The sequence below is a fragment of the Falco cherrug genome, chromosome 3, assembly GCF_023634085.1.
Source record: "Falco cherrug isolate bFalChe1 chromosome 3, bFalChe1.pri, whole genome shotgun sequence".
Taxonomy (NCBI): Eukaryota; Metazoa; Chordata; class Aves; order Falconiformes; family Falconidae; genus Falco; species Falco cherrug.
In genome coordinates this window covers 20,623,908-20,768,086 of record NC_073699.1, presented here as the reverse complement: position 1 = coordinate 20,768,086, position 144,179 = coordinate 20,623,908, and the positions used below count along the sequence as shown (strand labels likewise).

At 42.2% G+C, this 144,179-nt stretch overlaps 2 protein-coding genes across 7 annotated transcripts in view; one reads left to right on the top strand and one right to left on the bottom strand.

The window, feature by feature from the left end:
* Window positions 1-4,727, top strand: part of CCN3 (cellular communication network factor 3) — a 6,341-nt gene extending 1,614 nt beyond the window's left edge. The window contains exons 4-5 of the mRNA XM_055706301.1: window positions 1,351-1,559; window positions 3,540-4,727. Coding sequence (XP_055562276.1) covers window positions 1,351-1,559; window positions 3,540-3,836 — 506 coding nt within the window. The 3' untranslated portion in view covers window positions 3,837-4,727. The remainder of the gene's footprint in view (window positions 1-1,350; window positions 1,560-3,539) is intronic.
* A 38,917-nt stretch (window positions 4,728-43,644) lies between these two features.
* Window positions 43,645-120,712, bottom strand: ENPP2 (ectonucleotide pyrophosphatase/phosphodiesterase 2). 6 transcript variants are annotated; one of them, XM_027798552.2, is made up of 27 exons: window positions 103,835-103,882; window positions 103,434-103,536; window positions 97,232-97,387; window positions 95,003-95,128; window positions 92,902-92,962; window positions 91,586-91,683; window positions 90,354-90,433; window positions 89,037-89,156; window positions 79,280-79,335; window positions 77,027-77,092; window positions 76,269-76,341; window positions 73,364-73,373; window positions 71,444-71,601; window positions 67,717-67,828; window positions 66,233-66,358; window positions 61,561-61,592; window positions 60,633-60,760; window positions 58,438-58,525; window positions 58,228-58,315; window positions 57,180-57,352; window positions 56,714-56,765; window positions 54,088-54,224; window positions 53,471-53,606; window positions 52,230-52,307; window positions 49,572-49,704; window positions 48,750-48,906; window positions 43,645-44,256 (listed from the first exon to the last, which is right to left on the bottom strand). In XM_027798552.2, exons 1-27 carry the CDS (start codon window positions 103,865-103,867, stop codon window positions 44,086-44,088), a joined length of 2,751 nt encoding a protein of 916 aa, XP_027654353.1. In that variant the 5' UTR covers window positions 103,868-103,882; the 3' UTR covers window positions 43,645-44,085. The 6 variants fall into 6 exon arrangements, with proteins under 6 accessions (XP_027654353.1, XP_027654350.1, XP_027654351.1 ...); XM_027798549.2 differs by lacking the exons at window positions 71,444-71,601; window positions 73,364-73,373; window positions 103,835-103,882 and adding an exon at window positions 120,491-120,712; XM_027798550.2 differs by lacking the exons at window positions 71,444-71,601; window positions 73,364-73,373; window positions 103,835-103,882 and adding an exon at window positions 103,975-104,120.
* Between the last annotated feature and the right edge of the window lie 23,467 nt (window positions 120,713-144,179).

Genomic DNA, 144,179 nt, shown 5'->3' with positions numbered 1-144,179 from the left:
GCTAAAATGCCAACAAATTCCTGCCTGTCTGTACTCGAGCTCTCATCATTATTATTGGCATTAAAAGCATTACAAAGTACTTGGAGAAGAGTGGTTATAAACACAGTGCGTGGATCTGAAAAAAATACATCCCATTCCAAAAGCAGAACTCATAAAGTGCTTTTGTGATTGAAACAAAATACGTAATATTTTCCCCCTGTTTCTTAGGGAATTATGTCTCCATCCCCTTTAAATTAGTCTAGTAGTTCAACATGAATTTTCATAAGCTACTTTTACAGAGAGTTGAGGACACTGCATTCTCTTCCAGTCACTGCTCTTTGTGGTCTTAAGCAGTTAGTTATGCTGAAACTCAGCTAATCCATTTGAAAAACAAGTAAGGAAGGATCCAGGAAGAAAAGCCCTAACAGCTTTTCAGAGTGCTATGAAGTGTCAGTTCTAAGGCACATAAAGTCTAAACAAAAAGCTTGCCACCTTTCTACTGTCTTTTCCTTTTCTTTGATTTGTCTGGCATTGACGGGCTAATCCGTAAAATGCCTACAGATGGATTATTTGCATTCTTTCTAGCAATGGCCATCCTTCTTTGGAGGCCACCTTTTTGGAGCTTTACCATGTAAAAGGCAGAAATGCTGTTGTAAAGGAGGTTAACAGCAAGAGCTGTGATTGACAGCTCAGTCGTGTTGCCTCATTCTGTTTACTCCTGTGATAACGGTGAAACCAAACGCTACACTTTACAATATTTGCATAATACAGCTTAACACTGCCATGGGGGCAGGACAACGATCAGAGTTGCCTATAGCTTTGAGTAGCTGTGATAACTCCTGGAAATCGTTTACTTCCTCCCTCCCCACCATCACACTGGCTTTAATCTGTCAATAATTGACAAGATTGGGTGACTTTATGACTCTCAGGGTAAAGGCCTTTACTTCCATGCTGTTTATTAGTTTAGATAAAACATTCAGCCTCTCTCGAGTCATATCTAATACAAATACTTCCATGACATATCTTTAAAACAGATTTGTGATGTATTTCCATTGTAAAGAGTGGAGAATAAAGAGTCGTTCCGAGTTCTAAACTGGCTGAAAAATTGGCAATAATTCTTCCAGCTGTGGACTTGAGTGAACCAAATCTAAATGCTTTGCTGATTACACTGATAGGCACCTTTCTGGTTTTAGATGTAGGGAGCTCATAAAAAGGCAACTTTTAAAATTCCTAAATCCTGTCAAAAGCATGTATTTTGGACCTTCTCTTGTCTTATGTGTTCCTTCCCAGATATGGCAGAGCTTTTATTTAGATACTGGCTTTTTGCATGAGGTTTTCTTGTAATAAAGTTCTGTGGGGTTTTGTCTCCAGCCTACAGGCAAGAGGCCACACTTGGGATCGATGTGTTGGATTCAAGTGCCAATTGTATTGAGCAGACAACAGAATGGAGTGCTTGTTCCAAAAGCTGTGGAATGGGTTTTTCCACCCGTGTTACCAACAGAAATGAACAGTGTGAGATGGTGAAGCAGACACGGCTCTGCATGATAAGACCCTGTGAAAATGAAGAGGCATCTGATAAGGTATGCTGCAAAGAATGGCAAGAGAGCAGAGTCTCTTTAGCTGTAATTCCAAGGTTGCAATATTATGGTCTAGAATGCTCCAGATGCAAATGTACATAAATGCACCTTTTAGCATATGTGCAGCAAGCCCAGCATTTTTTGTAAGCGTTAGACTTGGCATGTGCTGCCCCTCCAGCAGGTCAAGGGAGATGATTCTACCCCTCTACTCTGCTCTAGCGAGACCCCACCTGAAGTACTGCATCCAGCTCCAGGGCCTCCAATGTAAGAAGGACGTGGACCTGTTGGAGCGGGTCCAGAGGAGGGTTGTGAAGATGACCAGAGGGCTGGAGCACCTCTCCTGTGAAGACAGGCTGGGAGACTTGGGGTTCTTCAGCCTGGAGAAGATAAGGCTCCAGGGAGATCTTATTGCAGGTTTTCAGTACCTAAAGGAGGCTTATAAGAAAGATGGGGACAGACCTGTTGCCCTACAAAAGGGCAAGGAAAAGGGGTAATCATTTTAAAATAAAGAGGGTAGATTCAGACTAGATACAAGGAAGATATTTTTTTTTTTCAATGAGGGTGGTGAAACACTCTAACAGGTTGCCCAGAATGGCGGTGGATGCCCCATGCAAGGTCAGGTTGGACGGGGTTCTGAGCAACGTGATCTAGTTGTAATCACATCACAGGGTGGTTGGACCAGATGACCTTTAAAGGTCCCTTCCAACCCCAACTATTCTATGATAATCTGAGTCGTCCCAAAGAGACCAGATGTATTGCACGTGCAGACTATCTTGGCAACTCATGCAGGCTAACTTCTCCCACAAATGCAATTGTACTAGCTGCATGTATACTTCAGAGTTGCTCCAGTCATGCATGGATATGTCAGACTTCTAGTCTGTTGGGCATCTGGAACTGCAGAGGAATGTGTGAAATCCTGCAAAATCTTCTTGGGTAAATTAAACCTTATTTTATGTTTACATTTATGATGCTTTTTCCAAAAGCAAATCCGACACTGACACTTCATGGCAATAAATGTGTATCTTGGGGAGCTGACTTTTTTGCTGCTTTTACACATCATGCAAGTGTTACTGTCAGGGAGAATAACATGTAGCTAGGTGAGAGGGCTATCACTTCATGTAATGTTCTGAGCGTCGGAAAGCATTGCTAAAGCCTTTGCTGAATATACTGTGGGGTTTTAACTATTGTGTTTTGAAAAGGATATAAAACATTTGGGAACAGTTGGGGAAACTAACAAGAATGATCAGAGGTCTAGAAGACATGTTCAACATGTTCAGCTAGGGGAGAATAGATTGAACTGAACTTTTTCTGAATGCAAGAGAACGGAGATATGTTCTCATAACTGTGTTCAGATATTGCAGCCTGTTCGGTCTGTGGGAGATACAAGAAAGGGTGAGTTTAGAATGCATAAAAATTAAGACATGAGTGAAAACCTTCCAAGCAGTAAGAACAGTGAATTGTTAGGATTGTCTGGGGCAGACATGGAGTCTCTTGTCACTGAAGACTTCCAGGGACAAGTTAGACAACCATCTGTTAAGAATAACATGGATAAAGCTCATCCTGCCTTGGGTCACAAGAATGGGCTATTTTGAGGTTCGTTTTAGCTCTCTTGTTTTCCCCTGAATCTAGTCCTGTAACTTGCTCATTTGGCTTCCTGGTTCTCTGATGGAACTACACTAGCCTGAGTTTTCCAGTGGAGTATAGTTTGATAATGAATGTTGGTTTGGCTTGTCTCAGATGATAAGAGTGGGCTTTAATTATTTATCATTTATTACTGGCCCAATAACACACTGGTGTGAAAGGACAGATCTTGTAGGAGTTACCTGTAAGTAGCTACTGAAGTAGATGTAGAGTCTTAACACTGTTGAATGAGCAAAGACAAATTCCAGTTTTCAGAGTAGACCTGTATCCTTGCATGTCACTTTTTAACTGATATCTGTCTTATGCAATGATACATCTAATGTGTCCTCGTATTTCTTTTAGAAAGGAAAGAAATGTATCCGAACAAAGAAGTCTTTGAAAGCCGTTCGCTTTGAATACAGTAACTGCACTAGTGTGCAGGCATACAAACCTCGTTACTGTGGCCTCTGCAATGACGGGCGATGCTGTACCCCACACAACACCAAAACAATTCAAGTTGAGTTCCGCTGTCTTCAGGGCAAAGTCCTAAAAAAGCCAGTGATGTTGATCAACACCTGTGTCTGTCATAACAACTGTCCTCAGAGTAACAATGCTTTCTTCCAGCCGTTAGATCCGACATCTAGTGAAGCAAAAATATGAAAAGCATAAATTAGGTAGTGCAAAAGGTATAAATAGTTTATATAAAACTTGACCCACAATGAATGTAACAGTAGCACATGTAAAATATCTAAGATGTTTTTCGATACAGTCTAGGCGCTTTCTTTTTTCCTGTAGTTTATTAAATACCTCATTTTACATTTTTCCCCTACAAACGTCTTCTATTCACTTGAAGGAAACTTTGTACCTTGGACAGAGCCTTCTTTTTTTCTTGATGATGGCATACAGATTACAAAGTGAACAGCTAGACTTCCTCCTTGAGTTAAGGGGATCATGCCACGTGTTTCAGTAGCTGTAAGTCTGGTCTCTTTAAGAGTAATTAGATTCCTTGGGGAATGCATAATACTGTATCACATAAGCTTCCAGGTTCTTAACTTCACTTTGCGTATTGCGTATAAACACTTAAACAGTGGGGGTTTTCTCCATTCTAATGAAACTCTGTTTCTGATGACAGTAAAAATCTTACTGATGAAAGTGTTGCACTCCTGTGTCTTATAAAATACCTTCTGTCTATACCTCCGGCTTTCTGAGGATTAAGTTTGCCCATAGCCACTGCAGTGATACAACTAAGATCTCTTTTCCTGAAGCATAGCAGATTGATAGCTGACAGTAATTAGATTTCTCTTCGGTAACTTCACTAGCAGTCTAATCCAAAACCCACTAAAGTCAGTGTCTTAGGAGAACTTGGTTCTAACTGATGTGTGTCTGTAGATATAACTATTTGGATGCAAAAATAAAATTTCTGTAAATTCCTCTAAAATACTAACTGTATCATATGGTGCTTCATTTCTTAGAAAGGTGTATATGTAAATAGAAACTGTATATATTGTAATATAACTTTACTAAGTAAATAAACTTTATGTGATTCAAAATATTTTTTCCCAAAGTTGTTTTTCTTGAACTACCGACTTTTAACAGCTAAATGCAATGGGAAGAACAAGGGTCTGCCGACTCCTAAAATCAAAAGACCTTATTTTGTGATGTTCTTAGTGTACCTCATCCTGATCACTGCCCTAGCAGGTGTGCAGGAAAGGATGAATAATTTGTGAGACACTTATTAGAAGGGAGGTTTATTTCAGAGTAAGTTAGCCTGGGAGATAGGATGAGGTAAAGAAAGTTAAGTTTGGATGTGGTGTGAGCTGAGACATAGTGGTAGTGGGCAAGAATAATTAGGTGATTTGGACTTCAGGTTTGGGTCTGAAGTACTAACAAAGTATTTAGTTGGGTCTTGCATTTCAGCCTCACAAAAGCAGCCTGTGACCCTGCTTATGCTAGATATTGTATGGCAATATCCCCAAAGAATCTAGAGCCTGAGGGTGGCAGTTTCGTGTATGTTAAAACATGTATGTGACAGGATTGTTTGTCAAATAGGTCATAAGTACAATTGTGCAGACGTTCAGCTGCCTAGCCTGTGGGACCAAACTTAGCCTGGTGTGTGTCTCTCTGCGTTAGAGATACCAGGGCAGTACTTATGCCACAAGCATTCTATGACCATGTGGTAGGAAACAACTCTCTCATGAGAAAAAAAAAAAAAACAAAAACAAATCTCAGCATTTTTGGCCTAACGTCCCCTTTCTCTGGAGGAGCTGGCAACCTCCAGGTTGGGAATTCCTGAGGGGTACACACCCTTTCACACCCAAAGTCATTCATACTCGCGCACCAGCTTTTCATTGTTGCATTGCTTCTCCTTTATCCCTCTGCTTTCCCTTTATGTTACCTAGATTTTCACATAATGCCCTATGTTTTCCTTTTATCGGCTCATACACGCAAAGCACAAGCACCAGGGAGAAGCAGTTCAGCAAGCAGCTTCCGCTTTGCAGGCAAATTGAAGAGCTCGTCTGGGATATGAACCCACAACCCCTTGTGCATTAAGATCATCCATTACTCTTCAGTTTGTTGTTTTCTCCCCTCCAAAGGCAGGAATTTAATTTCTGATATTTTTGAAGAGGCATAAATCAGCTTCCTGCTGAGACACTTCTTGTGGATTGTCCATCGCTTCCTTTGAGAAGGGCACTAAGTGCACTATGGCGTATGAGTTCAATTCCAACTCAAGTAAGTGCTTTTCTCTATGGACATATCTCTGGCACTTTAAAGTACAGTCTCCGCTTCAGTACACCCAGTGCCAAAATGCCCCCTTATCACCTTCCCTAGTGGTGCTCTGTGTGATCCCCACGTCTTCAATCCATTTTGTAGAGAGGACAGTTGCATCATTATGAGCACTACAACCTTCACAGAAGAGAAGTGCTACAGTGTTCAAATCCTTGTCAGCTACCTTTATTTAACACCAGAATTATCGCAATCTCAATGTCTTCTTACAATACTGTAACATTTCAGCAGGAAAAATAGTTTTTGGAAAGGAACATAAATATTTCCTCTGGACAAAAGGAGCCAAAGATCTGAGACAGTTCTCCACTGTCTTTTAGACTATATACATAATAGCAATTCAGTGGCTATTTTTACCTCAACTCAGTTGATTCAGCTTTCCATCTGGTTATCAGTTTTGTTATATTCATTTAGATTTGTTTTACTTTAATATGGACAGTTACTAGCGTAGTCATTGGGCCAATTTCAGCCTGTTTCTGCACAAGGCCGTGGCACCAATTTAATTAAAACAGTGGTGTATCAAACCTGTGACATTTGTATAAGTAAACTCCAATGATACATTTCTGGTTTAGGACTCTTATTTTCCCAAACAGGCAAAGTTAAATTATTCAGATTGAGCAAAATTGAATTATTCATATGTCAGCAACTCATTTTCATGTCTCCGAGGATTCCCATCTGAGCGTTTCGGGAAACATCGCTTGATATTCAGTGTATGGGTCCATACAGCAATATGTACCCAGCATGACATGTTGATGGAACAAGCACAAAATATGCTGGTTGACTTGTTCATCCCCATACTCTCTGAACAAATTTACCTTTCCTTCGCTAGTACCAGTCAAGGACCGTCCCAAAAATAAGCTGATTAGAAAGCTTTTAAAAATTTATTTCTGCATTTAATTGAACAGCTTTTGGTGTTAGCAACTGGTAGGCCAGGTGCCACCTCCGATAAGTGATGCTGATGGCAGCCAGTGCTACCCCCTACAGCACATATGCCCAGGAGAGATGTCTGTAGCTACTTCCAGGACGGCTTCATGTCTAGGACGTCATTAAAGCAACATGCTTCTTGCATTTAATCTGCTTTGAATTTGTCTAATGCAGCAGTCAATGACATATTGCAAACATGTCTTCCTTGGCCTTCACTGGCTGTGTAAGGAGACCAGCTGTCAGCCTCCCAGCTGGTGCCTGACACTAGACTGAAAACCTCACCATGAGTAAATTTTTACAATTGATCATGGCTTCACCATTTCTGTTTTCTGGTATAATTCCAGGAGCAGTACAACAAAAACTTCAGGAAAATACAGAGTGTCACTATTTTTTTCTTTCTAGTCCAAGCTATAATTTGCCTTGACTCTATTTTTATTAATTTTTAGGTGTGTGGGGAGATGGACAGGAAGAAATTTAGTTACTGTTTCTAGTCCTGGTATTTATATCTTATGGCAAATCTGAACTTCATGAAATAACGTTGTCTTTCTCTCCCCTGACAGCTTACTACATTGGAATCCATTTTTCTTCTTAATTGTTTTTAAGCAATAATAAAATGATTCTTTGTACTAAAGCTTTCTGTATTAACTCTTGTTTCAAAAAGCCAGTCTAGTTACATCTACCATGCTAAATTTTGTGATGTGAGCTGTCTAGCGCAGGCACAAAATTCAGTGTGACCTGAGGGAAAATTCTGCTCCGATTTTTCCTATTACCAGTCCCAGTTTATGCATTACACAGGAACGGACACCTGTTCTATGGCTGGAGATACTACACTGGTATCAGTCAAGAGACCTACCATGCAGCTGTGAGAGGAACAGTTTGCTTGCAAATATCTAATACATACGGGTTTTATTTGTTCAAATCCCTGCAGTTAACACCGTTATTCCTATAAATGTGTGAAGCTGGAGCTAACAGCTCGTTTCTTTATGATTAAGCATACCTTTAAAATCTCATGTTCTCTCCATGGACTGTGGAAGGAGCCCAGAAAATTGCCTGCCACTAAGCTTGCTGGAAAAACATGAAATAAATTTCACACTGAGCAAGCCTTCTCCACCCAGAGGAACAGGAGGGAATAGTCATTGCTGGTCAACTCATTTAACTGAATGATTTGTAGATTAGCAAGCAGGAAAAAATACTTATTTATATCCCAGGAAGTAGATTTATCTGCCCTGGATGTGCAAATTGTCACATGAAAATAATGAAGTGCCCCATGGACCTCAAACGTTTCAGTGTTCATGGTTGTTAACCTGGTGGTTGTCATTGCATTTCAGTTCACACAGGGAGACCTGTGTCTGCTCTCCTAGGTTGTCTCTGCTCCTCTTTATCCTCTCATTCCATCAGCATGTGCTGAGTCTGTTTTCCACCCTCTTCCCTAATTTTTCCATTCTTTCCTCCACAAAATGCTACTTTTATCCCAGTTCTCAGAGCCCACTCCTTATTTTTCACTTCTACAGTGCCCTCAAGTGGCAAATTAAACTTGCATATCCCATTGCCAGAGACCTTGCACCCCACGCACCCCACCTTCTCCCTTTCCCCACGAGACTTGCACCCCTGAGAGAACACGCTATGTCCATTGCGGCTGCAAAAACATCTGCTTGGAGCTAATCAGAGTCTTTTGAAGCACATTTTCATTTTTCTGAAGGTAAAGGCTAAAGGATATTTAAAAAGATAAAATAATAATGGATATTCTAAAGAGGAAAAGGTGTGTTGGAGGGGGGGAGACTCGCCTCCCTGCAGCACTGGATCTGGATCATTAGAAACCAAGGCTCAGCACCTCATGCTGCCCCTGGCTCAGAGAAATTCCAAAAGACAGAATCTATCCATTAGGCTAAACAGAGACTTGAGCCTGCATATAACCCAGGACTGTACTCTGACAATCAGGACAGAAAAATAAGCATGTTCGCCTCTGTGGGAGGATTGCTGGTTTGGGTTGTTTTGTGTTTTTTCCCCCCTCTGTTTTTAATTACAGAATTGCACTTCAATAAGAAGCTGGGTTGTTGTTGTGGGTTTTTTGTGCAAAAAGAAGCAAATCCCAGAAATCCTTGCCTGGATTGAGGCAGAATTAAATCTTACGAACTGCCTTCGTAAACAACTACAAGCATTGAAATGCTTGAAAAGTTATAGCCTCACCACTTTGCAAAAACGGCATCTTCAGGCTGTGACATGTTAGGCTGGCTGCTTTCAAAACAAAGCTTTTCCCTCATTGGGAAAAAGAATCAGACTTCCATAGTTTGTTTTAAATTCGAAGTGAAATGCTGTTTGTAATTCTGGCCCCGAGTGAGGGGCTGGGTCACCTGCCCCCTGAGCAGCGCGGCGGTGGCAAAGGCAGCCCTGAGCGTGGCCCTTGGCCTGGCCCCGTCTACGGGAGCGACAGGGTCTAATGCGAACCCACAAACTCGTACCCCACAGACGGAGAGCATCAGCTGCAGAGCACTGAAGGTATGTACTTTCAAAATGTTGGGTTTCAGTGGGCTGGCCCAGTTCTCCTCCAAACCGTGGCGAAGGAGGACACCTGGTGGCTACGGGCCACCTTGGCTTGCCAATGATGACAAACTTTGGGTCTGTTCCTGAAAGCAGGGGATGCATCCAGAAAAATGAGGCCAACTGATGTAACTTATGACAACTGTCACTGGTTACGGGGACGTTAGCAGCGAGGGAGCACAGAAGAGCTGTCCAGCTTTTAAATGTATACAAATTATCGTTAGCATCATGGCAGACCCCAGCCCCACTGGGGACCTCGTTTGCCTGGGGTAGGTATACAATACGGAAGAAAGTTTCTCATCCCGGATGCTTTCCAGTTAAGTGGGAAGGGCACAAAGGGTGAAGGCAGGGAGAGGCCCTTTGGTTAGCACACCAGGCACCAAAAGCTCAGTATGTACGAGCGCCTTCCTCCCCACCACACACAATTTGTGGTAAAAAAACAGGAAAGGAGCCCATTTCTCTGAAGTCACCATCTACAGCCTTAACCACAAAGGCTGTTCTCCTCCCCTCGGCTTTACCCTTTCAAGTCCATCCTGCATTTCAGAGGATGATGTTGCCGAGGAAATGAAGCAATGCGCTTTCCTTTGGAGAATCAGGGGAGGTCTTGGGCACCACGCAAGACCTTTGCAGCCTAGAAGGACAATGAGCTCAGGGAAAATGGTGGTCTCAGGAATGGTGACTGCTCTGTCATGGAGAGGCTGCTTCTGTATATGATGCAGATGTACTTAGGACAGTCTTACTTAATTTGATGGCAAACTACCGTATCTTGGTTTACACATTGCCTGGTGGAATGTGGCTTTGCATCTCTTCCTTGGGATGCCTGTGGAGGAGATACTCATGTCTCACTTGCACTGACCACTAATCAACGAGGTTGCTGAATCTTTCCTCTTCCAAGCTGTAGTGAACATTTTAGCTTCCATATCAGTGTGAAAAAACCACAGAGCCTAGGGACCAGTACCTGCAGCCCACATACAGCAGCAGGACCACGATGCTGGAGAAAGCCGAGGAAGCCCAGGAGCCCCATGGCTGGGGACTGAGCCCCTGCCCTGCTTCACGGGCACTTGGCACACAGAAAGAGAAGAGAGGAATCTCTGCTGCAGCTTTCAGGCCTGCCTGAAGTGGGAGGGGAGGGCAAGGGCACAGCTCTGAGAGACAGAAAATGCCCCAAGCCAGCTGCAGCTGTTACACCAAGTTCTTTGAGGTATCTGTGCTCTTTTATTTAAGCTGACTTGGGCTTTTGGTTCCTGGGAAGAGCTGATGTGTTCTTGCCTTGTCACAATTGTTCAGCATTTTAAAGACACTGCTCCCCACCCACCCCACAAAAAAATAAAAAATAAAAAAAATCCTGTTGAAACGCAAGTGCTGACCTTTACCCAACTAAGTATTCCTGTGAAAAGAGTTTTTTTTCCAGATTTACCACGAGGGGGAGGCAGCTGAAAAATTATCGGACACCCATTCTTAGCACTCACGTTTTTCTGAAAAACACAGGGACATCTGCAAAAAGAGTGCAAGGGAAGCTGTCTTCAGGCTCAGAGAAGATATTAACCTTTACATGGCTGATATCAATTAATCTCCTTTTAAGTAAGGTTTATATTTTTAACTGCATTAATTGCAGTTAGAATGAGATTCAGCATTTCCCAGGGGAAGAAAATCTGCTAATGAAAATGATGCTTTCGCTTCTATATATGGAATGAAATAATAGAAATAGTTTCTCCAGAAATTAAATCAAGCAGCAAATGCATGCTGAATGTTTAATATGAAGTAGATTAAAAAATAAATTATAAATTTCAGAATATTAAGAAACATAACTACCAGAGCCTAAGAACATGAAAAGTCTTGAAGTGGTAACTAAGGCCATCAAAAAACTTCCACTGCCCATAGCATCAGCAGATGAGGCAGAGAGAGGTCAGGTCCCTTCCCCATGGTCTCCTGCAGATCAGTGGCAGATACATCAATACAAGGTACTAGTGAGGTATCTCTTGGATGACTTTTTGAAGTGATGAAAACAAAAGGAGGTTTCTCCCTGTCTCTCTCTCCCATGACTGTACTTCAACAAGCCATGGAACATTCGAAGTCCAAGGTCAGCCTGAGCGTAGAGCTATGAAAAGCAGCTGGGGAACCCTTTGGGAACAGTAATTATGAGCATATAAGAGGTGATCTTCTCCCCTATGTGAGACATGAGTCTATCAAAGATTGGTATTCAATAGCAAGCTTGCAGAATAGGCCACCTTTGAAAGCTATAATGAATAACCTCAAAAGAAACCATTATAAAATCTTAAACATGCGCAAGATACTAGCCAAGGGCTTAATAAAATACACAAGCCCCACACGCAAAAAAACAGACAAAACAAACAGAAACCTATGGCAACTCCAAACATAACAAGATGGACCTCATAAGGAGGAATTAACAGTAAATCTCTCAATAACTTGCCTTTTGTGGCCAGAGGTCTGCTATCTCCCCAGGGTACGGAGCACAGAGAAACCAAATTAAACTGTGGTTATCTGATGTCTCTGGTGAGATTCACTTCGTCCCACGTCAGAGCTCAGTGGGTAGCTAAAGCCCAGGTCCGGGAGTCAGAAAGTCTGCGTTCAGTTCCCAGCTCTGCCACAGGCTTGCTGTGTAGCACTGGTCTACTTACTCAGCCTTTGTTCGCCTAAGTTTCCATGGCATAAAAAGTCCGGGATTGCAACAGTGCTGCAGTGCAGGATGATGCTGCGCAGCCCAGAGCAGGGCTGCTCGCACACTCTTCAGGTCAAGGAGGGTAACCACTGTCAAAAGTGCTAGTTTCAAGATGTTCACCATCAAATATTTTGGAGTTCCTGGGATTCCGGGCAGGGAAGGATTGGCTTTCAGGCCAGCCTTGCTCTACGGGCAGTGGATTAAGTGATTGCTGGAGGATGTGGCACTTCTTAATTGCAAGAGGTTGGCATGCCTGCATGCAGAGTGGCATGGTGAGGGGAGACCACACAGCGGCACCCCCTCCTGGGAGCCCCAGGCCACATTGCATGGCACGGCACTGACAGAGTTGGACGAGGGGCTGTGCTCCCTCAGCACCCTGTTGAGCTACCTGACTTTTCCACCTATTAGTGACCAGGAGTTGCTCAAACCACAGCTGCAGGAGCAGCCTGCTAAGTCACAGAGAACTGGGACCATAACATATGGCAGCTGTGATGGGAACCAACTGTGCAACCTTTGTACTTGTCACCACCAAAAGGGTATCTTCACCCCCACAGTTAGGTGACACCCTCCGCAGCAGAGCCAGCCCCAGACAAGGCACATTTTATGCCCCCTGTGATCCATGCAGCTTACAGATGGTGTCTCACAGCCTGGGGTGCACTCCATTTCATAGAAAAGAAATCTTGGAAGAAATTCCCAGACCCTAGTGCAGATTTATAATGTCACTTGGCAAGGTCTTTTCCCATTAGGTGCAGGCATTTCCCATATTACCGTGAAATGAAAATCCCGCATCCAGCCCAAGTTTGGATGAGGGTATATGTACCCACGCAGAGGAATTTGCAGGAAGCCTGTGGGAGGAGAGGGCTGCAGCCAAGGGCAAAGGACGTGCAGATGGCACAGAGGAACCTGGGACAACAGTGAGCCAGATCCTGGCACAACATTGAGGTTTATCCCAATAGAACTTTACTTCAAATCACATGGAGGGAAGTTGACAGAGCCTCTCCAACGCTCAGAAGATCAGGCAGTCAGCCTGCAAAAATGTCTGCCACAGGAGGAATTATCTGTATTAAAAATTAAACTCATTTTAAAAGAGAATAATTAACAGCATTGCAAATCCAAGCCCTCCCAACCTAGGAACGCCACCAATAAAGCTGCCTGTGTGTTCACCCATCAGTCTTGCCCCTTATTTGCTTTAAGAGTTGAATCTTGATGTATCAAGCCCCATAGCAGAAAGCAACCAGGAACCCACATCCTACCTCAGACCGGTGGCCAAAGCAACTACTGTGAAACCCAAGAGCCCCCCTCTGAAGATACTAGGTGCACTGAGTATAGCAGCTGGAGGAGGCTCCATGGTGACAAACCAAGATGACAGGGGCCAAGGCAGTAGGAGATGGTTTTCTCTTGCAGACAGACAGGGAAATAAGAAGTATGAGCCAAAAAATCTATGCTATCTCTGAAACAAGGTGAAATCAGCCAGGCAGCAGATGGGGTGGGTGTAGTGGACATGTTCTTCTTGACTACAGACCAGTCAGTGGATGCCACAGCCACTTTGTGTGATGATAGGGATACCATCCTGATTCCTCTGAGCATTTTCTCTCTGCCAAATCCACATTTTGTACCTCCAAGGTCTTAACTTCCTACTAACCCTTAAAGGAAAGGTTAAAGGAAGCAAGCGAGCAACTCATCTACAATGTTCTCATTGTCCTCAACACGAACCTCACACACAGATCTTACCTGGTTCAACCCACCATACATCTTTGAGAAATATGTTCCTTCATGGAAGTATGAATTAAGGCCTCAATTTGTCCCTTTGGACAAATGAATGAATGAAGTAACTTGAGAGAGTTAAATTGCATTTAAATAGCCACAATTACTTGCAGTGATTGTCAATCATTAAAATAGCCAGTGGTTATATGGATTATAATCTGACGGTTTGTGTCACGGGAAGTGCTTTCCTTTACTTATAACATCAGTCACATCTTACCTCCTATGAACCCTCAGAGCATCTTGCTACCTTCTTCATTTTTTTGACACGAGCTCTTCATAGGGTCTGCCTGTGGCCTTTGCCTTCACAAGGTCATTTTTAGGCATTTCTTTGTTTCAGATGAGGATGTCATTTACATTTCCCTTCTAGGAATACAGCAAGACAAAAGCAGAAGGCAAAAACTGGAGGTTGGGAAGAGAAGCGATAGAAATGTATTAATAAGTTATCTGGGTCATCACGCAGCAGAAAAGATCCCAAGGACCACAGGAATCTTCACAAACCGTTCTGTGTGCATAGAGGAGCTCTGCACAGGGGACATTCCCATAAATGACTTTGGCAGCTGATGACCAGTCCTGCCGTCTTCACAGCTCTCCCCATCATGCGCCATTTGCAGGTCTGTTTTCCACTGTTTGATTTCACGTTTTTGAAGTTGTTTGAGATTTGCATCCAGAAAATCATTACAAGAGAATTGTATCAAGATGTGTTTTACTATGCTTTATTTTTCCGGGCAGTCCTTCTCTCCACCTTCCAAGTCCCAGAATCACACCGCATGCATAAATAAGCAACAACTGGGTTGTGAAATCACCTCCAAGGGGATGTAGCCCAGCCTTTAAAGACTGTGTTGCTCAGTCTGACCTACATCAAAAGGAGATGCAAAACCTGATTCCCGATGCCCACACAGTGCTGTGGTGCTGAGCCAGCCTAAGCACAACCCTGTCACTGCATCTTAGGATCTCTCTGCAGAGCATTACTGTTTTGATATATTTCCTGTAGGTCTTGGGGACTCTGAATAAAAGCCAATTGTACAAACAATTTTTCTTTGTAGAAAAAGTCAGTATGTTAATAGTGGTAAAGATAAAGATAACAGCATGAAAAAAAAAACAAAACCAACAACCAAAACCAAACAGCCAAATTCTGTGTTCTTTTAAATTATACCTGTAAGATTTAGCCAAAATAAAGTTCCACAGCACCTCACAGACTGCGGTGAAATTGCCACACAAAAGAAAATTGCCCCGAACATGGCCATGCTGTGGACACTTCTAAACTTTGAAATATTTTGGCTCCGATTTTTACTTTTCTGTTTTGAATGTTACAGTTTCAGACAGAGAGTCAAGAAACAGTATCAGACAGCACACAGAAAGCAGGTGCCCACTGAAATAAAAATTGTAAGGCTTATAGAAAATGTTTTCTGAAAAACAGAGATGATCAATCTCAGCATAAACGTTCTCCAGGTATTTTCAAATATTTATATCACCACTTGGAAACAAACCTAATTACCTATGCCTAACATGATAGTGCTTGTACTTATAGCTCTGATGCAATATAGGTCATGATAAATTGTAATAATAGATCAAAAGTGGGATTAACCTCCACATATGCACCTGGAGCTCTTGTAGCTGGGATAGCACTTCTGCCTAACCAACAGTGTCTGAAACCATCCAGCCTCTGGGAGTTTGAAAGTTGCAAAGCCATCCAGATCCAGCAAGAAAACCACTGTGTTTTTGCCAACCCTTCATCTTCTTGACTAACCAAAGAGCATTCTGGTTTGGGCCAAATTAAAACAGGATATTTGTCTGCATGGGGAATCCATATAAAGTGATTTCATACTGCCTTGCTTTACCATCCCCAAATGCTAGTATTATTAGGATACGTCACTCTTTTTATTGCAGTAAGGTGCAGACGCCCCATGCATCTGGCCCTGGCTTATACCCACATGGGGAGCATGCCAGTGAGCCTGGCTGATGGCTCGGGGGTAGCAGCCCTGATCAGCCTACAGCAAGAGAAAAGCAGTACCAAGGGAGATTTGGATGAACCGGCGGGCTGGAGGAGCAGAAGCAGGATGAAACTTTACAGTATATAACACAAATCTCTGCATTTTGAGTATTGAGAAGAGCATTTGACAGAAAACATGGGATTGTGATTTGAGAACGTAAGAGGAGGAGATGATGGACCGTGTATCCCAGCTGCCACAGTGAGGCAGCCAGGGAGGTGTCATGGCATATACAAGGAGAGATATTTCTGTAAGTACAGAATATAACTGACTATTCCAGCATTCATCCAGAACAGGTAAAGGATTTTTTGGGGGAGGAACAGTATTAGACATGCATTTTTTTCTTAAATGCCCATTTTCAGTAAAGGTGAATTTAAGCTAGAGGAGCTAGGAAAACAACGAGGGGGGAATGCCTGCCTTACAAGACACTATTAGAAGAGTGTGGGTTAGCCTGAAGCAAACACTCATAGAGAAAAACTGTGATTACCCTCTATAAACACAGAAAAACAGACCAAAAACAGAGACGGGAAAGAGCTAATAAGGTAAACTAGAAAAGCTCATCCAAGAACACATGGGCACAGAGTGGTAATGAAGAAGTTTAGGCTGGAAATTTAAAAAGGGGTCCTAATGAAGAAAGTCAGCAGCACATTCCAGTAGGAAAGGAAAAAACCAAAACCCCTAACTTATTTCTAGGACAGTGCTTGTTAAATTCATTTGAGCTGTCTGTTTTACTGCAATGGTAAAAGGCTTGAGTTTGAGCTTAGATTACTTTACAGTCCTAGCCATTGCACAGTCCTGCCTCTGCGTGGTCTTACACAAGGATGCAGCTGGGTGCTTCATTGACACCCGAGTTTAACCGGGATGCCCAAACTGGCCTTGTGTGCCTCCTAAATTCGTTCAGAGGTTCGGGCTGAGGTACCAGCTTTGCTCTGGGACCACCAGCCGGCAGTATCAGCCACCTTTACAGGCACAATTGCAATCCTGCTTTCCTTCAGGTGGCAATGGCAGAGGTCCTGCTCTCCCCGTGTGTTATATCTTAGCAGTGAAAACATTTGTCTGGGAAGCAGGATACACGGACCTGGTGGGAACTCACCCTGAGCCACGGTCAGTGGGGGGTAAGTACCACATGGCTCAGCAAGAGAAGGCAAGAGGAGGTCAGCAGTCTATGGGCAGGAGGAGCCATAGGTCCAGTCCCTGTTCCCAGCAGTCTCTCTATAATGTTACCAGACATTGGATATGATATGAAAACTGCTCTGGGAGCAGACAGAAGAAGCCAGGCCACCTCCTTCCCAGCTAAATGCCCTCTGCCCTGGACTAAAAGGTCGTGTTTGTGCTCTTCCTCTCCTCCAATGCATCCTGAATGCTTCCCTGCAGTTCCCCCAAGAGCGATGCAGCTTGCTCAGCTCAGAACAGTCCAGAGCCGGTGACTAAGAGGCTGCTGTTTTGAGGGGACCCATGTTTTTGAGTGATGGACAAGTGTTGTAACCACCAAGGTATGGGAGGTATACCTTTAGGCTACTCCTATTCGCTACCTGACAAGTCTGTGAACGGCTTTAAGAGCCATAAATCTCTAGCCAGAGCTTATAAAGATCAAACAAACCTTGTGAGGAGTTTCTTTCCTTTGCCTCATCTTAAATATCCAGCCTAAACTGAGATACTTTCCCTTTTAGAGAATTTCCCGGTTTTTAACCTGAGGAAGCAATAAAAGGACCAACAAAACTTCCCAAAGAAAATACGATTCATCTCCCTATTCACTCATCTCAGCTTAACCTCTAGGCACAGACCACGTCTGTCTCTCCAAAGCCTCGCCGCAGCTCAGCTCTATGCCCCACATCTGCCCAGCTCCCACTTCAGTCAATGAAATGTGGGAAACACCCCTCTTGTTTTCCTCCCAAAATACTACACGGTTTGGGGCAAATTCTTCTGATACGTGACTACAGTGATACATATGAAATGATGAGCTAAATAATTCATAAACTGAGAAGACCAGACTGCTGAGAATTATTTGTCAGTACTTCATAGTATTTTAATTTTTAAAACTGACAAGCAGAGCTGGCAACACAGCTCCTAACACATGAAAGGAGGAGGACATGCTGTAACATTTAACTTCAAACAACCTAACACAAATAGGCTGTTGATCTGCATGATTGTTTAAGCCAGCGTTTCCAAACTTCTAGGGTAATGGGACCACCATTAATGCTAAGAGCCTCTTGTGGACCACCATGTACCCGGTATCATCAAACTTTTAATTGAAAACATGACTGAGAGCTGTTCAGTTTGGTTCTGCAGCCCAGCTGTGGACCACTTACCATAAGCTTGTGGACCACCAGTGGTCTGCAAACCACAATTTGGTAACTATCAGTCCAAGTGACTCAAGGCTAGAAATGTGCCAGAAAAAGCAACGGTGGGGTACTAGTGCTGTTACAAAGATATTACACATAACTAACCATATGGATACAGAGCTCTTTATACCACCCGCAGCTTTCCATGTGGGAATGCAATTCCAGCTCCTGATTGTCTTCTCCCTAATGCCTCCCATACAGTGTATTTTTTGCAGCACATCCTGGGACTTGTTTATATGCGTGAGCTTTGTGCCACAGCCAGTAGCTACAATTAAGGCATAATTATAAGTGGTAGGGCAGGGAGGAAAACTTGGCTACCAGTAAATTTCGCAATCGATGGTTCTCCTACATCTAATAAAATAGTTTAATTGGGCTCCTTCTCTGTTGCCTCATTCTTTAACTAGTTATGGACCTGAGCTGCTTTTTCAAAGTCCCTGAGTCTTGTGGGTCTGTATTTTAAGGCATCGTTCTCCTCCTTGCATAGAAGAGGCGGAGCGGTGCAAACCAGAGATCTCTAGCCACAAATGACTACTTTGAGTCTTGACCAAATACAGTTCTCTTATATGTTTTGGGCAGTTTTGGATTCTTGGTGTATGTTTTTAGGTCCATCCAAACTCTAAGTACACATTGATCTTTGAATAGCAGATACTTGTTTGATCTGCTGTAAAATACATGTACACACATACACAGAGGGTTTACCTACAGGACACAGTGAGGTGCTATGCAGAAATGCCTTAGCTATCTCTAAACGACCTTGCTGAGAACTGCACAGCACTGCACAGAGCTGTGCTCACAAACCCAGCAGACCTTAAAGACCAGCCTTTGCATTTCTTGTGTTGGGGGACACCACAAGTTGTCTCTAAACAAGCTTACTCAGATATTGCAAATAGTGTAGCCATGATGCCACAGAGCGGTGTAGGTATATTATAAATTACATACTCCTTACTAACACACTTTCAGGCTCCGATGGTGCCTTTGGAAAGGAAAATTTGCTTTCAGTCCTTACTCTCTTGTGGAGAGGTAAATAAGCACCGTGAAGGTGCAAAGTCCCCAGGTAGCAACAGGCTTGGATTATGCAGACTCCAGGGGGGCAAGAAAGCAGATTTCAAGCTGCCAGAAGGGGTGAGTGGGCCTCTTTGGAGCTCCTTGACCGTCCTTAAGGCAAACCCTTACAGATGCGTTTAAAGCCTCGGAAGACATTTTATGTAAAATTCATCTTCGGCACTTTCTGATTTGGACTTGGTAAGGCTCTTGAGGCACTATTTATGTCTGCTTGGGAAGCAAATGGCACGTTATCATCTGGACACAGAAAGGTTGAGTTAGTTGCCCTAAATTGCACAGCGCATCAGTGGCAGGGCCAAAACCGGAGGCGAGGAGTGCTGATTACATGTTCTGTTCTCCTGACCCTGCGCCTGCATCCCAGCGCTGCAAAAGGCGCCTTTCACTTAGGCAGACACAGAAGAGGGAGGGAGCAAGAGAAGAGTAAGATTAAAATCTCTGGAAAAGAGATTGCAGAGAGGAAGATGTTGCATACCACCCCCAAAAATCTGTTTGTCACATGGAAACAGCAGTGGTTCTCCTAGGCCAAGCCTGCGGAGACAGATTTATCTCTTGTGCATCGTTAGTGAAGGAAAGAGACAAAGTTACTTCAAGAATGGACCCGAGCCAGAAAACCAACTCATTTTTGTTTGATTGTAACAGAAACTCGCCTTGTTCTTCCTTGTCCCTGACCTTTTACGGAGAAAAAAAATGAAAGTAAAGCTGGGCAAAGCCGTACTCTGGGAAAAAATATACCAGTGGCACTTGGCTTCGTGAGATGGAAGAGCCATGGAGATTTGTTGGGTTTTTTTTATGTAAGCAAGGTCATGTAGATATACTCCATGTACACAAATGCTATGCTGATGCTAATGCTTTCCATTACCCATGGCACCCCACCACGATGTGCTGTTCCAATGCTGCTTAGCCTCTGTGACTGAGAAACAAATGTGACATCTCATGAAATGATCCTAAGTCCCTCCAGAAAAAAGATAATTTCTCTTCTTTTGCTTCCAGTGCAAGCACATGTGAGCCTGACGGTGCTCAGAGGCATGCACATGCCTTGCTTCGCATCCTCGGAGCCAGCCAGTGGCGAGCTGCTGGTGCGGGCATGGAGCTGCATTGGCACATGTGGCACAGGGCACCGTGGCATGGTGTCGCACAGCCTGTGCCTCATCACTCACCTTCTGCAGCTTTACAGCTCTCTGGCAAGAGATAGACAGCTCTTATCTTCCTGACAGGGGCATCATGTGAACTAGCATTTATATATACATTTTTTTCCCATGTTTTTCACAGGCTGTTTTTGGAATCTGGGAGCTTACGGGTCTGTTTTTCTCATGATAACTCAGATCCTGCTTGGAGGAAGTACGGCAAGAAGACCAGACCTAATCTCATCTTATTTCATCCTGGAAGCTCCTTGAGGAATTCAAAAAGCCTGTGAAAAACCAAAAGCAAACAGAGAAAGAAAAGAGAAGAAACCCACAGACAAAGAAATCCGGCTTTATTTGGGTTTCCCCTAAACACATGTTTCTCAACTGCACAGCACTGCTCACTGAGATATTTCCTCAGATGTCTGATGACTCACAGAGCTACATAAACTATGTTTGCCATTCGTTAGGGCACAAAGTGGTGCATATTTAGTTCATCTATCCCTTCGCATTCTTCTCCTTATTTACTTTTCCCAGCGTCCTGACCAGTAATTCCTTCCATCTCTGACTATGCCCACTGTGACCTTTCAGGATAAGGAGACTCCCAAACTAGTTTTTTGCTCTGTGACTTTTACCTCCTTGTTTCAGGGCAGGTTTTGGATGCGAGTGTCCACTCTGTTTTCCAAAACTAATCCTAAGTTTCCATTCCCTTATTTTTCAAATGACCAAAATCAAGTGAAAGGTACTTACATTGTCCTTGACAATGTAAAGCCGATGACCCCACTGTTGTTTTCTTCCTTCCACTACACCTGTTATTGCTACCCACCTTCTAATGCAAACTTCTCATGTTCCAGTGCATTTAAGGTGCATATCAGAAGCTCCATTTTTAGTGCATTAGAAAGTCATATGTCCATAAAATAGCAGTGGCATCATCCCGTCACAACACACCTGGAGGTTCAGCTGCTGAAAAAGGAACTATGTAGAGGGAGTCAGGTTAAGAAGTGGTCCGCAAATGCAAATATTTTCACAGGAGAAAACAATGGATTTTTCCTCCAACCCATCCCAGCAGCTGATTTAGCATACAGTGGGGTCTCCGCACACTTTCTCCCCCATGAGCAGTGCCTCTGAAGCCTGCCACAAATTTTCACAGTAGGTTATTCTTGAATTACTTTTAATTGAGGAGGGGAAAAAAAAAAAGTCATAAGAAGAAAGAGATTGAACTCCCAAGGTGCAGTTAGTTTTCACTCCACCAGGGAACTAAGAAAGAATTTTTTTTAAAGTCCCTCTGTGGGACTTACCTTTTTCTTGTCAGTGTGGACAGGATCTGCAGATACACCTCCTGCCCCTAACACGAGAACGGTAACGAGGGATGCTCAGATAGGGCACAGCACACCATCCTGCATCCCCCTGTCTCTCTGCTCCCTGCAGCACCGCGTGCCTCTGTGAGGTAGGGACATACCGACCCCCACTCCATAGGACAACCGAAAAGCAAAGGCCACCTGTGACAGTCCTTAGAGAAGTCTCCCATCCAGGCGGAGACACTTCTGTCCTTAAGTCCAAAATCCCAGTTTGAGTAACGTGAGTCAGCAGCTTTCCTGTTTGGTGAGGGAGCTGCCCACCTCAGAGCTCTGCTCGCCCAACGCCACATCACCTCACTCCTACGTAAATCCTACCGGGAGCCAAAAATCACAGTCACCTGGACGGGACAGCTCTTTCTGAGGCCCCTTCAGCAGGGACCTATGGGCTTTGATGCACACACACCAGCAGGATTAGGCCTTTCACAAAATGCAGCTACAGCCACTTTTTTCTATTCTTCAGAACATGCAGCTGGAGCATGGGGTGCAACAACAACCCACCTTCTCTGTCTAGAGGAGAAGGAGCACGCCCAGGAAGCGGGAGCTGTGGATGAAGACCTTCCTTAAGCTGGAATGATACAAACCCAGAGTTTCTACTAAAAAGCAATCACCCTGATATCAGCCTAAAAACTAAGGCAACTGCCTGAGGTCTCCTCTGTTCACCACTAGCATGCTAGGTTTGAATGGACAGAAAGACCAGCCTTGCACGTCTCAGTTCAGGAGACAAACCCCATGGAGTGTCAGACCCAGAAATGGTGCTCTGCTCTTCGAAGGCTGGCCCAGGGTTGCTTCCCGCTCCATGCATTGCTTGGACTGAGCTCCTGAGGTGGTTTGCTCTCTCACTCCACTGATGAGGAAGCTTGAACACCCATCTGGATTTTTCTCATCAGCTTGGGGCAAGTCGCCTGGCCCCACCGCAGCTTGCTGTAACCTCAGCAGATGTGCTGAGGGTCACACATGATGCCTGTGGAGGAGCAGGAGGCTGAAAATGGGGTGCAATGGGGTCTTCTTTATCAAGCTACAACACTCACACCCATAGTCCTGTGAAGTGCGACAGCACACAGCGATGTCTGTGACTAGAGACCAGACCAGACCGTATTATCATATGTTATGATGTATGGCAGGCTATGACATGCTATATGGGCCAGGCACCTGGCTCAGATAAGAGAGGCACCATCAGTCTCCATTTAATTGACTATGAGCTGAGGGCAGTCTGTTCTTCGCAGGATCTGAACCAGTGACCTAAAAGTGAAAGGCTCTTTTTTCCCATGCTAAAACTACTGTTTTTTCCCATCCATGAGTTTCCATGTTGGCTTCAAATCAACTGCTGCTTCAAAAAAATAAACCCAACATTTTGTCTGAATGTTTTGAGGTTTAGAACGGAGTGTTTTGGCTAAATGTACTAAAAAATAAAAGCCTAAAACAATTAATTGCTGAGAAATAGCAGTAAGCTTCAGCTGCATTTTTTTCTAATAAAAAAGGAAAGAATTCTGAAGAGGATGGGATCAAAACAACACACTACTGTCTTGCCATTTCTCTTATGAAAACAAGTTATGGTAAATATAAAACCAGCCTGATATTACAATAATTACTGAGAATTGGTGAAAATTGTAATGTACAGTCATGCAAAGTCAAGAAGTGACTAATCCAAAGAATGTTTTGACACCTGAAAATCAGTTTTCTTTCCATATTATTAACAAAAAATAGCCGATATTTACATGGAAAAAATTATTTAAGAAGTCATCCTGGAACCGTATGATATTTCCTATAAATAAATATCTGGAACCATAAAAGGATGGAGCCAGGCTCTTTTCAGTGGTGCCCAGCGACAAGCCAAGGGGCAACAGGCACAAACTGCAACACAAGAAGTTCCACCTGAATATGAGGAAGAACTTCTTTACCTTGAAGGTGACAGAGGACTGGGACCGGCTGCCCAGAGAGGTTGTGGGGTCTCCTTCCCTGCAGACATTCAGAACCTGCCTGGATGTGCAACCTGTTCTAGGTGAACCTGGGGTTGGACTGGATGATCTCCAGAGGTCCCTTCCAACGGAGACCATTCTGGGATTCTGTGATTTCTTTTCAGCAAAATCACATCGCTTCATTTGATTAACAACACCATACCACATTTTTAAAAACATGATAGCAATGTTAAGGCAGTCTTTTTTAAATTAAAAAGTGAAGTGTTGCCTTCCAAGAAGGTCAAGTAGTACATTTCAAGCTTTATCTAATTAATTTATATTTCCCCAAAGCAAAACTTTTTTTTAAAACAGTCACCTTCTCGGGGAACATTTTTTACTTCGAAATGTAGAAAAAATTGAAAAAAGTCTTTCACTGGGAAGGTTTCAGCCCGTTCTCCTGATCCATTTGGGACAAACTGAAGCACACCACCCAAAACAGCCAGGCAAAGCTACCAAGGTTACACCACCACCTTGCTGCATGCACCGCTCAGACTCTGCTCGCACCTACCTCCTCCTATGTCCAGGAGAGATGCTGCAGCTGAACAGCCACCTCGGGCAGCCAGCATCCCTCAAGCTGGGGCCACCAAGCAAAGCCATGGGCAGCAGTGCCAGGGCAGATTGTCCCCAGGCTGCCTTCTCCATTGTCTTGCATTTGTCCTCACCTTGCATCTCCCCTTGAGCTTGCGGCAGCCCAAGGCAGTGGGAGAGGACCTTGGGCACGAACAAGGACCCATCCCTCCATCCTTCTCCAGGAATAGCAGTGGTGGCCGGCTTCTCCGGGCCAGTCAGAGGAGTTCAGCAGCTCCTGCTGCCACCAGTGTGTCTTGGTGGCTGGTTAGGGACTCAAAAGCCAAGATTCAGCCCCTGCAACTGCTGTGGTGAAACCATCTTCTTAATTACACAGGAAAATGTGCTTGAAACCACAATGTACATTGGTTCAGCTCACTCCTGCCTGAAACCAGAGTAAACTGGGCGAGAGGAAATCACAGCTCACAGCAGATTTTGCCTATCTGCTCCAGCCTTATCAGCAGTGGGGACACTTGGGGACTGGGAACCAAAGGCTTTTTCTGGAATGGAGACAGTCATCACTTGAGATGTTTCTTAAACCTCACAGATTTTCTTCATAGTTCCCTTTATCATGGTTCATATTAGCTGTTGCTTGTTTAACCCACTCTCTAAGAAGCCACTGGAGCTGATATTTGTGTGTAACAAGCGCTGAAGGTTTTCCAAGCATGTGCTCAAATGATTATTTATATATTTTCACATTGTAGGCCACTATGTCCAGAAACTTGAAACCAAGAACAAACTCTGAGACGACCAACTTGCAACGATTACAACAATTGCCCTGGCTGTGTAATGATGTTTAAACCATACAAGTCCATCTTTGCAAATGCAGGATAGATTGCTCCAGCAGCTGTGCTTTTAAAGACATGGTGGACTCCTTAGTCCAAGCAGACTGAAAATTACTTTCATCATACGGTTTGGAAAAAATAGCCAAACCTCAGGGATTACTAATGATGGGTAAATAAACCAAAGTTAGCATTCTGGGGAAGGAGAAAACAGTAGCAGTGCTTGAGATCCGACGTGGTGACCCAGGCAATGATACTGATCAATGCCTTCCCGGAGGAGGAAAAATTAGAGAGTGTGTGGAATTAGAGACACCATTCAGTTTAAAATGAATAGGGCCTTAAGCAAAACAGAAGGGAACAACCTTATAAGGTTGTAAAAGGGCTTTTTGTTTGCCCGGTACCATACCTCTTTTCATTGTGCAAGGCTGTTATCATCTTTCATTAGCGTCACTTTTGGCATAACTTTTTTCTCCTGTGAAACTTGCAGATTTTTATGGACCAAATTAGGACCATTAAATTAAAATCCTGGATGTATAGCCATGAACTGTGGCCAAGGAGAGAAATCAAATCATTCGGCAAAAAGAATAAGCAAAAAAATACTTTGTGCCTGCATAAATGTTATGTTGTGTAGCTGTCAGGCACATCCAGGGACATAAGCCCGAGGTGGGCACAGGAGAGCCAGTTTAAATTCTTGCCTAACTTGTCATGTCCAACCACAAGGATCTCTAGAACAGAGTCTCATCTTTTCTTTAAAACGTGTCAATTTATTTTACTGAAATATTCCCTACATCTGGAACTCAAGTAACCACAACTACTAAGTTGGGGAATGACTATTGCTTCCTCTCAATGCAGGAATCCTGTAGGAACACCTGCAGTGGGAACCAGCATCAGCAGGAGCACAGGGGACGGAGTGGTCTGCCCATGCCCCGAGGGCTGAGGTATGTGCCTGGAGAAAGGCACCTATACTGAGGGGGTACAGACCTCCTCAGGTGGAAGGGTGAACTGAACACGGGTCCTCACAACCTCTAGGTTGTCTCCACCACCAAGCCATGGGGACAAGCTCCCATACTGACCCCTTCCCTGCCTCACGTGGGGTGTGTCCTTCCAGACCATCCAAAAACACCTCCAGCTGCAGAAGGAAGAAGGAGAATCCCCAAGGCCAAGGAGGGAAATAAGATGTGAAGGACTGGAGAGCACACAGTTCTTACAGGAATGGACATGTAACAACATCTACAGAAACTCTTACATAAGAAATTCGGCACCCACCTCGAGGTAGTGCCAGGGTTAGACTTGCCTTGACAGTTACAAGGGAAGGAATCGGAGAGGCTGGTTTACATTAATCGCATGCAACCAGAATGCAATCCAAACTAGCAATTCTATATACTTAGTGCTTTCAAGAAGTCAAATTACACAAAGCTGAAAACAATTATGAGCCAAATTATTTCAGAGAAAGAATTTAAACAGGAAAAATGTGAGTGATAATTGGGAACTATTTAAACACAATTTACTAAGTGCCCCAAAAGGCACATTCTCACATTGCACAAAAGAGGTCAAGTAGAGTTAAAAACAAAAGCAAAACACAACAAAAGTACAAGCTGGCTTACAGAGGAAATTGAATCAGCTTTTGTAAAAACCTCCACAAACAATCCCCCTCCACCATTCTCCCAGCAACAAAATATTAAACAAACCAAAAACACATATTTCATAATGAATAAGGAAGGAACTGCTGATAACAACCGTGTATCAGACACCAGCAAAGGTAGATGAGGGGAAGCCACGGGATACAAAGGGGCTGTATGGCCATTGGACTGACAGTAGGAAGGGTCTTTTTTTCCTAAGTATATCAGAGGAAAAAGGCCTCCTAAGAGTAGTAATTGTTCACTGTTAGATGACAAAAGTGGAAGAACTGTGAATCATAGCTCTAAGATTTTTTTTTTTTTTCCATTTGGAGGAAAAAATATCCTTAGCTCTGTACTGTGCTGACTGGGGTGCTGGTGAAATGCAATAATGAAAAAGGGTTTGAAAAGCAGACCTAAATACAGTGGCGAGTCCACATTGCTTTCGGTTAAGTGTCTCACCCAGGAGTTATTTTTTAAATACTGATTTTCAGTTTGTTAGTCTATCAAGAAACATATAGGACAGTAATAAGGTTTATACCTGGCCAGTTTTCAGAGGAGGTGACTGAGGGGAATGGAAGGATTTACAGATTTGTCTGCGTAGCACTGAACACAGGCAAAATATCAGAATAGCTGTGATGGGGTAAGCTAATAAAGAACTGGGGGTGAAGGGGAGGCAAGAAATACAGTTAGTGGCAATAGATACATGGGAAATAGACCTTGTCAAACAAACACACATCTTCTTTCTGTTGCAATTACAAAAGTTGTTGATAAAAGTCATAACATTGTCACTGAGTACATAAGTCTCCATAAAGAGATTTTGATTCAGAACTAAAGAACCAGGAAAAAGTAACTCAGCAGTAGAAATTCAGTTTGGTGCACATTAAATATGTTCAGAAATGCCTACTCAAAGGAGCACTGTTCAGTGCCTCTGAGACAGGTAGCAGGGTCCAGAGGACAGTGCATGGCAGAGGTGTGAAGATGGCCCTTGTCTGGCTGAGTGCACAGCCCTGTCCCGCCACAGATCCCAAGGCAGGCATACAGTGCCCCTGGAATCTCTGAGGATGCATGTTAGGAGGAGAAGCCCACACCACTCAGCTGGACAAGCTGATGGAGGTGTTCTGCAGGAGATGCCTCTCCTGTGCCGCATATTTTTCCACCTTGGTGCACCATACCTACAGCAGCACAGACTGTGTGCTTAGTTACAAAGCTGGTCTTTGAGCAACTCGGGAGCCCAAAAAGCAGTCTAAGTACAACCTTCCCAAGTTTGTACGTGTTAAACACTGAACCCAGGCCTCTGAATTGCATGCCAGTGCCTGGGCCCCACAGCCAGCAGCAGCAGATTGGGCAGAGGTGGACAGCATGTGTGGGGCCAGCACCAAGTGTCCTTCACCCTCCATGTCCAGCTCCCACAGTATCTGCCTTGGCGGGGCCTGGGACCTTACACAGGCACAGGATCTCGGGTTTTGTAGGCTTTCTGCCAGTTCATTTAGACTCTACCACAGCCTGACACCCCACCCTTGAAAAATTATTGACGTCAGTGCTAGTGCTTGCTGGAAATATGCTCATCTGCCCTACAAGAGGTATCCTTAAAGTAACTGCAAAATCAGTCCAGAGTCCTATGCTAACTTGATCCATGGCATTTATGATGACTTCCAAGAAGTCAGGCCATGAGAACAGTGGTTTTAAATTGCTGTGACAGATGGTATGTGTTTTGCTCACAGCTGGTTGTATGTGAATACGTTAAGTTCTTTTGAAGGGATTTGGCTGAGCAACAGAGAGAAATGCTACCAGTTTGCCTCAGCTTGGCCACTGCGCTGCGGGTCAGGCGGAGCCATCCATGGGGAAGGGAGGTGGTGTCTTCCCTGAAAATCCTGGGAAAAGGAGAAAACTGTCAGGTGGGAGGATGTGGTGAGCAAAGGGATGGTCCCTTTGGCAAAGGGGGAGCCCTTTGACAGAGCAGAAAGTGGGATATGCAGTTAGGTGCTTCTCCCAGATGCCTGCAGGAGTCGAGGGGGGGGGGGGGCTGGATGCAACTGGAGAAGCTGGTACGAGGTAGCAGGGCTAAGCCCAGGCTTGAAGGGAAGGACCTGTCTGTAAGGACACAACGAGCAGGAGCAAGATTTGTTTACAAACCTTCTTCATTTAATCCCAAATTTCCTTGAAGCTTTCTTGTCATCATTTCTCTTCCAGTAAATCGTGGTCGTGGAGCTCACAAGCTCCTCCAGTGTCCGGGCACGCTTGCTCTCAGAAAAAAACAGACCTTCCTGAGAGCACTGGGTATCACCTGCTTTTCTCACAGCCAACATCACTTGGAGAAAAAGCTACAACACAGATTGAGAGATTTCAGCCCATTGCTGCAATTCCATCCTCTGCAGACAAGTTTTTTGCATCAAATATTACTGAAAAGAGGAAAAAAAATATCAAAACCCAAGTACTGCCTAGTTCTATGAGAAACCTTAAAATAATATTTTCATGGCCCATTCTCCTCAGAAACAGAAGGAAAAAAAAAAAAAAAAACCCATGAATAACCGAAGCGGTAATAAGACAGTTGCTGGCTAGAAAAGGAAGAAATGCGACCGCAGACACATATCTGCAAAACAGGGCTTTGCTGCCTGTTTCTGCCACATTTAAGGGACAGCTCAGAGAGGAAAGAGCTATTGGGAAATGTCCAGTACGTTGGACTCGATGATCTTAAAGGTCTCTTCCAACCTAAAGAATTCTATGATTCTATGACCCTGCAATGCCAGGCTGAGGCTGTGGCTGAGGCGGCAGCTGGCTGGAGCCCCTGCTCTGGCTTTCCACCAGGGAAATGCCCTTGGGCAATCCTGACCAGGAGCTGTGGATTTCATACAGGTCGGATGCGAGGTCCCTTTTTTCTTTTGTATACGAGATGGCATTCGCAAACCGTGATACAATTACCTGTGGAAATAAATTGCAAAGATACATGCGAGCATGGCTTGATCCACCTCCTCCCTGCCTCGGCACCCAGCCAGTCCAGGAGCCGGGGCTGCCTCCACCGCTGCCACCCCAGTGGGCCACACGAGCCAGCTCCTGTGCGACGCCTTGGAAGGTGGTGGGGCAGACTGCTCAGAGGGGCATGCAAGGCCTGGAAAAAAAAGGATAGTAGAAATATAGCCCTATTTCTATATATTTCTACCCAGAGACTGAAGAAAAAAATCACTGATCTTTTATTTGCAACCACTGTATTGCTTCAAGAAGTGACACTGCTGGTGGGGTGCACTGCAGGGTTTTCCCTCACCTCTTGGGATTTTCTTCCCTTCTTAGATTATTTGATGACTGGGATCTTCTGTGAGCTCTTACCTTGCCAAGCTGGCTGCAACAGCATTTCCCAGAGAAAGTCAATGAGATGGAGGAGCAGAGTAGTTGGGCATCTCTTTGGAAACTGTTTGGTCATGCTCCCAGATTTAAGTCCTGTTTAGGCATACAGTTCTCTCTCACTCCAGCAGTTATTTAAGGAACATTGCTCAATGAGAATTTACTACCTTAAATTATGCCCTGCATTGCTTAAGCAAATTTTAGCTGGGAGACTTGCTCTACTAAAAAGTTTAGAAAAAAACCAAGGATTTTTGTGTTCTGAATTAATCTTTTAACCTGAGGAAAAAAATTGGTCTTCATTTGAGCCTCCCCACTAAGAAAAAAACCCGTGAGCTGCTGCTTGTTTTTCATGGTTTGAGGTCATCTTTTTCTCAACATGTTAGCTTTTTTATTACAAATATACTTGAACAGAGTTAACACAACTGGTCAAAAATAGACTGAGCTGTATATGTAAAACAAGTTAATTGGTATATGAAAAGATGCTAGCTCGATATTTGTATCTTTGGCCTAAATGCTACTCAACATTTTGCAACTTTAGTACCTGTTGCCCATCTATCTTTTATCTCATTGTAAATAGAGGTTTTAATTCTACATTTAAAGATTATTTTGAGCATTAAGTACTTACAAATCTTCCATGGTTCAACATTTAAAGTTTCATCTACGCTGAGAAGAAATCAGTTGAGATGAATGCACCACTTAAAAATACAGGGGAAAACCCCATTTTGAAAGGCATTTGCAAGTTAAGTCTGTTTTTAGAAGTGTTGAAGAGATTCTTTATTAAGCTTTGAAACTTGTGGGCTAAACCAGCACCAGCACAAACACTACAGGGTTGTCAACAGTCCATATCAAGATAACAGTCAAAATGCAAAAATCTGTTTTGTCTTCTCCTCCCTCCCTCCAAACTTTGCAGAAACAGTTTTCCCAACTTCCCAGACAATCTCAGGCCAAGGCACTTTATTTTACCAAAAGAAAAGGCAATTTTTACATTGTTTAATAATACATAATACCAAATATCTCATCAACAGACAAAGATTGCTTGCTTTGTTTGTTTTTATTGAAAGCTCGTTAGCTGGTAGGCCATGAAATACTAAGCTCACTGCACACTAATCAGCCTTTTAATCACTGCTGTTTTGCAGACACTCTTAGAGATATGTAATTATTATCTCATTTATTTTTATATGCTATTTTGCATAATCAATGAATATAAGACTTTACTGCAGTTCAGCATACTTAAAGAACAACAAAATAAACAAGAAGCCCCCTAAACCCTTGGAATAAGCTTAGGCTAACAGAGCAAACAATTACTATGCCAGCATTCAGAAGTTATACAGAAATGCAATGGACAAGTAATAAATACATATAATTTGTAGATGACAGGCATAATACTTACAAAGATCAAGGTTGATTTCAACCATACATTACCATTTCTGGAAAATCAATCTACATTATTTTTAGTTCAGGTTAGGAACTGGAGTAATGATTGAGCGATTTGCCAAGGACATGGTTAAGACAGTCTTGGAAAACTGAAAACCGATTTCTTTCCAAAGGGAGCTTGAATCACAGTCGCAGCTGGTATCACTATGTCGAAGAGTTCAGTCCTATATAATTCATGGTGTAAGAGATGAAATGTATTTTCATACAAAGCCTCCTATTACCACAGTAACAAGAATTATCCTTGAGCAGACTTCAGTCAGGTCTGGGGACTGCAGTAGGACATAGCATTCTACACTTAAAATTTGCAGTACAGCACTTGTCTAATCCTCACAGCACTCTAGAAAACGTACCTGAGATTATTACTCTGCTTTACAAAGGGGAAGGCAGACACAGTAGGCAAGCCAAAAGACGTGAAAGGATTCGCCGTTCAGAAATATTTTTTTTCCAACACCCCCATGTACTTCTCCCCCAAAATAAAACCCAATATAGAAAAATGCTTTACAGCTTTAAACACATGTTCAAGTGCCTCAAAAATCAGAGGGATTTAAGTATACAGATGTGAGCTAAGCACACACTTAAGTATCCTGCTGGATTACACACTGACCCAGATTTGATATGACTGATTGAATTCACATTCCAATTACAGGCATATGCTTAAAGCCAAGGCAGTCGCACCGTACAACTTATTTGCTGTACAGTACCCCTGTGTTTTGCCCAGTTGTTCTGCAAAGGGGTAGGTGTCTATAGAGAAGAGTTAGGAAAGAGTAGAGACACTGAGAAAAGTTTTTTTCCTTTGCTAGCATCCTGCTTTATCTAGATGATTTTTTTTTTTTTTATTTCAGTTTAATTAGAGCTACTTTAAGGCCATGTTTCCTGCAGCGCCTCTTCTTTTTCCAGCTGGGAAGTTTGTCCAGGCAGCTTCCATATTGAAGACTTGGTCACTGCTGCCTCTCAGTCGTGGCTTTCAGAGGCTCTGGATGCAGCTCTGGTCCCAGCAGATGGTATGTGCACCATGCTCATCCTGTGCATCTGGTCTAGGGCCCTGGGATGTACCGGGGTGCTGCACTGATGGCCTCAGCATGTTCAGAGCATCCAGGAGTCCCAGGTAGGCTCTGGGTGTGTCATAGACAGGATGTCCCTCACTGCACCCATCTTCTCAAAACCCAGGCTAAATTATAGGAGACTGCCCTGGAAATAGACAGTATCAGAGGAATGACCTTAATGGTTCTTCCTCTTAACTTAACCAGCCTTTGAGACTCCAGGGGTTTGAGTAACTGGCCAGGCCAGAAAGAAGGAACTGTTGTTTAACGTGATTTGACCTATTTTGCTGTAACAGTCAGTGTCCATCTAGTTTTGCAAAAAATTATATTGTGTGAGATTAAATATTCGTCTTTCCTAGAAAGACCTGGAACACTGAAATTCTTTCTGCTTGGAAAGGAACTTCTTGAAAGTGTTTTACACTTACACATTTACTGATTTGTACAGCTTGGGTGACCAGGAGGATCCCGAATTTTAACCGTATGTAGGACCCAATGTAATACTAATCTCCTTGTTCTCTTAATAAATGTTATCAGTAAATGGCCTGGCAATGGTCTGCCTGGGCAGGGAGGACAAAAATAATTCACAGTGGAGAGCTGTGACCTAAAGATTATTCAGCATAAGACCAGGATGAAAGGCAGAAAGAGATTAAGCACCTTTCAGAGGGAAATACTACTCTTTACATTGCAAATAGAGGGTATCAAAGAAAATGCAGATAATAACAGGAGCTTTTTCATTCAAGGGTTAACACATTTTGAAACATACACTGACTGGCAGAGAAGTGCTGCAGAAATCGCTTCTTTTGTTGTTTCAGCCTTTCAAATACGCCCACTGAAAAGATTAAAAAGTGAACAGAAGAAATGGCATGGCCTAAAAGGGACTTCTGAGGGTTCAGTGAGAGTATCTTCAGCTGGAAGCAAGGTGTGAAACACTGAAGAAATTCTTGGGCACCAGAAAAAAGTCCCAAGAAGGAGGCCTGTGGGGAATGGGAACAGACTGCCAGTGAAGCAGTTAAACCACAGCCCCTGGGTCATTTGAAGTGAAACACACTGCAGGAACATTTACACAGGCAAGAATAAGATCATCTAACAAGGGTTTTCCATTAATAGTGTCTCGTTCAGTGGAAGAGGCTAAAATTGCATCCTATCAGACCCACCTCTCCTCATGGCTGGTGGTTTTCTTTTGGAAAAAGGGGCATATAAAGGCCCTCTCCCAAGGAGAGCACTGGGTGGACCATCTGTCATGTTTATGACAGCTGCTGGACCCAGATTTTTCAGACCTTTACCCAATGGTTATATGGGTTGAAACAGGCCCACAGAGATGAAGGTTGCTGAAAGGAGAAGATCACACAGATGGCATGATGATATTACCAGGCCAGAAACACTTGGCACTCCGGAAAGGAGTGTTTTTCACACACAGAGTATTCCCAGCAGTTGCATCAAATACTAACACATACCTCAAATTACATAGCTCTTGAAATTCTTTGCTGAACAGAGAGTTCAGCAAAGTCAGGGCCTTATTTCCAGGGCTTATGAGCAAATAAGGAACCCAACTGTAGTCAAAGGAAACAGCCAGCACCATTAAAAATCATGTGGGTAATTGAGCAAATAGGTAGTCAGGCAACCGCCTTAAAACACTGTAAAATAATGACCTCAGAACATGCAAAGTCCTCATGCTTTGGACTGAAGTTCTTTTAAGCAAAAGACAGAAACATAGAAGTGTTTGGGTTGGAAGGGACCTTTAAAGGTCGTCTAGTCCCCCTGCAATGAGCAGGGATGTAGCTCGTTAGAAGAAAGCATAGCAAAAAAACCCTGCTTAACTCGGCCCCGCTGCAGCTAAGGACATGTACCCGTTGATAGGTGGCTATACCCTCCAGACATACTCATTTTTATGTTTCACGAGGACCAGACCTGAAAGTCCCTCTGCTGAGCCTCCAGTCACTGCTTTTAAGAGCAGCCCCAGGATGAAGTGCCAGGAGATGGGCTGAGCTGAGAGCACGCGAAAGCTCAAGGTTGGTAAGGCCATACCGTCAGGCAGCGATGCCTTGTTTAACAGGCTCAGCTGCCTCACAGCGCTACTGGACACGCCTGCACCAACATGGGTAACTGGATTAGTTTGAACCATTGATAAAGGTGATTTAAAATAATCAGGCTGCTTTGTGTCTGAAGCAGACAAGGGCTGTGAAGGATCATTTTTCCTAATTCCAGCTGTCTCAGATGAAAATATCTAAGTCCCCTCTAGATCAACTTGGTCCCTCCATCACTATTTACCACTCTTTTTGGTTATCTAACTAGATATATCCTATGTTGCTTCCTAACCCATTTCCAAGTAAAATGAGCCACATGAGTAGATCTCTACCTTTTAAACTGTTCAGTGAAATAATCTGATACTCCAGCTGGAGTGAGTTAGTGGGGAGTAATTCTGCAGGCAGTGAAGAAACAAAAACCCTTGCAGGGAGAAGAGGCAATAATTTCTTCAGCCAGCTCAGTGCAGCTGAAAAAGTCCGTGTCCAAAGCCCGAGAACATCACACAATCTGCTTCTGCAACGCCAAGAAATTTAACCTTCTACTGGAGGTGGTGACTTGTTAAACCATTCCAGAAAGTCCCACAAGAACATATCCTTAGGCAAAACCCAACACTAAATTATGTGGGGATGGACTATGTGGCTGCTAGAGATTTATCTTTGTGCAAGCTCTATTTGCTGCTGTACATTTAATTATAAGAATGGAAAACACAATCCTGTCTATGACATTCATATTGTAAAACTAGAATTAAGCAAAGGTACCCAGGGCATAAAATGTAGTTTATGTACTCCCATAAATCTAAATCCATAAAATAAATACAAATATTAAACAAGCTTCTTTTCCAGGAATCCGTTGCAACAGTTTCTTTTCTTATTCAGAAGAGATGTGCCTGTAGCTTAAAAAAAAAAGAAAGAAAATATTTTGGGAAGGACTGGGTGGATTATTTAAATGCCAGTGAGGAAGGCAAGCTTGTTAAGATAAGAATGATGTTGACACAAAAGGGATAAGAAGATATAATCTGACCATGAGCACATTTAGGCTTGTAATTTTTTATCATTACCGTTCTGGATCTAGCTTCCAGTTAGAGCAGTGAGGCCAACAGCTTAACTCCACCAGAGCTACAACTTGTTGCAGTTCTTACTAGTGTTTTCCTAGAGCAGCTGCCTTCAGTGTGAAGTTGGGATGAAGCGGCCTGAAAAAGTCTTGATACTAAAAGTATTTCTGCATTCTTTTGGGTGAAATTCAGAAGTGCAGCCTCTAAGACTGTGGAGTTTTGGGTACTTCTTTCTCTGTCAGGATAATACAAGCAGAGCTCTAAACTCTGCCCCATCACAAGGCTAGCCTTGTGAGACCTACTCAATTCATACTTGATGCTGGAATCTTGGGTGGGATTTCCCATGCTCCTCCTTATCTTCAAATATTGTAACAGTCATACAAGCTAGAAGCTTCAAACCTTTTTCAAGCCCTTGTGGTATGAACTGTATTACGTTACAAATGACAAGCCTTGAAGTATTTAACCTCATTTACCATCTGCTGTTAAGAATTCCAGGGCAGAGAGGGTACTGGGAAGAGCTGAGGACCTCAGACTTCTGCCAGTCCTCTGTGTAGCAAATCCAACACATCCAACAGAGACCATCCTGCAATCTGCAATGCAGGCCATAAACAGCCATGGCTGTCATGGCTGTTAGATAGCACAACTGTGTGGCTGTCCCCCTCTTTAGTTATACATCAGGGAAGAAGCATACAGCATCAGCCTCATTAAAGGCAAAAGCAAAGCAGCTATTACTCTTCTTGCCATTCCTCATTTTCTCCTCATCCTTTCCTACTCCCTCAAATCTGCTCCAGATAACTGACAGTTTTGCTTCTTGTGTACAATGAAACACTGTCAAAAAGCCCATGTGGAAACAGAATTTTCCTATGGGGCTGGACATAGACAACAAAATTAGGTCCCCGAGGAAACATAAAACCTTTTCTCCAACTACAGTACAACATTAAAATTAAGCACATCAAAGCTCTCTGAATCACATACCTCTCCAACTTGGAAGACAATGAGACAGTAAACATAGAATTTATGTTAATTACATTATTTAATCCAGAACTGAATGGTCCTTAGACAGACTGGTGGTGAGAATCTGGCTAGATCAGAGCAGTCCAGCAGCCTATGAAGGACAGCAAAGAGGGGGGAAGGGTATGGAGGTAAGAAAGATGAGGGCAGATTGCCAGGCAGTGCCCTGACCTTGAAAAAGAGATGTGGACAGCATCAAATAATGGCCAAGAAGAGTGAGGTGAATGTGATCACCACCCCAGAGACCCCAGAAACTATCTAAACTTTTTTTTTTTTTTAATTGATTGAAACTTTTATCAATGAACACTCCAAGGATAAAGTTTAAAACTGGATTGATTACATCAGATTTGGGGTAACAACCAGAATAATAGCTCATGATTTTGACCACAGGAGGGCTCCCAGGTTTCATGAATGCACATGGAAACCTTTTGAGAAAGGCTAGAAATAGATTATGAGACATGGAAGATGAAAGCCATGGAGATGCATCCTTAGCTCAGACTGGGCGCCTGCTAGGCCAGCTGAGCACACTACATGTAATGGCTTTTGTCTCCTACAAAACACAGAAATAAAAGGAAGTATTTTTCTGCAAACTTCTTTTTCTCTACTGCCATAAAATAATGATTATTAAAATGTCAGGTGTTAAGATTCCTAAAGCAGCAGTGTTTCTTCTGGTGTTACCAGTAAGGAGAACCTTTGAAATTAAAGGAGTTTTTGCTAGGGAATAATGTTTGGGGATTCAATTTTTCTCACATGGGAAAAGACTGGCAATATTTGACCAGGCTGCAGCCCACACAACTTAGATACAGCTGTCCAGAAGGTAACACATCATCTGTGACCTTGTTCCTACTGTCTTTTTCACTAGACTCTGCAGATGTGGCCAGTAATCGAACTACAGACCCTGAGTTCAGCCATGGAGCCTTGGGCATGGGGAGGCAGTGGTGGTCAAGGCAGATGAGCATCTAAGTGAGGTGGGTAGTTACAGCTGTTCATGTGGTTGTACAATACAGGAGGAAGAGGAGTGCACAATTGCTGTTGTTCCAGCACATCATGCCCATGCACCCCAAAACACATCCCAACAACCGGCTAGAAACATGGAAAAGACTAAAAGTATAAATTACAATGTGCAGCAGGAAGAGAGCAGGTGAAATCACAGCAATCACCAAGTCCTAGGGACTTTGTTAGATGAGAATGGATAGATGGGCAGAGGACGTGGCCTCCCACTCTCCCCACTGAAATCAATGCTGAGAAAGATACTGACCTCTGATGTGCCTGGATTGAGTCTGAACTTTCCAGTCCCAGAGGAGAAAATACATTACTGATAGTTAATTTTCTCAGTTGTTAGTAATGGTCTAGTCAGCCATGGCTTGTATGGAGAATTTCTGGTTGATTCATCAGATCTTTGACGTCCTACCCTCAGTGACATTAAATGCATCCATACAAAGCCATACATATAGGTAAAGGTCACCACCTTAAATTCTCTGAAGAGGGTTTTTACCTGAAAAAAACTGGCCCTGGGGCTTTAACTGTACTAGAGAAGAAACTAGGAACGTATCAGGATCTTCCACATCTTCTATTCTGCAGGAGGAGTGTGTAAGACCTGACAGAGCTCAGCATTGAAAGAGCAGGTGGCTGTGCACCCTGTAGAGATATGTATGTGCACAGAAATTGTGCCAGCTAGGCTGACACTAAAGGTATTTGCAGATGATGACCAGATCAAAGCTGAAATAAAACAGGGAAGCCAGAAAGAAGGAAAAAAAAAACAAAAACAAAAACTGTGATAAGGAGATAAGAGAGAAAGTTTCTCACTTCAGGAGACAGAAAAGGCTGGACAGGTTGAAGGTCCAGAAGATGCTGCCAGAAGAGAAATGGAGCAGAATTATTTGGCAGGTTTATGAAGTCCCTGTTCCCTCTGCATCCAGCCTCTTCTGATAGTTCAGGCCTTCACACAGAACAGATGAAATAACTCCCAACATTCTGCACACAGTCAGGAAACAGAAAACTTCCTCTTCAGGGGATGTTTTTCTGGGATTTCATCCTTTTCCGTTAAGGGTTTATGATGACAAATAATCCCACCTCTTTTCTAGTAAATTCCAGTTTTAAGGTCAATCAGTTACCGAAGTGCTATAACTTCTTTGCCTGCTGATCTCTCCGCGGTGAAACCTGCAGATGAAACCAGGGTGACATCCATCTGCCTTTCCCTACCGTATTTAGAAAAGAACAGGTAAGGTAAGGCTCCAGAACAACTGTGCACATACTGTGGATGCTATAGCAGGGCAGGGATTTTTTGTTTGAGTGGGTTACATCCCAAACTTTTGACTTGTAAAGGCAAAGAAACTTGTGGTTTTGTTTACTGCAGCCGACTGCGGCAATGCTGCTTTTTATGTCAACATACATTTTAGTAAATGTTAGCTTGTACTCTGTAGTAATGGGCTGTTTGCAGTCACCTTGGAAATACTGCTCTTATCTTTTATTTACACAACAAGTGCAAAGAAACAAGATTAGGTATTTTTCCACAATGTTTAAAATGCCTTTTTTTCCTCCTGTCTTGAACAAGGGCTGAACTTTAAACATTTCAAACACATATGGCCCCACTTGGAAGATGTACAGTGAACACAGTACTAATCATTTGCTGGCTGGTCTAACCTGATCAGAGTATACTTGTATTACCATGACTGTACGGTGTGTCTCGGGTCAAGTGCAACAGTTGTCTGGGACTGCAGCAAGGGAAATGGAAACTAGTCACAAAACTGAGCTGGACTAGGACTACAGACAGGATAGACAGACAGATACCGTAGCATCCCTCTGGAGAAAAGGGAAGACTGGTAAGGAACCAGGCCTGTCACAACCATTTTGATGGATGGGATTGATAGAAAACTAATTCAGCATGATCTACTACCCCCAAAGGGCGTTTTGTTTCTATAGCCCTCTATTAAAATTTTATTGCAGCCACACAATTCTGAGGTTTCTACTTTAGAAAACTTACTCTGTATAGTGGAAGCACTATCAGAAATTATTTTAAAATATCACATATTAAACCCAATGCAGGAGTTCTGTGAGCACCTTTACTCGTCTTACTGCATCCATGTCCTTAAACATAATGTTTAACCTCTCTATACCACAATTTCATCCATACCTGTGATAACAGCCACCTCCCAGGAAGGCTGAGAAGTTTCATTTGTCTCTTTGTGCCAGAACAGCAAACTTGTTGGATGAGCACCGTACCAGAGTGGAGGGGAGGTGGCAGGTCCGCAACACCCACGCAATCCTTTGCTCTGGGAAAGCCTGGTTTTCTCCCATCTCCCTTACAAGCAAGAGCAAGTGCTTTTGCCCCCTGTGGGTAGCGGGCTTGCAGTTTAAATAAATAAATAAATAATAAAAAAAAGTGGCTGGGTGGGAATTTTCTCAATTGCACCACAAGCAGTATCTCCTCTGTCTCCTGCAGAGAACAGCCGAGGTAAGCTGCATATCTCTGTAGTGCAAATTTAAAGTTAATTAAAGATGTTTGAAGTGGCCGTGAGACTGAAGGGAAGGACTGCTAGAATGTCGGCTCCAGCTGCTAGAAATGTATCTTTTCCAAGTCAGCTCCAGCACTCAGTTCTCACTGTACAGGCTGCAGCACTTCCAGAGTTCACACTGCTCCTGCAGCTAGCAACACCTTCAGAGGGAACTCCTCCAAATTTCCTGAGTTTTCTGCTTCCTGGCTCTGTGCAGGAATTAAGGAGCTATTTCATCTGTTGTACATGAAGGACTGATCTATCGGAAGAAGCCAGATGCAGGGGGATCAGGGACTTCACAAACCTGCCAAATAAATCTTCTCCAGCCCCAGTTCCCTTCTGGCAGCATCTTCTAGACCTTCAACCTGTTCTGTCTCCTGAAGTAGGAAACTTCCTCTCTTACCTCCTTACCACTGCTTTTGTTTTCTTGCCTCTCCTACAAGAAATTCATGTTTCCATTCGTTAAAATCTTTGCACAATCAGCTGACTGTTTGCATATAAAGCACTGAGAAGCTGGGGACTATGGCAGAATTGTTTTGGAGCAGCCTCCAGGAACAAAGCAAGACCAACCTAATTAAACATAGGGATTTAAATCTACTCTTCACAATTTCCCTGTGAATACTGGAAAACCTTCACAAGACAGCACAGACCTGACAATTATATTTTTTGATCCTGTTGCTCATCTGGAGCTGAAAGTGCTTTATAACACAGTGCAAACTGATCTGATGTTACCAAAACAGTACCAGTGTCCGGGCAAGCGCGCAAACTGTTGAATGCTGCACCTAACACCGTAAAGGGGCTAAAGGCTGGAAACAAGGAACAGGGAAGTAGCAGCAAGCAGAAAGTATCAATCTAATCAAGCTGTTAGCTGACCAGGACAGAATATAATCAGTAATAATTAAGTATGCCAGTACTACCAGTATAGGGTGGTGACTTTTGCTATAATTTTGCCATCATAACTATGCTGTTGGTTTGGTTACTTGACCTGCCTTCCATGCTTATATATTAAGGATATGTGACTGTGAAAAAGGGGTTAAAAAAAGTAACAGTTTTCTGTAGCAATGATATCCCAGTTGCATAACTACCTCTAGAGGATTTTTCCCAGAGCAAAAGGACTTCATTAGGCGTGCAGGACACCTACAGCTTTTGTTGCCTTGACAATTGCTCAACTGAACTGCCTCTAACTCATTAAACATACTTCAAATTTACATCACCAATTGCAAACAATAATTACCCAAACCCTCAAAACTTGTGTTTGCTCAACAGAAAAATTCAGTCCTTGTTCTCCTCAATGGACCTCTTGCAGAAGCCAGAGAAATACAGAAAAAAAAAGGAAACATGTAACAGAAGCAAGTGGTACTTTCAAAATGGTCTAACAGGAATGGAAAGCAGAAGGGTTCCTTCCTACATGCTGGCCTAAGCTAACACTCACTCTGATGAGCACCAAAGGGAAATTACAAATTTCCTTTAAAATGTCTGTTGTTCCTGCAGAGCTCATGTTGCTTAGAGGGATTTGCAAGGCTTTCACTTAGCGCTGGAGCTTTTGTGTCAATAGGGCATCTTTCAACAGGAAAAAACCCTCATGCAATTTACAGAAGTCACCAAAAACATTCCCCAGCACAGCTACTTCTGCCAACATGGTAAAATAAAACAGCAAAACCATACAAGAGCACAGGGCCAAGGGCTGAAGAGAAGTAGAAGTAGCTTACTAGTATTTACTCTCACAGTAAGCAACTGAGTAAAAAAATCATACTTCCCTACACACTAACCAACATTCTTTAGTGAAACAGAGAGTTAAACCATCTCACCCAACAGTCATCACTAACTGTATTTTGAAAGCAAACTTCTCTAAACACAAGAAGAGTATCTTTCAGAGCTTAAATGTTCCTTTGGTATAAATGTCATGTTATTTTGGGAGAAAATAAAATAATTACATCATTTGTTACATTTAATTAAAACAAACAAACAAACCAACAGATGAATGTCAAAGCAAAACAGTAGTGGTGGTCTCAAGTTTAGTTTATGAACAACCACATTAATTCATCCCTAAAGCTAGTGTTGAAGGAATTAGGGTCTTAACTGAAAACTGTTTTAAATCCAGAGGAAATACCCTTTGTAGCACATGTAAGAATGTAAAGTTTATCATGGCAGGAAGCCCTGCCAAAAGCTTACAGAAAAATATTTCTGTGCTACCAGACAACCACAAGAGACAAATTTTAAGTTGCAAGAATAGGATGTTTCCCAGAGCTTTGTGCAGTTACTAGCATTTCCATCCAAACATTTTGGGGGGATTTTAAAGCATCCAAATTTTGTTCTCTTCTAATCTAAACAGAATTTGGCACCTAGAATAATAAAATTTTGTCTACTGGTCACAAGAACTTTGTCATCAGTGCCAACATGATTTATTCTGGTTTACTACTTTCTCTTAGATGGACGCTACAGGGATGCAAGTTGCTAAATTCTGCCAGATTAGTTTTACTTAGGAGACCTGGCTACTTGTCTATGTACATGGCCGAGATCCTTTCCAGCCCTCCCCACTTCCCTCCACCATTTGCAATCCTCAAAGAGAAAACAGACACAAACCACTTTGGTAGGGGGAGGGCAATCTGTAACCCCAAACAACAGGTTTGTAGTAATGCCACTAGCGAGTTCAGCCTCAAGAGGCATTCTGAACAATAATTTATCTTTTACATCACCTAACTACACTAACGCTAATGGTCCATACCATATGCCTTCTGTAAAAACTGTACAAACCAAATCAGGCCATTATCTAGATACCAGTATACAACAGCGCCTCTTCCATTGGCCTGCGACTGTGGCATCAGTGTCACTTGTAGGGACTTGCCAGGATTATGAGACTGTGACTGTACAGCAGTAACCAACAGACTTGACTCACTTGACCAGGTAGGTGATGGCTGTAAATCATGTGCACTGTATGGGCTTCACAGTACCAGAAGTTACACAGGTGCAATCAGGCCAAGGGGGTTCCTTTCAGAATAACGTCTGGCATTAAGCCTCAGACTCAGATTAGGGGAAAACTCCGCAGATTCTGGCCACTAGAACAAGACAACAAAGATGAGATTTTCTCCTCCCAGCTAAAAGCCCACTGTTGGGTGTTTAGCAATGTCACTTCCTTCAGCATCTGCCTTATCTCATTTCCCCTCAAAGGCAAAGCAAAGGACATTGGGGCAGGTATTCCCAGGAACAGCCCAGAGCAGCATCGGTGGAAAAGGGATGTAACACAGCCCGACTAGTGATAGCAGATGTTGTCACCTTGCATCCTCCCCACAGCTCCAGAGCAGGGCCAAGTGGCCTCAGCAAGGAGTACCGCTGGTAGCTTATGACACTGACAAACCTCCTCTCCCAGCTATGCCCCTAAGGCACAACCTAACCAGTAATCACTACTGTGGGTATCTGCTTTAGGGTCTCACTGCTGAGTACCAGAGCAGGACACCTGGGCTCCTGGCAGTCCTCTTACCAGCAAACCTAAGCTCTTGAGAGGGTTCTGCCTGGTGAATAAGAGAGATCTGGCAGCACTCAGCTGCCCGCAAGTCCCTCTGAATATCCCTGTAAAAGGAAATCAGAACACATTAAAAAAAACTGAACGTGTGGTTTATTATATTTAAGTTGCTATTTGTCTATAGGGTTTAAATATGTCTGTCATATAGTTAACAGTAAATGAATGTAATTTTACATGTTCAGTATTTTGATACACAGTACAGGACTACAAGTGTGGTAAAGGAGCATGGGAAATTAGTATTTCCTTGATGCACATATCAAATCCTGCAGCACCATTTAAAAGCTCTGAGTAAGGACTCAAGCTGCAGTATTACAAGCGCTACTAAATAAACCAAGAGACATACCTATATTAAACATTAGAGAAACAAAACAAATGACACAAGGGTTTAATATTTAAGATTTGATACAGGATTAAAATACTAATATTTTTAATGTCCTGGTTTCAAATTAATAAATATAAAAACAATATAAAAATATACACCAGTTGATAAAAGGATGCACTGAGTAAGGTTAGAAAGCTAAATTTCACTTTCAAACGTATGCAGGTATGTCTTTAGGGAGAGGATTTCTGTGTAGCTGCGACTGGTCTTTCGGAAGAAGTCCAAGCTTGTGAGCTGCTCGATGTCACGCACACGTGCAGTGTGCATCTTAAGAAGATCTTCAACCCACTTTGATTCATCTTCCAAGCTCTGAAACGTAAGAAAAAAAAAGTTTTATAACATGCCATGTCAAAAGTCAGCTCCAAAAGCAAACACAACTTTTCTAAACATTGGGTCCATTTGAAGAATCTCTGTGCCCTAAGAACAGCTAAGGTAAACAACTCCCAAGAAAACAGATTAGAAACTTAACATGCAAGATGATCCCTACAGTTTTATTTTGGACCCATATTAGGACAGGGTTGAGGCAATGAGCATAGTCATCTAGGAAAAGCTGGCCTCATGTTGCAGGTGTTCTAGAAGAACTGCCATTGCTAAGATCCAGTGGTCACTACATAATTTATCTCACAGAAAGAGCTCCACATTAATCAGTTGTGTATTACCAAAGCCCAAACTCCAGGCTGCTTAGCTCTGAATGCTTACACATTATTTTAATCTGACCAGCACCCCACCTAACACAGTATTATTTTAATCTTTCCACTTTACTCTTAGGAGACCATTATGATTCATTACACAGTTGGGACTATGGTTTATGTTGGTACCTGTAAAATCCTGTTGTTGGAACATACATATTGTTCACTTATAGAAAAAAGACTTTCACTAAACATTTCCCAATATGGGAAAAAAAAAAAAAAAAAAATCAGGAAGGTGATGCTGCAAGAGTGATCGAGGTCAGGTCGCATGGGTGTAATCTCTCTTAGGGGACTGTTCCTGCTACATGCTTTATCCCAGCTCCGATACATGTTGCAGCCATCTACAAACTAGTGTCACTCAATCACACATCAGAAAATCAGCCCTGCAAAACACTGCAGTTACTGGCTGTTCGAGCGTGTTAACCAGCCCAGCAACATGTCCCATGAGCATTGCAGCCAGCCCCAAGGACTGCACAGTGGGAGAGCAGACGTGGGAAAAGGACAGAGCAAACAGGACTTTTCCCCCTTTGGCCTCTCTGGCTGGCACGTCTACACCAGTGCTGGGGAAGCACGTTAGGAAGGGAGGGTTGTACCTCTGGGCATTTGGACTCCAGGAGTGTGACCTGGAAACCTTGATGATCACAATCTGTTTCTGGGCTTACTCTGGAAAATGAGCCTTTTCCTGACTGTCTCGGTGAGGTCTTCCTACAAAGTGATCCTCTCACCAATCGAAACGAAGCTTCAGCAACGCCAGAGCCTACCCAACACTGTAGATGTGCCACAGACCACACAGTGGGTCACCCTCCAGAGGCCACGAGGGTGAGCCTGATCGTTTGCACAGAGAGGACACGAAGTACCAGCTAGACCATAGCTGGCTGCTCTAAAGAAAACATCCATGACCCAGTCAGTATTTGTCTGTTTTGGACATTTTCAGCTCTAAACTGACTTTGTTCTCCATGTCACTAGCAACCCGAGGCCCCAGACCAGGTCTGGAACATGAAAAGAAAGATGCAAATTAAGATGGAAAAGAAAGGAGTATGCCTTGCCTTCACCTGCAGTGCTGTGCTCCAGGAATGCCACCTGGCAGCACGTGGCCACAGGAAGCCCGCTCCTCAGCCCTCACCCTTGGCTGATCAGGTTGCTAGTCTGCAAACAGGCCTCAAGAGTGTCATTACTGCAAATGCACTCACTCTGACATTTTTGTCGTCTTCAGACCTTCCTTCTGGGCAGGAAATGTGCATTTTAGAGCTCAGAGGGAAGTCCAACTGCTACAAACCTCACTTTTTTGAATACAAGAAGGACTCCTAAGAGTTTGCAAAGTTCTGTAATATGAATAAATCACAAGATTGCGAGGCTGGTTTAAACCAAGTCCAGCAAACCAGCATTTACAGGACCCCAGAAAATCAATCACCATATCTAGGTTTTAGTTTTTCCATTCCTCAACTGGCCTGTGAAGCCTTAGGTCCAGCAGCAAGGATATTAAACACAGTGGTCAGCTAAGATAATATTATATTACTGCATAAAAACAAATTACATTTACATTTTAAATGATAGTTTTCTCCATCTGTGCTGGTTAGTCTCACCTCAATAGTACAGTGAGTCTTAGAAGGAAAAAAATACCAGTTGAAAACATGTAGGTAAATAGAAACTGAGATCTCAGCTGGAGTACTTTATCTCATTCATGTTCCAGATTAAAAAAGAAAGGCAGGCAGAAAGGCAGGCAGAAAGGCAGGCAGAAAGGCAGGCAGAAAGGCAGGCAGAAAGGCAGGCAGAAAGGCAGGCAGAAAGGCAGGCAGAAAGGCAGGCAGAAAGGCAGGCAGAAAGGCAGGCAGAAAGGCAGGCAGAAAGGCAGGCAGAAAGGCAGGCAGAAAGGCAGGCAGAAAGGCAGGCAGAAAGGCAGGCAGAAAGGCAGGCAGAAAGGCAGGCAGAAAGGCAGGCAGAAAGGCAGGCAGAAAGGCAGGCAGAAAGGCAGGCAGAAAGGCAGGCAGAAAGGCAGGCAGAAAGGCAGGCAGAAAGGCAGGCAGAAAGGCAGGCAGAAAGGCAATACCCCAGCCCAGACTGGAACAGATACATAAGGTGGCTACTAAAATGCTCATCCTCTCTTACAAAAGCAGCAAAAAAATCCTGGGTCTCCCATGAATAGAGGAAAGTATATGCCTTGAGAATCATCATAAATCATCACTAGGGTAAATCCCAAAGAAGCCTAGTGAAGGGCTATTTAAGCCATAGAAAAATGTTGACACAAGAATAAATGGGTATAACCTCACCATGAATAAACACAGTTTGGAAATGGAACAAATTAAAATGAGAAGAGTAGTGGTGTTCTCCAACAGCTGTGTGAAGAGAAAGAAAGTGTGCACAACAAGAGCGGAGTGGGGGGAAAGCTAATATTTCTTCAGATCTTAAAAGCAAGCTGTGGAGAGGTTGAAGAAAAATTCTTGCCTTACCCCATGCATTTCATCCATGAAGCATCTGAGGTTTTACACAATCACTTCTTTGAACAAATAAAATGGAACACCATGTGCAGAAGTAAGACTAACAGTGTATTTGAATGTCAGACTTTTGCCTAACTGTATTCTCATTCAAGAGCTACATTTTCAGAATGGTTCTTTGCTATTTAAAAAGCATAGACCAGTATCTGCTTATGACCTCATAGTAGCGCTGAAGTTCCTCCTACAACTGTAAACACAATCACCATAAATAGGATGAGCTACAGAGAAAAGCCTGGGTTGGAATATAAGAAATTGAAGAGTAAAAGAGGCCATTATTCTAAATAGTTTGATTCTAAACAGCAGTTTAAGAGGACTATGACCTGCAAATGTAGGAAGGGGAAAAAACCCTGACTTTGTCATAAAAGTACATATGGGCAGAGATACAAGGGCAGAGGCACTAATAACTGCCAGTTTAGTAACCTCCAGATCACCAACTGGATCTTAATTAACAGGAAAGCAGAAAAACCATGATAAAATGTATGTAGGACTTTGTGAGACTTTTGGTGGAAGACATCTCTGCCCAAAGCAGTTAAGAGTCTAAACAGGGGGAGCCAGACCTGCAAGAGAGGGATACTGCTCCAAAAGCATGGTTTTAGAAAGAGGGACCTGAAAGCAGGCGATGTGTGATGAATGAGAAAGAAACAGTGTTCCAGGTGAATTGTGTACAGAGTTGGAATGACTGTTTCTGCCTGTAGCTGGAACAGGAGTCTTAACTTTTTGTGCCAATACGAAATTCATAATATTAATGCGTTCATTCAGGAAATGGTCTCCTGGCAGCCTATAGTGAAGCGTCTGTGTGCAGGAATCCGCACAGTTGTGTAATGGGAGAACAAGTTCAGACGGAAGGACAAGCCTAAATACAGCTGCCTGGGAGGACTGCTGTCCTTGCAGAGCATCAGAGCCCGTGGGGACCTGACCGCTCTCCTGCCACACGACCAGCTGTCGAGTGTGCGTTACTTTCTGCGAAGCTGACCAGACCAAAGCCTTTGAACTTCACCAAGATCCTTACACTACAGGATCTTGCATCCCAAAGGAAGATAGGAAAGGAACCAGGAGGGTGTCTGGTCATCTCTGTTAATAAGAACCCACACTTTTCCCTTGAATCAAGAACATCTGGAAAGAGCACAAACTGGCATTCTGCCCTTGGCAGGTTTTAGCATATAGTTGTAATACTGTGTGGGTTGGATGTAATCGTGCTATCAGATGCACCCAGACTGCCACAGAAGACAGAGTGTATTGTACCTGCATATGGAAACAGACCTCAATAAAAACATCAGGCTGGCTGCCAGCACAATACGACTATGCACACAACCTCCCCCAGCTCTGTTCTGAAGTTACACTGACAGTGTCTGCCAAACGGTAGAAGCTTACAGGTTGTTTACTTCCAACCTACTGTATGTCAGTTCTTCCAGACAATTTAGGTGCAGTAATAGTTTCATATTTTCTTTGATATCATGGAGGAGTGCTTTTGTCTAATGAGTTGGAGGTGACACTTAACAGACTCACTATCCTGTCCTTTCATTCAAGATATCAGTTGAGCACTAGTGGCCAATAGTAAGGGGGTTTCACATGTCCCAGGGATATATTTACCACAGGATTACAGTAGTGCAGCAGAACTTACATTGCAGCTCTCATCATTGTCAGGCCGGTGGGGAAGGATGTATGAGAGAACGGAAAGTGGTCCATCGCACTTGTCAGCTGGCTGAGTGAAATCTAAGCAGCTGGTTATGATGGCATAGTAATGAGTAGGAACAGGGATGGCACTGCCTTCCACAAACCTGGGGAAATAAAGCAAGCATTTATCCACAAATGATTAAACTTTTTTGAAAGAAGGTTACACAAACAGCATGGTCTTTCCTTGCTATGTGTGAGGCCACATGTATGTTGCTGAAGTGTGTTTGATTCCTAAACGCTATCTGAAAATGAGCATTCAATTAACTCATGTCTTCTGTGCTACAGAAATACCTCACACCGGTGCTGAAAGGCTTCTTCAGTTCAGGGGCATAGACAGAAAGCATTACTGAATTAACAAAACACATGAGTATCTAACTCAACAGTACTGCTATGGTTTTCTCTGGTGTCCAGTTGTCAACTCTTAAGTTCTAGACAATTTTAGAGAAAACAGGTTATTTGGAACATAATTCAACTTCATCTTAAGGATGAATGAACACTTAATTTCCAAGCCAAGGTGAACAGTTACCAGCTGAATTGCCATTTCCTCATTTTTACCATTGTACTACTTACAGGGGCATTCAGTCTTGAGGAACAATAATTTTAGAATGAGCGGGAAAATTGTATCTTCTCCCCAAAACCAAATAATGTGCAGATAATGACTCATTTAAGATAAAGCCATCATTAACAGAAGCAACAGCAAACCAGTTAAACAAACAAACAAACAAAAAACCACAAACAAAAAAAACAAACAACCCCCCCCAACTCTTACTGTTTTATTTTGTCAGGTGTGTCATGTAAACCATCATAGTCATAGTCAAAGATTGGTCCACTTATAACATTGACTCCATTTCGTTCAGTGGCATATCTCTTCACCAAAACCCTTTGGAAATAGTTCCATACCTCTGTGGGGAAGGAGGGGGGAAATAAAAAAAAAAAAAAAATTGCAACAAAAAATAAAATACACCAAAATTTGATTAAGTCAAAACACTTCAAGATTATAAACAATGTTTTTTCCCCCCTCAAAATAAAAACCCAGTGGACATCATTCAAGCGATTGTAGGGGAAATCAAACACTAAGCATTACAGATTTACTGCAGCTTCATTCAGTTTGGTCAATAAAGCCTATTCACATGTCTTTGTTCTCTATGGATTCTTTTACCCCAACCACTGATAAAGGAAATACACAGTACCACTCCCAGGCTGGCATTGCCATAGACATTGCACAGACAGCCTGCTGTTCCTTCACCAAGCACTAGAAACAACTATTCACATGCTTTTGGTGCCCCTGTGAACACTTCCTTTGTCTTTCTTATCTAGTTACAGGGAATGGTGCTGTAGTTGTGTGTGTGGGTTAATTCTAGAAAGGAAACAGCACTGTGATTAAAAGCAAAACCCAAACATTTTAAAAGAAAGGGAAATACAAAGGTCATAGTCTTCCAGTTAAATTCTCCTTGGCTACAAAATGTCTAACTTTTAAATTAAGTGCTGTCAAGGATGACCAAATTGAGGCATGGCATTTCATTACAGCAACTTTTGGGAAGAGCATGGCATTCTTTCTCCCACCACGCCCTCCTCAACGGTAACAAGATGCTTGCAGAGGCTGGAAACACACTGGGATCTCCAGTTACATAATTCTTTTCCTTCTTTTTCCGTTTACTTTAACACTAACAGAAGTGTCAGACAAATACAAAATAACAAATAAAATATCTCCGACCCCTAGAAGTTTAACTTTTGTCCTACCAGCTCAGACCATCAAGTTCACGGTTCATGGGCACTGATGTCAACACCAGCCTCAGCGAGCCCCCCCAGTATGCCTTGTCCTGAGGCTGCTCAGCGCCACATGCACTCCCTTGCTTGAGCTGATGCTCTAATAAGAGCCTCAGCTGCGGCGGCCACTTGGCAGTACCACTCCCCCAGCTCCTTGCTCCTCCAATACATCAGCCTTAACAATAAAAATAGCCCCCAAAAGAAAGCTTTTTTCTCCCCCCTTGAGTTTTCCAGCTGAATCAGCTCCCCACTCAGGTTCCCACTGCAGCCCACGTTAAGACAGCACTGCCAGCCCAGGGGCATTATCTTGCAGCTCCTTAAGTCAGACTCACTATAGGAAACAGATACAGTATTCTTGCCTGGGGGGATGGGATGAGACAGTGAATTTAAAAAAAACAACAAAGTGTGCATGTGGGGGGGTGCCTCTACAGCCAGCACTGCCACCAAAGCCAGCATGGCATAAAACTGCCACCTCGTATTTTCCTTGTTGTGGGAAAAGCTCCATATAACAAGCTTATAATCAGCTCTTAGCATCGCAACCTGCACACATGTAGTGGTTCGTAATTCCCCAAGAACGATGTCAGTTCCAGCACTTGTTCTCAGGGAATTCTTCACGCACTTGTGATGAAGAGGAACGCTGCTAGACAAAATGAGCTGCTAGTGGTGGGTTGCTCTCCTGCGATTAGCATCTCAGCTAATTTGCTTAGACTAACATTAGCATAAAGAGCACTTTTATGAAGTGATTTGAGAGTGGGAAATCCCCAATAATTTTGCACTCTGTAATCAGTTAAGTGCCTTTGCTCAAATTTCCAGCAAACATCACCACTTGTCCTACTCAGAGGCCTTTTCAGTTAAAAACACTCTTCTGGTTAAAAAGAAAAAACCTCCCCATAGGCTTTGATGTTTATCCAAACCTCTCTGGCCTAAAATCTGAATTGGAAATCTCACAAGAACAGGCTCTTGAGATTCTTCCAAGGCTTCTCAATTCCTGCCAAGCCAAAAATGCCACCAGAATAGTATGATGGTTTTCCTACCTCTTGGCAGTACTAGAGACAGAAGGGATGTGCAGACAAAAGAAACGTTAATACTATAACCCTGCAGCACTGTAAGTTTCAGCCAGGTTTAAGTCATTCCTCATTTTCCATGAATTGGTTTCCTCTTCCTTTTTCTTTATAGGTAATAAATATGTTTGGTCTCCCTCTAAGGGCACAGATAGAAAACCAAAAAATAATCACTTGCCCCTGAACTACAACAGTATGCTAAGTGCACACTCCCAGGTGGCTCCAGTTGAGAAGTAAAAACAATGTTGCCTAAGTATGTTCTGCACTAGCTTGGGCTACAGGCAAAATCTGAATGGTTTTGCACAAACTGAATTATTGTGGCACAAAGCAAAAAGTGCTCTTATCTTAGCCCAGCACTGAGGAAAATAAATCTTTCTTAAAACTTAAGCCTTGCTTGTGGTATTTTGCCTGCCCATACCTAGAACTATACAAGTGCCCACAGGTATTATCTGCTGGCTACAGGTAACTGAACTTCATGTTCTAAACTTCTCCCATCAATTCATTCCATGGTCCAACACACATATTAAAAACCAACCAAACAAACCAAAAAAGCCAAACATGTTGGGAAAGAGAAGTAAAGCCATGGAAAGGGCACTTACTTTTGAAGGCAGGATACATTGGAATTATATTTGTTATTAGAAAAGCATCGTATTTTGCTTCTGCAGAGGAACTTAATTCTGAAAACAATAGAACAGAAATATATTAGTAAGATGAAATATCAGAAATTCAAATAATATAAAAATGTTTTGGAAAATGGATTCAGAGATTAACCAAAGGGAATAGTGTAATCTAAACAACAATCTGAATACTATATTCAGAAGTGCACAGTATATGCATAAAATTTGACTATAATGTGACATCTGAACATGGAAGTAGGGCTATTATCTTTTCGTCAACTGTCAATCAGTTCAAAATATTTTTCTAGCTTATCTATTTTTGCAGTCTTAAAAGTCAGAGAGCTGTTCTGCAGGCTTTTACAAAAGAGGCAAACAATTTCCAGAGAGTGGAGTATTGGATTGTCTTCTAGCTCTGAGCAAGCCTTTGCACCAGTAATGCCATATCAAAAATCCATCAGAAATATTTCAGCCACTGAGCAAGGAAAGCAGAGCAATGAAGTTCATAAATGTGAGACAGTTGTGTCCCTTGAACATTTACTAATCCTAGAGAATCATTGCTTGAAGACGGAACCAATGTAACTGCATCAGGAGAATCCAGGGCACACAATTACATTGGTTTTCTACTAGCTTTATTTCTATAGGACAGTAGATATTTTAACAGTATGCGAGATTCTAATTTGGATTTATAAATTAAATATACATTTATCTTACTGCTGTTTGAATTTAAAACTCTGACTAGATTCCCAGTTCATATAAGTTGGCATCTATCTGCAGTCTTTAAAGGGCCAGCTTTTGATGACTACCTTATAGCTTGTACTCCTACACCGTGCAATTCTTCATTCACCTTTTATTTTTATGAACTAAACTAAGCCAGGCACCAGTCTGGAGCACAACCGTGATAGCAGCTTGTGGCACTGGGCTCTTGGGTCCTCAGAAAGTGCAGCAAGAATAATGTATCCATCCCATTGGGCCCATACATGACACTGGTGCCGGAGTGGCTCCTCTGAGGAGGAGACATCACAGAGGAAGAAATCACCCTGTAGCAGGGGGAAATTAAACCATTCCTACATATATTCTTTCCCAACAATCTCAAAAAAACACTTAGTCTGTTTATATCTGGAGGGGTGAGTGGGGTGGTAGTGTGTGTTTCACAGCTAAGGTTTTCCCTAACAAAAAAAGAAAATTACGAAACCTCTAGGTATTACAAAGCTAGCTGAACTTACGAGGAGGAAAAAGGAAGCCATAGGAGAGCTGTTTGTCGCCTCTGTAGGCTGCACAGGTCTGGCTGTTTCCTGGAGAAATGCGGAGGTCAGGCCTCACACAGCTGGCCAGGTGCTCAGGAACACCTGATACCTCTGCCTGCATTGAGGAACATAGAAATGACAAGAAAAGTGATTCCAGCATCAATAGCTAAAAGAAGATTATTTTATATAGTCAACAGATTACATGGAAGGTCTTGTGTAGAGTAAAACAAACCACCCAGCTGTACAACCAAATCCTGCTCCTGTGTCTGCTGCAGAGCCCCTCCTTCAGGTAGCAATCACCATGGGAAATAATTCAACTGAAGTCACTGATTATTCCATCATAATAAAACAAATCCCCACTGAGCAAAACTTAGAAAGAAAATGAAAACAGGAAAAGAAATATACGTCCCTTCTGCTTTAAAATTATTTTCTCCTGAACAAACACATTTGGCATTGTTTACAATGGTATATGATGTAATTTCTGGTGCAAAAATTTACCCATGGAAGGGGAATTTTAGGACTTTAAAAGTTCAGGTACAGAACAGATTTCCCCAGGATTTTTTAAGTACTTTTCCAAGAACAAAGATAGCACTAACCTGTTTGGAAATAGTGTAGGATGTCCAGAGAGGCATCAGGAATGTTTCACTGTAGCCACTTTCAAAGTCATGGTGATGCAAGATATTGTATTTTGTGCGGTACAGCACTGCGGGGCGCCCATACAGAAGATGCTTCTCTACATATCAGAAGAAATTACATTTGCATTTATTACTGAAAACCTTAAAGATGAAAAAAACCAGGGGTCGGCTTTCCAACTCCAACACATGCTGATTTTACAGTGCTCCTTAATGGGATACTGACCCTGAATAACTGCTAAGGAAATCCTGTAATAGAGAGAGCAGCAGTTCTTCAATAGCTTTGGCCGAGATCCCTATTCCAGGCTCACAACACACCGAGGTTAAAAGTCCCTTCTGTACTTGAAAGCTTGTTGGGGTCATAGCATGGAGAAAGGGTGTTTCTCCAAACACAGAAGACTCCACAAGAACTTTGTGTCCACATCTCAGTCACACATGAGGTAATAAGCACTTTTTTGCAGGTTTCCATCAGCCCCTATCCTATCCTGCCACTCTTTCTTCTTATGTTTTTTCTCTCCTTCCTATGGTAACATCCCTCTCAAAAGGGAGGCATAAGTAGTTACTCACTAAAAGAGTATTTTTTTCCACTTGGCTGATACAGATGATGTTCTGAAGACTGATGTGCTATTTTCTATCAGCTATATCAAAGAAAATAAACAAACAAAAAAAGAACTTCCTAACTTTAGCTAAAAAAACCCCAACCTTCAACTCTGCAAAACTTGCTTTTCTTCTGTCTTGGCGATATGGTTGAATGTCACTAGGTACCTCTGACAAGCTTGCTTATAAAAAGACAAAAATATCTTTGAAAGAGAGAGAAGAAAAATAAATTTCCTGGCTAATCTTGCATTGTGCTGCACAGTTCGTTGATTCTGATTAACCGTTTGGGAAATAGGCTTGGCTTGCTTTGGGAAATCAAAACAAAGAAACAAGGGAAGCAGCCTAACATTGTACACAGATAGGCATTTAACCTGGAAGGACATGGTTTATTAGTGCCTGAGTCCAAATAGAGGATATTTTTGTAGGAAACAAGAATGAAAAGTAGAAAAAGGCATGTCTAGGGACAAAGACAAATTTGCTTTATTCAAGAGAAGCTGAAGCATCTTTTTCTTCTGCATGTGTGTATCATCATCAGCTAAATATGTGTGGTGCACCATGCAGGAAAAAGGAATTACCAACTAAACACAGGAAGATTTATGAACAGGTGCCACAGCCTGTCATAAAATACAACAAAATAACTTGCACATAGCAGAACTTTTTGTTGTTTAGATAAGGGCCACTTCATTCCACTTAACTTACAAACGAGCAAGTAAAATTGGTTTAAATGTTTGTATCTTAAAATACATCAAAAATACAGTTTTTATACTACTGAAGGAAGAAGCATCAAAACCTTAAATGAAAATAAAGATGTTGAGACAATGATGAGAGTGTTTCTTCCTGATGCCAGAAATTGCCTCAGCAGGGAGTAGCTCTTCACTAAGTGGACAATATATTCAAGTTTAACAATATGAAAGCTGCAGAAAGGCAATTTAACTCACAAAGAAAAGGAATAGTTTCACCGCTAGAAACTAAAAGATAAGCTGCATTGCCTGTTCACAGCAAAAAAATTGAAGTAGCAGCTTCCCAAGAGAATTTCTAAAATCTCCTTAGTCATCTGAGCAATATGAAGTGTCTCAAAAAGTCCATGTCTAAACTTAAAGCTTCAGAATTTGCCAATTTGGACAATTGGTGAGCGGGGTGGTCTAAACTGGATCAGGGCTGTAAGAAGTAAAGCTCTGCTTTGGCATGCCTTTCACTCAGCATAACTGTTCAGAAATGCAGTTCCCATCCCCTCCCCTCTGGTCCTATTGCTGGTTTTAACCTGGACCACAGCCCCGATGCAGCTGAGAGTGCAGCCACACGAAGTCAGTGCTGCCATACAGCGGGGAGGGTGCAAGAACTAGTGTCCAGGAGAGCAGGGGATGCTTTCTCCTGGGTGTAACATTGACTTGAATGCTGATGAGGGACAGAAATGGACTAAGCATCCCTGAACCAGCAGAGCATTTGTTTCATATCCCATGTTTCGGTGGATACCATGCACCTTAAAACCCAAGCATTAAAGACCCAATCAGGGATTGTTAAAGCAGCTGTACCATCCTTTTTACCACTGACCTGGTGAAACCTAAGCCAGAACAATACTGGTAAAATACAGTTTGCAGATGTGGTCTCTGTTTTTTACCCCACTTATAGCTTGTGGTTGAATGGAGCACTGCCTCATGCACCCTCCCCTTGCCTCAACTCTCCACTTGCACAGCAGAGATTAAGCATCCTAAAGGTGATTAAAAGAAAGAACTAAAACTCAGCACTTTGGATGACACTTTAGTCCCAGTTACAACAAAAGACACTGTGCATGTTCACTCCCTAATGGAAGCAGCACTTAATCCTGCCCATGTATCTCATATATATCTATGTGCTATTTTGACAGTTATTTGAAAAGATGTTTTACTATACATTACCTAAACCAAAACAGGAGTTTCTCTGGTATAAATGACACAAAGAAACTTGCAATATAAAACAAAAATAGCTTTTATGAACTGAGGCACCAGGCTCTTACCTTCTGTTCCTTTGACATGAAAGCGTTTGTTGAGTTCATCCAACTTGTTCTTCTCAAGAAGAGAAAAAAGGGACAAGATTAGGATCACTGGAGCATTCTGACACCTTGTTTTACTAGGCATCTAGCAAAACAAAACTAAAGCTATAAAACACTGACAGTTTTTTGTTTCCTGTTTTACGACAAGCTGTAATTCATAGAATCAAGGAATGGTTTGGCTTGGGTTTGAAGAAGCCTTAAAGATCATCTAGTTCCAACCCCCCTGCCATGGGCAGGGACATCTTCAACTAGACCAGGTTGCTCAAAGTCCCATCCAAACCTGGCTTATTCTAAAAGGGCACAAACGCTTCACAGGAAGGATCTGGGGAATTCTTACAGATCAACCCCTCTCAAAATAGATAAAAAGGCTACAACATTACTAGGCAACTACTGCTAATAGTGGAAGCATCAGCAAATCCTGAACACCTACCTTATCATCACATGTACATCCTATATCAAAATCTGATGCAGAAGGTAGAGCAACAGGATAGAGTGGTTTAGCAACTTCATCTGGCACAGTTGGTTTATAAACGTTGGCTCTCAGCAGGTGGTTTAAACTTCCATGGGTGCCATTATTTGGAGCAGGCTTTAATCCAAGCAGATCTATGAAACCACCAGAAACGAATGATGGTTAGATTTGCAAACAAGTATTCAGCAGCACCTCTACTGAGCCAAGACAATTATTTGCAATACTGTTTACAGCCACAACATGTTAATGTATGCTTTTAATGTAATAAAAATGCTAACCTTTTGTCCAAATTGTAAAATTGCAAATGCTGCCTGAATAGTATGACAGCCTTTAGTTAGAAGGTTAGCTTGCATCAAGACACTGGAAAACAGTTTCATTGTAACTACTCCTGCAGCTTCCAGTGCGCACCTACTGTCAGTGTGCTGACCTTACACCAACCATCTGGAACACAGCGTTATTAGTCATTTGCTTTATAGATAAGAGATAAATAATGTTTTTTTTTTTAAAAAAAAATAATTACACTTTGGGCTGAAAGTTTTATTGCCCTGGAAAAATCAGTATTAAAAAAAGATCCTAATGTACATCTGTATACATTCTTCTTCACAGCTGCAGTTACCAGTTCAAGAAACATAATCATACCAGGTGATGCCATACAAAACTAAGCGACGTCCCCGAGGTGCTCATGAGACATGCAGATGCAGAAGCAGTCTCTGAAGAGCAACCTCCTTCGTACACCATGCTCTGTAGTGGTGTGTATTCAATCTCTGCCAAGCTGCACACAGCAAAACTATGGTAATCCCCTTTACTGGCCATCTGCTAGAGCAGAGCAAACTCAGGCCCCTGAGAAGTGACTTCAGCCCTCCTGGCCAAAAGGCAAGTGCTTGGGAAAGAGAGACTGGGGAAGGGACACTGGGATGGTCAGTCAGGGTATGAGCTCACAGTTGCTTAAATTAAGCTCTTTTATCCAAAATAGCATGTTTCCTTGTAATTTCTCAAGGACGTAGCTTACCACACATTACGTTGTAAAGTTCAATATTTTCAAAAGGAGGTACTTTTGTCTTGTATTTGAATGTAGGGCCATAACCTATAAAGACAGTCTTTAAAAAAAAAAAAAGATTATCATTAAAAGGGTTTTTTACATAAATATTTACATTTTAGAGACCTCCAATTTCTTCTGCCTTCAATGACCTTCCCACAAAGTTTACTCCATTGCTCATACCTGCATGCTGTTTATCTTGTTGTCGTAGCCATGATCTCCATGGAAGAAACACTTTCCCGTTGGTTTCTTGTAAACATCCATAGCTTTCCTAAATGGAAGAAGTATGAGAAGATTTCCTCAAAGGTGTAGTTATGGTGGCTGACCTGACAATGTACTTTGGGGGCAGGGGGGATAAGGTTACAAAGTAGTGCATTGCTTATCTTTCTTGAATAGCAGTAGTGGGGACTGCAGGCTCATCCAGCAACCCCAGGTGTTTCTCCCTCTGCTCCCACTATAAGAGGGTGCAAACCTGAGAGTCAGCTCTTGCTATTACTCACTGATAACAACCTTAGCATCTATTTACTTACTTTCTCAGACTTTGTCATATCACATCATCTCCTACAGACCGGAGGTATTTTGGGCCATACTCTTCTAATCCTCAAAAGGCTAACAGAGCCTTCTAAGAAAGCACTTACAATGGGGCAAACATGATACAATGCTGTAACATGCTTTCACCTGTTTGCTTTCCACCAATAAACAAAATGGGGAGCAAAAAGAAAGCTAGAGGGAAAAAAGAAATATTGTAATGAAGATAGACAGCTGAGAAAATAAGTGCTATTTCATAGGAATGCTAATTATCTGCTTGTTACTGAGTATTTTTTTTTTACAAAGTATGTGGAAAAAAGTATTGTGTCACAGCAATTATAATTACCAGCTTGTTCCAGAGTACTTTTTTTACAGTTTTATGAAGGCCATGTGCAGGCAATACATAAAGTGGACCAGATTAACCTACAAGTTAATATCTTCATCTGCAATAAAATGATGCTCAGCCCAAGTTTGATTTTGGCCTTGTAAATTACTAGACATACAGCAGTCAGGTCTGTAACTAGCATTTCTCTGGCTGTGAATATACAACGAATTACAGCTACATTAACGAACAAATCATTGGTGAATGAGATTCCAGAAAAACTGAGAAATATGTAAGCCAAAGAAAGTCCAACGTAATTAATAAGAAAATACTAAATGTAAATTAGCTTGGGCCATCCCATCAGTTCCAGTAAAATTATCAAAGCTGAACTTTTATAGGCCTAAAACTCAGAGTGTGATTCTTTGAAATGTACATGAACCCTAGCCACAGAAACTGCACAGGGCAGCCAGCCAGCCAGCTAGTGGAGTTATGCAAGAAAGCAATTGGGATTTCTCATTCACTGCTTCAGCAGAGCGATCCTTGCATAATTCATGGAAAGATAAGCACAGATGTCAAAAGGCACTTACAACACACCGTGTGTTTGCCTGGCAGCTATATGGGCAAAAAACCCTACCATAATTTAAAGCTCCTAACAGACTACCGTGAGCCAAAAGCTGTGTCATCTTCCAAGAACCACTGAGTCATTTTATGCATAAAGACCCAGCCGTTCTCATACTGTAATATACAACATGTGTCAAAAGATCAAAGCAAGAAAAATAATATACGTTAAACCAGAAAGAGGTGCACGATTCATGCATAAAGGCTACTCCTCTCCTGTTCACTCTATACATATGTATGCCAACTTGGTTTTTTGCTTGATTTTTAGCTAAGAATATTAAAAGTTGCCTGTATTTTATAACTGAAAATTCAAAGCCATATGGAGAAAAACAACGCAAACTAGGGTTTTCTCTGAGCTAAAGCATTCTAGTTTTCTGTGGATTTCTTTTGCAACACAATATGCTGCTGGCACTTTGATGGTCACCCTGTCATACCCTTCCACACATTCTCAGGCATTCACCCACTCTGCCAATATCCCCATTTGCTTTCCATTCACCCACTGCATCCACTCAGCCTCTTGTTCCCTAACATGCCAGGGTCACATGTGCCTTTCCCTTCCTCCCATATTCCCTGGTTCCCAGTTGGAATAAGCTTGTACCTTATTAAAAAAAGCTTATCAGCTTCTATATTTGAACTAATCAATCAGTCAAAATCCACGGAGCTGCTTAAGGAAACCAATCTAGGTTTCTGCCCTCTATCCAGCTACTGATTTTCCCAAATTTTAAAACAATTTTATATTCTGAGCCACATCCCCTGCACCAAATACTATTGAACCTCACCAGGAGTTCAAAACTTCTCTTGTTCATGGGGTAGAGCAGCGGGATGCTGACAGACAGGGCAGTCCCAGGTGCCTCTTTTCCTCAGAAAAAACAGGCTGAAAATTGGGATGGGAGCAAAATCAAGAATTTACCTTGCCACATGCCATTTGCGATCCACCAGTAAATGGACATCCTCAATTCTTCGGTTGTAAGCGTAGTGCAAGCGTTTAGGCAGATGCTGTTTCAAGTAAGGCTTGAAGTGCTGGTCTGGCTTTCTGCACTGAAAAATAAATGGTTACAAATGACACTGCTGTCAGTTAGTTAAGACACACATAAAACCTTGAACTGTAGCAATCAAGCTGTTAAGGACATTATTGATGATGTCTTGAAAATAAAGTGTACATCCAGAGCACATGGTCCAGCCCTCTCTGTGCAGTATTTAGATAAGACCAGGGCCCAGGGAATTATTCAAAGACTTATTTGGAAAGCCTCATTCTCATGACAGCCCTTTTGAAAGCATCATGCAAAACATCACACTTACCTAGCTCATGAATGAAGAATTTTATTCTAAGTGGACCAAAGCTTAGGTTTCAGAGAAAAGCTGAAATGTTCAAAATACAACTCATGTGCAAATATATTTAAAGCCATCTGGTTATAAAACTTGGTACTTTTTTAAAATCAGCTTTTATTTTAAACACTTCTTTTCCATTAAAAGCAAGGTTATAGCTGAAGTCTATCAAATTAACTTTTTCAGCATCTTCAAAGTGCTAGTAAAATATTTACCCTGAAAGATTACTTTCCCTTCCTGAAGGAATGAATAGGCTCAACTCCGAGTCAACACAGTTGGAGAGATTCTGGCTCCACACTGCCCAAAAAGTTTACAACAGCTACTACAGCAGCAAACAGTGGAATTTATGACAAACATTATTCTGTACTCATGAAGACCACCATTTAACACTCTTTATTCATGTTAGTGGTTGGTTTTCCTGCCTAAAGAGTGAGGAGAGAATGCTGATTAATGCTCCAAAGGAAGATGTGAATTGAACAGTTCAGTATAGATTCCCAATTCTAAATACTTACTGTAAGGTTGGCAACAATCACTTTAGGGTCATCTGTTAAGGAAAGAAAAAATAAGAAAAAAATAATAAAATATTAACAATTTGCAGAAGAAAACAAAGTAATAATGTAGTTTTACAGAAGTGTTCTTCTTAAAAGTTGGCTGATCTTTACTAAAAATACACTGTATATATCATAGAATTGTTTAGGTTGGAACAGATCTTAAGATCATCCATTAACCTAGCACTGTCAAGTCTGCCCATAAACCATGCCCCTAAGTGCCACATCTACATGTCTTTGAGAAACCTGTAGAGATGGTGACTCCACCTCCTCCCTGGGCAGCCTGTTCCAATGCTTGACCACCCCTTCAGTGAAGAAATTTTTCCTAATATCCAGCCTAAACCTCCCCTGGTGCTACTTGAGGCCATTTCCTCTTGTCCCATCGCTTGTTACTTGGGAGAAGAGACTGATCCCCACCTGCCTACAGCTTTCTTTCCAACAAAGAGTGACAAGGTCCCCCCTCAGTCTCCTTTTCTCCAGGCTGAACACCCCCAGCTCCCTCAGCCGCTCCCCATCAGACTTGTGCCCCAGCCCCTTCCCCAGCCCCGTTGCCCGTCTCTGGACACGCTCCAGCCCCTCCGTGTCCCCCCTGCAGTGAGGGGCCCAACACTCAACATAGGGTTCCAGGTGCCGCCTCACCAGTGACAAGTACAGGGGGACAGTCACTGCCCTTGCCCTGCTGGCCACATGATTTCCAATACAAGCCAGGATGCCATTGGCCTTCTGGGCCACCTGGGCACACTGCTGGCTCATGTTCAGCCAGCTGTCAACCAACACCTCCAGATCCTTTTCCACCAGGCAGTTTTCCAGCCCTTCTTGCCCAAGCCTGTAGCATTGCGCGGGGTTGTTGTGACCCAAGTGCAGGACCCAGCACTTCTCCCTGTGGAACCTCACACAATTGACCTCGGCCCATTGGTCCCAGCCTGCCCAGATCCCCCTGGAGAACCTTCCTGCTCCCAAGCAGATCAACACTCCCTACCCAACTTGGTGTCATCTTCAAATTTACTGAGGGTGCACTGAATCCCCTCATCCAGATCATCATTAAAGGTATCAAACAGGACTGGTCACAATACTGAGCCCTGGGGAACACCACTTGTGACCAGCCACCAACTGGATGTAACTCCATGCACCACCACTCTGGGCTCAGCCATCCAGCCAGCTGTTTACCCAGCACAGAGTACACCCATCCAAGCCATGAGCAGTCAGTTTCTTCAGTAGAATGCTGTGGGGAAACAGTGTCAAAGACTTTGCTAAAGTCTAGGTAGACAACATCCACAGCCTTTCCCTCATCCACTAAGTGGGTCTTCTTATCATAGAAGGCGATTAGGTTAGCCAAGCAGGACCTGCCTTTCATAAACCCCGTGCTGGCTGGGCCTGATCACATGGTTGTCCTGTACATTCCATATGGCAGCACTAAAGATTATCTGCTCCATAATCTTCCCTTGCATTGAGGTCTGACTGGCAGGACTGTAGTTTCCTGGATCCTTCTTCCGGCCCTTCTTGTAGATGGGCGTCATATTTGCTATCCTCCAGTCAACTGGGACCTCCCTGGTTAGCCAGGACTGCTGATCAATGATTAAAAGTGGCTCAGAGAGCACTTCTGCAAGTTCCCTCAGTACTTTTGGGGGGATCCCATATGGCCCCATAGACCTAAGTGGTGTAGCAGGTCACTGACCACTTCCCCGTGGATTATAGGGGCTTCATTCTGCTCCTCATCCCTGTCTTCCAGCTCAGGGGCCTGGGTACCTGGAGAGCTGGTCTTACTATTGAAGACTGAGGCAAAGAAGACACTAAGTACCGCAGCCTTTTCCTTAGCTTTTGTTGATATGGTTCCTTCCACATCCAATAAAGGATGGAGATTCTCCTTAACCCTCTTTATTGCCAATGGATTTACAGAATTCCAGCCTTCTGATCTCCTTTGCCCTTCAGCACTGTACCCCAAGGGACTCTGGTTCCAGTCTCCTGAACAGGCCAAAGTCAGCCCTCCAGAAGTTCAAGGTGGCTGTTCTGCAGATCCCCCTTCTTACTTATCTGAGAATCAAAAACTCTATATCATTTTGTGATGGCGGTGCCCAAGACGCCTCCAGCCATCACATCACCCACAAGTCCTTCTCTGTTCACAAACAACAGGTCCAGTGGGCACCTTCCCTAGCTAACTCCCTCAGCAGCTGTGTCAGGAAGTATCTTCCACACACTCCAGGAACCTCCTAGGCTGTTTTCTGCCTGCTGTGTTGTATTTCCAGCAGCCATCTAGTAAATTGAAGTCCCCCAAGAACAAGGGCTAGAGATTGTGAGACTTCTCCCAGCTGCTTACAAAAGTTTTTGCCTGCCTCTTCATCCTGTTTGGATGTTCTGTAACAGACTCCCACCATATCTGCCTTGTTGGCAGATTCTTATATGATTTCTGTAAGATATCCTGAATATGAACTGAAGTTTAACTGTATACCCTTTACTCAGTGATATGGCAGTTGCTTAGGTAGTGTTGCTCACTGGTTTATCATTTGGACCTTAGTTTAATATTTATTCTATTTTCTGAAAACAAGTATTTTCAAGTCTTTTGATTGCCTTCCTTTAAAATAATAATTTAAAAAAAATCATCGCAAAACAAAAAGACATTCCTTGAAAATTTTGAAAGCACATTTGAATTCAACAATGCACTTCCTTTGAAGCAGTAAGAAAATTATGTAGCATTTTTTGCCTTTTAACACTTCACATATTTCATAGGCTACTACAGAGTATGTGAAAAAACACAGTAAAATATTCTGGATACGTCTTTGGACTATTAAAGAGACATGCAAGATGCAGGAAGCCCAAAACAAGCACAGTAAGTTTGGTTTGGTTGTTTTGGGTTTTTTTTTTTTTGTTGGGGGGAAGAGCATTTTTCACTCATGACAGAAAAAAACAAGCTGAGAGAAAATCTTAGGAAGTGAACATTATCTCTTGCTTAACTACTGTTGTTTCTACTTGCTTAAGGCATGATCTTGCTGAGCTCTACCGAATCTCAAAACACAAACTACTGCCTTATTCATTGCAAAGGTGTGTCTGCAGTATTGAGGTAGTATTATGGAACAGGAAAACAGAGGGGGAATAAAAAAGGTGGTAATTTGCCATTTAATGGGGCAAACCCCAGTTATAAAACTAAGGACTATGCTTCTTTGTTCTGTGTTCAAAGTGCTGATTAATAAGCAATTGCAAACATTCAAACTACGAAGCTGTGGACAGAGGCCAAAAGAGGAAAACTGTATTGCGGGAAAACCAGTAGTATGACTCAGAGGTCAGTCAGACAAGCTGATCATTTTGGAAGATATTGCCATTCATCCTCCAAAGAAAACTAATTTTTTTTAGCAATTTGGGAATTCAAGGGTTGAAAGATCTTAAAAAAAAAATTCTCAGAACTGAAATATAAGTTTTCAGTAGACTGAAGTGTAGGAATTCTGTCTTCATGCTAGTCTCATAAGTTTTATCAACATAACTGCTATTTTCAACAGATCTTTACACACTCATCCCATATTCCTAGAGCATAAATACCCAAGTAAATTAGCTAGTGAAATAAATGCATACAGAAATCAGTATCTAAGGAAGTTTTACCACATCCTTAAGATTTCTACTATTCTGAAAATATTTAATTTTCAAAGACCAATTGTTTTGTGAAATCTGTCCTCAATCAAAGTATATGTGAAGTGTTATGAGGGGTCAGTTGGCTGTCCTAGCTATTTGATCTTCCCCTCTGCCAAACGTTGTCACCCTTGTAGCATACACTGCAAAAAGCATAGGTACTTACTGTTAGTTTATGAGTTTCACAGTTTGCATGGTAGCTTGAAACTGCTGGCAAAGCCAGGTTTTCCCTGGTACACTGAAACAGAGCAGCCATGGTTCTGGCACAAGCCCTCTCCTGGTATGCTGCCCTGGAGGTAGTGGTAGTCCTCAGTGGAGCAGTAGTAGGGCAGTTGGGTCTGTAATGCTTTAAGTTACAGTTAGCTTCACCAGAAGACTTCTGCCTGAGCCCTGAATGCTCTCATCAAAGATCACCTCATCTCAAATGCCAAGTCAGGATGAATTTCTAACAGTACGGTACAAAAAAGCAGCAAGTTTTACTGTCACCATTGGCCCTGAATGCATACCCTAAATTTTCCTTACATCCCTCAACACCTCCAGCCTGTTGCTGTTTAGCAACCCACTCTGCTTCTCATCTGTGCCAAAATAACGAAGAAGCTAGTGACTTTAAAATTAACAATTAACTTTTCTCCATTAGCTCACAAAAGGTACCAGACACCTTTTTTAGATCCAATCCGTGCAGTGCTGAGATTCTCCAAGTCCCATTTTTGTTGACAGAAGGGAAAAGTACACGAATAAACTCACAGTGACATGTAAGCTGGTGTGTGAAACTGGCTTAGAGTTCCCACTCCTCCTTGCTATAAAAGGGTGAGCAGTGACACAGCTCTACCTCTATGGGGTCTGTGAATTACAGACTGGGAAGGGAGCGAGCAGCTGGTCTTCACAGTGGGCTTCCCTCTGAATGTTCTGCTGTCACACTGCAAACATACACCCTTCGGACATCAGCCCATGGAAGGGATGGAGATACATCTCAGGATTTTCAGATTCTCAGGACATACAGGGTACAATTAAATAAACTTACATTTTAGGTTATTGCTAGACCTAGGGCGAATTCGCCCTAAAGATCCAGGCAGCAAAATGATATCTTCCACATTAGTCAGATAGTTGCTTAAAAATTCGGTTCTTTCACAAGTAGTGTCTTCCATCCCTGCAGAAGGAAAATGCAAAATTAATTTGGCTTGAAAATAAACATGTTTTCCAAAGCACCACAAAAGAGACCCTAAACAGCCTATATTTTTTTTTTAATAGCTAATCTTATTTTTGTTCTTTTCAGTCATCCAGTTCCAACATCAGACACTGACAGGAGTCAGACTAAGGGTGATTTTAGCACTTGCCTACACAAGAGAAATACCAGTCTTGATGTTGTAGAAGTAGTCACTACATATACCATGTGTGGACTGACACATCTCGAAACAAAGCTCATGGAAAAATCAGTCTGTTTCTAGTTTAGTGTACTACTTTGAGGATTTTCTTTTTTTTTTTTAACAAAGGATTTTAAGAGAAATTGCACACAAAAGGTATTGTCTGTTGGTGGTCTGTTCTAAGGCAGCTGAAGATAAACAATTCTCTCCTACAGCCGTTTGTGGTGGGGAGGAATGTATTGCCAGTAACAGACAGTTCTCAACACAAAAGTGCCTCCCCTGGAAATTCTTCCTGCCCCTTACCCTTCCCTCCCCACAGCCAGAAAAAGGCATATGCCATTTTATTGCTAATGTAGAAGTTCTTGTGAGACTTTCATAAACAAAGATCTAAACAGAACAGGACTTTTGGTAGCATCTCTATAAAGTTATACAAAACCAGGTTTATCTCAAACATGCTTGCATATTTCTTTAATAAAACTTCCTTTTTCTTTTTGTTTTTACTAGTATTTAGTATTTCTTCTATTGTAAAATTTCTTCTGATGTTCAAAAGAATGAGACATAACAAGTAATATATCTGCTTTTAGGTGACTCTCCATCTGACTCTGAAATTATTTTTTTTTTTACCATTTTCCCTCTTCCTCCATTATTTTGATGACATTTTCCATCCAAATTGGATGCAGTCCCTTACAGATGTTCTGGTCTTTCTCCTAGTAGGACAGCTTGGCCCACTAATTGCCATGGAAATGTCTCACTCTAAAGTTCTATTTCTCTCACGAAAAGGAGAACAGTGTTACTAAGTTTTCTCCTTCCATAAAAAATGCCAACAAGATTACTCTAGGCACATTATGGTCTTCCAATGCAAGGAGAGCTGCACTTGAATGCAATATCAAAAACAGCAGGTTTTGAAAAACTCAAGTGGAGATGTAAAACCAGGTCACTGTTATGAAAGAGAAGTGTCCTCCAATGACAATTAGCAGGTGAGCTGAGTGGCCAGTCCACACTGACTGGCTGGTTTTAGGGATTTGAACTACCAGAAAAAATCAGCACAAAAATACCTTAAGTGGAACTTTCATTTAAGCCACCTGTTATACGTACAGCTACATTGATCACACTTTTATATACTGCTAAAGAATATTTATTTTACCATGATCACCAACAAATATGACATTGACACATCGATGTAGTTTCAACTGTTTCAGTCCATCCATTAGTTGTCCTACTGTCTTGTCAATCTCTCTCAGGGGATTCACCATCATCTGTATAAATATGCAGAAAGGAAAAGTTAATTCTTATCATTGCAATGTTCCCCCTTCTACAAATGGAGGTCCTTTGGCAAAACCCTAACAGGATAACCATCCAGGTCAAGAGGCAAAGCCTTGGCTGAGCTGTTACACCTAAAATTGTACCATTTCCTTTCCTAGATCCACACTGCGACTACATCATGAGAAAGCCCAGCTGAGATGCTGACGCAAGACAGAAAAGGATTGTTATGGCTGATCCTAGGCCTCCCATGGACACGCACACATTTTGTAAAACAAAGTATAGATATTAGAAATATGCATGTGACTTTGGGGGTCAGTTTGTTTCTTATAGATAAATAGTAGTACTTTTTAAAAAGGCTATTTTATATGAATGGCTTAGTCAAAACATGAACATGAAATGAAGCTTTGGACTTCGGATTCATAAGCCAAGTCACTTAATGAAATTCACTTCAAAGGACACCTGATACTAGGATGACAACACGCAAGTCACTTGAGCAGCACATGGGGCTCACAGCGAGTGTTCTTCAGCTTCAAAGCCAAGAGTTTCCAACATTTCAAATGACAGTTTTGGCAAAATTGTCAGCAGGCCCCAGAAGACATGGCTACAGTACTGTGATTTCTTCATTTAAGTTTCCTTTTCATTAAGAAACAACACAGAAAAGACCAAGACATGTTCACAGGATAGTGTTTTCAGCTATAAGAAAATGAAACCTTTTTTACCAGATGGCACCGAGAAGGGAAAAATTTTAAAGTAAGATTTCAGGCAGACTACTCAGATTTTGTTTTGGTTTTGAGAAGAAAACATTTCTTGTCACTGTATATCAACTTCCTCCACACTTGTCTGTTTGATTTGGCTGGTCCAAGTATCCGCAACAAAACATCCTCCCAGTGACAAACAGAATGCTAACGAATTTTGGATGAGAAAAAAATAGACTTTGGCAGAATTTTCTGAGAAAAAATAAACACCATGTTAGTGTGACCCAGAAAGACATGGTTCAGAAATTCTCCCTCTGCATGAGTCATTAAGGGATAGATGTTAAATATTCCCAAGTCTGATAGGTTATGAGACAGGAAATGTTGTCTCCCATGTGGCACTATAAATACATGGAGAAGCAGCTTATGAGAGATGGAATCATGGTAGGGAACAAGAGGGACAGTTTCTGCAACATATGGAAGTGGTTCAGTCAAAGAGAAAAATTTTGAAATATTTTAATTCAAGAAAGCCTATGTAGTCAGTTTAGTTAAAACTTTGAAACATTTTGAGTTTAGAAAGAAAGACAATTATCTGTTTCAGCATTCTTCCACTCTCAAATACAAATTACTTCTTCAGTGAAGGGGAATTCCACTTTTATGAAACTCTATTTGTGTAACATCAATCATATAAGGAAATACAACTTTTACTCAGAATCCAAAGCTTGTTCGAGGAAGCTGAAAATCCAGATGGATTTCCCATTAATGGCTACTTTTGTCAGCAAGCTTGAGGCTTCTTTTAAAAAATACAAATAAAAAATTACAGCAAACAATACTTCCAAAGATTTCAAGGATTTCAAGTTATGGTAATTTATTTAGCTCCCTTCTTGACCAATTTAACCTGTAAACTTCAGAGACATTTCTGAAACTGTAAGAAAGTCAATATAAATGAAAAATCTTGGTTTTAAAAGAAACAAAAACTCACACAGAAAACTACAAAAATAACCCCTCAACTTTGCAGTTTTCACTACCTGACTGTGTTCAAAGCAGCTTTTAGAAAGGCCCTCACCAATATTTCTTCATCTCACTGCATTCTCTCTCTCCAATTTCTCAATTCAGCTATCTTTTATTATTCTATACAATGCTCTAGTTTTTCCCTAAATGGCCTTTGCAGCCTAGGGCTGGCTGTAGGTGGCATATTCAGGCAAGGATTTTTTGTGTGAACATGCTGCTCTTATAGCTCATGTTCTCACCCAGATGCAACTTCCAAGGAGTTATTGGTGAACAAATAACTCTTGCATATACCTTTCTTCACCTAATAAATTGATATCAAGACTTTGGAAGACTTACAGAAACATTTTGTCTTTCAAAATACACAGAATTCTAAGATGGTGCTACAATAAAGAGTTGGTAATATTGGGAAAGCATTGGGTATGGGATCCGAGACATACAGACCACAACTGGATTCTCTCTTGTCTCCTGAGTTTTCCCTTAGAAGAAGCTTGATTAGAAGCAAGAAAATTTTACTTTATCCACGTGGTTTTCTTTAAATTGGTAGGATCCAGCTGGTACTATATTCCACTGCTCTCAAACAGCACCAAAAGATTAACTTCCTGATATGATGGGAAATATTGTGTAATATTAGGATGTTTTTTTCTGAAATAATAGTCATAAATTTTCAGAGCTGACTTCTCAGAAAGAGTTCCTTGGGGATAAGTTTGGATAACCTTTTCATCCAGGAAAAGAAAGGGGAAGAAAAAAAAAAGTAGCCACATATGCTCACATCAGTAGTATAACTTGGAATGACAAATTAATGAGTAATAGCAATATCATCCACAGCAGTTATGACTTCCCCTCTCAGGTAAATCCATGTTAAAAGTTCTCTGGAAAATTCCTGTTTTCTTATACCTGATAATTTTTTTACATGTCCCGGTCTGCCATGTCTTTGCACTTAAAGAATCAAACTCAAAATAACTGTTTTAAGTTCATAATGCAACAAGTCAAAAAACACCCCTACAAAAAAGCTACTGAGACGAGTGTTTATAACCTCTGGTAGGATACAGTGGAATGTTAAGACTTTTTTTTGAAAGCTTCAAAAAGAGATATTTAGGTTGTTTATTTGAAGAGGTTTTTAATTATTTAGTAAAATCTCTGAAATGAAAATAATACAGAAGTGGTCTATAACCCCTCCCCCAGTGTGTGTGTTAGTGCTGGGTGGAGAAAGAAAGAAAAAACTAAGGAATACCTTTTTCCTCCACTTGCACCTCCTTCCTAATAAAGCAATTTCTGTTTGACCTTTTTCTTGTGAAAACAGACAAGACATATGCACCACTTTGGTTGCAAATATAGCACTCAGAAATCATGTAATCAAGAATCCCCTACCCTCCAAAGTCACAAACTGGCTTTAAAATACATATTTTTAAAGCAACTTTTTAAAGTTATTTCCCTTTTAGATTTTATGAGTCACATTTTCAGGACTTTTCCACAAACATGATGACTAGACACAGAATCTCAAAATAATCACAAGGCTCCTGTGAGCTGGGGAGTTAAGGAGGCTACAATGTATTGAGGAATCTGTAAAAGCTCAGAAGTGTTACCAGCACTGGTAGCATCTTCCCAGGGATTTAATCATCTGACATAATCTCCAGCTGATGGCTGGATTTCAAAATATAGGAATTATAAAGACGACTTTCCCTAATGCAAACAGAGTCTGAAACAAGAAAAACGTAGCTCTCAAGAGGACTTGGTCTGGTTTGGCTGCTTTCCTTTGGGTCCTTCAGCACATTTATAGAGGTTTTGTCTGCAAAATCCCAACCTGAAGCATGGAGCAAACTCCCAAGTTGAAAAAAATAAAGCTAGAGTAGTGCCTGAAAAGTGGCACTTCCATCATAAAATTTTGGAACATATGTAAAAACTTACTTTCTTCCGACGAGCTTCCGCAGAATATTGATCCACTCTATGTACTTTTCTTCTTTTCTTTGGAGGTGCAACTGGTCTTTCCTGTCTCCTCTTAGGAGGAAGTTTTCTCTTAGGTCTCTTAGGCGGAGTAAGAGGGGAGCCATAACTACTCTCCTGTACTGGCGGGGAGAGATGTCTGGACTCAGAAAAAAAGCCTGTCTCAACTCATATCAAATAGTAATGCTACCTGTGCCAGATAATCCTGAAGCTTAAATGTTGTGGGCTTTTCAAAAATTTAGGCTTTTGGACAATTTAGGATCTGTCTATTTTTAAGGAGGAATCCACCAAATTGTACTGAAAGCAGAACAGCAGTTATGACAGCGGGCAGCATAAAAGCAAATGAAATTGGTGTTGCGGAAGATAGGTGGGGCTTCCGGTTTTGAAAATACATCGTTATTGGGGAGGTATTGATCAAATATTAATCCATTAATATTATCAAAATGCAAGTAAAATTAATGTCAATTAAAGTAAAATTCATTGCATATAATTTAATGAGTGTTTGGAGTAGAGTGCTGGTGGAAACGCAACATTTCACTCTGGTGATCAGGTACGAGTACTAGAAACCGTCCAGTCCAAATGGCTTTCTGCAAGGTTTTCCACACCCACTTTTTGGCTGAATCAGTGACACCAGGTATCCTCATCAGTAACCTTAGCAAGTGCCACCATTGTGTGCCAGGCCACGCATTCCACTGAAATCACCAGAACCCCACTAGCCAGTTTGGGGACTGCAGGACAAATGCTATGAAGGCGAGACTCAGCATGGAGCTTGTATCCTTCAGAAAATCAGCTAGGCAGGGCGTATTAGCAGCAGCCCATCAGAAAGCTGCACTGCTACCTGCCTTATTACCAGCTTTATGGGCAATTTAAGTTTTTAAATTTCTTAGCACTTTCAGTACTGCGCCTTATTGGGCGATAATGTTGTTCATAATAAATGCACAAAAACCTGGGACAGAGTTATGGGGGGAGGGGGAAAGGGGGAAGACATAATTGGAAGGAACTACTATCCCATTAATCAACTTGCTCACAAATTTAAACTGTACTGCTCTCACTGACTTTAACACAAGTTGCAGGCTCTTGGCGCTGCTCAGGATGACACGTGAAGTGCTGATAGATGACACCTACTGGGAGATAGGAACTACGATATGCTGTGTATAATGGAGCACGCTGAGTAGGCTTGAGAAAAGTCGGAGATTTATGATGATATTTAACTTCTGTGTGCTTAGGCAGCTTCTCACAGTTGTTCAGTTACAGAGCTATGTAAACAGGGAAGGGAAGGAAGGGAGGAAGGGGATGTTACCATCTGCCATGCTGTTTCATTGCTTCCAAGGCAAGCAGCTGGAAAGAAGATTCTAGTCCAGTCTCATTCGTCTCTCTCCAGAAAGGCATTTTAATAAAGCAGCACCAGAGTTTTCTGTTTTTAAAACGCTTCAAGCTTTGTGCAGTCCTGATGAGAGGAGCGGCAGGGAAAGGAAGGATTCTCATTTTACTGTCTCTGAATCGGCTCAGATAGAGCTCCACAATGCCAGAAACACGCGAGCACAGGAGACCCAGGTCTGAACACTGAAAATGGCCGTCTCAAGACAGCATGTTAGAGGAGCAGCAGGAATGGCTTAGCAGTGCCAGATTTTGATGTATTTTAGAGCTCTTATAGTAGTATATTTCTCGAATATTTTATTTTCAAAAAAAAAGTTAGCTAGGAGGGGAGAAAAAAAAGCCAAGTTCTTATTAACCAGCCAAATCTTAGTCTTGCTTGAGAAGAGTCAGAACAGAGTTATGGAGGAGGGAAACAAATCCCTCCCCACTTACAGAAGGGAACTGTAACATCACAAAAGTAACTAGCCAGCCAAAGCTCTGCTTCTTGACCCGGACGGACCAACCTACCAGAGTTCAACTGCAGAAGCACAGAGGGAAAGAAAAAAAATAATGCAGAAGTAAATCAAGAGCAAGCACATATTTGATAACTCACATAACTACTCCTGGAATCATAATGGAACCCAATGAAATACTTCCCAAGAAGTTTATGTCCCACCAAAAAAAAAAAACCAAAACCACTAAAAAACCCCCCAAAAAACACACCCCGCACACAAAAAACAAACCTCGAAGCCTAGACAACCAACTCATTTACACATAATGTTAAGAGGACATGCAAAGTTACACTAGTGGACACTAGCCATAATCTGTATTCCATTTATATCAGTAACACTGGCAATTCACCGATAAAGTTTAAGTGCATCTCAGTCCCTTATTTCTAGCTTTTAAGAGAGTCTGTACGTAAGCTGTTGTGCACGTCCCATGAAGCTCTAAGTGCCATGCACTGAAGTCTGGAAGGTGAAAACTATCAGTAATGGATACCATTAGACCTTTAAGACTTTACATTTAAAATGCATTTAGAACATTATTTGGTATAATAAGCTCTAGCAAACATTCACTTTAATGGATGTTTGCAAGATTCGGAGGTTTTCAAGGTGTAAAGTTATTCCTCAAGCTACTAAATGCAGCAAGAAAAACTCAACATAAAATCCTCAGTCTTCAGAAGCAATAAAAATTCCATCTTAAATATAACATGAAATTGGTAAGAGCTTGTTTGGCTGATCTGCCTTTCCAAGAAGAAAAATGAAGTGGTCAGTACTACTCCATCTGTCTAACTGCTGCCAGCTGTATACAAGAAAAGAATGATTTCACAGGGAGGTCATGCTCTCAGTATCAAGGAAGCAGCTGAAAGGGATCCCTTTGAGGACTTTCTTCCCAGCTGATTCAAGTAAATTTCATAGCTCCTAAAAATTATGTTGAAAACAGTGTCAAGAGAAACAATATAAAATACTTCCTAGCTTTTTTATCCTGAAACCAGGCCCCTAGCAAATCTCAGCATCTGTATACTTACACATCTGTATTCATTTATTGAAATTTCCATTCACAAAGTTACATCTACTGTTTGAACTGCAAACCCATACATGCTCATCTGCTAACTCATCTGTTCTTAATTTGCTAAAAATCAGTTTCATGCTCTTCTTGTGTTTAACACAAATGGCATAAATCCATTTATCTGTAAACCTTTCATAAGCTATTAATTCACACTTATTAAAAGCCTAAGCTTTGCCTTGCAATTAGAGGTCAAACTTCAGATAACCATCCAAAAGAACATCCAAACAATAAGATCCTCCGGGGACTTTTGCCTTTTATGATGACTTCTCCTATGGTGATATAATTACACTGCACTTTTTAGACACTTATAATTAACCTGAAACTAGATTACCATTGGTAAACTGGTTTGTGAAAGACAAACTGCAAATTAAAGAACAAACTCAATGTCATCATCTTCATATTCTCCTTTAATTCCATGGAAAGAGCCCCACAACTCTGTTCAGAGGAAGTGGTTGTCTACAGATAAATAAAATCAGAGTTGTCAGTCATAAGACACACACAGTATTTGTAACACTTCAATAAGAGGAACTATAAAGCATCAGTGAGCAATATATCCTGGAATCAGGGCCCTCATTACCGATACCTTGCTTGACAGAGTCAGACATCTCTCCTGTTCTAAGCCAAATGAGAACACAGAGACATATCAATGCCTGTCAATTTAGCAAGTGTTGGGAGATTTTAACCACTGCTTATCCAGAAAAAGGACTACTTCCTTCTATCCAGTATGGTATTTCAGTGCTGGATTAGAATAATTCCTCACACCTACTGCTCTGGGACCATGTCTCAAACTGCTCTAACAGGGATGCTACCCACAGCAAGCTCATACGTTTTCTTCTCCAGTACAGGACAGCTATCAGATGTATACCAAACAAGTAAGAAACTGTTGCTGGGTACCTGACTGGTCAGGGAGATTTATGTTACCTTCCAAAGAGCAGGTATATGATACACTCCTCAGTTTTTGAAGGTTTACAAACATTTGTTTACCATTTTTAAAAAGCATGTATAATATCTCCTGAAGTCTCACGATGGCAATCTGCAGGCCTACATTTGCAATGAAACTAGAGGACCTTTGCCAGATGTCAAGAGATCATCGGAGATGCCAGATCCCAGCCATCCAAAGTAGCAGGATTTTTGGGTGCAGAATTTACTTTTCCTCCCTCTAAATCCCAGAAAAGCACACAGTATTTAAGTTTTGTCACCTGAACAGTGTTGGCAAGGAAGCAGTAGTCATCAGTCCCAGCCAGCTACCCAAAGTTCATACAAGGGGTTAATGTACTGTAGTCTTTTGCACACAATTTCTCATTAAAATACCTTACAGTGCTTCGAAACTTTTTCCAAACTCAACAGTCTGGTCCTGAGGAAACAGTACTGGCAAAGCTTTCTGAACTCCTGTAGGGCCCACGTGAAACTGGAAATAGCAGCTTTTTACAGTTCGCGACAGACTGGAATTATTGCTTTGGCTACTGCAGGCTGTCAGCTTTAAAGTAAGCTTTTTCTTCTCTGTGTTTATCCTCAGTATTTTCGGCATTATATTTTTATTACTTTTAAGAATTATAAACTGTTAGGTGAAAGTTAAATTATGCTGTTGCATCCAAATGTACTCCTGTCTTTATCAAATAAACCTTTCCATTTGCATTATCATATCACACAGAAGCAGCCTCCTGAAAGGCACGGGCAGTTCCTTCTCTCAGAAGTGAATCTCACGTAACAAATCCTTTAGATAGTAACTTTGCTTTCTCTGGCAGAGGTGAAGCATACTGCAGAAACGGGTGAAAAAAAGTTGCTAAAAACTCCTGAGCAGTGGCAATTATTCCCAAAAATGTATTAAAGATGTGTTTTTTTCTGCAGAAGAAAATCTACTAACCTCTGAGTTGAAAGGACCATATCTGTGGCCAGCAGCATCTGGTTGCTCAGAGTAGAAAGCATAAACATAAGGCCTGAAAGAAAGGAAGGTCTCGCTCAGGATAGCTTTTCTTCAACAACAATTAAAAACCCCAGACCTATTAGGTCAAGTCAAATCATGTCAACCTTCCAATGAGAGCTGGCTTTATGGAAAAAGAACTTTCTCAGTCATATGTTTCCATGGTATGATTAAGCAATTAGTTGTTCTACAGCTTTATTAAATCCAAGAACACATGCAGGGAGGCACATGGGGTACCATCTGAGGACACACGCTCTTTTTAAGTCTTGTAGGAGAGGTCACAACAGCAGCTTGCCTGAGCTTTGCAGCCAGCAGCATGTGGGAACTTGTGTACTAAGAAATACTCATAATTAAAATCTTAACATTTTCGCAGTTCTCAGGGTCCAGTTCTGCCACTGCCATTGCCTGTAAGGTTGTTAAACCATATTAGACTCAGTAGGACAAGAACAATCCAAGTTAATCCATGTAACTACATGCCTCTTGATAAGAAATAAATTCATACCATACATTTATTGAGAAAAATCAAAATGCTGAGGGTTAAAAGCTGAGATCAAAAAAAACCCCAAACAAATCCTTAAATCAGTGACAGCATGTGACAGACAAAAATAATTTTTAGAATTAAACTTCCACTTGTTCTTCCAGCTACTTTTAAGACGACAAGCTAGCAGTCATTCAACAGCAGATTACAATAAGTGAATTACCTTTCATTGTCTGGAAGGGTTAGCCACTGCAGTATTGTTAATATTCTGCGCTCATGGGGGATGACACTGGGCCACAAAATACAAAAATATACCTTGTTATCATAGAATACAAAAAGCATCGACAAAGCCTTGCTATGAACCGATTCTAACATGATTAAAATCAATCATAACAACATCATTTGCTTTTAGTATGTTGTACCTTCTTTCTTGCTTGGTACTGATTCTTATTTTGCAAACAGAATCACTTCAGATTTCCTGGATGTCCACATGCTCCAAAAGAAATACAATGAAATGTTTGTAACTGGGGTCAGAACTCAAGGCAGTAAATCTAACTGTTCTAAGCAGGAGTGAATAAAGATCCATTCTGGTAGCTTTAACCCAGATGAACCTTTTTTTATGCACAACGATGCTGCCACTGGATAGCTGGCATGAGTAAAAACCATTACATTGTTCATATCAGTACAGGTTTAAATAACCCTCCTGCTCTGGTGGTCTTGAAGACACTGGAAAAGTTCCCATTGACTTAATAGTAAGCAAAGTGAGGACTAGGCTGGTATAAATCAAAGCAGAGCCATCTGAAACACCAGGCCATTAGCACGGTGACTTGCACAATTTTGACAACTTCTCACTCCGCAAAACAGACTCCTCTTATTTCACTCTTTGTATCCTGAGACTTCTCATTTGGCTGCTGAGGCCAAGTTCATGCTATGAGAATGACTAACCTTATAAAAATCTGTTTTGAAAGTTCCAAATTTCTCATCTTGGGAAAGCTCTGCAGGTCAGTGACCACACAGTTACTTTAATACAATAGCATAGTCAGTCCAGATTCCATTAGATCAATAGCAGAGTCCCAAGACAGGAATCAAATACAATCGTCTTGGATTCACCATGCTGAATTGAATTCAGCACCCTCTGGAAATGTCTGACAGAGAAATAGAGATGCCAAAAGCCTTGTAGAACAACAGTGGTCCTCAATCTCCAACTACATAGAGAACTTTTGGTTGTAAAACAACTATAAAAATAAGAATTTATGATAAAATTTGCAAACAAGGCAGTATCATAAATTAGAATAATATTCTTGGTTATTACCCAGTTTTGAAGTTTTTATTAATTGTACAATATGGAAAAAATACATTATTTCTATTAAGCCTTTTATGAGTAAGATGTTTGTAACACTTCTGTTTTCCTAAAAGAGTTTGCCTGAAAATTTTCCCAAAAAACATTCTATATGCCGTATTAAATAATACAGTTTTAAGGCATATATATTTCATTCATACATAAAGCAGCTGTCTCACTCCCTTACTATTGCCATTCATATACCGTATCCTTAGTTACCTTCCATAACATTTTATATCCCCAGGTATGCATTGGCCAGGGTAGCTATGGTGACTATGTAGTTGTAGAGCTTTGAAATCAAATTAATGTCTTTGCTTTGTAAAGCATTAGACCAGAGCTCTGTCAGATAACCTGTCTTGCAAGCCTAAACCTATGATCAGCTTTGTATGTGGTATATTTTATTATTCCCTCCATATGCTATAATAATAATTTAGAGTATTATTACTAATGGAATCACAAAAAAATAGGCAACCCCCCTTGGTACTTCAGTCTTGACAGTTTGCCCATTTTCTTTGTTCCTGCAATCCTGCCACTAAATGAAATAGAGAAATTGATTGACATGAAATCCTCAGAACTCAGAAATGATCAAAATTCATTCCTTTTCGGTTAGGAAGATACATCTTAGTTGGGACAATTTGGAAGCATTAAACAAAAGAATAAACAGCAAAGATCCTCAAGGCTGTCTTTTAGGAAAGGGAAACTGGATATCTTACTCAAAGGTCAGACTAGATTGTAAAATTAAAATGAATAAGGCTTGAGTCAATTAGGTTCTTGATGTCAGATGACGTAAGAGGACAATACAAGAGTCTTCCTTGAACACTCAGAGGACTAGGAAACATGGCTAGCAATACTAACAAGGCAAAACAACACACCATGAAATGAAGGAAAGTAATTTTTTTATAGTCACCCATCTTTTCTTCAGACAGCTACTAAAAATTAGCATATGAACTTAAAGCAGCAAACTGTAGCATCAGCTTTAGTCATCAGAAACATTGCACAAGTGAAACAAGGAAGGGTTACAGATACAGTCTCCAAGTTTTCAAATGCTTAGAGTAGGGAAAATTACTTCATAAACACTTGCACCAAATTAATTCCCAATTATTAGTCACAAATCTCCAGAAAACAGAGGGCACTTACACAGACCAGAAGAACGTGCCAGCTTTCACCCCTTGCTTGGCTGCAGTAATCCAAATCTAATGAGGAAAACATAAGAGGATTAGAATGTGTTCAGATCTTTAATGACCCTCTGAAATAAAAAGAAAATGTTTTCAAGACACATTCTTCTACCCTGAGCCTAGAAGTGAAAATTGCAGTTTTCAGCCTGCATCCCTAATTTGAACATGTGGAGTGACAAACCTATACAAATTCTGTAGCACTGGATCAGCCACCATGGTGTGGATTTTCACCCCTAAATCTCTGTGTTGCTTTTAATATAAAGCATTAAGATTCACGGCCAGGAATTTCTCCAGTATTTCATTTAATTTTCAAGACCCAGCCATTAGTCACCTGCCCCTTTTAGTTCTAGCTTTGGAGGATTCTCAGGACTCAACACAGCTTAACACTAATCAGCATCTGCATAAATGTCCCACTTCCCCCATATTCTACCATTAGTAGCCATCAGCAGAAAATACATTAGAAAAGAATACACAAAAAAGGGTGTAGTTGAGCAAGCAGGGGTATAAAGCAAGCAGATGTTCTATAGATGTTTAAGATCTTTTTGAACCCACACAAAGCGGTGATTGATGTAAAGGACAAAAACAATCTCCATGAACTTTTCAAATCCTTTTTTCAATCCTTCAAATCCCATATGTTTTCCTGGCTATAAATCAGTTTGTAGCAGAAAGTTCCACAACGTAGTCGCACAGTGCATGAGTATATTTTTATTTGGTTTAAACCTGCCAGTTTCACTGGGTTTAGGGTACTGTTCTCATACTTTGAAAACAGGTCATTAATCCTTTCTCTTCCCGCTTCTATATAACATGCACTACATTCCCCTCTATTTATTCCTTTTTGAGCAGCAGTAGCCTTTGTTTAATCTTTCTCTAATGAAAGCCATACCATACCGCTGGTCATCCTCATTACCCTTCTCTCTCCCTTCACCCTCTCTCTTTTCTGTTCTATGAGTATCTATACAAGGCAGGGGAATGAGAATGACCAAACCTCAGCAAGGTCCACAATCAGGGAAAGCAAGCAACAGGAGTTTGTAAGCCTACAGAATTAAGTTTCTCTTGCAAAGAACTACACAAATTATCTCAAAACTAATTTCAAAAGTGGTAATGGCTTGAAGTCCAGTATTATGTACACAACTAGATTATTTCTTCCCATTATTTATGCATACTGCAATTTATCCATTTCATGAGCAGTTAAGTCAAAACATAGTTCCTTACTTAATTGCAAAATCTTCGGTTTGCTTAAAATCTTTTGAAAATACATTCAAGGCCCTTCTACCTTGCTCTAACAGGCACCTACACACTGTCATCTAGGCATACATTATCAAATGTCATGCCTGAATTATTCATGCACCAGTCTTAATCTAAATAAATTTGGCAGAGTCTGATGAAAGCTCATTTGCACACTGAGACTATAGTTAATAGCAATTGAATTTGGATACTGTTACTTATGGGAAAATTGGTCATCTCTGCCTTTCCAGTGCCCTAGACACACCCTTTAACTTATCTCTCATCTTCCACCCTTCCAAATCTCACTGGACTCAATCCAATTAAATTTAAATCACATTTTATTGTATTCTAACTTTCTGGTCATGTATCCTCTTTTCCAGGGAAGAGTATATCCATGGTAACTTTATAGGAATGGTGGTTAACTAAAAAGCACCAAGAGCAGGAACAGAATGGCCATGGATTTGCAGCCCATCCTTCTCTGTTTTCATGTGCTTCTCCTCAGGAGTCTGATTTCAGGGTTAGTTCATATTACTCTATAGTCAAGCTACCACCAAATGGGGCGATCCACAAGCACACCCTTCAGCCTCTGCAGCCCCAGCCTTCCACCAGCACTGGGGTTTGCATGGTGACGACCACAAGATGATACAGCTGCAAAGTAATTGCCCCCCAAAAAAAGGAAAAAAAGGCTTTGAATTTATATTGGAATTTGGCTTTGAATTGTTGAATAACAGGGACATTGTTTTCAAATGCTTGTAGAATACTAGTCCTGACAGGATGGGACAGAAAAATGCAGATGAACAGGAGAGATGAGGAAGTATGTCTATAATCCACTGCTCATGTCACTGAGCCCAGAAGCTGCAGTCAGAGATGTGACTGCAGTGCAAGGATGCACCCACAAACCCGCTTATGTCATATAAATCAGCACAGGGTATATAACCTCAGCCCAGACCCTGTGTCTAACTAAGGCAGGAGCTACTGCATATTCATTAGTGGTTCATGGGCTGCCCAGGTGAAAAAGGGCCCAAACATAAAGCAATTACATTTTTCTTTGCATTGCAGATTTATTCCTAGAGTAGAATTCCCTCATGGTAGAGAAAAGATGTCAAATACAAATTCAGCACAAGGAGCATCAGTTCCACTGCTGTTAGGCTCTTTGGTCTTGCTGTACTTGGAAAACCATTGTCCCTACAGAGCTGCAGCAGTTTTTTCTTTCAAAGTGTTTGTGCTCCTGCAGAGTTTAAATAATTTTACAGATATCTTTGGGAAGGTACCAACAAAATAAGTCCAGGGAATTCAGCATTTGGATTTTACAATCTGTTAACTCTAGCTTGCCTTTCTAGTGCTTTGGCCTGCGCAGATCCAAGTGGTCCAACCTGCCTGGTTGGCCAAATCAGACCAGCCAAGTTCCACCCTCAGCAGCTGAAGCCGCTCCTGACTGTTAGCACTGCTGAAATCAGCCATGACCCTGTCTATTCTAGGCAACAGTTTTAAACATGTGCCAAAAGACACCCACCCTCCGGACAAGCAAGTAAAACAGTAGTTATCTTGACAGAACAATAATTAGGCCCTACGTACATTGCCAAGGTACCCAGCATGCCTGCAAGAAGGTGGCAGCTATTTTTTATTCCTGTTGAGTGGAGACCGTGCTTCATGAGTGCCACATGAAAACAGCATGAACACCTTTCTGAACCAGGCCTAATGCAAGTAAGTGGAGATCACTTCTAATTGCGCACCCCTAAGCAAGCAGTAAGGGCAGTCCAAAGGCACCCAGACTGGCTTCAGACAGGGAAAAAAAACTACACCCTCCCTGCTCCCCCAAGTATTTCACCTCGGGAATGCAGCTGTTTACATTGGCATTAACTGTTTGGATGAGGACATGTGTGTGCTGCACTTGAAATAAACTCAACAGCTAAGACAATGATCTGTTAAAGTCAAAGACCAGCAAGTCAAAAGGCCAGCAACTGACCACATTGGAGAAGTGATTCTGGAAGACTCCATGCTGACTGCCAAGCAGAGCCTGGTTCAGCTCCAGGTTTCAGCAAAATAATACTCAACCTCCACCTCCTTCTTTTTAAGGGGAAAAAAACCAAAACCAAGACATCTTTGGTTTAACTAAAACCAAAATAAGAAAATTCAACACTATTCAACATCATACCTAAAGCTGCTGCTGGTAACAATGTATTTACGGAGATGTCTTTAAGCATGCAGAGAAGCAGCAGTCATCTAGGTGGAAGTATTTCTATCTGCATGGAACAAGCTTTAAATCAAATTTCCACTGTGATTTAGAGTTGTGAGAGTTATTGCAGATGAATCTAGTGGTAGCAATCTCTACCAGAAGTACCCTTGGTTACTAGACTCTTTACTGGCTAGGTAAAAATCAGACAACAAACTGAAGCAGCTGATAGGAGCACATAAAGTTTCCTTACTACCCTCAGCTATAGGTTAGTAATTCCAGCAGAAAAGCATGGCAAACTATTACTGCAGCCAAATCATTGAACAACTCTCACTGTCTTTAAATCAAATCCATTGTCTTTCAAGGCAGACTACAAGTCATGCCTATTGCAGGCTAACACTACACTGTCAGTCAATGCAGGATAGAAAAAAAAAAAAAGTTAGCTGATGTCCTTTCAACCTTATCCATGCAAAACAATTTAAATTAAAGAAGCAATAAAGGTTACGGTTCCATTTCCTCTCTGTTGGTTAGGCTTGCAGTCTTAAAGTTAATTAATCCTAAATGTTCCAGTCCTCAGCATGTAAAAGCAATATGTTATATATGCTCTATGGCTGGTCACATCTGTTCAGGTCACTTACCATAAAGTTTGCTGTGTTAGGCATTGCAAGGTCAGTACCGTTTGTGAGCTTATGTAATTTATTTGCCATATGTAAATACATTGGTTTTAACTGTTAATATGTTAGAAATTTATAGTCAGCTGTTTAACTATGTCAGCTGTGCACCCATGGTTTGCATATGGGACAAACTTTATTGTATTGCAAGCTATATAAAGGCCATATTTGTGAATTTATTTGCTTAAGCAGGAAAGAGAGGAATAAATACTGAGAAAAAAAAAAAAAAATATTAACCACTCTGTCTTCATACCATGCCACAGGAGTTAAAGAATATCCAACTTTTCCAATGCAAGAAGACCTATTAAATTATGGACCCACAGATTCAACCCTAGTACACTGGCAAACATCCCAAGAAATAGTATACATGCTTTTCTATTTGTATATGAAACATATCCTGTAAGTTGAATTACTGTCTTTTACATCCTCTATGTTGAATGACTACAATTCTTCTCCTTCATTTATGGATAAAAATAGACAGGCTAAGCAACAGTTTAGGTGGCAATGCCATATGGAGCATGGAAGTCCCAAGTTCTCCCTTCTTCTGACTGCTAGACACACTTGCACAGAGATATTACCTACAGAATTGTCCTGGTTTCAGCTGGGATAGAGTTAATTTTCTTCTAAGTAGCTGGTGCAGTGCTGTATTCCAGATTTGGTGTGAGAATAATGTTGATAGAAGTGTAAATATCACCTAGCAACAACTAAAAACACCTCAGTCAAGCACTTTTCAGTTTCTCAGACCCTGCCAGCAAGCAGGCTGGAAGGGCACAGGAAACTGGGAGGGGACACAGCCAGGACAGGTGACCTGAACTAGCCAAAGGGATATTCCATACCATAGAATGTCATGTTGAGTATATAGATTGGGAGGAGGTGGCCAGGGCCTGCCAACTGCTGCTCAGGGACTGGCTGGGCATTGATCAGCAGATGGTGAGCAACTGTATTGTGCATCACTTGGTTTTTGACTCACCTCCCTTTGGATTTTATTCCTGTCCCCTTCTCCCTCATTATTATTATTATTATGGGGGTGGGGGGTGTCCCTCCCATTGTTTTATTTTAACTATTAAAATTGTTCTTATCTCAGTCTTAGAGTTTTACATTCCTTCCCAATTCTCCTCTCCATCCCTCACAGGGATGAGTGAGCCAGCAGCTGCACGGCACTTAGTTACAGGCTGGGGTTAAACCATGACAAGAGTTATTCAAGTCGGCTGTTGAACTGTCCTTGAATACTTGCACAGAAAGTGGGGCACCTCCCTACCTTTAATCTTCCATGAATAAATAAGAGCCCATAACTTTGCAAAGGCTTCCCCATATTTGTTGTACTACAAAAGGACTGGCAGCAGCACATCTCAGACCAGGGCTGATGGGAGGGACAGCTCTGAAGTCCGGCCCTTGAGCCAAGTTGAGCAAACATGTTCCCACTCACCAACCGGTGAAGGAGATTCATGTCAGGAGGAGAGGAAGCACATACACCCACTGCAGCAGAGTTGGTAATGCATGGAATAGAAATCCCTTCCACACCCAGGCAAAGGTGGGAAAGGGGAATTCACAGCATTTCCCAGGTAAAGAAATGTGTACAAGATTGGTCAAAACATACAACATTAATACCAGTATGCTGCCAAATGTTACACTCCTGGGCCATTTGCAAATTGTCCTGCCAACAAAGTAAAACATGCAGTAGCCCCTTCCACTCCTTACTCTTTAGCAGGATCTCGCCCAACTAAGTATTGCCTTCTTGCCTAGACAGAAAATTTTGGTACAAGAAGCCTTTTAAATAACTGGACAGATGCAAAGAGCCCTGTTGCTTGCTTATGGCTCAAGCTAGACAAAAAGAAATAGTTACAAAAAGACAATTATAGACATGCCTCCCCCACCAATCAATAAAGTACTTGCAAAATGTGTTTTGGACAAAAAGGCAGATGACAGCTTTCTGCAGAGCCTGGCCCCCTCAAATGTAACTATCCTGCCAATGCTCTGGCTGACTAGACAAGAAAATGAAAGTAAGTTCTTTCTGTAATTGCTAGAGTCCCAAAATCAACAAAATCCCAATGAACAGGAGAGCAAAATAGTTCTATCCCAAAGATTTATATAGAATGTGAAATTTAGATAAAATCAGGAATAATCAGTTAAGATGCGTAGCGATGATGCCTAATGTCTACAGGCATACCTTGCAGACTAAGGACAGCTTCCCTACATGCTGTCACTTATCGAGGAATGTCAGGGCCCTTTTTAAAGTTTATCTCAGCATCTCAAGCTGGGCCCTTTTTGAGGGTTGAATTCTCTTTAGAAGGTTAATAGTGAAAATAAAGCTTCATACAAGGTACCCTAAACAACTTTCAATACATTTATAATTAAAATATTTCTGAAGAGAGAGGCATCTTTGGAGCCAAACTCAGATCCAAGCTGGGTTACCTTCCGAAGAAGCCCCTATGTCCCCATTAACCACAGTTTGGCAGTTTTATACCCGTCTCCTTCTGACCTTGGGGAGGCCAATGGATTATTTCTAAGCATCATGAAAGATGACTAAAAAAAAAAGCAGCGTATTGTCTGCAGTGTAAGCTTAAGCTCACTACATAAAATCAAGACATGGAAAACTACTGCTTAACAGAAGCCAAAGGCAGCTGGGGCCTAATTTAGTACTTAAATTTACTTGGGATGAAAACAGAGTCTCAGTGTCATGAAAAATGAGCAGTAAACTTAGTTCCCCCTTGGGAACATGGGCCCTGATGTTAATTTCTGTGAGATGCTGTAGCAATACAAGGAGTGGTTTTGCGGCTGTTTTCTGTCAAATACTTTTGTTTTGAAAACAAGGTAGTTTAAAGCTTATATAATAAGTTGTATACTAAATAAGTTGTATACTAAATGAGAAGACTGGATTTCAGGAAATCCAACAACAGGCTGAAGCACCTTGAAACACTTCCAAGCTACCTTTTTCACCCCTTCTCCTTTTCCTAATGGTCTTAAAATTAATTTCTCATAATTCCTGGTGTAGAAACATTCAGCTACTCATCTGCCAGCTCCCACTGATGTTCATGACAATCTGGCTGTTTCCCTGAAAGATGCTGAGTATTAGAAAAAAAATCAAAAAAACATCAACAACAACAACCACCACACACCACAGAAGAAACACCAAAACCCTCACATTTTAACAAAGCCATATACAATAGGCCAGCTTCCAGAAGCAAGAAAGCATTTCAGAAATTATCAACATTAAATTACATTCTCTTCTAGGTAGTTTTAGCCATAATAGGGGATTGGGAATCCCAGACACTTTTCCTGCCTTCCTGGGCAGTAAAACAGTAATTCCCAATTCTGTGCAAACCAAGTACCACTCTGCTGTTTGAGTACTCCAGGTTGAGACCTAAGACCTAAAAAGACCCAGATGAATATGTAATATGACAGACAAGATTTCAGTGATATGCAACCCAGCTTTCCCTTTCTCCCCCCTTAAAATTACTGTCTTGTCTTTTTATACCTAGTTATTTCTGGCAGTCTATGTCAATGTGATATTTAGACAAAATTATAAAAAAAGAATTAGAAATGGACTGTATCTAGCCCACGTATAGATAGAGGTCATTTTTTCTCCCATAACAATCAACAATTCCCTTATCAACTGTGCAATTCATCCACATGCAGAGAGAGTATCATTTACTTCATACTTCCACAAAAGATCTACCACCTCCTTACCCAACCACTATAGCCACTTTATCACGTTTGCCAAACTTACAGGTTTCCCTCACACTAAGTGTGTGGGGATTGAATTCTAGCCCTTCCTCTATGCTTTTGTTCACAACTTTCCAATGACATTTCCAGTTTATTATATGTGTGTTTTTCCTTTTTGACACTTCTGCAGGTCAGCTGGCTTATTTAAGAGTCCTTTCTTGTCATATGCAACACCCTCCCCGTCCCGAGGATTTAATCCAGCATACAGTCATTGACTGTTGTGTAACTTTCTTGAAATCTCAGCTGATATTTTTCATAACCTATTTACAATCCAGAAAAACTTTTATTCTCTGGAGCAGCACAGGTGTTTCTAATAGGTGAGTGCGGGTATTACCAATGTTCCCCACTCAACACAGCAGACGATGAAATATTTATAGATGTACATTGTACTTTAAAAATATCAGTTTAAAAACAGACAGTTGTACAGTCTCCAACAGTTAGTTCCCCACTAACTCCTACCTAATTGTGATTAAGTAAAGACACACAATTAAATTTGCAATGTATAATTAAAATCACAGCTGCTCAACACATCGTCACACAGCAGCTGAGCCACAATATTGCCTTTGAGCTCAGTGCCTGACTGCAGCAGGCACTGGTGGTTAGCTATGTGGCTCTGGCTGCAGCCAAGATGGGGGAAGATGTTACCCACTGCCACCCTTTCACTGCTCTTAGTTCCGATCCTGCTTCTTTGCTCACATCTAGGAGGACAATAGCTAAGCACATTCTTCACTCTCCTATCCACACAACCCATGCTAAAAAGCTAAGCCAGATCATAGCTGGGCAAGAGAGTAGCTACACTCACTCTTATGCTGACAAATTTTACAAAAGCACAAATACCTCATATTCTGGCTCAGCTACAGCCAGACACATCTGCCTGTCACACACGTGCTTGCAGCTCTAAACTGTCTTTTCTCACATTTGTTGCAGACTAAAACCACATGCAGACAAATAACACACACACTTGCTAAGCCTAAAAACATCTGAGTAACTTCCTTTAGCCCCTTGGGATCTTTCGTCTTAAGAAATTTGGGGGATGACACCAATCACTTTAGCAAGCAGCAATAACAGACTATGGTATTCCCAAACCCCTTCTGATTTCCCCACCTTCATCACCTCACTCTTTTGTGGGGTTAACTGTTCAGGGAGCTCTTAAACTATAGTTCTTTAAGCATTCGGGGCAATGAAAAGTGCATGCACCTTGGCTGCTTGCACATCAAACCTATTAATTAAATTTAAACCCACTTTTGTTGGCAAAGCAAGCCACCACAGCATGCACTAATAGGGGAAAGTACAGCAGAAGCAAGGAGACCTTAGCTGTAGTAACACAGAATACTTTGAAAGAGGCCATTTCCTTGCCCAGAATAAGGATTCAGAGCTAGAGAAACCAAGTCAGTCAAACACGAAGAGAGAGAACCCAGTTCAGCCAACACTGCTTTGGTCAAGGCAGAAATTCACAAACTTCCACAGCGTCTGCAGCAGGTCAAGTAACAGTGATCCTTTGTGGACTTAAATAATAATTATGAAGTTGTGCTATGCTACACTGACAGAACACTAATACTAAAACTGCCACAAGAACATTGCTAGGACGAAAACCCAAGAAACCCATAATAAAAAGAAACATTATGCCATGGCGATGAACATACAGTGTTAAACTGCTGCCTAAAGCGAGGGGTTTTGCTAGCCACATCTAATTTATACTTATCAATGCAAGCACCGTTCCATAATCAATGGCTTTATTATTCTGAAAAGCAAAAGCGAACTCAAAATGTTACATTAAATTGACAGACGCAGAGCCAGCCAGGGGGAAGATTAGGTACAAATTGTTCACAGATGTATTTTTTTAATTATTATTATTGGCTATGTTCCACAGCACAGGGGGACGGGAGGAGAGGGAGGAGGGAAGGAGGAAGAGGGAATCTGAAACTTACTGGTTGACCTCCCCACCATCTGTGATTGAATTTCTCTCGCCCTCGAAGACTGAAGCTGGCATCAAACACTGGGTCATACATCGAATTGCCAACGATTCCATGTGATTCAGGATAGAGTCCCTTTATGCAGAAGTAGATTAATTAGTACAACCCTAATGCACAGAAATCCAGTTCTTCATAGCTATCTGCAAATACCACTAAATTATTTTAAAAATGGGTATCTTCGTAACTGTACACCAGAAAAGGTTTTAACTTTTAAGATAAGCACATTTAATACTGCGTGTAGTAACTAAAGCAGTAGGAGATGATTAAATTGTGCTAAAAGGCAGAAAAATTCCTGTTACTTGATACTTTGAAGTATTTTCGCACTGGTTACAAGTTAGCTTGAGACCATCTAAAGTAAGCAAAAATTTATGAAAAGGAGATTGATCTGAACTTTCAGTTCCTTTTCAGGAATTCCCTTTCTGGAAACAGTAATTCATTCTCTGGTTGCAAGAGTAACACTTAGCATTTCCATTTTATAATGTTTCATCTTCACCAGAGACTGTGAGATAAGTTATTTCCAAGGAAAAAAAACCAAGGCAAGTCACCCAAAGCCATGGCTTTATATCACAGTCTGTCCAGCCATAAAGGCAATGTGAGAAGTTTCTGCTCTTCTCCCTTTCTTTTGGCCCTCTCCTATCCCCAGCTATTTGTTTCTCCATCCCCTCCTTTTCTCTTCCCATTTAACATTTGTGCAGAAGCTGCAGGAAGAAATGAAGGGGAAAAAATGCAGCTGCAAGTAGGGAGCCCCTTCGCCCAGCTTTGGGAGCACTGTCACACAGGAGCGTTTGCATGCCAGAGTGGGGACAGCCTGGCTGCCCGCCATGCCACTGGAGTGTAGAAGTGATGGTTCATTTTACTGCAGGGCCAATGCAGCACCCAGACACGTGCAGCCGCCAGGAATTGTAAGTTAGCCACTAAGTTAGTCCCACCAACTTCAGCTACTCCAATGAAGAAACAGCTGCTGGTTGTATTCTGGATAGGATTTCAGGGGTGGTTTTTTTTCCCACCTGGAAAAACTTTGACCTGTAATTACGCAGCAGTACAAATAACTGTAAAAGCAGGCATAAGAAAGCACAGGAAAACTGTGACAGTGTATAATGGTGAGATCTACTTTATCTCAAATTCAGAATGCTGAAGAAAATGCCATAACTGAAGTCAGAAAAGGTTGGACAGTGAAGCAGTTTTATATAAAAAAAAAATAACAACCTTGCTTCCCACAAGCCACATTTCTACTGCAGTGCAACACTATCAAAATCCTTCACAGGGACTTACAGTAGCAAGGGTGTACAAGTTGGGGAAGGTTTTTGTAGGGTAGACTGGTCTCATGTAAGGGGAATGTGTTCCACAAGATCCTGAAAAATCAATTGTGAATGCAAACATTAGGAAGTGAAGCTCTCAGACATGGAAAACAAAAACAGAGGAAATTACTTGCTGTGACTCAAAATGCCGCAGAAACTGGTTAAATTTTAACCAATTTAAATGAACATTCTGCTGCTTAACATTGGCAGGTCTTTACCACGGGACGGTAGTAAATCAAGTCACGCACTCTTTGTACTTCATAATAAACAAATGAAATAATGCAGCCAGAGGACTACAGAACCAGCTACATTTCCATAGACTGTTTTCCTTTTTGAGCCAGCCTCCTTCCAGAGTCCAGAGTCATTGGAAGTATCTTGCTAAGTAAAACAACTTATGAAAATGCAGGCTAATTTTAAGTGGCAAATATACTAAAGCTGCAGTTGCACAATGGGCTTTGGCCACAGCCCCCAAGATCATAGAATCATCAAGTCATTTAGATTGGAAAATACTTTTAAAATCGAGTCCAACTGTAGACGGCTACACAAATACAAGGGCCAGCACACACACTGGGGGGGGGGAAATCCAACTCCTTTCAAGGATATGGTCACACACAAACTGCCATGCTATACTGAGAAGCTCAAATATGCATTGCATCCAGTACTCCACAAAGCCAGGTGGATGTCCGCTCCCCCAGAGGTGAGTGCAGATCTGCTCATGGCTGGGGCACGTCCCCAGCTAGTTATCACACTTTCACTGCAGCTCCTGCACCCACTTACACAGATCTTCAACATTTCTGAATCAAGTCAAAAATTTTGCAGGCACGTCCCAACTAGCCTGTAAGAATGCATGATATATATCGTGTACTGAAAATGCATTTATTTGCTGACAAAACCATATGAAGGTCAGTAATTCTGAGCAGCACTCCTTAAAGTGGCAGCTCTCTCCACACTCTCTGATTGCTATGTGTGGCTTTAGCCAGGGTGCTTTCAAGTCACCAGCTGATAAACCAAAGGGGACTTCTTCCATTCTGCTTTCATGGAAAAAAAAGACAATGTTTGTTGGACTTTTCAGTAAGAGGAGCCCTGTGTCTGGAACAGCCCTTCTACCCACAGCTCCACAATGAGTTCTGTTGCTCAGTGAACAATGAAAACAACTGGGCTGCAAGCAATCTTCTTTCATTATTGTAAAGAAACAGATGTACTCACTCAGTTTTTCAATGTTGGGCATGACCTTGTTCCCTTTCTTCATATACGATGCACGGAAACCATCAACAGAGAAGATGATCAAAGGAGGACGAACAAAGCTGAAAGCAAAAGCAGCAGGAGTGTAAGGCAGCATTTCAAAATTATTATTGTTTTTTCCACTTGCTCACTGAGACTCCAGAGAATCTAAAGTAGTTACTGCATATGCTATATGTCTAATTTATTTTTTTTTTGCTTACCTAACAGATCAGCACAAACTGATAATCTTCACAGTTAGTAATGTCCACTGTTCACTCACAGTCAGTGAAAGGGCTGAGCTCCAACATAAAAGACACCTTCCCTGAGCAGCTAAAAGCATATAGCCCCAAAAGGCAAGTGCTTATAGAAGGAGATGGAGAAGGAAAAAAACAATAGCATGCATAAGTACCTACCATAGCATACAATCTGTAGTTAAAAACCACATCTCATGACAGCTGGTCTTTTCACAAAGTCCATAAGCTCTGCGAGGCAGAGCTCATTCTCACGTACTAAAGATGACAGTACTTTATGTTATTTTACTACATTTTTAATTACTACTGTTACTGGGACTTGATCCTATGCAGGCAGAGATGTCCCAGGTAGACACACCTGGACTTCTAATGTTCATTGCCTGCTGAGAGGGTAAGCAGCCATCACTGTCACCAGGAGCAGCAGGGGCTCCTATCACCTCAGAACTACCCTCCTAATAGCACAGACAGAGCTGCAACACAGGGCAGCACCTTAGCAGACTGCTTAACTTTAAGGATAATAGTGAGCCAACTGGTTTCAGAAGTGCTTACTCTCTTAGTGTTACTCATTGCTCAAACCCCTCATTAAGCCTGTATCCCACTGCAATTTAGAAATCCTTTCATTTAGGAACATAACACTAGAAGTACAAAATTCTATTTTAAAAACGGCTTGAACCATGTTCACATATGGTTTATTCTGAATTTTACTGAAACGAAAAAAACCGAAACCTTTCCACTGATTTCAAGGGAGTTTGGTCACCTTCCCTATGTCATAAGTAAAGCAGACAAACCCATCAGCAGGTGATAAAAAACCAAGAGTTCAAGCACACAGACCACACACCATTACTCATCCAGCAGCCCAAAGGCAAATGTGTTACAATATTATCAGCCTAGCTATACAAATGGTGAAGCACAGGAAAGCATCCAACCCACAGCCATTCAGCTTGTGTGACAGAGCCAGGGCTTGGAATGTGGTGTTCAGAGGTCCAGGGCAGTGTCAGGGACCATCAACCTTGCTGCATTTGGCTTTGCAGTTGCCTGCAAAACACTTACCCTGCTGGACATTCAGGAGCCTTGATCTCTTCACAGTCATCATCCACCCAGTGTGTTTCTCCTACCAGAAAAGTCACAATGGATTTTCAAAAAACAAAAAGAAAAAATATGTGGACACAGCTACAGGTTTCACAGAAAATGACAAAAAAAATTAAAGTCTAACTCCAGCTAATGGACTGTCTTGTCACACTTCCCGTGAATCATGAGCAGGTTTTTTTCAAAGCTGAACAAATGATCTGGTTATAGTCTGTTCAACATGAATATCCAAACTAGCACTCCTAGAAGCAGCTCCTAAAACTGGAGGCAAGAGTGTCATTTAGACAGCAGGAGACAGTGGTAATGCTTTAGGCACAGTGTCATCTATTTTAATTTTTTTATTTTTGATGTGTCAAAAACAGGTAGTGCTGCTTCTGGCTGTGAATTCCCACCCTCCTCCCCACCAGCTCTGGTGTCTCCATGAGCCAATTCAGCTGGCTAAAGACATAAAACAAAATCCATTGTGGGGAAGAAAAACAACTAAATAACATCCAGCTGATTTACGGAGTTGAGCAGCTCATGGATCAGGTGAGACTCAGAAACAGCTAATACTCTTTCAGAACTCGATTAGTTAAAATTACTTTATTTAATCAACTATTTTCTTAATGTTTTCACTGCTGAATGCTGACTATGGAGTGGCTCATGACTTGCACTTTCACAGGTCAATTGAAAAACAAGTTATTAGCTAAGCTAACGAGGCTCACTTCTTGAACCTGGCACTATTAAAGGAACTGTAGTTCAATTAAAAGAACAAAACAAAAAGCACCATAGAAAATATTTGCAGGAAACGTGTCCTGCAGCAATTCCAACTGACCACAACAGAAGGTGGAGGGACAATTTCCAAGAAGGTAGGGGGGCACGGAACAAAACAAAAAAACCAACACACTATACTCAGATAGGCAAAGGCATGAATAAAGAGGAAACACTGTTCTCACATAAGGCTTGCTCTTGTTAGAGTGCAAGGGTCATTGAGATCATTTGTTATTAGCCAATTAAACAAAGATTATATACATTAAAGCTGGAGACATGTAAATTCCTCTGTCTTGACCCTTGTAAGAGGGGGCTCACAAAAAAGGCAGGAACTGAAAACTATACCAGTATTTAAGTGGTCTCAGCCTTGGGTTTCTTTGGGAAGGGGAAGAATGTAACCTATGGGGACTTGCTGGAATATACAGATTTCATTTGGATTCCCAACAGCAAAACTTAAATAAAGAAGACAAGTTCATTTTCAGTGTATGGGTCTGGATGGTTATCATTTTTTGAACATATGCAGTTGGTCAAAATGATGTGGAAGAAAAGAAAATCTAAAACTGTAACCCTTCCACCAGTAAAGTTAATAAATGAAAAAACTAAGAACTAGCTGAGGTACAGAAGTGAGAACCTGTAGAGCTCATTACCAAGGATCAGAAGACTTGTTCCATATGTGAGACACATTGGAACATGTCCTGCTTTGCATAAAAAATTGGGGTAGAGGATGAAAATTAAGCCTTCGCAACCCTCTAGCCACCAAGCAGTGCAGGCTGTACTGCAGCCATGGTGTTCAGAAGATGGCATGGCCACCTGAAGCCCATGCCACCCAGCTGTGAATTACAGCCCTTGTATTCTCATAACTCCTGTCCCACAAAGAACAAAGCCTACAGGTGTTAGGCCAAGTAGTCTCAGTAGTATTCCAGGTGCGGGTGGGGAGAGGTCTTTGAGACAGAGATAACATATCTAGGAATGTTCCATTCCTTCTGAGACCATCAGATATCCCTGCTGTCCCTGTGATGCAGACAAATACATCTAAACACTTCTGTGTTTTACTTTAAACTCTTCTTCATCCACTTATGCCTCTTTCTATTGCCATCTCTACAGGCAAAGACACAGTCGTACCATCAACAAATTAAAAGTATTCACCTCTGCTAGTGCCAAAAAAATTACAAATGCAATTCCTCCTTCTTCCCCCCTCCTCCAAAAAATCAGAAGAAAACAAGGAAAGGGTTTCTCCTTTAGAAGAATACTCTACCCACAGGGCTGCCTTCTATCAGGTTTAGAAAGATAAGAGGTAGAAAGACCAAAGACGTACCTTTGCAAACGACTTGGTAATTAGTGCAACAATCTCCTCTACTTAAGCAGTCTTCAGAGCAGTGACAAGCATTGTCATCATTCCTGGTTTCTCCACAGCGATCTTTAGTACATTCCCAGCCCCGAGCTAAAATATTCACCAGGTAGGCAAGAATGAGAGATTGTAATCAAAACAAAAAGTACTCACTGAAGTCATAATGACAACACTGTAGTCGTTAAAAGTTTGATGTAAAGTTTATGGCCCCATTTTCGCGATTTCAAGACCTCTGAAGTAGGCATGTCAACCAGAAACAAAAAGGACCTTTGTGTCCTGCAAGTGCAGGAGGGTGCTTCCACCCACCCACAAGTGCTTCTGCTACCCTCAGGTGTTACACTCCAGGCTTTGTACAGTCTGAATGCCAGAAAAAGTGTAGAAAGGAGAAGACAAGAAAGGATCTTGACAGATAAATGGTGGAGCCTGAAGCTGGTGTTTCTTGGGTGATCCATTCTTTTCTCCGAACTACTCGCAGTTCAAGCCATACAAAATAAAAGAAAGTTGAAAAGAGACTATGTGGATGCAAGTCGCTGCTTTACTCCCATCAGTTCCTCACCTACAGGGTAAGATTCAACACCAACTGCAAAGTTACAGAACAAGAGCTGTTCTTCAAGGAATTATTCAAGGAAAAGCATGGCACAGCTCCTGTAAAGCACTCCAGCTCTTCTTATCTTGCGAATTAAGTTAGGATCTAAGGGCCTGTCTAAATTAGGTGCTCTTTTAAGGGCAGTGCATTGCTTCACCTTGAAATAGGGCCTAAGGGTGTAAGCATATAGCTTTCCACATCCTGGTCCAACCAACAAGAAACTTGAAAGATTAATTTAGACAACATGTGCCCAGTAAAAACCACACCACACCAGAGCAATGCCTATTACTCCCTTTTCTTCTTCACTTGGGGCTTTTTTCTGTAAATATCTAATATTTACAGATTGTACATGTGATAATTGCCTTAATAAATGTCTATGGGAGTATATGTCAATTCACACAACAGTCCCAAGGGCTATGCAGTTATCCATACACATATGTGGACATGGTGCACTGCAGACAGGAGGAATTGAAAGTCTACCCTTCGGCAGCAAATACCTTCTATTGTGCTGAAAGTCTTCAAAAAGAGCCTTTCATTCTGCAGTCATTTATATGGGAGCAAAACAGTATCAGCGTAAAATTCAGAAGGTTTTGGCCCGGAACCAAAGGTAGTCTTTCATACTGGATTAGCTCGCCATGTTCTGCTACTAAGCTATTAAAATGATATTATAAACATAACTGAGGAAGTCAGGACTCTCAAGTATGGCACATCCATGGGCAATGATATTTTTAATCATTAGTCTTCTCTTCTGGCTGCTTAGTAAGTGTAATTCTTTCATAAAGCAGGAAAATATTTAATGGCAAAAGTAGAAGGCACCTGTGTCAACTCTGATCACTGTGCAAACAGTCACAGAGATGGGTACAACTAATAATTTAAAAGCACTACGTTAAGTAGTAAGAACATAACTCATGGCCCTCTTTGAAGTTTTCCTTGCCTATGACTCATGAAAACAACAAAAAGAAAATGAACCCAGTGCTGTATTTCCATCCCCCAGGGTCCAACGAATTGAAGTCAAACAGTGTGTTACATGCATCCTGACGTCTGGAAATCAGTCTGGGGCAAGGGGAACAAGCCCAGTTTGTCACCTGCAGCTCACCCTGAGAAGACCTGTGCTGCTTCAACTCTACTTCTGAGGTGCTTTCACAAGTAACCACAATGCACAGCCCACAAGTGAGCACGAATTGCTTCAATATTAAGTCATCACTTGGGAGAAAACAGGATGGCTAACATGGAATGACCAACCTCCAGCCTTTAGCATCGCTCTTTTCATTGTAACCTGGAGGTCAGACTGGTGCCTGAACACTGATTATTGCTTTTAATTGAGTATCAGAAGAACTACTTTGAAATGCAAAGTGCCCTGCTTTTTCTGCCCTGGAAACCATGGGCAAAGCCCAGCAGTGAGAAGCGATAGGCATGCATCCCTCCTGCTCCTTGCAAGGAAACATGGGCTGCATTTTGAGCTGAGCTGAGCCTGCCTGACAAGGCAACCTGAGGTGAGGAGGAGATGCAGGTTATGGCAGGGAGCGCTGGTTTGTCAGGCAGGTCCTGACTGCTGGCAGGAACCAGGTGTCAGCAGCATCTGGCAGTGCAGGACAGGAGACCCATCGTACCTGTCTTTAAGCACAGTTCATCAAAGTCGAAGCAGCAGCTGTTGTAGCTCTTGCACAGGTTGTCACAGCGGCAGCCAGGAGGCTCTGCTTCTTGAAGTTCAAAGCATCTGTTTTTGCAGGAGCCAGAGGTACTGATCCAGGGGGAATCTGACAGGACTGTGTGGAACAAGAAACAGGGCATCATCTGTCAGTCCAGCAGCAGTGGATGAGCAAACCCTCGGCTGCCTGCTCTGGGGAAGGGAAGGGAGCAGGGAGAGAAGAGTTGCTTGAAGAAAAAAAACAAAACAAAACAACAATACCCCAAAACACATACAAAAAAAAAAAAACCAACAGAACAAAACAACAAACAAAAAAAAACCCCCACCACCCAAAAACAAAACAAAAAAGAGAAACAAATCCCAGAACAGTTGCTCTTTTGGGGGAGAATAAAATAAAAGGGGAAAGAAAGAAAAAAAAAAAAAGAAGGAAGCAGCTTGCTGTGATAACATCCTGCAAAGAAACAGCCCTGGCTTCACCTCTGTAACAATCAAGAGATCATTAGCAGAAAAGTATTGAAGTCTCCAAGGCCCCATTCCAGGAGCTGCAGCTATTCCTCAGAAGCAGGCCTTTGTTTTCAGAAACCAAGTGACATTTTCATGGCTGGCTGGGCAGTTTGCATAGGAAAGGACTGCAATTAATCTACATGCAGTCAGCAGGACTTGGTTTGCTATACTGGAAGGCACCAAATCAACGTCAAGCGTGAAAGAAAATTCTAAGATGCTCTATAAATTAACAAAGAAGTAAAGCAAGGCTTTTTAGTGGGCTTCTGCAGAGCATTAAATTAAAGAACTTAAAATACAGACGTATGTAAGAAATCAATGCATTTTAGTTATATACATCAATGGAGGAGTGCCAGTCTGAAAACCATGAATAATGTATTAGACTTAATTAATCTCTGTATTAGTAAGGGCCCTTACTGTCAAAGCTGATATGTAAAGCATATAAAATACTAAGTTTTGAGGAAAAAAGCAGAGATGTACATATTTGATATATTTTACATTTTTTACCTATAAAAGAATCCTACATAGCAGCTTATATGAAGTAAGAAAATTGTGTGCTACTTGCTAAGGTTAATCATATTTTATGAAGTAAAATAACAAACGTGTGTTATTCTTCAACAACAGAGGTGTTCCAAGGAAAACTTCACAATGCCTTTTGTTCCTTGAGAGACCTATTAAAATTAAGTCTGAAATTGTCTTGGGGTTTTGTTTTCTTTTAGACCATGGTTTGGTTTTGGTTTTGGCAAACCTTACCATGATTAGCAATGCAATTTTAAGAGGACTGATGCAACGGCACTTTTGGGAAACAGTTGCTCTGATCTTTTCTTATATATTTTTCCCCTACTTTTTTACATAGCTGAAAATTTAGTCTCCACAAACTGAGGGGAAATCTCTTCCCAAACAAGATGACGTTATCCCAGGAGAATGAATGGAAAAGAAGATGAAGGGGAAGTTTGGAGGTGACATTGTAGTAGGCAATATCCCACCAGCTCCCATCCCCAGCACTACTGCTCTGCCACTTCCCTTGGAGTGGCACTGACACTGGCTGGACATCAGCATAAACCACTTCAGGGAGCAAACCTGACAGCAAACCAACCCTACAGCAAGATAATGGGCAAGAAACCCAAACCTACCGCAGCTGCAGTCATGGATCATGGCAGTGGCAAGGGACGTTCATATGCCTGCTGGAAAAGGTAGTAGCAGGCAACCGTGTCTCTGCTTCCCCCCCCCCCCCCCCCCCAATTAGATCAGTAATGCTCAGAGCAAGTAACATCATACACACAAAGTTTCACTCTATAGGTATATATACCCTGCAAGAAAGCTCTTTATGAGACATCAATATTTTGGCTGTCTGGAGTTCGAAGGAGCTAAAGATCACATATCTATGCTGGCGACACATGGATCTGTGTTTTCTTTGCTCATATAATAGGCCACAAAGCTATATTAGAAATTAATCACAAAAGAATTGTTTCAAAGCATGATAATGTCCAAATTTTCAGAGATACAAAATCTTGTTCCTTATTCTTAACAACAGCTGCTTCCTGCCAAATGCTTCTGGAGATCTGTTACTAAATAATATTTCCATGTTATTTAATCTCTTCTACTACTTTCCATTTTGGAAGCTAGTAAATATAATCACAGATCCAGTAAGCTGCAAATCAAAGGTATTATGGACCCAAAAGGTACTACATACTAGCATACACTATATATCCCTTACACTGCCATTGCCGCCTTCATTTCAAAGGGATGAGGGGGAGATCATTTGAGAAGGTCAAAAACCACATGTCAACATGCATTTAGGAAAAAGCAGGTGTAAATCTGGCTGCAGATTACATAAGGGACAGAGTCAACTACAGCCCAAGGAATGTCTAGCTGTTGTAAAGAGCAGCTTTATCTGAAAACCATTGGAACAAATTGCCCACCAAGGCTGTGCAATCTCTGATCTTGGAGATTTTGAAGAACAGGTTAGACCAAGATCTGTCAGGAGCACTTCAGTAATAACTGACCATGTCTCCAGGTATACAGAAGGTCTACATAGCTGGTCAAGGTCCCCTTCTAGCTCCATCTTCTATAACTGCAAGTAGGGTTTCCATTTCATGTAAGAAAAGTTTAGCCTAGCTACCTTGTCTGTTATTTTTGCACATTTCTTGACAGCCACTTTATTACTGACATGACAAATTATCCCAAATTACTTAGCAAATTCAAGTCACAGCTCCTCAGTCAATGTAGGACACTCTCCATACAGCAACACAAAAGAGGACTTGATTTAATTTCTCTGATCTCTGAATGTATTAAGATTGTTCATTTGTTTATCATGTTTGACCTTGCCTTTGCAGCCAGACCATGATTTTCAGGTCGTGCACAATGCCATGGCATGGGTACTGGTGCATGCAGAATACTTTGAAAATATACCATGAGAGGCTCCATCCCTGGTGAGCATTTCCAAATTAATAGAAAACCCTGTACAAAACAAACTTACACAATTTTTTGAAATTCCTGCATCCCTCTACAGCTCCTGCAGTCAGACCATGCAGAAGGCAGAGGGACCTTAACATGAAGATCCTCCCCTCCTTATTTGATTCATAAAGCTTCTCACAACCTTTTCCATGCATTCTTTTTTGGCCAGCTAAGCTCAAAACAACAATCTAAGAATTGTCTTTTATATCACAGGTTAGAGAGAGAAGTTACATAGGGCAATAGTGCCTTTCTGATTCAGTCCATGGAGGTTATTACATCTCCATAGTAAATGTGCTATATTTACCTTGGAAAGTGCCATATGAAACTATTTGATCTGATTCTATCTGATTCCAATATTTTTTAAAAAATAATAATTTGCTTACAGTACTATTTCAGTCATAGGATTACACAACACAGACATGCTTACATAGTCGTTACAGGAAGACGACTGCCTGGTAAGAATTTGCCTGTTTGGATCCCATGGATCCTCTATGGAACCTACATGGATCAACCAAACACCTACACAAAACATCTGAAACACCAGTTTTGCTAGATAATATTCATATTATGAACTTGCATGTCATTTTTGCAGAATGCCATGGCAATGAGTAAAATTTCAATGAGAAGTCAAATTTATTTATTATTTAAAAATAAAGTAAAACCCCCACATCCTAACTGTTCTAGTACAAGAGAGATATGACTCCATTTTTAATGAATTGCTTACAAATCTAGTGAGAAAGGACAGAAAAATGTCAGTGTTTCTCCTTCCAAAATTTAAGCTATCATCCTATCATCACCAAAGAACATGCTTCAAGAGACTACTAAGGCCATTTTCCCTGGAAGTGCTTACAAAGATGCCTAAAAAGCTCCTTAAGCAAGTAGCTTACAAAATCCAAGTTATGGGCAAAAAAAGGGGAACTTTGGTCCTCCAATGTCTTTTAGAAATTTTAAGTAAAAAAAAAAATTCTATTAAATAATTTGTTGAGTACAATTATTAAACATCTCAAATGTATAAATGCTTATATGTCTGTACTCTGTAAAAAGAGAACAAGAGGGATTTTTTTTTTTTAGGCATGATGGTACTTCTTTGACATACATTTATAAGGGACTAGGGAGAAAATGTTGGTTTTGACTTGTAGAGGAGTTCTATGCTAGATGAAAACTGAAATTTGCTTGGAATGATGATGCAACCTCTGGAGAAATATAAAATTGGTCTGTGCAGTAAAGATCTGTAGAGTGTTTTTTTCAATCTAAACTAATTAGCTCTAAACACCAAGAAACTTGGAAATACATAAGCCAAGGCAGAATGAAGTTGAAAAAGTATTTATACTAGTATTCCATTCTGGATATTTAATTGCACTGGACTTCTGATGAAATATAACTGGAAGTCATGCAATTAAGAGAGCCTAAATAGGTTCTTTGATCACAGTGCTTTTAGTTTGGTAAGAAAAGCATCTCTCTAGCATAACTTTTTATTTTCTCCTTTAGACATATGTGACTATAATACTTATTCTTTGTTATCCTTTTTTAATTTTTTTTTTTTTAGTTTGTTTATTTATTTATTTTACTGCAATAGAAGTAACCAAGCTGCATAAACACTGAAGGGACAAAACTCCCTCATTGTTGCACCCTGGAATGGACTACTTCAATGTCAGGTGTCAGTCCAATCCCACCTGTAAGCGAATTCTCAACAGACAACCAAAAGTAACCCATCTCCTGCCCTCTTACAAGACATCCTGTATTTCATCCTGTTTTTATGTAATGCTGAGATGAACCTCCTACTACTGGAAACATCACGCAGTTACCGATCCCCACCCTGGTGGCACTGAACAGTGCTGGCTGGCTGAGCAGAGTTGGCACTGGTGAGTTGCAATGGGTCCCCAATATCAGACCTTTGGGACTTCAGTAAAATTCAACTGGGCAGCCCTGCCCTGAAGCCTATGTGGTCACTAGCGAGAAAGTAAAACATCTGGCAGCCAGGTGTTGGAAGACATGAAATGCAAATCTTTCATGTCACTATTACACACACTACACAACTTCCTACAGTTAGCGTACTAGAAGATAAAAACAGTAAAATAAAATTGCTTGAAAAGCATTTATTTCCGTTACATAAAGATCAAAAGCAACAGCCACTAACTTTCTGATTACCTAAAATGCCTCTGCTCAGTTATGAGCAGCCCTGATTGTAGCTGTGATTAGACACCAACTCCTGTGAAAGACAGAGTGGGAGAAGACACAGGTACGCTGTCAGGAACACAACAAACTCTGGCCACAGTAAATTATTTTATAATTAACATTCACAAGCTATCCTTACAGATGGGCATTGCAAATGAAACCCTTTCACTTCAGTTCTATTAACCAGCTCTAAGTCAATGACCACAGGTTTCCTTTCTCCTGCCAAAGGAAGGAACAGAGACACAAGTCAAGCTTGCTTACTTACTTTTTTTTCTTTCTTTCTTTTTAAGAAAAAAAGACTAGTTTTCCATGTTATATGTTTTTCCACTTGGACTATGCCTGAGCTCACAAAACCTATACTGCCACAGAACACAAACAACGGTCTTTTCTGTGGCATGTTCTTGCTTTCCTCCGAAGAAAAAAAAAATTGGAGGCGAAAGAAAAACAGAGAACTGGGCGACAGCACATCTGGGCGAACACCTGCTCTCCACTGCCTGGCCCTCTCCACTGCCTGGCCCTCTCTGCCGTCAGATGTCTGCCGTCTACTGTTCACAAACCAGCATGACCTCAGGAGCCACAGAAATCCCAAAAGCTTTTCTCACCAGCGCCTCTTGAAAGCATTAATCAAGTTTCTAGAAACCACTTCAATAGCTACCAGAATAAAGCCAGTACCCTTAAACCCATCGGGGAGTTTCTTTTAGCTCTAGAAGGAAACGGCGTGGTGTACAAGACATAGTAAATGCAACGTAGGAGCTGACAAGACCGATCTCTGTGAGACTGACAGTGCTCAGTCCTAAAATAAGCTAGATTTTCCATAGTCACATGCACTCAGAGCAAAAGTTTAAGTAAATAGGAGACCTATAGGTGAGTCCCAAAGGTCAACTGACTCGGGCTTGCCGAGTTATTTATCCTTCCCTATATCCTAGAGGGAAAAGGAACAAGCAAACTACTGTTTCAGAGTAGGAGTGGTTTCTAACCACAGTATATAACATCAGGGTATTGCGATGTACAATTTACGTCCGTTACTGTACCTGAGAGGGGGCCCTCATCCCATTCTTCAGATCTCCTAAATCGATTTGTCGTAAATCCCATGCAGACATTTACTCCAAAGGCAAAAGCAAATAAAGATATAACCTGCAAAAGTAAAACAGCAAAGTAAGCAAACCGTGCAAAAAGCAGGACTTTCGAGCTAAGAGCATTACAATTAAAGGGGCAGAGATGGTCCTCTGTACATTCGAGCTCCCCAGCACTGCAGTTCCCATCACTGGAGCAGCAGCTGACAGCGTCACCGCTGGAGAGTAACACAAACCAGAAGGGGTTTATGAATAAAACAGCTCTTTCTGAAGCTGAAACGCTCCTTTTTGTAGGAACTTATTCAGGAGAGACGGACTACTCCTCCTTTAAAAGCAAACACGCTCCTTTCCTCCCGTACCTGGTGCGAGTGGAGGCAGCCCTTCTTAGCCATGCTAGAGAATTCTTGAAAAGCCTACGCAGCACCGTCGCCTTTTCTTTATAGTGAGCACAGAGCTGTTTGCTCTGGGAGTTCGGGCTATTAGCTACAAGTAATCCCACCTGGTGAGGTTGACAGGCTCGTGTGATTTGTCCAGGGGGTGATTTCATCATGTTTCGCTCACAAATCGCAGCTCCGCGTGCAAGAAGCTCCAGGCATCATCCCTCGCTGCGCCCTCCCCCCAAACACACACACACACACACACACACACACACACACACACACACGCACACACGCACACACGCACGCACGCACGCTTTTATGTGGTTTCCCCTGGCAAAGCAGGGCTTTCTTATGCTGCTGCGGCCAATAGCTGGTCCTGCTCATTTTATTCTCCTCGCAAAAGTAACATGGTTAAAAGAGAAACCAAATGTGTCTCCATCTGGCTCGGAGAAGCAGGGAGGGGAAGCTCACTCGGGGCTGCGGCACGAAAATATCCCGCTGCCACCCTCCAGTGTCACCCAGCGTCGCAGCGCGGTGGGCTCGGCGCACGGGGCCAGCGGAGCCCTGCTACTGGCCTGGCGGCAGCCCGGTGACTTTAGGGAGCTCGGGTGCTGGTCTCCTCCAAGGGTGCTCCTGAAGTTTCTAGCTGTGTCACGGATGAGGGACACACACGGCCTATCCCCCTCCCCCCCCCAAAAAAAAAAAACAAACCACCAACAAACAAACCCAAACTGGGGACACCTTCAAAAGGGGGGTTATCTTTCAACGCTGTTCTGCTGCGCTGCTGTTGCAGTGCAAGGCTCAGATCGATGGAAACACAAGCAGTTTTATCTGAATAGCTGGAAACCGCAGACTTCCAGAAAGGAAGGGATGTGACACATTCCCTCTGCCCCACATTTTCCCATTTTCATCAACAACAACAGAGAGCTCGGCTGTTTGGATAAGCACTTCTATTTACAAAGCAAAATGATAATGCTAAGCAGAATTACAGTTCGAATCAGTGGCTTAAATATTACTTGCCAAGGCAAATTATTTACCAGTGTAGTTCGCCACTTTTTTTCCCTGATGAAAGCTTCTTTCATTAAACTATTTACTAACAATGACATTTAAAGGGACAGGGTCAAGGTTCATTAGCCCTTTGAGGTTCCCTTGGGTCCTGTCCCATATTCTATACTGGCATTAAGAAACAGTGTGCAGTTTTCTTTAAACTGTCTTGTGATATTAAACATGTACAATTTTGAGCTTTGTTTAGATGTACCTTTTACCTGCTGCAATATCTCTCTGGTCCCACCATGCAGCTTTACGGGGCAGAGGCTAAAAAGCCCTTTTCTTTGCTAGCCACATCTTATCAGCCTGCCAGCCTTTGCTAGGAGCTGATCCTAAGTTATGCAGTTTCTTAACCAAAAGTGGCTCTATCGTGCAGCTGCATCTTTGAGCTGCAAGGCTCAGGGAAATGTTAGCTAGCTTGAAAAGACCTACATCTTAGCTACACCAGGACACTGTATTCCTTTCCCTTACACAGACCACGACTGTGAAGTTAAGACCCATCTTCTAACTCTCTTCATCACTAGCTGGGTTGAAAATGAAATAGGTTGCAATAGGCAGTATTTTTCTAGCAAAAAACCTGTGCATAGAGGTCTAGAGAAAAGTAATTCTTCACCCTTAGCGTCTGGCATATCCTGTGATTAAACAACTTCACCCCCAAGCACTAGGTAAGTACAGCAGTGTGTGACAGCAGCAAAAGGGAAACCAAAGGTGTCGTAAATAAAATCACTCAAAGGTATTGCCTATGTATCTCAGCTAATGAAGTTCATAATTTCATGGGCAAAACATGGGAATCAGCAGCCCAAGCTCTTCTCCAGCCTGGGACCCTAAGGTCTCTCAGTGACCCAGGCAAAACACAACTGAATTTTCAAGTCTGGTGGCCAATTTTGAGTGCCCAAACCAATACAGGCCAATTTGAGGCCCAGTACGTCCAGCCTCATTGTCAGAGATGCTGAGCCTTAGCTGTACCTGCCTATCTTCCCAACACACAGGTGTTCAGTTCTTTTGAAAGAAAGTTCCTACATAAGTTAGAAATGGCCACCCAGAAATATAAAGCAAGAAACAATACCAAAAAAATACAGCATCATGGATGACTTCTGCTGATCTGAAAACACATATTTCATTTTTCCATTCATGTAACCTCTCTGGAGCTTGTAAACTGCACAATTTTACATAAAAGGAGGAGCTCATTTTATGTTTCCTAGTCCATGCTACAAGTATATTTTAATCATTAACCTCCTTTGTAATATCCTTTAGAACTATAGATGATGACGACTCTGAAGCTGCTAATCTTTTTCATATGTGTTATGTAAGACGCATTCTCCAGTAGCTCTGAACTGACCGCATACTCAGATGCACAATCATCTTTTTGTCACAAGGATACTGCCTGAAGCCACCCCACAGATGCTGAAGAAACTTATTAGCATAAACAAGGTCTAATAATTTTGTTCAGGCAAAATTTCGCTGCTGGGATGACTGGAAATTAATTCTTTTAGCAATTATTTGCCATTTTATTCATCAGAAAAGACTAAAGCTGAAATAACGTATTCCCAGCCCAAGAACACAGTGGAGCAGTGCAAGTCTTAGGATTTAAAAGAAATCATTAAAAAGGAATTTTAACAAGGTCAACAGAGTATGAAATGCCTCTTCATCAGTTACTGTGTATAAGAATTGGCCTTTGGCTTTTATGGCTTATATAATCGTACTGATTATTATTAAACTCAGAATGAAGAACTTTCAACCAGCCACTAGGTGGCACCTTACATGAGAAGTTCATAACGGCTCCACAGTTAAAACCATTCATAAGAATCACAGAATCGTTTAGGTTGGAAAAGACCTTTAAGGTCATCGAGTCCAACCGTTATCCAGCACTGCCAAGTCCACCACTGAACCATGTCCCTAAGTGCCACATCTAGGCATTTTTTAAACACCTCCAGAGATGGTAATTCCACCACCTCCCTGGGCAGCCTGTTCCAATGCTTGACCACCCTTTCAGCGAAAAGATTTTTCCTAATCTCCCCTGGTGCTACTTGAGGCCATTTCCTCTTGTCCCATCACTTGTTACTTGGGAGAAGAGACCGACCCCCACCTGCCTACAGCCCCCTGTCAGGGAGCTGCAGAGAGCGACAAGGTCCCCCCTCAGCCTCCTTTTCTCCAGGCTGAACACCCCCAGCTCCCTCAGCCGCTCCCCATCAGACTTGTGCCCCAGCCCCTTCCCCAGCCCCGTTGCCCGTCTCTGGACACGCTCCAGCCCCTCCGTGTCCCCCCTGCAGTGAGGGGCCCAACACTGAACACAGGGTTCCAGGTGCCACCTCACCAGTGCCCAGTGCAGGGGGACGGTCACTGCCCTTGTCCTGCTGGCCACACGACTGCTGATACAGGCCAGGATGCTGTTGGCCTTCTGGGCCACCTGGGCACACTGCTGGCTCATGTTCAGCCAGCTGTCAACCAACACCTCCAGATCCTTTTCCACCAGGCAGTTTTCCAGCCCTTCTTGCCCAAGCCTGTAGCATTGCGCGGGGTTGTTGTGACCCAAGTGCAGGACCCAGCACTTCTCCCTGTGGAACCTCACACAATTGGCCTCGGCCCATTGGTCCCAGCCTGCCCAGATCCCCCTGGAGAACCTTCCTGCTCCCAAGCAGATCAACACTCCCTACCCAACTTGGTGTCATCTTCAAACTTACTGAAGGTGTACTCGATTCCCTCATCCAGATCATCAGTAAAGGACTGGCTGTAGTGCTGAGCCCTGGGGAACACCACTTGTGACCAGCCACCAACTGGATGTAACTCCATTTACCACCACATTTTGGGCTCAGCCATCCAGCCAGTTTTTTACCTAGTGAACAGTACACCAATCCAAGCCATGAGAAGCCAGCTTATCCAGGAGAATGTTGTGGGAAACGGTGTTATAGACTATTCCACAGAGTTAATATAAGAAAGGCAGTATTTACAGTCTTAGATAAAACTGAGAAAATAAAATGCAGAAAAATCAAGTATATTGGCACATTTAGAGTTTGGGGATACAGTAGGCTCTAAAGAAATAAGCCTTTTTAGCTACTCAGCTCCACTTTGCACTGGATGCTGGATGCAGCCACATCAGGTGAGTGGGGTGGGGGGTGGGTGGTGCGGCAGGGTGAAAGCCTCCAGTATACTTGACAGCAGCATGAAAAGCAGAAAAGTGAATGACTTCTCCAAAGTGTCCCAGAGCTTTCACCCTCTCAAAGACAGCTTCCACGTATAGATGTGGCTGAGAAAAACAGTTAGCTGGGTACATGAAGTAGCATTTCAAAGAACAAAACCTTTTGATAAATTATAGAAATCTGAGCAGGGTCTACATAAAGCCTCCTCAGATGCAAGCACTGTGAAGCCAAATAAGCTTCCAGCAGCTGAAGCAAACACAGGAAGATGTGAGTACCTTGCTGAAAACACCCTGAGGCTTTTTAGCAAAAGCAAAGAGGCACAGCATAACAAGAAGAGCTGATTCCTTTATGTATAAAGGACTTTAAACCATATTTTTATAGGACTTTATAGATAAAAACCAAATATCTTTGGCACTTGGCCAGTGCAGTGACTGATAAGACAGAGAATGAAGGGGAGGGGAGTGTGAGGGCAAGGACTTCAAAAGGACAACAAAGCCAGCAAAAGGCAGCAGTCTGATGACAAAAAGAGAAGTGAGAAGAGTAAGCATCAGTGCAGCAGGGTGATGATGTGTGATGAGCAGTCCCTCAGCAGAGATCAGCCCAGGATCCAGGCTATAGCCACATGCAGGAGTCTCAGAAACATGATTGCACAGCCTGGGTATGCAGGAGGAAAATACACGAGAGTTGCTGAAGTACGAGGGACCTGTATCTGCTCAGCTTGTAGGAGTACCACTGAAGACCCCAAAACGGTCACTGAGAAGTCCTCTTTACCTGATGGAAACACTCCAGCAAGTGATAGATTTCAAATGGCTGGCAAGCTGTCTTGGAAACTAAAAATTACAATCTGATCATAAGTGGTAGGAGAGGACGCAGATGTTTGCATGGATGCTTTAAAGGAGTAGGCAGGATATAGAGAAAAAGAAGCTGTTAGCATAGACAAGGGTCAGACTGTCCCTTCCTTGGGCTGTGGGACATGTTGTGAGAGTTGCAGCAGCTTCTGCAAGTATCTCTTGTTCTTACACACATAAAAGCTGCATTTTGTCAAGGAGGCAATCTTCCTGGCAGAGGGCACAGGACTGACTGCTGAGGAGCTGCACCACCGTGCCCATGGCTACTTGATGAGACTGTGAAGACCCACAAACCAGGCTGTGCTTATGGAAGTACACCCTTCTCACCACAGTGCCTCGAAACACCACCTGACAGCGGCTTGAGGAACAGTCACCAATTATCTGTCTGCTCATCACAACCCTGAAGGAAAAGGTATGCAAACCATAGTGCCTCATGCACCGGAAGAGTGTGCTAAGGATGACTTTCTTGGCCAGAAAGATCCATAAAGGGGTGCCAGACCCCCAGGGATGATCACGGAAAAATTAAAGCCTTCAAAATTGCAGTTTCCTGCAACCCAACCCCTGAGGCACCAAGTCCCTTAGGCATCTATAAGCCCATCAGCATTTCTGAGCACCCTACATAATGCCTGAAGGGTTCACAGGCCTAGGAGGTGAGCATCCAGATCCAGCCCAAACCTCACTGAGTATGACCAGCAAAGCACGTCAACAGCAAAGCACATTACATCCCTCCTTGCCTCAACCTCCCAGGACGACTAACAAATTGCATCCGCACAAAACACAAGTACATTGGGTGCATGCCTGTCAGAAACTGAGCCTACATGCTCTGCCTACCCAGAGAGAGAAGAGGAACCACCAGACAAGGGAGGACCTGAGTCCCAGTCTCTGCTTTACTCATGTAAAACACTTGCATGCTCACTGGGCTGAGGACTGAAATCCACGAGTAACCTGGTGAAAAAAATGAGGAGGTAATGCAGGAGAGAAAATTCTCCCACACCCTATATCAGATACAACAGCTCCGTGGCTAAATGAGGGCTGTGGATTTGGCAATAGCACTGCAGCTCATGAAGCTGGCTTGGATGCCTGTGGAGGGGCCTTAGCTCAAGCACACGTGCAAGGACCATTTCTGCCTGCAACACAAGCAGAGCAAGGCTTATAAGTGAGATCACGTCTTTTATCAGAACAGCTAGGTTAGCTGGAAAAAGGGGAGAAGTTTTCAGTAACCTGAAGAAAGCTTTGCGTGCCTGAATGCCTGCCTCTTTTCTCACAGGAGTACGAGAGCTAATAGACCATCTGCTCCAATACAGGGCATTACACCTCTCCCTGTGAACCACATGTGTGACAGCAACAGCATTAACACTAGCCCAAATATGTATACCTTTATCATCTTCAAAGAAATTGACATCTTCCCAGTTAGGTTTCTGGACAATATTACTATTATGAAGCAGCACAAATACTTCACTAAAATGCACTGAGTCCAGAATATTTCTTAAGATAATAATATATAAAAATTCTAGCATGCTGCAGAATAAAAACTGTTCTGTGATGAAAAATCACTTCTCCGTGGAAGGTATGAATGAGCGAAACACAGAGCAAAAGAGCCCATATGTGTTTTCAATGAAGCGAGGCTAAGTATGTCTTCATCTTTGCTTTCTGCTGCTTGAGATGGTGACAGGTGTCACAGGTGCCCACTAACAGCTGTACATCCATCTTTTTAAAAGAGCTGTAGGCTTCACTGGTGTGAAAATAATGCATCTACCCCCTAACAGTAGTCTAGAGGTCTCAAAGGCCTCTGCACAGTACCTTCCATGTGCCACACATAATCACTGTTAATTTATTTGAATTTTACAAGTGGTACAACCTATTCTGTCTCACAAAAAGCTTAACCCTTTAGAACCCATTAGTTAAAGCTAAAAGAGGAAACGACAAAGAAAGATGGGAAAACTACTTAAAGGTGCAATAAAGCAGATTTTCTAGACTTCAGATCATATTCTTTGTTCCTCTGTGTAACTTGTGTGTACATCCTTTACCATGTTTGAACCTTTCTCAATCGAATATTAGCTTCTAATTTCCTGTGTATAAAACTTCTTGTGGGGACTTCTACAATTATCCTGCAGCATACCTCTCATACTTAATCACATTTGCCCTTAGCCCAAAATCTATTTTGGCATGCTTTTCAAGCTCAAGGCTTGGATATGATTAAAAAATTTCCAAGTGCTAATCTCTTCCCTACAAGTAGAATGTGGATATAATTAATTCTGTTTTGTTTACTTCAAGTTTGTTTTCTTTGCCAAATAAGAGTTTCTGTTTGTTTGTTTGAAATGCCTTTTTAAAAAAAACAACAACACAAAAAAACAACAAAAACAACAACAAAAAAACCAAACACATTTTTGGCACTTGGATCAAGAAAGAAGTATTTTAATTAGTATTTTTCTTCTTGTTAATCTAAAAAACCCCACTGATATTTTCTAAACAGCAAAACCCTATTTGATGTCAGTTTAAAGAGATATATCACTAGGAATACTGTTCTCAACTTGCCTGCAGCTGAGGCTTTGGACATCCATGCTCTGCAGCAACAATACTTCTGGGGAAAAAGCAAAGTGGGGTCAGGCTGGAAACAGGATTCTCCTACGACGAACAGGGCCATGCCTTCATGTGGGCATATTTTCCTCCTGCTTCTATGCATAAGGAGGCATGTCAAGACAAGAACTGGCTGCTGTTATGGTGACTGCACCTAGGAAAGCTTTTTTTGGCATGGTAAATGAATGCATGAACATAGAACAGGCTGTGGTAGTGTCGCAGTTAAGACAAACAAAAAGAGCCGAAGGCCTTCTGGGGCTTGAACCTACTTCACATGAACACAAGTTCGATTCAAGTACAGAGCTTTTTTATTTGCATAAGGACTGCAAGACTGCACCACTAAATGCAATCAGTCCAGGATAAAGAGAAGGAAATCCTCTATTAAAAAAAATCCTGAAGAAATCAGGACAGCTAATGAAGAAACATCCTCTGAAAAAGAGGAATAACAATTATTAAAAGCTGCCTAAGCTGCCTGATCTGATTCGCTGGGTGGCCCCGTGAACACTTAAGTGGAGGAGGATACAACAGGAAATGTACAGGCTTTTGCTCAAAGAAAAATGCATAAAATGAAGACACAGCTAATACTGTCACAAACTTAGCCCCATCTGCAACTCCTTTTTGGGTTACTAATTTGTCTCATAGTTGAAAGATACATCTTTATAGCTTACACAAGCTGTAAGTGGGGTGGGTTATGTGATTAACTTGGAAATAACTGGATTTTCCTTCAGAACAGAAATAAAACCAGACAGCAGAGTCCAGATACCAAGCGTCTACCAGCAGCCCTGGCAGACTGGCTCATCCTCGCCATCACTTCCATCCTTCTCACCCCAACCAACCATTCCTAGGGCCACAACGTGAGTCAAAACAGGTTGAAAAATTCCCTTCCTTTGACAGGTTTTGAAGTTGGATGAGTTCCCTGCTCTGGTCCTCAGCCCAGGAAGCAATGCATCTGTGAGATACAGTGAGCTGCAAACTGCTACTGCTTCTGAACCCCAAGCCAGCTACCATAAATAAGCAGCATCCTGTGGCCAGGGGGGCAGAGGGCAGAGCACAGACAAGCTCTTCTCTTCCCCCACCACTCACTGCTCCTTCCAGGGGAGCAGTTTCACTGCAGCATACACCCAGCTCTCTGCATTTCTTAACCTGCATCTGCTGCTGCCTGTTTTAATGACAAAGCACAAAAGCGTAAAACAAGTGCATATTACTTTTTAGGTCATTTTGGACCAGTGGGCCACTTTCCAAGCATCACAAATTTTCCTAAGTTGAACCATGTCACCACCATTTCAGTCGAATGCCAGCTTTTTTTTCTGATTACAGCCAAGTGCAAAGATGACAAATATAAGTAACAAAGGGAAAAACATCCTGTTGGAACAGTACTCCCTGTTTTCTACGGGTGAGAAAAGTATAAGCAACATTTCAGCAACAAAACAATGTGATCCATTGCTGGATTATTTTTTTTTAAAAAACGCTATCATAACTGAATAGATTTCAAGCTCTGCAGGAATGCAATATTAAGAAAAAAATTAAGGAAAAGTGCTAGAAGTCAAAAATACACAACTCTGTGCTAGCATGGGTTTTCGTAAGGATTATCAGGGCTATTATTGATGTAAATACTTTTTTCACTTTTTCAGCATAAATCTTTGGAAAGGAATAAGAATTTTTTTTTTTAATGGATTAAACAAGTAGACTGTAGGGAAGCTCTGGCCACTTAAATATGAATAGATTTCTTCATTATTTTAAAGCAAATAATCTTACTGAGTTAAGTTTTAACTCATCTTTTTTTTTCATCTAGCAATACAATATTTTCAGGAGGAATCACTTCCTCTGTTTAATGGTTGCTGACTGCTGTAAAACAAAAGCAGCTCTGCTTCATTCAGCCTTCACAGAAAGCTCCCCATCCCAGTGAATCTTTTCTTCACAGCAGACAAGACTAAAGTCAGCTTGAAATTACATTTGTTGAAGTTTCTCAGAGGAGAGACAGATGTTCCTGGGCATCCACAGAAAGCTTGCAAAACAGCTGGGACTATTTAACTGAGCGTCCTTTCACTGCCCATCGCTACCCCTTCTCCAGCTACCCCTTCCCAAGACGCTGCAACCAAACACCTTTGAAAGCAATGTCTGATCCAACCCATGTTTTTTTAGGACTTGAGTAAACTACCACGCTGGTGAGGAGAGTAGAGACACCTCCTTTTCCAGCAATAGCTTTGCCAGCTGAAGGAAAGGCCTCTGGTACCTGCTGTCCCTGCTCAGGTGTGCAAACTCAATATTTTATCCTTCTGGGTGACGAGTTGCCCAGCCTGGCTGCTTCTCCCCCTGCTCTGCACCACACTGACCATGGTAGCTTCGCTGCTTGGGTGATCTTCCTCTAGCCTGGTGCTGAGGAACACCATGACTAAATCACCCTTTAAAAAAAACAAAACCAAACCCAACACACTTTGAGTAAAGACACCAGGATGGATGATGGAAACAGGCAAGGAGCAGCAATATCTTCAAGTGGCACCTGAAGCCAGCACAGGAGGAGCAGCACCCCTGCTCCTGGGGTGAACTGGGTTCACTTCGCACCAGGTCAGAGCAGGAGCACACACAAGCTTCCTCTGTGGTAGCTTAATCCATGACAGCTGTTTTGAAAATGAGTATCGGAGTATAAACTCATGTTCATATCCCTCCTTATAGGCAGCCTAAGCCTGCTGAAGCATCTGCTTGATTCTGCAGATAATACAGCATGGGTTTGGAAGGTGTTGAAATAAAAAAATGACACTAGGAAAGCTTCTGGTTCCGTAGCTTCCTACTCTGACACATTATATATAAAACAAGTAAGCCAACCCCAAAGCCCCATTGTATAAGGGCAGGTGGAAGTACAGCCAGACTGCAGGATGGAGGGCACAGGGCAAATGCGTGGGAGGCTTTTGGAGAGGTGACAGCTTCAGCCAATAAGCCAGGCCTGATGCTGCCAGCAGCAACTGCCAGGACAGCATGGTAAATGAAGGGCACCCAATATCTGATGACTGTCACAGTCATCTCCTACCATCTGTGGGGAATACTGGGCTGGCTGGGCAAAGCAATGGAAGGGCAAAAGAAGACATCTTAGTGTTGGGTGTGAAAAGAGACAATATATATCTGGAGAACAGAGCTCTGGAGATTCCTTAGAGATTCAAAAGGGAATCTTGTTCCCTCTGTTGAGAGGCTCTGTGGGAGGAAATCTTCCTTGTGATCTCTGCTCTATTGTTAATGCTCTGTTTCGGTAATACTTTATCGCACATTTCCAATATATGTCAAGGGACATAAAAAAAATAGAGCCTATTTAGGTGCATTGAATTTATGTGGTCAAGCACAAATGACCTGAGCAATGAATCTGTTTGGACTTGGCAGCCAGCCGAGATTGGGACCCTTCAGGCTGTTTCCTTTAAGAGAGGACTTAGGCTGTGGCATCAAGTGATTCTTTGGTACAATCCTGTCGTTTACAAAGAATGTACAAAAAAATGCTGTTTCCCTGAGCCGGGAAAGGAATCCTATTGTTTTGGATATCCAAGAGGCACTTAAGGGCTTCTTACATTTACCCTGATTGAAGGGCCATCAGCTCAAATGGAATTTCATCCAATTTTATAACAGCAATCCCTTCCCTCTGTCCCAGCCTGAGGGGTGACCTTGCCTGGAGTTTGCCTGTTGTCCTCACTGCCACCTTAGCTGTGCTGCCTCAGCTTGGAAAGAAAGGAAAGCAAGCATTTACAGGTGAGAGCAACTTAAATTATTTACAAAGTATTGTTTCATCAGTAGGGTTTTTTTCCTCATCCCCTTGTAGTGGCCATATTTTCATCCACGGGATGTTTTTTATCTTCTCAGCCAAAATTCCTTTTGGGGGTGCAAAGAGAGCCTTTGAGGAATGCCCAGGATGACTGAGGAAGCTGTAACTCACCTGGGCTGAGCCACATGCTTCCAATGTCACCTGTTACAGGTACCAGACTGCAACCACAAACTCATATTCTTCTTTTTACAAAGACGGCTGAACCATACCGTATTTTCTCTTTATACAGCCTATGAAGTCGTTGAAGTATTGCACCCAAGATCCTTCACTGATCCTAACACAGATGAGGGCTGGGCCACCTTCGCAGCATCCCACTGACATGCGAGATGGATGCTGACACACCAGCCCCCTGCCTGGTGCAGCCAGAGGGACAGCAGTTTGTTACAGCCCCTGCAGTTGCAATCAAGAGTTTCTCCATCCCAGCATTGGTAGCCCCCGACACTGAATTTGGTGCAGGGCTGATTCCCCAGACCCCCTGCTGCTGCCACAACACGTGTCCCTCACCACCATGCTGTCCCAGGTCCAGTAACCCTCACCAACCCTTTGCCTATTTCCCTATTCTCCTGCCACAGCCAGAAAAGGTTTTCAAGACATCACATTCATCAACAGCACCAGGGACATACAGCTAATATGATTAAAAAGGTTCTTCTGCAAGGGGAATTATACAACAGGTGAACAAAAATTCTGCAGATAGTACCTTCTTCCATGAAATTCACTTTGTTGTCTTTGCCCTTTTTATTGCTATTTGTCAGGAACTCTTGTGCATCCTGCAGCATCAAAATCTCATCCTGCCTCAAGGACTCCCACTTAAATGGGGCAGTCTGGAGCAGTTCTGCAGAGCTGAGCTGCTGGAGTCAAGTCATTGAAAACACAGGGCCTGGGATAGGGTGTCCCTAGGCTGTATTCCTCCTCTCTGCTTTGTTATGCTGTTTGCAAAGTGCTGAGGGAAGTGTTCAAATCCTGACCCAGGTTTGCACAGGGCTCTCCGTAAAACCTGGAGTGATTCCCTGTGGAGTCCGTGCAAAGTCCTGCCCATACTGATCAACACTTTTGCTGACCAACTATTTGCTACAGCACAGACAGAACAATAAAATCATCCTTTCTTCAGGTCCACACATTTCCCACTTGCAAGTTATCCATGTCTAGGAAAAGAATGACCTGGTGGGTTGGTTTGTGTGTAAACACAAGTGTATGGACCTGTCTGGGAACATCTCCTCATGGGTTAGCCCTGGCTAATGCACATGTAGCTGGCAGCCCAGGAAGCACCCTCATCCCTACAGCTGCCTGCGGCTGGGCACGTGCTGGTATTAAGCCAGAAACTTGAAATTTGGTATTAGATCAAAAAGCCCATACGAACAAAGTGGTACTACCCAGGACAGTTCATATATCCCAAGTTCTTTGAGCACCACAGGGATGAGGGGAAGGACCTCAGCCGGACATGCCATTTAATAACATGCAGGAAGAAATGAAAGAGCTGTGAGGAGAATAAAACGGGAAATGGCAGTAATGGGGGTGGCGGGTAGCTGCCGTGGGAGCGAGGGTTTCAGGAGAAGAATGACAGGAATAACTCTGGCCCTGTTCCACAAATGATGGAATTACACCATGACATGGGAGGGAAAAATAAGGTTACGGTCAAGGATGAGTTACTAAGAACTTCTGGGGGAAAAAAAGAGAGAGAAAGCCAGTGAAGAAGCCAGTAATAGCAAAGTCAGAGGTGACTTCCAAAACTAAAAGGCTTTCAGGTTAAAAACCTTTAAATAGCCAAAACTTACGTGAAAACAGAAGATCAGAGGGTGAGAGTCCAGAAACATGTACAATTGTGCATTATTTTTGTAGCTATGAGGTCAAGGTTTAAGGCTTCTGTACGGGGTGGCGGTGGGGCTGTGGGGGTCTCTGTGAGGAGAGGCCAGGGCTGCCCCACGCTGGTCCCAGCCGGTCCCAGCCGGCTCCAGCGGGCCCGCCGTGGCACCTCTGGTAAAATGTATTGAAGAAAGGGTGAAAAAACACAGTGCACGTAGTGAAGAGTGAAGGGAAAAGTGTGAGGAACAGCTTTGCAGACACTATGGTCATGAAGAAGGAGGGGAAGGGGGTCCTCCAGGCCCTGGAGTGGAGATCCCCTGTCAGCCCATGGAAAACACCTCAGCGGAGCGTGTTTATCCTGAAGGACTGCGGCTCATGGAGGGGGCCCAGGGTGGGGCAGCGGGACATGTGAGGAGGAAGGAGCAGCCGAGAGGGGGTTATGGATGGATCACCACCCCCCATGCTGCCTGGGGTGGTGGGGAGGAGGTGGAGGAATCTGGAGCTGAGCCTGGGGAAAGGGGAAAGAAAGGTGCTGTTCTAATTCTGTCTTTGCTTCTCACTGTCCAAAGTCTATTGTAATTGGCAATAAATTGAGCCCATTTTCCCCAGGGCAGGTCTGTTTTGCCCATGGTGCTAATTGCTAAGTGACCTCCCTGTCTTTATCTCAATCCATGAGCTTTTTCATCCTGTTTTCTCTCCTGGTCCTGTTGAGGAGGGGGAATGAGAAGGCAGCTGGGTGGGCATCTGGCAGTCAACCAAGGTCAACCCACCACAGCTTCCTACTAAAAAATCTCTACAAGATATTATGAAATTAGATAAACAAATGAGAAAGCTTATAGATTAAACTTCTGAGGTATTTCCCAATAAAAAGAGTGAAAGGAGGGCGTGAAGTTTCCCACAGAAATGAGAGAGTGGATGGACAGGAATTGTATTTGAAGAGGAGGCATCTGAGGACACAATTTATCTCCCAGTCATAGATGTAAGGAAGGTCCATCAGCAACAGGCAAAAAGCTCTGTCTGGCTCAGGGCAAGAAGGCAGAAGCTGAGCATACCTGCTACTACTTTGTATTTTTATTCTCTTTTCATCCAATTTTTTCATGTACAGTACTAGTAACTGGGACTTATAAGCAATTTTTCACTTCAACACTTCAAAGTATGAAGCTGGCTAGGACAAATGACCATTTACAGTGAAACTTTCTGATGGAATTTAAACAGTTCACAACAGTGAAATAGTTCTCCAATGCCAACAGAACCTGTATGTATTTATTTCTATATTTACATTTTTTTGTGTACCAAAGTGACAGTGACCCTGTTTTCCTTTACTCTAAATGCATGGAGCAGACACAGTTTCACGCATCTTGAGACAAAGAAAGCTTGTGAGATCATTTGGTCTGACACCCTGCAAACATAGTCGTCATCTCACCCAGTGATGAGCCCAAGGGAGGGTGCATCTCAGCTGGGCTGGTGCTAGTGGCATGGGGAGAGAGGCACAGGGAGGTCCAAAAGCCCCTGTCCCACAAGGTGTGGCAGAGGTCAAGGATGCTGGAGCTTTGCAAGCACATGAAAACCAGTTTGTGTTACACCTGTGTCAGCAGTAACAGGTTTTGCTTTATTTCCATAAGTGACCCATTAATTTGGTAAAGAGCCATAAAAAAGCACTTACAACAATGCACTGGAATTTGGACAAGGTGCTGCTGGCCCCAGTGCTGCCAGGAGCAGTCTCATGCCGCCACCTTTCATTCGTCTCTCAGAAATACTCATTACCTCCACTTCCAGTTCAGCTAATGTCAAAGGATTACATTTGGCATCCTTCTGGAAAGGTGGCTATGTGAGCGCTGTTATTAACAGCTACACCTTTCAAGAATGATGCTAAAATATCTTTAGGTAGCTGGCATTCAAACTCAGCTGGCATTCTTAACGAATAATTGGACACCTCCCTGCTACAATGACTTCAAACTCATAGTTTAACCATCATATTACATCCTCTGAAAGAAGGCAAGATTTTGTAGAATAAATATTGCTACACAAATGGAGCACTGCTTTTGTTTCCTTAACATCCTATACAGGTCAGCCTCCTAGGATGAAACATTTCTACAGCCTTGGACTTCATGAGAAGCTCTTTCTGAACCTAAAAATGACCATAGCTGTCCCTGAACAGTTCAGCAGGTCACCTGTGGGCGACCAGTGTTGGAGGCAGAGTTAGCCTCTTCTTTCTTTTAGGTACAGGCAGCCCCCTGCTACCTCTCCCACCCCACCAGGCACAGCCAGTGCTCTCTGTGAGCCCCCAGCCCACCTCCCCACCACGCATCCAGTGTGGAGGGCTGGAGCGCTCATGGAAGCTGCAGGCAGAGCCTTGACACTGCTCCAGTAATGCAGTCTTTCAAACCTGCTTTGCAACAGAAGTGTCCCATTTCCCCATTTTTGTTGAATCTGACAAGTCAGCACCCGGCTTCGACATGCAGTGCTCAGCATTTCCATCACAGATGTTGTGGCAATAAGGAGCAGCCTGCACAGCACTGATGCATGCTGACAGGAAGCTTACATAGATCAGTAGTAATTAGAAGCAAATCACAATTAAAATCTAAACAAATCAGAAGCAAAGGAGACTCAAAAGAGGGACCCAATGATTAATACTTCAAAATCAGAGCAATCAAAGCCATTATGAGTCCAACCATATGGATGGGAACTACAAGGCATGCACTGTTTTATTAACTCCTTATCAACTTGCCTCTCTAATCAGCACTTTACATTTGTGGCATAGGGAGTTATGAAAAAAATTACAGATCCTTGAGGTGTTACTGCCCTGATCAAAGAAATCCATACATTGCCTCTGAAGAAAAAGGCTTAAATAGACGTACGTGCCTGTAATAGGAACCTTATTTAGACAGATTGCTTTTAAGCCCAGGACTTTACCAGTGAAGCTCCAGGCCCTAGAAATTTTAATGTAAATCAAAAGCCAAGTAATGTGGGAGTTTTAAATTCATAATTATGCACTTGCATAATATTAATATTGTAGGAGATAAATACAAACAAAATGATATTTTCCTTGTGTCTGTGCTGGATGCCAATTCTAACATTGCTAGAAGGTAACAATATATATGAAAGGCAGTTTACATTAAAAAGGTTGAGAAGATGTCGTCAGAAAGCAAAACATGGTCTTTAAAATACTAAAACATTTTCTTCTCCATGCATTAAATAATACTTTCTACTCTACTTATGAATCAGAGCACTTCCAACATCGTTCCTGAATGCACATTGAAAGGATTTCCAATTTGCCAAATGGCTATCCAAGTTGCACTTGGCAAAAACACATTCATGCTACTTCATAGCCTGACTTTGCTTGTAATTGTATTTATTTAAGACTACTTTAACAAGCCAGAAAAACACACGGTGTAGAAGGGGAGGGAAGATGCGCCTACCGTACCAGTGGGTCTTTTTTCTCCATGACTGAAGCTTGACGTGGAAACTTCGCTTTGCCCCGGCCCTGGCAGTGGCTCCCAGCAGATGCTCCTGCCCGAGGAGGTCGTGGGCTGCCTTGGCCCCGGGCCGGCTCCCAGGGGGCTGCCTGGCTGCCCTGGGCCTGGGCTCCTGATGCAGCGTGGCTGAAGTCAGGGTGCCAGCTGCCCCGGCGGGACAATGGCTCCATTGGGAGATAACTGGGGGACAAAGGCACTGCTTTCAGGAATGATTTTATATGCACACATGTGACCTTTGCCTGAAATGACTCTATGGAAAGCGTCCCTGTCCTGAAGCCCTGCTTTCAAATGCAGCGATCTGTAGTTCTTGCTTAATCTTTTTTTTTTTTTTTCTCTCTTTGCTTTTTTATTTGTTTGCAACAGATGCCTCAGGAGAGGTCATGTGCAGATAACAAGGTGGTGCCAAGCTCTTTCTGACCATTTAATAGAGCTATTCAGTAATGGATAGGATTACTTTCTTCACTTTTCAAAGTCCTTCACCAGAATCTGCTAACTGGAGTGCTTTTCTCTGCTTTTAGGAGTTTAACTACAAAACCAGAGCACCCTAACTTCCAAGCCTGTGTCCTGAGCCAGTCTACAAGCTGCTTCCAAGCTCAGGTCACCTTTGCTAGAGTGTATATATTTTTTTAATTTATGCACCCAGATAAGAACAACAAAGCCTTTGGATTTTTAATGGATTGGAGCGAATTATTTTTTTATTGTTATTATTTTAACTGTGATTTTAAGTATTTTGAAGGCTTCCTACTTGACTGGATGTAAAATAGAAGCTGTCAATACATAAGACATGTGAAATCCAAATATCACTATAGCTAGACTGGAGGTGGGGGGGTGAAAATGGAGTTTATCACCCTTAAGGTATACGGCAGTGAATGCTGCAGCTGTGGCTGGTGAAAGGAAGGTCCCTCAGAGCGATTCTTTGTTAGGTTATAGGGAAGGCTATTAGCAGTGTGCCTCTAAGGTTAGCCAAATTTTCCTGTATAAGGTCTTGCTCTAACAAACTACATTTACACTGACATTTTTGTGCTAGAAAGAGTCAGGCTTTTTAATCTACTTTTAATTTAAGGCAAAATACAATATGCTGAACATTTTGGGGATTAAAACAAAGGATGTATACTTTCCTATACTAATGATAAAATTATCCATCCTTTTCATAAACAGATCTCGGGCTTACATACCCTAAAGCAACAGATTGGATTTTGGGGATCAGGGGAAAATGGCCTGTAATCTTTCATCATCTCTTTACAGTGAGTAAGTTCATCCATCCCTACCAAATTTCAGCCAAATTTGGTCAAGTTATATATCTTTAAGAGATCTTTGTGTATCCTCAGCACTGTGTGCAACTTGCTTATACTTAATGGCTGAGCTCCCTGAAGATCATCATATCCAGGTGTCTTCAAGCCCCTTAAAGACCATGGGTCACACTGCAGGTTTATTTCAAGGGAAAGGAGTTTTAAAAGGTGCTCACAATCACAACGGGATCCAGGTCACGTCCATCCATCCGTCACTGCCACCATACACACCCCAGCTCTGCCCCCGCCAGCACAGCTGCATGCAGAGCCCACATCTCTCATATAAAAAAGTGTGTGCTTGTGCATGCTGGGGAAGGGGATTCTTTGTCCTGAAATAAATCCTGCCCCATCCCCCAGACAAAATCAAGCCCCACTGTGAAATCTCGCCATGGACTCCCCACAAATGCTCCCTGCAGCACTGAAAGGGAGGATAAAATCAAAGCTTTGAGGAGCTGCTGAATAGGTAATGGGTCCTGTATTGTAAATGGAACAGGACTGCTGTTGGAAAGACAGCAGAGAGTATGTGATAATGGACAGAGATGACAGAAGCAGACAGATTTCAAGTGTTTGATTCAGAAACCTTAAAACACAATGTTCTTAATTTTGCATGTCAGGTCAAAAATTTTAGATACATATCCGGTTAGCGTTATGTAGGTACTAAATGCAAGCAATTTTTAAAATAAATATTCTGCAATATCTAGAAGCAAAATATCTGAGCATCTTGACACAAAGGAGCATAGAAAGTACTGAAGAAGAAGAAAAAAATTAAACTTACAGAAGTTCTCCTCACTTCATAGCAGGCTGTGCCAGCATTGTGCTCCCTAACACGTTTGAATGCCTCTCACTTCCCTCAGAAGCTAATGTGCAGCCTGCCATGCCATTGACAGTTTTTTATCCCTTGACCTCCATCTGACTCTAATGTAATATCTAAATTTTTTTTTATTTCAGCTTATCACTTCTAATTATTTATTACCCCAGGAAAATACATCCGTTCTACAGCAGAGGGGCTTAAAGTCATTGTTACAAGTATTCTGCTGAATAAAGACATGTTTACATAGCAAACAACGATTTCTCCACATTTACAGAGTTTATATACTACCTGTGTTTGGAGAAAAGCACAAGCTTTCTCACTTAATCTTGTTTCAGCACAGTTAGTGGGGACTAGCATGATTTAATATTTCCCAATATATTCACTGCAATCTAAAAATATTTTGGCAGATCTTTACCCCTGTTTAACACCACAGCATTCTTGGTCATATGGCTATTGACTTCTTTGAGTCATACTCAGTTAAAATAAATCTTAGTCAACTCTCTCCCGTTCTGTATAAACAAACTCAGGCTGTTTAGCAAAACAGGCGCCGCTGTCTCTAGATGCCGTGGAGAGCGGTGGGTATTGCTTTAGATAATGCTTTGTCAGAATTAACGCACACCAACTAGCACAGTTCAAGCAGGGGCAGTGGCCCCAGGCAGGGCATGGTCAGAGGGGCACACAGTGCAGCAAGTAGAAGCCAGTGCCCATCCTTAAGGGCCCAAAGGCACAGGAAGGGCTTCAGGAATGGGTTTCTACCCATAAACACATCCTGTTTATATGTCTTAATCTAAAGTGGTAGCCAAGACCCCTGAGAGGGGAGTCTATGCAGTGCTGCCTCCACTCTTTTACAGACAGCGGCCATCGCTGCATTTTATCAAACATCCTCTTCCTATGGCATATCCCTAGTGAGCTATAAGCAGAGCTGCTGGACCTGCTTTCTGGACTCGGCTTTAGGCAGCAGCAAGGCACAAGCTGTTCAGATCAGGACAGGGCTGGACATGCACAGGAAAACAGCTGCTGCACTTAGGAAATTTCCAGGTGTGGCAGGCAGCTACTTCCCATTTGAAGGAGCAGTTCAGCTGGACAGAGAGTGGATTGCAAGTCTTGGATGAGGAACTAAAAATCCAGTAAAGTCCTATTTTGATTATGCAAAACATCCAGCCTAATGAAAACCAAAACAAGTTTCCAGGTACAGTAGGTTCAGGAATGAACACTGAGAATAATATTTACTGAGGGGCATAATTTCATGCTTTCATATGTAGCCTAGGCCATGCCGTATGGGAAGGTTAATGAAAACAATAATCAAAAAGAAATTATTTTTCAATATTCAGAATGTAAGGAGATGATAGTGAGTGAAACTGAACCTTGCAGCCACATAGGAGAAAAGATTATGCAGGCTCAGCTTTAAAGCAGCTGTTCTCCTCATTAGAATCAGAAATCTGAGCATCTCTTGATCTTGTGCAATCAGAGGGAGCAGCTATATACTTAAATCGGGCCACACATTGAGCACCTATATATGGATTTCCGGAGCCAACATTAAGATCCTATTTTTAAAAGCTGTGTTTACAGATGCCCCAGCCTGCTAGAAATAAAGACCTTTTGAACATTACTCTTTTTAATCCCTGCATTTTCTGCATTCATTTTTAAACAGTATTGTTGCAAATAAATTCACCAGAAAATTATACTGGCAGTTAAGTATGCCATGGGTAGTACAGCACTAAAATCAACCATAAAAAACAGCGCTTCCAAAAAAAAAAAAAAAAAAGAAAATTGCACTGTAGATAGCCATGAATAAAAGATTGTGACTTACAAGAAATATACAACCCCTCCTCCTGTTAATCTGTTCCATATTTGATGGCTGAGTGTGAATTACAGTTGAAAAATATCCTGAGGGATTACTTAATATACCACCTAATCCAACCATCCACCCCCTGCAAAGTACAACCTCATGCGGTTTTGCTTCATTAGGAGTTTCTCTGCAGCTCCGATGTCCCGTCTCAGTTTCACCTCCTGCAAACAGGTCTGAACATGAAGAAATGTCTTCTGTGGCCAGAACTGTGCAGAAATATGTAATTCTGTACAAGGATAATTGCACGAGCTGAGCTAATGGAAAAAACAAACTGTGCCCAGCTACCTTCTAGGCATGGCTGGAGTTACCCCTTCTGCAATCTGAATGGATGATGTGGTCTTGTATCTCCAGCTTTGCTTTGGCATATTTTCCTTTTCTTAACCCTTAGTTTACCATAGGACAGCTGCATAACAGCTTTGCTCAAACTCCAAATTTACCACTTCTGTCCAACAACATCTTATATGCCATGAAACGCTATTTATTTCCACTAGAGTTTGCCCACTAGTGGGGATGTTACGGTAACCTGTATCCTCGGTTTATGCAAAAAAGTAACTTTTCTTTGAAAAGTCATCAGACCCGGAGTTTCTAAAGATCCACTCTCCAAAGATTAATCTTCCCCTTCCGAGCTCTGTTAAACACAGTGTGCCAGGCTACAAGTAGCTATAAAATAGCACAGCTTTACAAACCTGCACCAGCAGGATCTGCCTTCTTGGGGGTATCTGCCATGGGGAGCTTGAGATGGAAGAGAAATGGCCATAAACTGTAGTTGTGGGTAAACATGCACGCACACACGAAGCATGGATAGCTGAAGAATCATAAAGATCATAAACTGAATGTTCAGTTCTCCCTGACCAGCATGAAAAGACTGTGCATGGGCTGAAGGTTTCCTCTGAGAGAGCATGACCTTGCTGAGATAGCTTAAAGTTTTATCACTTGGGCCATCACATGGAGTGCTCCAGATCCTGGATAAGGCCAGAAAAGGGCCACAGGGGAGAGGCAGAGCATTACCAGCATCAAACAAGATCTTGCTCCTTGGCTTGAGGGCTGACACCACGGCTCCTTTCTCTACTTTCCATATCACTAAACCATTGCTTTCTATACCTCCTGTCCTTCTCTTCTCCTACTGATTTTCTTGCCCACAGCCAATCCCTATGCCCTATCCCAAACAACTTCTCTGTAATCTAACACAGATACAGCTCCGTATCATCTTGAAGTTCCTAGTCTTGTACAATATATACAAATTATGTGAAATTCCACATTCTGAACAAGATGCACAAATTTCTTAAATGAAACAGTAACTTACAAAGTGTAACTATGGACCCAGTTAATAAAATCCTTCAAGAAACTTGACATATATATGTCCCAAAAGGGAACACCCCAAATTTTGAAGCTGCTCTTATCTGCTATGGAAAATCCAGTGTGGAAATCTAACTGTAAAGGCTTGAAAAGAGATATTCCAGTAGGAACACTAGGAATAAGAGATATGTAGATAAAGTAAAAAATAAAAAAATAATGAACCAATACGATCATTACACACTTCTCATGAATCATACTCTTTTCACCAAAAAGCAATGCACCAGATGATAACACTGATCCACAGGTGACAGTAGCCAACAAACACAGCCACAAATACAGCCAACGTGCCCTAGGTAACTGAGAAGTCAGGAAACTCCAGAGAAGGCTTACAGAGGAAGGAGTGACAACTTCCATTGGGTCCTACTGCAGGACAAGGCTTGGACACACACGGATTTGCAGTCATACAATAAGACCAGCCTTTGAAGCACGGTGAGGAATTTCAACTACCCACCAGTGGCTGTGCCGGCAAGAAGCTGTTGGTCCAACAGCCGTGGCATGACTTGGGTTGTTCATTTCATGCAGTGTTTGTAGTTCAAGACCAGCAGGCTGGCCACCATTACTGTAGTGCCTGGATTTTTGTCTTCCTGAAAAGAAAGTTATAATCTGGAGAGAACATAAAACAATCTTCTGGGGTTGTGGGAATTGGTCAATTTTTTAGGAAGAAACATATAATAATAATTTCTTATTTCTTATTGCCCACAACTGGGGTATAAAAGCTACTTCAAGTGAATGAACAACTCATCCTTACATTTCAAGTGAAGCCCATAGAAAATCCATTGTGAAAGGAAGCTACAAACCCAACTGCAACACAGATTAGGGCCTTTGGAGTGCCAGACTGAGTAGGTGTTGACAATGGTGACAGCCAATCCTGCATCAAAATGCGCTCAGTTCTGGAGCAAAAACTGAAAGCAAACTGGCCTGTTGGGTTTTGGATGCTGCAGAGAGGAACCGCTGTGCACTAAAGGGTTTTGGGCTACACAAATGAGCTCTGACTTGAACTTTATGTGTAACTGTTTGAGACTTCTAAACTACTCCCGTTTGTTTGCAAAGCTTGGTTTATATTCCTGCTTACAATTTATCTTCTCCTTTTGATTCCTCACAACATCTGTGTCCTTTTTCCAGACCCCCCTGCATGGTTTTATTCGCTAAAGCTTTCAGGGTTTTGTTTTTGTTCTAATGTTTTTGCCTTCTAAGTTGTTTTTATTACGATGCACACCACACTGAGTGCTCTGGCAGCCTGCGAGGGATGTTTTCTAAGAAGAATAAATTATGTGCATTAATAAAACAAAGCACAGAACTTTTGAGCATTTGGTTTCAACGTGGAAGGATTCTCTTTCATATGAGAATCATGTTGAGGATTTATTTCTAGGGGAACTTTTTCTGTTATTAAGATCTAACAAAGCAGTATTTTACTGAAGGCTTTTTGCTTTTTCCTTGCCCACTCTGTCATGGTTATTGCAAAGCTCTTTTGCTGTTTCTCATTTCACTGCAAGGTACCTATGCGCATATGAAAGGTACACTGTGCAGGGTTTGCTTTCAAGTTTTCAGTTAAGTGGGGGGAGGGAGGTTTTGGGGGTTTTGTTTGAGCTTCTTTTGTGGAAAGGGATTAAGGTAAGGACATGGAAACCAGGGGCAAAGTAGTTCTTTAAAATAAATCCAGATCTCCCCTCTGTAAACACATGCCAACCAAATATACAAATTATGGCAAATTGGTTGGCTGTGTTCACAACTGGGTTAGTTCTAAAATACAAGAACACTATAAGCATGAGTTACAACATCTCTTTGGACCTCCTTGAAAAGTCTTCCTTTCAGTAGGCTCAGTCCTGGAACACAAGCAATTTAGCTCTCATGAGTAGTCCCATTGACTAAAAGCAGCACCTGGATTTACAGGGTCACCTAAACCAACAGAAGAGTTTTGAATGCAACATTTTCCCATAAGTCACCTCCCATTATACCCTTTTGCCACCTGGACTCCATCTCCTTAAATCTGCTTTATTGGTCCCATATGCCTTTATTCAGTGAAGTGCTCAAGCTTTGATGGAATGGAAGGGACGTAAGCGAGCACCAGCTTTCCTGAACCAGTGCTGCAGCCGCACTCCCGATTAATGCCTCCTTTCATATGGCTGTGTCCCCACACTACATGCAGGGAACAGCCTCCCACTTGTAGCTCCCAAACACCCTGGCTTTCTCTTCCAAACCTGCTTGCAAAAGCCACTGTGTCCCGGCTGCCTCCAGCTCGCAGCTTTGTGCCGTTGTCCTTTGCGTGCTGGGGGTACCTTTTGCTAAGTACCACGGAGTGTTTGACACCACCAAATGCTTAAACTCCCACAGGGTTCGGTTCCCAAAAGCAGGGTCTCACCTGCAGCCCAGCAGGTCTGGAAGCTGACAGCCCCAAACCAGCACTGCTGCCCCCTCCTTGCACTGCCTCGGGCTCCCACTTGGCCCTCAGGGGATTTAATGCAGGTCCCCAAAAGGCACAAAACAGTTTATCCCCCCTTGATTTTGGTTGGGTTTGGTTTCTGGCCATTGAGCAAGCTGACTCAGCCCATCAAGGTGAACCTCTGGCTCTGATACACAGGGATCCCCGGAACTAGAGTGGGAGGAGGGCAGGACCACCATGTTCAGCAGTACTAGATTATCTAATTGTAGGATTGTACCCTAATTAGGAAAGAGACAGCAGCAGCTCCATGTATCCTTCCCTCACTGCATCTCCATGCACCTTCTACTTTTTGTCTGCATTTTACAATACATAAATATGAGAAAATATTGTAGTGTAGATGTCCCCCCCCAAAATGGCAATTTTTGCACCTGGACAGATTTTTAGCAGCATCTAAACATATTTCGAAGCTGGTCTATGTCAGCTATACACCTACTTCTAAGTTAAAGATGCAAACAGTTTGATTACATCATACTCCAGATCAGAAAGTGGGGGAACTGTACACTTTGCAATGTTTGACTAGAACTCCAGTGAAAACATCTGAAGGCTTTTATGAGTGTTTGTATTTCTCATTGACAGGAATCAAAGTAAAAGCATCTTGATTCGTTTTTTTTCTATCACTTTCCAGCAATGGTACAGAAACAGGTATCCATTAATTCCTTTGGACACTGATGGGGTTGGACTGGCAGCAACAAGGAGCTCTGAGCCTTTTCCTTGTAACTGCTATCACAAAAAACTCCCGTGTGTTTCCTTCCTCGCCACATGCCTCACAAAAAGATTTATGGCTGTGTTTTAACCACATGTCAATGGGCCATTCAAGACTTATAGGAGCAAATTTGGACTTATCTGCAACAGAATTTTCCCACTGATAGGCCATAATTTATAATAAGTGCTTGCATATTTAATTAGCCATCTGATGAGATGAAATACTACAGAACGGCAGCCTAAATGAAGGAGGCAAGTCAATGGCATCATATCCCTTCCTAGGAGGGTGAAGAGTAAGCGGGACCTGAGGAACAAGATCAGATTTCTTAGCTGCACCATGCTGCTCACAAGCAGCAGCAAATAAATGTATAGGAATACCAAGAAACGGACGTTTATTTGCATGTCGTGAGGTTTTGCTTTAGTTCTTGTAGCATCTCTTCCCATCAATGCTACTTCTGTTGCTTCATTTTCAACCGTACTCCCAAACTTCCCAGCAGAGGCAAGGACCTATACAGTGAATTTAAGCTGGTGATCACATTGACTTGTTTAGCCACCCTTTACTAAACAAAAGGTTTGAAAGCCATTTCTCCAGGGTTTTTTTTTCCCCCCCTTTCCCCAGCTCATGTGCACGGGACAGGGGTCTGTGGGGCTGGAACAGAGAGAGGCAATGGGCTTGCGATGGGATGCCAAGGAAGAGGCCTGGGGTGCAGGTGAGAGCTGAACACCCATATTTTCTTTCCATGTTGTCTCTTGTCTCTTGGCACCGTGTTTCTTGACAGCTCTCAGCCACTTTCATGACATTCACACCAGAGAACAGGACAGCACAGCAAGGAGTCCCTGTAGAAGGTCTAAGCAATACATTTCCCTGTTACCAGAGATGCACTTTTTTCTCAGGTCTTCTCCCAGCTTGTTACTTGTCAGCCAATGAAACCTCAAATCCAGCTAAGGTGGTGGCAACTACTCCCTCTCATTTTTTGGCACATGCCCAGAGCACAATCTTCCTCCATGTTTCAGATATCAAACCTTTCATTAGGGCTTTGAGCATTTCCACTTTAAGTTGTTGTAACCTTTTCTGCAACATACCTGTGTAGCCAAAAGAGCATGTACAACTCAAGACACCACAGCAATTTGCCAAGTTGTGTTCACCTGAGTTTCTTGCTTCCATTTGAAGTTTGCTGTTACGGAGCACAATATTAACCTAAAGCATATGTCAGACCTTTTTAATTAAGAGCTGGCTGGCGAGCTGAGTCAGAAAACTCCAAAAAGCTCTCCATCAGAGCCTAATTTCAGGTTAGATTTCTTTGGTTCATCTCTAAGGTTCAGTAACTCTATCCCTCCAGGTCCACTATTCTTAGTACCAGTGTTGATATTCTTATTGCCCCTTTTGGCTCAAAAGGTGAAAACATGTTCGGGCTCAGCCTGCTATGCCTCTTGTCATCTCACCCATAAATGCTTCACTTCAGAGAGAGAAACATTTAATAGAACAAGCCTAAGGAAGCCTGACTCAAATTAACAAGTGACAGCACCTGTCCTTCTTCCACTTTCTCTTCTTGCCCCACTGACAGTCATTTCCATATAATGTTTAGCATATAAACACCCTGGTACAAACCCCACATTTTACCTTCCACAAAGTGCTCATAGCACCGTTAGAAAATATATAATTACTACTGAAGTAGAATTCTGCTGTTTGAACTATCAGTCCTCACACACCTTCCGGGGGACCAATATGAACTTCAAAGATAAAATTAAGCCCAAAATATACTTTAAAAGACAACTTTTCAAGACATTTTCCTGCATTTTGAAGGATTTACAGAGCACAATCCCATCTTGTTTCCTTCTCAAGTTATCTGTAAGACACTCCGGAATTCTGAAAGCACAACAAAAAGCCAGTCTAGGTATAAACACAACACATGCATAGCAGAAATAAAACAAATAATCCATTTTAAAAACTAATTATTGAAGCATGGAATCTCCAGCAGAGTTTCACCCCCTATTAATGCAGCTCATTCTTTGCCAACAGGTAAAATCAGCAGGGTCGATGCGGAACAGTGCAAACAAAGAACAGCAGCAATAATATAACTTGCAAAGGGTTCTAAGGTGTTGTCTCTCTCTTGCAAAGCAACAGTCTTCTCTCTTTGATTCCTTATGCTTTCGCCATTCATCTAAGGTTGGAAGTAAGACGAAATTGTTGTATCAGAGGCTGGGGAGTACACCAGGCTTGCAAGAGCAGGCTGTGAAAGGCCCCCTCTGTCCATTGCAGGGTTTTACAGGACTGCAGACAGCAGATCTGAGAGAGCCTTTCAGGCCTGTCTTTATCAGTCAAATCTCCTCTCAGGCTCTGGAGGAGCCCCCTGGAGAGGCTTCAGCCCCCCTGGTTGTGCTGGTGCAAGGGGGCTCAGTGGTGTGCACCCCCAGCCAGCCGGACCTCCAGGCTGCCAAACTTTCCCTTCCTGCAGCCAGTTGGCTTTCAAGCAGCACTGGCCTCCCTCTGCTTGCAGGACTTCTCTTTCTTATACCAGTTTCAATGTATGGAAAAATAAGATACCTGTCAGGAGAAGAAATTAAGCCCCTTTCAGTTTTATTACATTCCTTCCATTTTATAGGTAGGCTGTTTCTTTCTCGTTTGCTTTGCAAAAGACATTATAATAATAATTGGCCAGTGGAAAGAGTTTGCTTTTGATTCCTTTGGATGAATTTTCTTGGAGTGACTGTGTCTGAAGTAGAAGAGATTAGTACTGTATTTACTAACACGCCACAGGCTCAGTAAGAGAAGGGGGGAGTTATCCCTCAAAAAAGGCTGTTTGTTATAAAACCCACCACAAGTAATCAATATACCCCAAAAGAGCAAAGGCAGCGATCGAGCGAACCCTTAATGTGAACCAGACTGAATAACATGAAACAATCATCTTGATGGGTGAAGTAGTGATTTGGCAAATGTTCTGACGCTCCTTGCCATGGGATTTCCGGACAGTCATGGTGAAAGTAAGTAAACATGCCTCATCAGAAATAACATTAGCAACAGGCACAGCAGTAACCACAGCTGGGCTGTTCATTGAGAAAAGGGATTCCTTCCTTTACCTGATACTAAATCTTACCCTCCACATGGTGCCACAAAGCAACTTGGATACGAACTTTATATCAAAAATTTACTTCCATCAAAATACTTTTGAGCTGGAAGTGCAACAGTGCGATAGCTAAGTTCACATTTCATTACAAAACAGAGTGGTTCCTTGAACAATTCCATATCCATTATGAATGTTTGAGGAAACAACCCGGGAGCCGGCACTTTCTGGCTCCCAATCTCATGCTCTGTCCATTACACAAAGAAATTTTGTGTTTCAGTGACAGGATTACCCAGACTGTTCTGGGGAGTTTTAAGCTAAATCAGTTTCCACACCTGCAAAACAAGAATAAGAAGGTTAAAACATGTAAAGGGATTTGAACATTCACAGTGAAAATGCTAATTGCTATTCTCCATGTAGCAACTGAATCTTGATTTTTTTTTGTTTATATTTCATTGAAGGAACTCCTCCCATCCCTGGGGAGTGTGAACTGTGCAGAATGGAGAGAAGCAGAAAAGAGATGCCTAATTTTGTCAAGAGAGGGATTCAGTCCCTCCAGGAAAAGGAATTTAATACATAAAGTCACTTTATAAATCTCCAGCTCCGTAGCTACAAATCCAGGGTTCCTTCAGTGTCTTCAAACTCAGACGATCTCCTAATGCCCAGCCCTTCTCTCCGATTAGCTGCAAAGAGATGTGAGCTTTTTTGGTGACACCAAACTTGGGTGGACTTTGAAACAATCCCCTAGACTGGAAATCAACAGCAACAATTGTATACAAAGGTTTGGATTTTTGGATTAAACAACATGGCCCATGGGGAACATTCCTGCATTAAAGTCAGCGTTTGATTCCAAAATTTGACATCTCCAAGATGCTAGAGAGCTTTCCAGAAAACAAGACCATCACTCAAAGTGTGACAGGGGCTTCTAACTGTTACAACATCATCTCCAACCAGCATTAACACTAAGCTTTAAATACTGAACACTGGGGTTTGATGCAGCTCCAGGAAAGTGCTTTGCTAAGCTTCAGAGAGGATGTGCTAAATTTGGAAAGTTGTCCAAAGAGAAAAGCAATTATTTTCAGCAGAAGTCCATCTAATGTTTTGCAATGACCTTAAAGCAGGCAGATATAACAAGGGATGGCAAGTAGCCACTGATGTGAATTAAATTTCATCCCAGCTCCAAGGTCACTTGTCAAATACAAATAGTGATCAAATAGTGAGGAGACACATGGTGTTCCACATGCACCACAAGGCTGACGGGAGCTTGCAGTATGGCTGAGGGACAGCCTCCTGCCTTCTGCAGCAGGAGCTCCCATTTGGTTGTATGTTTCTCTGCTACCGAGGACCTGATCAAGACAGTGAGTAATTCTGTGTTGCAGAAGACACCAATATAGACCAACGTTTCTCCTGCACTTTTTAGTATATTCGTATCTCTGCAATAACCAGCATGCTCTTAGAGGCATCAGCACGGTCACCTAAAAGCAAAATACATCACCCAAAATGTACTCCAAGCCACTCAAACTAAGGTAGATTCCCACTCTCACTGGAGTATGTCCTCTGGAAAGACACCGATTCATGGCTTTGCTGCTTTGACTCCAGTCTGTCCTGTTTATGCAGAAGCTTTGTGCATGGGACCTGGTGCTGTAGACCCCTGTTTCAAACTACATCGTCCACAGCAACAAGCAGATGGTCTTACAGCACCCTTGCTCCATCTGCTTCCCAACATCAATACCATGCTGCAAACCAAGTCAGGGAGCAGTTCCAGATCAGAAATTTGGAGCCAGCTTGCTCTCAGTCAGATCCATTTTGAGATGCTGAATGCTGCTGACCAGAGGCACAGCACCACACCCTTGCTGTTTGTATGCTGCATAGCTGAGCACTGGAGCTGCAGGACCGGCTGAATCTTCCTGGTGCTGCCAGTGATGCCAACAGCAACACAGGGCAGCCCAGCATAGTCATTGCATTCAAATTCCTGACTTCTTTAGACATGGAGCACCATTCACAGCTGTTTTCTGGATGAGATGATCAGGAGATGTCCTTAGAGTGGCGTCCAAGCAGTTTCCAAAATATTGGGACAACACTCTTTTGAGGTAAAGGCAGCATTACCGCCATTTTCAGATAAGACACAGAGACATTAACAAACTATTTCCACTACTTATAAAAGCCTGCCTTAAGATTTCAAGAAACCCAGTTTATAGAATTCATAGCATTATACACCACTACTACTACAGTTTGTAACTGGCACTACCAGAGACTTGCCGTAGTGGATCATGCATCAAAAGCAGCACAGCCAGCAGGTCAAGGCAGGTGATTCCCCCTCTACTCTGCTCTTGTGAGACCCCACCTGCAGTACTGCATTCAGGTCTGGGGCCCCCAACATAAGAAAGACACGGACCTGTTGGAGCGGGTCCAGAGGAGGGACACAAAGATGATCAGAGGGCTGGAGCACCTCTCCTGTGACAGGCTGGGAGAGTCGGGGCTGTTCAGCCTGGAGAAGAGAAGGCTCTGGGGAGATTTCATAGCAGCCTGCCAGTACATAAAGGAGGGTTACAAGAAGGCTGGAGAGGGACTTTTTGCAAGGGCACATAGTGACAGGACAAGGGGGAATGGCTCTAAGATGAAAGAGGGTAGATGTAGATTAGAAACAGGGAAGAAATTCTTCACTATGAGGGTAGCGAGGCATTGGCACAGGTTGCCCAGAGAAGCTGTGGATGCCCCATCCCTGGAAGCATCCAAGGCCAGGCTGGATGGGGCTTTGAGCAACCTGGTCTAGTGGAAGGTGTCCCTGCCCCTGGCGGGGAGTTGGAACTAGATCTTTAGGGTCCCCTCCAACCCAAACTGTTCTATGATTCTATGGATGTGTGTAGCACAGAGCTCTGTTATCTCCAGAGGAAGCCATCAGGACTCAGCAGTTCCCCTAATCAGAGCTGTGCATTTCAAACTGAGTGCTGAACAGAGAAGTTAGAAATTAACTTTTCTGAAAATTAAAGCTGAAGTGATCTGGCAGCATCCCATAATAATTCCGTTTATGGATACACAGAAACAGGATTCAGCTCTGCAGAACAAGATCGAGCTGGGCTGAGCATGACCTGATTTCTCCTGCAACCTCATTCCCTACTCGAGACACTGCTTTGAGTTCATGTCATCCTACTTTGATGCTAAGGGGCTGAGTAAAGTTGCCCTGATGGTCTTATGTCCACTTGAATTGCAGCCTTAATCATATTCTCTAAGAGAGTAGTCTGTGTTTTGTTTGGTGGAGTTTTTTAAAGAGTGAATTCAAAGAAGAACAATTTCTACTGTGTTTATGATGTGACACATGCTGACTCTTTCATGGTTCAACAGCAGCACTGGAGCACATTTGGCTCGCACAAGTTAAGACTGGCAACTAACAGCTGTTGTAGATTGCCACCCTTTTGGTAACTGATACCTACAGAGGAATAAAGCATGTGTTTTAAGCAAATGGCTATGAAACCTTCTGCCCAGGAGCACTGAGACTGCTGAACCTCTGGTTACAACCCACCTTCTTGGAGTGGATGGTGGCTCTAAATGATTTTGTCTAATCATCTTTGCCCATTGTCCCTCAACGCCTTGTTGCTCTTCCCTCTCAGATCTTCCTTTGACTTTATTTTATGTCACAAGTCACTTGTTCCAGTTCCCTCCCTGGGCTAGCTTAACTTTCTATTTCACGTGTGACTCACCTTCATCAGGGGTCTGTCTAATCTACCAGGCTCCACTCTGGAACAGCTGAGCCCGAAGTGCCTGTTCCCTTCTGCTGCCTGTGCCCTGCGGGCAGCAATTTTGTGAAATGCTTCAGCTGTCTATCAAAGTGATAAGTCTCACAGAAATTCACAGGGCTTCAATTTTGCCATGCTGGAGTCTGTTCTGGAAATTGGGCAAAGACTTGTAGATCACATGGATCGTTTGGCCAATTCTACCTCTCATGTCCACTGAAAACTGCGAGTTTTTCATTATTTCAGGCAGATGTCGGTGGATGATTCAGGGAGCAGATACATGTAGTTGCCAGCCACTGAGCTGAAGAAGTCCAAGAGATGATAAAGTTGAGCAGAGCTGAGAGTTATCCAAAGCTTGTAGCTTGTGCTCAGCTCCCCTGGGAATACACAACACACACTGAGCAATGGATTCCAAAATATTAAGAAATAAGCTAGCGTGTAAGAAAAATAAGGATCTCCTGTTGAATTAAGGAGTTAGGTCATTAATGCTTCTTCATATTACATTACTCACACTTGAGAGACAAATAACTATCTGTTGCCTCACTAACCCACATATTTATTTGAACAAATATTTCCCAAGAAGTAGGGAGAGAGAACCATTTCAACAGAAAAGTTCTATATTATGGTCTTATCATAACAAGCCACTTCACAGTATGCTGATGTGTATCGGATACAAGCATCCATTGTAAAAAGCTATTAAGTGTATCTCATTTTACGGTGCTGACATGTTCGTTCATTCACAGAGGTCATTAGCTCACAATGGGGCCTCTCATTTCCATATGCCTTACTGAGGTTTTGCTATATTTCAGAATCAAACCTTAGTATGAGCATTATTAACTCAGACAGACATGATTGGTGCCATATAAAGTCAATTTATATGGAAATCCTGCAATCGTTCAGAACAAATTTTATACATAAAAAAAAATCTACAGTCTGAATGGAAAGGACATAGTAAAGGATTAGCTCAGCTTCACATGCTTAATATGTTTAACAGAAGGCTGGCCTTTAAAAAAAAAAAAAAAAGAAAAAAACCTAAATAAAACTACCTCTTTTCCTCTAGGCTGAAAATACTGCTCAGCTGCCTGTGTGGAGAGCTCAGAGCTCTGTGTGGAGGTGAACTTCGCTTATGTTTTGATCAAACAAGTGGGTCATTGTCGCGGCAGTGCCAGCATGACCCTCAGCCCAGCAGGCAGAGCCATGCCAGCGCCCGGCGCTGCCCCTTCTCCCCAGCTGTGCCGGAGCTGTGCCGCGCAGCCAAGGGCAGGATGCTAGCCATGCGGGCAGCGGAGAGCACGCTGGAGAAAGTCAAAACCTCTGAAAAAGCAAAACAACAAGCTACAGCACTAGACAGTGGTTAATTGGCAGACTGCTCTTTAGTGTGCCCTTACCCGCACACGTGCACGTACCGTTTTAACTGTCTCTGTAATAACTGTCTCAAGGGCATAAAAGCCTTTTTGGTGGCACGTACTGATGCTCTCTGCATAAAAATACTTCCAGCTCCTGGTTCTGCTCCTCGTCCCAATGGGGTGTGAAACCTTGACACCCTGAACAGCTCGTGTATGAGGCTGTAGAAAAGGGAAAAAGTAGTAGGAGAAGGGAAAATAGGGAGAAGGAAGAGAGGAGACACAAGAGCAAGGTGAGAGAGCTGGGGAGAAGAAAAAGAAGGAGCCTGAGAGCTGATGGGGTGTGAACTGGCCCTTGTCCATGCAGCGTATTCAGCTTGTGAGAGCTACACAACAGTTCACTTTCCAGTCTCTCCCCTTTCCCCAGCCTGGCAAGGTGCTGGCACAGCTTGAGCAGGTGCATGAAACATCCAGAACAGCTCACTTAAGCAGCAGACTGGGCCAATGAACATAACATATCAATCATGATGCAGGAGGGTTGGAGAAAAAGTCCTGGCAGTTACAACTGCAGCTCAGGTGAGCTCTAGTGTTCCTTGTCTATTTTATCCTGCACACCCTGAAAAGGCAGAAAAGTAATCTGCATGTAAATAGAGGACCTGAGTAGTAATTTGGAGGAAGAAAGAGATGTTACCTTCACAAAGAGGAACTCTGCAGATGCAAAAAAACCCCAAACCCAACCTCGAATAGGCCTGAGTAATACCAGGATCCAAAAAGCTGGGATAGTCATGTTCCTCAGACGGATGTCCAAGCCCCAAGAATATGAGGTATTAGACAATGAACAACTCGCTACCTGGAGCTTCTTTTAACAGTGATAGAATTATGGATGCCTTATACTAATTAATCTTTAAGTGTTTCAAAAAAATGTCCTAAGATTTACAGTTTCCCTGTGTTTCTGTAGCCCGCAGGTAACTGTCAGGGGTTGCTTCAGGAGCCCAGCACATGGAACAGGATCATCCCAGCCTGAAAGTCTGCCCTGACTGAATCTTCCCACCATCCTCAGGTGAAGCCTCCATCATGTATAAGAAAGGTAGATGAATGAGAGAAACTGGGGAAGCTGGAAGGAGCTCTCAATGGCCTCATAATATCTGCTCCAAATGGTGACTATGATTGCCAAAAATTGGCTCAAATACTAGGGGCAGGTACAAGTCATTGGCTCAACTCAGAACCACGACCAGAAATACTCACTGATAAATATACATCTACTCCACGCACAAAGGCCAATTCCTGATTGCATTTCTGTGCAGCCCAGGTACACGTTACATCCATAGTTATAGAACAGGTAAATCAGATTCAAAGTATATTTGATTTTTGTAAAACAACTGTAAACCACATACTTAGAAGTCTATTCCTGATAGCATAAATCATTAAAGGAAATTTAAAAGAGAAAACCCAAGCTGTTAGTTTCAGTTAGGTGACAGGTATTCAGTCATTATACATTGCTTGACTCTGGAAAAGAAATGGAGGTCTTGCTAGGTTCTCAATTGACACCAAGGAATACAGCACTCAAAGACAACGGTCAAAAATTAAGCAGCTGTTGTATGTCACACATATTATCAGTGTCTTGTTTTCATTTTATAAATGCATTTGTCTCCAATTACATTGTTGAACTTTTATTGAAAAAAGAGTACCGCTTTCAACTGCTGTCTCCACAGTATTTATTTAGAGGTTTTCATATCTCCCTCATCATAGCCGTAGTAAACAACCACTTCCTTGGAGTCCTTTGTCAATTTTCCTACAACGTAATTGCGTTTCTCTCTTTCATGAAGAGATGTACAAAAAAGCTTTGTTGCCTCTAGTCCTGTGTCTTGTCTTAGCTTGCAAGTGCTGAATGTTTTACTAAGCACCGGGAAGATTTTTCAGTGCTGTAAAAACAAATGTCTATTTAAAAAAATCTGAGTCTTGGGATTAAAGCAACTGAAAATCTTCAGTATTTTGAAATCAGTCAAGTAGTCAATAGCAAACATATGAATTCCAGCATTTTAAAATGACTGCATCCTTTGATAAAAACATTTGAAATAGAGAAACATTTGTTCTATGAACTGCTCCAAACACAAGAAAGATGCTTGCAGAGACTCTGGAGCTGTAAGATGTCCATAAAGGACAAGGAACATCTATGCCTGGTCCTCAGAGAGGAGAAATAAGCTGTAGTAGTCTGCTGGCTACAGAGCTGGGAACAGACCATGAGAAACCATGAAGAGACTCAAACCCTCAAGTGCAAGGTATCATCCTGCTCCAAAGCAGCTTAAACCCTCTGCTTTGGTGGATGTCTTTGAGTGAGCTGCCTTTCCTGAAGCTTGGACATCTCTCAGATGAAGGAGACTTGAAGGTAAAGACATAGCAGAGGTAAACAAGTGAAGATGGCAGCAGCTCCATGGGTGAGTCCATAATACCCAAAAGGAGTAGAGACTGCCTCAGGAAGGTGTGGGATAGAACCGATGCAAGACCTTTAATCTCTCCACTGTGTTGAAAAACCATCTCAGTCCTTCCCTTCCTCCCTACTCCAGATTTTCACTTTACAGAAAAACTAGGAATTAAGTGACTAAACCCAGCAAAACAGTAACGCACTGTTAGTAACTTCTGTGACCGCCATATCAGCTTGAAATAGCTGCACTCAAATATTTCCAAAACTGCTTAAAAACTTTCTTCACCCATACGTTTCATTTAACTCCCGACTGGGAGATGAGCTACAGAAAGACCGAACTCTTTTGACAGTGCCAAAGTGTAAGGCATTAAAAAACTTGAAAGATTTAGCAAAATAAGTGACTAGAAGCTCAGCAGAGCCAGTAGTGCAAGGTAAAACAGGTCTGGGACGTCTTCAACGTATGCTATAGCTGGGCACCGAAGGAAAACCGTGGCCACCTTTCCGTTGCTCTCACGGTGTCTCTTTGGGTGCCGCACTGAAGCCCACCCCCAGGCAGACACAGCAAGGCTTGGACAAGCCTGTCCAGCACCCACAACAAACGGAGAGTTACTCACATGGATTCAACCCGCTTTTAAATCGTGAGCGGAGCCTGAGTCGTCCCTCCTTTTCCTGCAAAGGTGAAGAACAGGTAACTTCCAGAAAAGGCTTTTTTCCCTGAAATAAGATTTTGAAAAGGGGAAAAGCCAGTCAGCACTTGAACTGTGCTTTCATTCCTAATGTGCTTTCAAACTTTTTCCTTCGTTTTAGGACATATTTTCATTTAGAGGTTTTATCAGTTACTCATATTTTACGGTATGGGTTATTTATAAAACATAGGAACGTTCAGAAAACGTAAAGTGCATTTTCAGAGCAAAATGCTTCATATTAACACTTCTGAAATTCAATTCTGTGGATAAAAGTAAAATAGAATAGAATAATAATAATAATAAATAAAAAAGGAATAAAAATAATTTTAAAAGCCCTGTTTAACCTGAAACGACCTTTGGAGTAATTTTTGAAGGGAGTTTCTTTTGTCCTTTACTGTTGAGACTATTCCTTTTTTATTTTTAACACAGCAAAGAAAAAAACTGCCAGTCACTAAGCTCATCTCGCTCCAGCCTTCCCAAACCTCCAAAATGTATCTGATTCAAAACTTCCACCCAACCAATTCACAACAAAATTAAGACTCCCAAAGAGGCACAGATGTGAAAACTTGAATTCACCCTATAGTATTGTTTTCTTGGAGTGAAGTTGCAAGGAGCAGGGGAGCCAAACAGACTGTGGGGCGCTGCCAAAGAGGGTTTTAATCCTGCTCACGCCTCCCTCCCTCCTCTCCCCACTCCACCCTCAGCTCCACACGCTGTGCATCAGCCTTGCTGCCTCCTCAGCCTCTGCCCCAAAGTTTCAGCTCGCTAATGCGGCAAGAAACGGCAAGAAACACCCTGACTTAATTCGCAGGTCAGGGAGTTTTATCGGGCAACAGAAGAGCCGGGTTAGCACCCAGAAAATCCAACGTGGGACTGCAGGGTCAGGAGCCAGGGAGAGAACTAGCTCCTTGCTGCAGCGGTGGCAAGCTGTTAAATCAAACCAAAGCACACCCATGTAGTTTCACTTCCACTCAGAAATGAGTTTCCATTTTTGCTGTCACTCTATGACGTTTACCACATCCTAAACACCATAGTAAGTGAAGTATTTTTCAATAAAATATAAAGTCTTTTGAATGAAATCCTGACTCACCTACATCAACAAAGGTTGCTAACGTACATTTCTCTGGACAAAAAATAATAATAATAAAAGAAAACCTTGGAAATATGTTTAGAAAAACTATACTTACAGTATCAGATAACTATGGAACAATGCAGACTTTAAACATCAGCTGCCGTGACTTACTGTGTATGTAAACTCTCATATATTATTTTTGCCATTTTAAATTATAAAACCAGGAAAAATATATTTTATGAATAAAAGTATTTTTATGAACATATAAAACCATAAACATATAACATTAATTAAATCTCATCCAAAACATTTCTGTGTACCTTGTGTATTTTAAGGGCCCCTGCGCAATATCGATGCTCCATTAAAAACCAGGTTCTTAAGTTTCTGTGAATAAACTGTCTTGAACTGAAAATATTGACGTGACTAAAAAATCCTTGTATCAAAAATTTACAAAAATTATCGTATTTCTAGGAATATGAAATGAATTAAAACTAAACAGCTTTTACATCCCAAAAAGCTAAAGAGTGTAAGATACTTAATTATCATTGATAGAATCCCAAATGCCAGGCAAAGCGCTTTATGGGGTGGCACAATTCATGGTAGAAAGATGTTACCAGCTCACCCAAGAACTCGTCCAGGAACTCGCCTCCTGCTGTCCTTTCTCCACAGCACCAGGACAGGCTGACGGCTTGGTTAGTGAGCTGACCAAAGCTGCAGGCGAATGCTTACTTGGACACCTAAGGGAAGAAACTATATCCTAATTAGATACTTGAGCATCTCTACAAATTTAAGAGATGCAGCAGTTACTTTGTCGACATTTTATCCTATAATTATGTAGAGAAATAAAACCCCAAAGCTAAATTAAAAATCTGCATTAAAAATTCATACGGGTCTTTTAATATTACGTATTTGCCATACACTTACATTTATTACAGTGTTTATAATGAACAAAACAAAGGAGTTCATGCTAAAAACTGAGATGTCAAACAAATTCTCCAGACTTTGACCTCTTTGTGCACTTTCAACAGCATATGCATTTATACTTTATGTGTAATGTGTATTCTTCCGTAATTTGGATACTACCCCACTTAAAATTAAATAGCTCTCCTTTTGTTTCAAGGGCAGCGCACCACAAACGGAAAGTTGTGACTGAAAATCAGAACCCAGCCCAAAACCAACTGCACAGGTCACAGCCAACCTACCAGGTCTGAAGGTAGCAAGGGTGAAGAGCTTAATCCTCCATCCAGATACAAAGTTAGAACTTGAATTGATGTCAGGGTGTAACTTCGAAATACTCACGGATTTTTCAGTAGAAGAAAAACCCAGGCTGAGGTGCAACGGGTAAGATCTTTGGCAGGCAAAGGCCTCCGTTTCCCAAGCCCTCCGTAAGCGCCCATCACATCCAGGGAGCCACCGGAGTAATTTCAGTGACATAAATGGAATATCAAAGAAACCATGAAAATGAACTATAGCACTGAGGTCCCTGCACTGTGGCAGGGCGAAACATCCCATAAACGTCCCCTGCAGACATGTGCCAATTTGCTGCCTAAAAACCTGCAAGAAAAGAGCTTTCATGTTACCTAGAATATTTCCCATCTTAACATTCAACTTTTTTTTTTTTTTCTTGCAAATAAAGCTCATCAGTCTCTTCCCACAGGACATATCAAGAACAACTGATAAACATTTTTTGTTGCAGCAGTCCTTTCTGTTTTAGAAGGGAGAGTTCCATCCGCAGACTTCATTTATTCTAGACTGGGAATACTCAGTTCCCTTTCTTTTTTTCCTTATGTGCAATGTTATCTGTTGTTTCTCTTTGGGGCAGTTTGCCTGCCGCTTTCTTAAAACGTCGTGACCCAAATCAGTGGCACTTGATAGAACAGCTACTTTCACATCTCACAATAAAAACCTCCTGTTAATCCTTACGAGAGTTTTACTTTTGCAATAGTATCCTTGCTCACCTGTGTGCAACTAGATGCTTTCTTTCCTTACTGCACCTTGTAAGATGGCAGGGAACAGCTTGCTTTCACGCACTTAGTTTCCCCTCCCCAGGTTCAGCATTTCACCTTCATTCTTACTGAATTTGAGCTTGTTGCTTTTGGATCTCCTGTGCAATCTACCCAATTCCTGTGACTTGTGAGCACATCCACCCGTTGGAGAGCCATTCCTGTTGCACCACCTGCAGCCCTCAAACATACTTTGTATTGCATCAAACACACCGATGGATACTTTGAACCAGGACCACAACACAACCTCAGAAACTGTACTGAAAGTATTTTTAGATGTTTTCCCCCCTCCAATTTTCTATTAATGGCATCTTTGCCATATTTCCTGAGCATATATTCAGTAGTTCACTGGAAGTCATACAGCCAAACATACGATGGTAGAATTGCCGTGTTACAGCTCTGCCTCAGTCCTCTGCCTCTATCACTGAACAATACGTTTCCCCACAGCTTAAGAGTGTAAATCCATGTCTCCAAAAGTAGAAACTACACCAGCCGAAATAATCCATGACCTCATTTTTAAAATATAAATGCATCTGCCTTCACTCTCCCAAACAATGCCAGCTTTCATTGCTTATTAGCCTGGGTCTCCCACAAACACCTTTGGCACTGTTACCTCACTTCTTAGCCAAGGGAAAAACACCTAAAAATATTTCCATTGAGCTATTACTATAGCCTTCCAACCTCTCCCTGTGATTCACAGTCCACGATGCTAACATAGCAGCCTGCTGGCTCAAGAGGGGTGGTAAGCCGAGCTGCACACATGGTTAATCTACTCAAAACACGCTCAGTACTTCATTCTACCCACGCCTGGGTGTTTTCCTGCTCCTGTTGCACCTTTAGCTCACCTAAGCTGTAAGATCTTGCAGTTGTT

Coding starts and splice junctions, on each gene's coding strand:
- ENPP2 (XM_027798549.2), bottom strand. CDS start 120,712: ATGGAGCCATTGTCCCGCCGGGGCAGCTGGCACCCTGACTTCAGCCAC. Junction 92,963..95,002: donor TTACCAAGTCGTTTGCAAAG/GTACGTCTTTGG, acceptor CTTTTCTGGTAG/GAGAAACACACTGGGTGGAT. Junction 76,342..77,026: donor ACCCTTCCAGACAATGAAAG/GTAATTCACTTA, acceptor CCTTTCTTTCAG/GCCTTATGTTTATGCTTTCT.